Raw genomic sequence first — 121,896 nt, 5'->3', positions numbered from 1 at the left:
ACAATTGGTGTCTCTCTCTTCATGTACCATTGGGGAAAAAAAAAATCCTTTTCTTATTATTATTTTTATATATCCTTCTTTAAATTGTTTGAAAAATCTAGTTCTTAGTAGGATTCAATCAAATTGACAATAGAAACAAGAGCAAGTTTTAAACCCTAAAAATTTTGCCATCAATGAAATTACTAACCACTTTTTCTTCTCAACAAGTTGATGAGGAAATTATGTTGCAATCCACACACAACCAGGAAAATAAATTAAGATCTACTGGAAAAAGTTAATTACAGTTCACCTCATTAAATTAGCACCCTCAATATTCGTATGTGAAATCGAACAACCCAAAAAATAAATGGGATAACATTTATGCTTAAGCCAAACTCAAAGGAAAGAGAATCTCTTAAAAGCTGATTTTCGCTTCAATATGAAGACATGGACATTGTGAGATCAAGGACATTATCTTTGCAATGCTCAAGCATAAATATTATTTCACACCAAGGTTTTTGGGAGTTCTCTTTTCCTGAGGATCTTTTATCTATTGTAATTCAGTTTTCACTAAAGTGAGATTTAATAAAATTTCCCAAATTCAGTGCAAGCATTCTTGACAACTTACCTACCAATGTATTGGATTTTTTCATTAAATAGAAAGTGAGGTAACAATAAAAATAGAAGGATAATTAAAAAAGAAAAGAAAAGAAAATTAAATTCAAGAACTCCTTACAAGAAAACCATTCCTATTGAATCTTGAGTAAAACCTGAAATTTTGCCAGGAAAAAAAAATTAGAGAAAAAACGAGAGGCAGAGAATACCCATTAGCCAGGAAAAGATCCGGTGGCCTTGGAGACCATCTGTTGTACATCCCATCATCCACTGATAGAATATACAGTTACAGTTGGTCTAGCATCCAACACATCAGCAACCCATCACAGCACAGTTATAAACAAAGTTGGGTGAATGCTTGCTGGCTAGTAGGTCCCACTGTGGTGGGCCCTCATTTGGTGACCATGAATTGAGCTCTATAATCCCTCCAGCCAAGGCCCTTGGTCCACCAATAACAATAAGCTGGCTACCACATGCCCTAAATGCAAGTCCCCAACCATTCATTGAAACCGCTCGCTCAGGCAATCTCCCGACGGTGACCCACGAGTTACTCTCCTTTATGTATTTCTTCACTTCGTTCTCTGCACAATCAGCTGCGTACAGTTGATTCTGTACAACTGCAACCAGAGGTGGTGCAGTTCCTCCATTTGCTCCATTCTGTATAGGATACATGTTGGGGATTTCACGCCAACTTCTACTCTTCAAATCATATTCCTCTCCACTTGATAGTGCTTTTGAATCGTCGCTTATTCCCCCAATTACATAGAATTTCCCATCCATGAATACCCCAGAACACATTCTTCTTGCCTTCTTCATGCTTGGGAGTGTTTCCCAAGTTCCAGTCTCTGAGTTATAGAGCTCTGCTGAACTCAAGATTTTCCCCTGTGATTCAGAACCTCCAGCTAGAATCGCGATCTCCCCAAGGCTGGCAGATCCAAACAAACACCTGGGCGCGTTCATCTTTAGGCCAGAAGACCATGTGTTTGTTAATATGCTGTATCTGTATATGACTTGAGAAGTTACCTCCTTCCCAAATACCAGAAGCTCTGTACCCACAGCCAGGGATTCCTTGTCAGCCCACATGAAACACTCATTTGCAGGCATCCTTGGCAAATGCATCCACCGGCGACGAATGGGATCAAATGCCTCCCACTCGAGTAAGTGGCAAGAGAAATAAACCCAGTGCTCGATCACACCCTTCTTTCTCCTAAGCTTATAAAGCTCCCCACTTCGAATCAGAGAGCGGAAACTCCGATTCAGTGAGGCCAGTGAACCATAATCAGATCTTGAACAGCGGAGGAGGCAATGGATCGAGATGTCCCGGCCAATGGGCTGGATAAGGGAATCCAAATCTGATTGATCCCCATTATGTCGCCTGCTACCGGATTGATCTTCAGAAGAGTATGAGGGATCATTGGATTGATCTGCAAGAGAGCTGGAGAAATCATGCCGGTTTTTAGACATTACCTCTCTCTGACGCATGTCAAGGGGGCAGTTCTTTGAGATTTCCTCGCAAATGGGCTGGGTGAGGGAATTTGAATCTGATTGATCCCCACGATGGAGCTTACTATCAAATTGGTCTTCAGAGGGTAAGGAGAGAATTTGCAGGTGTCGAGTCGTTTCTTCTCTTTGAGGAGTATCGGATGACCTGGATAACTTTCTCTGCCGAAGCTCTTCTTCCTCTTCACCTTCTAAATGACGCTTGCCATTAGAGACCTCGATGAGACGGCAAGGCATGAAAGCCCAATTACTCTCTTGCTCACAGGAACTGGAAAAGCCCCTCGAAATCAGACAAGACCGACCACCCTCCAACATATCTCCGGAATCCAACCGGGAACTGCAGTAGAATTTTAAGTCCGACCAGCACAAATGCCTCTTTCGCCCGCACCAAAACGAAATCAACAACGAATCAGTCAAGAATAGAACCCTAACGATTGAGCTACATCCGGAATAGAAACAATAAATAAAAAATAAAAAAACCGATTTCGGATAGGAAATATGCGATCTTTCAAGCAACCGAGGATCAAGAAGCCCTAACTGTACATCGATTTCCAGAATCGCAGGAAATCCGGAAAGCCAATGAAGAAACTGAACAAAAATTCAATCTTTAGTCTGTTTCCATCCGTCCTCGATCCGAATCCAAGACTACCTATCCAAAGGAAAAGGGGTAAGAGAAAAAAATATATATAAGTTAATAATTTACCGAAAGATATGGAATCCCACTTCGAACAACAAAATTCATCAAAGAACACAGAAACAAAAACACGAAAACGAAATGAAAAAATCCAGAACAGACAAAGAAACCACTAAACTACGAAAGTTCGGCAACAAAGGTCTCCGGGTAATAAGCAAAAGGCTAAGAAGAAATCTTCAGTTATTCAGAGAAGATCTAGTAATCCAAAAATTCTGTGTTTGCAACCCCTTATTTTGAACAAAAGCTCCGTTTTTCGATTGGTAATTATCCATTTCACACACATTTATGGGAAGAAATGGAGACCCCAACCCAGTAAGGGAGGAACGGAAACAAAGAAAACAAAAAAGATGCATGTGTTGTACAAGCAGAACTTACGGTTTGGGATTAGAAGAAGAAGAAGAAGGGAGTACCTGACTTGACAGGAATTTTATGATGATATCATTCTCACTTCCTCATCTGTTTTTCTGGCTGTTCGTTCTTTTGTTGTCCTTCCTTCCGATTCCCTCTGCAACACGCCCGTAAACTGAGCACATATGGGTTGGGCCTTCAGAAGCTACCCTACCTGGGCCTTTATATCTTTTTCCATCCCTTCTCTTTCTCTCTCTCTCTCACAGCTCACTCGAGTCTGCCTTCTCTTCTTTGGTTTTGCTCCAAGAGAGGAAGTGGGGCCCAGAAACGTCCAATAAGGTTCGCTTGGAGTCACAGTTTCAGGTCGCGGTCGGCGGGTCGACCTCGAAACCGCTAACCGACGTTTAGGCACGTGTCAAAGTGGAAACGGCCTTTTAATGAGAAAAGTTAGAACTCCGTTTTTCTTACGTCTCCGTTACTCACTATTAGATTGTCAACTGCGTGGGGTTATGAGCGAGAGAGAAAGAGAATTTCTAGTCAGTCAAAGTCAATTTTTGCGATTGGGAAAACGTAATATCAGAAGGTTTATGATTTGATACATGACAGTTCATACCGTCTATGAATTGCTTTAATTGGTTGCCGGTTTGTCAACCCAACCGGTTCGTTGTGGTTCAACAAGTGGCATCTATGGGTTAAACCTGGGTCGACGATGGCAGTCGATCTTACCTGCGAAGCTACTTGCCAAGTGGCATCTATCAAATTGTGAATATCGAACACTTGCAATTTCAGGTGCTGTTAAGTGTCATATCTTACAGGAATATTCTTATTCTCTGGTCCTGATTTATTTCTTTCTTTTTCTTTTTCCGAATATATTATTAACCTAAATATATATATTTTGAGATATAATGACGAATAAACAACATCACACTGAATCTTTAACAATATTTAAAAAGTCTCAATTAAAAATAGAGATTTTTTCCCCTACTTTGGAATTAATAAAAACTACAAGGTAGGTTAGGTCCCGGTTGATAAGATTGCCTTAAAAGGGTTGGGATATGATATAGACTGGTTGTATTCAATTTTCTGGTTGAGCCATAATTTGTACTTCATAGCCCTCTTGGTGACTCCAACTCCAAAAACCATTTGTTAGGCCTTGTGGGTGACACACGTATATTGACTTAAATCATCCAAGAGGAATGGATCTTATGCCCCAACATTTAGCTATAAGAACTAGAGTGACATAAGCCAATTCTACTTTTTTGGGGAAATTCAATTGAGAGATATCCTTCATCCATTAACCAATATGGTTTCAGGGATTGCTGGTGGATCGGATTGATCAAGGGTGATCCCAATTTTGGGGAGATCTTGTATCAGTGGATTAGTATGGATGAAAAGGTAAAACCAAAATAAAAATCAAAATTTTGAATGAAAATCAAGGGTAAATCTATTCAATCAAAACTGATCTTGATCCGTACTGACCGGGGTTTGAACCCACATCCATTGACCCAAATGAGATCACATGGTCGAAATTCCAGCCTATTCTCGGGAAGCTCGACTGGTTTCAGTAATTTGTGAAGAAAATAGTTTCAAACCACTTATTTACTTTAAATCTAAAAAAATACTTGAAATATTTGGATTTAATGCTCACGAACAACATTTGGAGGTGATTTACTCTCCAACTACCTTCATTGGGAGAGATTTGAACTTGAAGGTTCTCAATCCATCCGATCCTATTAACTCAGTTGACCAATCAATGAGGATGGAATTACGAATCTACCCAAAACCTTTGCCAAATTATATAAACCAATAAAAAGGGAAGGCATTACCAATTAATAATTAACCGGGTTGAATATTAGCTTTGAGTATCGAATTATGTAAAATGTTGGTTTCAATCCTGACCTGCAAAGGTGTTAAAGACCGATTAAGCCGGATCAAAATGGACCGGACCGACCAGTTTTGAAACCTGTTTCCAGATGCCAACAACCTTATGTGATGTAGCAATAAAGCCCATATAGGAAAAGTATGACTCCTGAAATCAAATAAAATGCGTATGATCGTAACAACTTGAAGCCTACAAGTCAAATGGGAAACGTAAGCAAAAGTTGGGGAAAATATGGTTGGTTACAAGGATTGATCAGATGCCTACACGAAATTCCCTTTACCTCTCTAGTAGGAAGAAAAAGATAGATAGAGAAAGAAAGAGATACTTTCAAAATAAGAATTTAATGCGTTAGACAACTAGATAACGTTGGCAACGTTGAACACGATTCAAATCGTTATCTACCAGGAAAGGAAATTCCCTCAACACCTTAGTTTGGGTTTTCACGCTAAATTCTTCTCTTAATAGTATTAAGTTATTGCAGTTTCTATTCTAGGAATGTGCCACAAGCTCACAACCACAATGAGATCAGATTGAAATTTCACACGTAGGAGGTTGTTTGCTTACACTGAAAATTTTGTGGGGCAACTAAAAGAAGCCAAAAAAAAAACCAAAAAAGCTAGTCAAGCATGTTACGCTTGCAAAGCTCTCTCTATATTCTTCCTTTGGCCACCTTAGTCCATAGCTCAGCCATTAACAGACGGGTCAAACCCTACTTCTTGCATTTTGCACATGTGAAAACCAAATTCCTTTGTTTTTAACCACCTAATTAGTCATTTAGTCCACCCAACAACACATGAGTTGGTGATGGATGTGAATAATTGGTTAAAATTGAAACTTGTTAATATATATGATATTCGGGTCTTGGTTTTACGATCTTTGTGAATATGAAGTTTTAGGTTGTACACATATTATCCATCAATGAATCTTTCTTTTACCAAAAATAAAATCAAGGTTTAATTCCCCCCTAAAATTGTTGCTTTTTCATAAGAAAAAAAAAAATGTATAACACGTTTCAAAATTATTCTAAAATTTTTAGAAGTATCATTTTGATTAATATGAAAAAGGCAACAAAAAGCGTTTAAAACATGTTTTAACTATGTGATATATGATGTTTGGGTCTTGGCTTCACGATCTTTGAGAATATGAAGCTTTAGGCTGTACACATACGGATTATTATCCTCTCCAATTCTCTATAGTTCGACAGTGTGACAATGTTAGTGTGGATGTCCGACATGTGACAGCTCAGATATCCAATGATATGAGCTCAACATAATCAATAAGTTCAGACCGTTGAATATACAATTAATAACATGTGATCTCAACGAGAGAGAGAGAGAGAATGCATTGTGGGTTATGATCAAGGACCGACGACATGGCATAGGATCCTCTATCCGGACCCAATCTGGTGCTCGTTTTATTATAGTAATATATATGTTATATAAGCAGAGTGGTGGCATGTGCCATGCTGGTGCTGCTTCGTGAAAAGTGGGGCAAAAATATACATATTTTTAGAAAATGGTAAAGCAAAGAAAGAAAAAGGTTGATTTTAATTTCTAGGAATAATATTTATACGTTCCAGTCCAGGCATAAAAGCATTTTTAAATTTATTAATTAAAACGGTGAATATTTATTATGTTAGTCAATAATGAATTGTGTTAAACCAAGTCAATTTGACTCTTCTTAAAGTAAGTGGGTTTTAACCTTACCAGGCCTGCTCATCAAAACGTGGTTCATGAAAAACACATATTTATTGTGAGGCTACCAAAGCAAAGGTATTAGATTCTATAGAAAGAAAAGACTACTATTACAATCCGGCCTGGTCAGTTCATGCACCGCATTTTTGGCTACTTTTGGTGTTCCATGTTAATTGGAAATCAATTTTAGGAATTTGGTCGTACTAGAATACATTATGAGGGTTTACCTGAAGAAAACTTTACCCTTACGAGTTCCCATTTGATTCCAATTGAAGAGGGGATAGGAAGTTCTCCACCTTTTCTCTTTTTTTCTATCTTGTAATTACAAACACATTCCCAGAGAGACTTGACTGACACTCTAGTCGGGAAGGCCCTTATCGTATCGAGTCGATTAGTCTAGCAGTTATCCACTCTGTGGATTCAAACGTTATGTAACTCTGAATTTATGAGCTTCTCTCGATCTAATAATTAATTTTTTTTCTACCCAAACAAAGAAGAGGGGATAGGAAGTTTTCATCAAAAAAAAAAAGTGAGGACAAGACGTAAAAGGAATATTTGCATTTTTGGTATAAAATAAATTTCACTTGTAGTAAAAAAATACATATTAGACCTTGTTTCCTACACACACGGTGAATGAGAATTTATTAATCGTATAGCTTCAAATGGGTGTTCATTGACCGCACAAAAACCTTATAGGAGTTTGTGAACCCTATGATGGTATGATGAGCCTTTCTGCACCTTGCATAAATAACGCATAGGAACAAGTAAAATTATCATCCGGTCCCTCTTGAAAAAAAAAATCTCATCCGTACTGTTGATACTCCTCTTATACACACAATCTCTTGGCCCCATGCAATGTTCTCTTACTCCAAAAATATTTAAATTTCCTTTACAAATAAATAGTGTTTTGGATTGTAGCCATAACAATAAAAATTAATCATCCCAAACCTAACATTTCGGTTGATAGATAACCTTTTCTCTTTTTGAAACATTCAATAGCGTTGATTAACAAGTTGAAAACAAATTAATGGTCAAATTACAAAAGCAATAGCAAAAGAGGCGTTCCCATCTTGTTAAAAACATCACCTACTATTTGCTTTTAGACTTTAAGATCAGAATTCCTCTTCTAAGTTTCAGTGAGAACTTTGAAGTGGATTCCATTTGTGCGTCGCAAGGGTTTACAAGATGGTTCTCGTACGTGAACCTCCTGAGCCAACCTCGACAAGATAACTAAGAAAGAAAATTTGACTTCACCTAGATCCTTGCATTTTGGACATTTCACACTTATATTCGGAATGGGCTTAAGAGACACTAATCACTAATGGCTAACACGCATAAGATCTGATCTTATAAGTTTCTTATTTTGAAGATGGAAGATCTACTATTTTGATTTCGATTATTATCTATTTATTTCATGGTTGACAAACTTGATATTAAAACATACACATGTGAAGGACATAACAACCCCACCACCACAATCTTCACAGTTGGATCGAATAAGTGTTTTTATGGGTCCGTACCCATTAGAATATTCTAATCCAACTCTAGAGATTTAGGTAATTGTTTTACATCATTGGAAATCCTGATGATGAAACTACGTCTCATGATCTGAACCGTTGAAGGATATGTGAATTAGCATCAAATTAAATATACTTCTAAGCTTGTTCAGCTCGGCTTACAAGATTCCATTCCATTCGTTGAAGAGTCTATACAACCTACTCCAGATCACATATGGAAAAGACATTTGCTTCATAATGTGAGCTACGTGTTGGTGCAAGTGAGACCCTCTCAAACCCTATGAAGTGCGAGTTGATCCAAAAATCTCGGACTAGGATCCTCTGCAATACTGATGGAGCGAAGATACACATTCAACGGCACAGTAGAGATCATATATGCCATGCCACATGACACACATGATCTCTATTGTACCACCGGATATGTACAGCCCGTTCGCTTTTCAAATCTCTCTACGTTGCCAGTATTAGTCATTTGTACTAATCACAAATGTGCACTAATTTTTTTAATTAATTTATTTAATAAAAAAATATAAAATAAAAAAGAAAAAGGGAAGAATGTCCGTGCCGTTTCTTTCGCTGCTTCCCAATCATATCCACATTAGTGATTGGCCAGGTGGACAGGACCCACCATGACCGTCACACCCCCAATTAAAGAAGGAAGAGGAAAAAAATTAGCCACGTGTAAATCTAGCAGTAAATTTTTATTGACATAAATACCCCTCTGGATACCTATCCAATAAATCCAATTGCTTGACAAGCTCGACATCAGCCAAACAAACAACAATTCCATGTTTCCGTGATTCGCGAGGTTCCATAATAATATATTAGTGATAATAGTTGTAGTACATCAAGGGTCATATCATATCACATATCACACTCCAAAGCTACTGTGGACCGAGTCAAGTTAAGATGGCGGATAAGTTTTTTTTTTTTTTTTCGTTTATCATCTTCTTGAATTCTTCAATGATTAAGTTGGGCCATTAGGCAAGCAGTGTCCATCTAAACCTGATTAGACTCTTGAGAGTTGAGACAAAGAAGAGCCAATCAGATTGATGTTGTTGACTGAGAAAATGGCTTTTGGGGGTGAAGGGGGGGGGGGGGTGGTGTTGGGTGTTCATTAAAACTGTTTACTTAAGTCCACCTCAGAATCCAATCCAATCCAAGCCTCATCACTTAAGAGTTAAGACCATTAATGTAAGGATTAAGACTGGCAAAGACTCTATGGTCAAATCAAATGATATATATAGGTATAGTGATTCAATCTTGTACCATATTTTTTGTTTTTCTTTTTGGAGAAAAATATTTTATCTGTATTGCTTGTGTATATGGCCTCTGTCCATCGATCCCTCTGACACCGGTGATTCGGCATTTTAACTGTTGCATTGATGGATTTTATTTCCATTGTTTATGTGGGTAATTTAAAAGTTAAACTCAATCACTAACCTCTAATCCCAATTTGTGCTACCAATCCATACACCAAGTTCTATAATAAAATGTTAGGAATGTTAATTCATCCACATTCAAAATAGTAGAGCCAGATCCATAACCATTAGATGGAACTCATAATATTTTGGATATTTTTTTATTTTTAAAATAAAAACAAAAAGCATTCTTATTTTTTCTTCTTAAGTTAAACAAAAATAAATTCAAATATGTCAAAACAAATAATATTTTAATTAACTAAACATAAAAGCACCACAAATAGATATTTCCAAACATCAATTATACTTTTTTTTTTTAAATCATACACTTTTAAATTAGAAAAGGATTAAAATTTAAAAAAATAAAAATTATTATTTGGGCCATATGACTTTTCGCATGTCTGATCCTAAAATATACCGTGTCTCTTCAACATTTGAATTAGCCATGCGAATCCTTGACGAGATCCAAATAAAACAAGCTATCATATTAACCTTATATTGTCATTCTTAATTCACAAAAGTACTTTTTGATTGAAAATTTTATTTCATCAAATGGTATTTCGGATATGATAATTTCTCTTTTTCTTTCGACAGATGCATAAGTTGAAATAATGTATTTAGAGAGAGGGTGGTAAGGGCTGCATATACATAGAGCTTAGGGAGTGGTGTGAGAGGAGAAGGGGGGAAGGGGGAAGGGACACAATTGTGGATAACTAGGGGTGCCATGGTGCTCCCAAGTGGTATTAACCCTTTCCCCACTAAGAATAATTGAGGGTTTTTCAAATTTGGGGGGTGGGGGAGGGGACCCCTTTGCTCTGCCCCATCTCTCCCTCCTTGTTGCCAATTTTCTCTTGTAATTTCAATAAATAATGTTTATTTTTAAAAATATCAATATTTTTCTTGACACTTCATTTCTTTATGACACCCCACATCCTAGTTAAAATATGGTACATGACTAGATGCTAATGTGGACAATATCTACACAAAATTTCAATACCAATTAAATTACTAGTAAATATAAAAATAAGTCTCTTGGAGAGATTCGATTTTCTATCACAATTTGACTTATTACACTAGAATGTATACTTTATTTTATTTGCTTCTGATTCGAATATGCTTTGGGTTAGATTAGTTTTAATCCCTAACTCACCTTATAAACAAGTCCAACAGGTAAGCCTATCAAGAATGCAAGCTCATTGAGCTTTCTTTGAGGTTCTTATTCCTTAGTTGGATGCAATTGTACATGTGAATAAATATTGTCCTTAGCCTTTCCTCTATATTGGATAAGGATGTTAGGATGGATTGCATATAATATTTGGATGTATATCTCTTTTTTTTTGAGCAATGAACATTCTTTAATTGTTGAGTTTTTTTGTTTTGTTTTTGGTGTGTGTGTATGGGGGTTGGAGGTTTGAGATACCTCAACTAAGCCATTTTTTGCACGCGGGGAAGAATTTATAGGTAGTACGGACTAAGAAAGTAACACCATTCCCCAGAGAATTTTTTTTTGTGTGTGTGTGAGGTTGGGGGGGGGGGGAAGTTTGAGGTACTTCAACTAAGCCTTTTGTTGCAAGTGGGGAAGAATTTAAAGGTAATACGGACTAGGAAAGTAACACCATTCCTTAAATATGAGACAGGATAAATTCCATCTTGTGCTAGGTTTACCCAATAACAAAAGGGACCAAATCATAATGCCTAGTTCATACTCCTCCATGTTGTTGTCCATCTTCTTTTTTGTTTTTTTTATTTATTTTCCCCCTACTTGGTGTTTGCACAAAAAAAAAACTTTTTTTTCAGCTTACTAATAAAGATTAAATGTAATAATAAATTGGAGTAATCAAATGTTGCACTTGTTAAGGCCTAACAAAGAGTTCGAGCTAATTTCCAATCCATCTTCTCTTTCTTTACTTACAATCTTGGCTATGTTTTCACTTGGTAGGGATTTGGGTAGAACTCACCCTTAAAAGTTAACCGTTAAGAAGAGGGTGATCATGTACTTGTACGTCTCTACATCGGACTACTTACTTCCAATATGAGATTATTACTTCTACCTTTCGCGTGGAACCCCAACAGTTGCAAAACTCAATAAACCATGAAGGTCACACATGTCAAGACATTTTTCCCGTATTCATTGGTTAATCGAGACCATTCACTTCATGTCCAATGTTACAGTTACACCATAACTTTTCATATGGCATGATAAGTGGATTCTCAAGGGAAGGTTTGATGTTAAAATAAAAAAAGCGCCATTAAGTGTAAGTCGATGGTTACATCTCTCCAGTATCTTCATATTGAAACTATGTATCTCTCTCACTAACACAAAGTGAGGTGAAATGATTGCCCCACCTCCCATGGTGCCAATGTATGTGCTCTCATAACCCCCTATGCGCATAGAAACCACACTCTCCCACAAAGAATACCAACTCTTACTATTATTATTATTATTCACATTCCTATTTTTAGTGTCGTCCTATGAAGTTTTTTTGATAATATATCGTCCTATGAAGTGGTATGCCGTTTTCATATTTGATTATATAATTAATAATTGATCCATTATTTATATATGTTATGTTTAGTAAAGAAATAATTTTTTTAGAGAAGGTTTCTTTATATTGCATCTTCATGTGGCTTGGATTTAAACAAACCCATTTCTACCCCAAAAAAAAAAAGAAAAAAGATTTGAACAAACCAATTAAGAAAATTAAACATAAAGAATTAAAAGTCATAGCCTGATTATTATTTATTTTACCTTATCATACATCATTAAACATAGCTTAATTATTTAGCCTCTAAAAAAGCTATATATAAATATGTCATTACTAGGGAGCATTTAACGGTTGCAATGAGTGATGATGTATGTGGTCGTTACAAATATAGGAATACTAACAACACAGTTCATTATTTTAAGAAACATAGTTGAGGATAAATAAATAAATTAAACAAAGTAAAGGGTGGAGTGGGGAGCAGAGAGCCGGGGACCAATGACCTCAGTAGAGTAGAGTCTACTCTAGACCTTATAGAGTTTCGAGACAAATCAATCGCGGTCCCTCTTGGGTTTTTGTTAAAAACTAAGACTAAATTCTTCTCAGTACCCTCTATGTGCTCAAAAGTCTTTTAATTTCAACAATAGGTCTTTGAGTTCCACTTAATTCGATGTCTTCAACTGCCCCCCATGCAACCCATAAATTAGGGAAAACTATTCTATTTCTACTCTACCACCCCTTTAATCATAAATATTCTATCTCAAAATTCTGATTATTGAATGTTTAGGAAATAATATGGATTAATCAAATCGAGATTTCAATACATCTTATATTTTCTTGCTTCCTATTGTTGTGATCCCTTAGTAATTCCTGATTTTTTTTTAAGGGAAAAAGAACTCTGTTAGACTTCATAGTGTACACTAACGCCTTTCTGTGTCTATCTTTTTCCTCTTTTTAATGAAATTATATATCTACCCTTTATTGTGGGAGGAGAAAGATAGACACAGGGAAGCACTAACATGAGTTATGCAATCAAACATGAATTCAAACCATTATTATAATATCTTGTTCGGGATGAGTTTTCTTTTCGAGAGCTTGATCCTTGCACCAACACAGGGACCAGTGGGAGCATGTGAGAAAACATCAATAAAGGTGAGATTTCTATCTTTTATGAGGGCAAAGCGATCGGTTTGCACCATCATGTGCATGGGTGTAGGAGATACACTACCTAATAGAGTCCTTTTTTCCTTGTCTTGTTTTACTACTTAGCAAATTTGAATTGGCTTGAAACTATAAAGGTGAACATAGGATTGAGAATCACATATACATAAAATTTCAGTTTCACTTAAACTGTCATGTAACAGTTTTTGGAAGGTATTGCTCTTCTACTCTTGAATCTTGACCCCATAAATTATCAAGAAAAGACAACTTAACTTAGAAAATTAAGTTAGGCTTTATTAAAAATAAAATCTAATATGGGGATTCTTTTCTTCCTCTTATCACATAATAAGTCATGGGACTCACGCTGATACTCTTTCTCATTCTTTAAAATCTAAATCATCTATTAAATAAATTCTTTTCATTCTTTTATTAGTGTGATTTCTTATTATGACACTGTGGGAAACCTCTGACATTAAAAATAAATATATAGTTTAAATCATTGAAATTGAGTCCAAATGGACCCCATTTTTTGATGAATATGTTACGTAAGCCTGAGATTTGCGTTTTGGGTTTATGGTATTTTGGACCACCCGGTCAAGACGACAAGGGAGATTTTAATCGTTGGATTCTGGTCCTTTTCTCTGTCTCTCTCTCTCTCTCTCTCTCAATGATACACTTGCGTCATCTCCTCTATCAGCGTCACAAAGTATCTAGAGAACTTTTTTATTTTTTCCTTCATGATAACAGGTGGTGAAGTGAGGATTGATTCCTTTCTTCCAATTCCAAACCCTTTTAAAGAGCATCATAATAATCTCATGGAGTATCAAAAGGCTTCTTTTCCACCTTTCTTTACAAATATCTCTCACCGATAAGAGAGTCTCTCTCTTATATGAAAAATATCTTTCCTTGGTCACTGTGATCTGTGCAGGAGTTGCTACTCTTTAATTTATTATTTCTTTTTTTCCACAACTCTTTTTATATAAATGGTTTCTGATTTGATGATTAAATGAGGAAAGAAAGGAAAATCTGATTTGATGTAAACATTGCATGTGCAAACATGATCCACCTCAAGTGTGAGAAATAATTTAAATAATCAAAAGAAACCTTTAAAATTTAAAAAAAATAAAAAAACAGTAATGGGAAAAAGCTCAACTTGAATCTTCAAAACCAAAGCTAAGTAGTCCGCCACCGAACCACAAAAAAAGGGATTCTATCGTGCACTAATCTTTCTTAAATAATATAATTATCAACCCGAGAGAGAGATTTTAATTAACCAATAAGAAGCTGTTGCGCGTCAATCCCTTATCTAAAGACATGTGGTCATGTGGAGCATTATTGGAGGATGGGAAAGTAGTTTACGACTAACGGCGATACATTTTACTCTTTAAAGAGAACCCATAATTTTTAAAACGGAAAAATAAAATCATTGATTGTGTCTACAAAAAATAAAAATAAAAATTTATAAAAGAGTAAGAGATTGCTGCTTCATCGTGTAGTCCTCTTACCAGTGTGGGACATATCAGATCACGTGTAGCCGTAGGGGGTATTGATGTAGATATTTTTTAAAAAAACATTTCTAGAGGGACTGTGTGGTAATTTTGTACGTTCTCATGTCTAGGTGTAAGAACCACACAAGTAAAGCAACGTTTTTTTTTTTTCCTTGAAAAAAATGATCAAGTTTTTCATCATCGTTGATGAAGAGAGAACATCTTAAGTCATAACATATGACCTTTTGATTAAACTAGGGAAGATGTTTCTGACTTCATACAATAAAGGATAAGAGTTAATAATGAAACTCATCTGTTCAAGAGTCGGAATAGTAAGGTTACATCATGGAAGAAAAGATTCTCTCTCCATCATTGTATACATTTTTTCATTGAAGCCGAACCTAAACCTGTGCTTGAGAGATAGCTGTCCATACACTGATAAATGATGTATGGATTCTTGAGAAGAGAGGAACCATGGTGGTCCCCTCCGGACCGCTCAATGCAATTAATGAGCCTACTCCTGAATATAATGAGTTAAAATAAAGGGTGTTATGGAGGTTGGTCGTAAAAAATGGACTCGATGCGATTGAAAATGAAAAAAAAATGATCAAAATAGCAAGGAAAGGGGTCAAATTTATCCCGATAGGAGCAAGAGTAACAATACAGTCTATAATGCTACAGCTTAAGGAACATAATAAAACCCTATAGGGGTTTGTGAACTTTAGAACGGCCGCATGGTGAAAGAAAACTTTCTCCAACAAAAAAATAAAATAAAAAGAATAGAATATTTATGTTTTGCTCAATTATCATCATTTTAGAAAATTAGATGAGACACAATCATGAATTTGAATTTTCTTTAAATCAAAATTGTTAAAAATCGTTTAATAAATGGTTCGATTATACTTTTAAAATTGATACCGTTTAATTAAATAGTTGAAAGTGAACTAGACTGTTTAACCGAAACTGAAACATTAAACACACTTACTTTGTTTGAAATCATTCTAAAAAAATCGTGTTAAAAGAGTAATTATTCTATTTACATGGTATATTATCATAGTTAGTCGGCAAAGAGAACAAAAACATTTTTAACAAATTAAAAAAAGAGAAAATTTGCCCTTAAAATACTCTTTAGAAAGCTTGACTTACATATAGGAGCAAGGAGGAACAATTGTGAGTGAGAGAGATTGTTTGGTCGTCTATCGTGTTCACTATTGACTTGTTAAGGAGGAGGTGGGGGAAAGGGGATAATTAAGTACATAAAAGTCATAGAAAGACAAACCACCACCACCAAATATAATAATTGAAAAATGGGAGATTGTGCTTTGCGTAATGTAACTGTTAACTGTTTAGGAATGCACTCATTCCTTCTCAGTCTACCTAACACTAAAAAGGAAGCAAAATGATCAGTGGGCGAAACAAATAAGGAATATGGGCCAATGGGTTCCATGCTGCTAACCCGGTTTGTTTACCTATATTTAACATCCATGGATCATGGATCCGTAATATTTGACATCTTCTTCTTCCTTTTTCTTCCTTCTTTTTTGTGGTGTAATAAAAGGTCATAAGCTAAGCCAAATAGAGGGCGCATGGGGTTTCATAGCTTTGGGTCATAGTCTAAATTGCAATAATTAGTGTTTTATGGATAGACAAAAGTTTCTTTAACCTTAGAGAATGATGAATTTCTTTTTTATTGGTGATATGATTTTATGATTGGACTTTAAATTTATATACTTATGGTGAGGGGATTCATCCTTCACCATCAATGAAGGAAAACTCAATCCATTTAGGTATAACTTTTAGAATATTTGAGGGGAAGGCATAGAATATCAAGTAAGAACAATGAAATTTCAAAATGGTAATGTGTAAAAGAGACGGAAGAGAAAGAAAAAGATGAGGATGACTTATATGCATTGTTTTAAAAATTGGAATTAGTTGAATCGATCGGTTTGACTTAGAATCGATGAGGGTTGTTTCTGGTTAACCCTAATTTTGATCGAGTTAGACCAAGTTTGATTGAGTCAGGATGATTCTAGTTATGTCTGATCAATCTCCTATCAAATTCTGAGACAATTTGAATAAGAATCGAAGAAGATCAATCCCGTATCTGATTCTAAGTTTTTAAATTATCCTTACATGAAAAGGCTTCATTTGATTTATGAATCATGAAAACTTTACCAAAGAAGACAAAAAGGAACATATCCATAGCCAAACATTCCCCCCCCACCCCCAATAAACAAAAAAGGGGGGAAGTATATGAGTGAGTGTGATAACTCACTCACTCATAACCCGAGTCAAGCAGTAAACTAAACAGTGATTTTAAGCCTAAAAACAGAGTCTAGAAGGCCAAACATGGGAATATCATGAAAAGCAGATGTGAATGAAGTGAAGGTTGGAATGGAATACATTTCAGCATTCCAAAGCTAGCTTATCACATCCAAAGTCACCTCTCAAGTGGGGTGTTGGACACGTAGCTCTTTCTTCCCTTATAAATTGATTCTTCAACCATTTAAGAGGGCAGTCATTATTAAGAGAGATGATGAAGGGAAGGTAGTTCGTATAGTTAGTTCATCCTACATACATAATTCATGATTTCATGATTTCATGATTTGATTTGAGGTTCCAAGATTAGTAAACCAAAACCTGCAGCAGCCTTGTCTCACAAGTCATGCAAACAAAGAGGGTCCCCCCCCCCCCTCCCCCCCTCCCCCCCTCTCACTAGTCACCACTTTTGAGAGGTTTTAAGGGAAAAGATTTGGGGTCTTCAATTCAAACTTTGTTTTCAGAGTAACTGATGATGATGATGATGATGATGATCACCAAATGTTCAAACTCCCACGTCACTTTGACAATAACAAGTTAACAACATGAAGAAGGGCATCGCATCTAGCTATCTTAATCTCAATCAATAATCACCCTTTGGAAGGTGAAAGCCATTGATTGAAATGATAGATATGAAAGGTCATGCTTAAGAATTAATAATATAAACCACTCAAAGAAAGAAGGAAAGAAAGAAAGAAAGAAAGAGATGCTTGGCCGGCCTCTTTCTTCCTCTAATCTTAATGGACCAAAGCCATTATCATCATCACCTCCTCTTTTATATATATATATATATATATATATATATATATATATATATATATATATATATAAATGATATTTTGGATTATTTTTGGTTAGGCGAAATTCACGGATTTCGTGTCCCCTCTTCTCATCTTTAACGTCGGTGAGTGAAGATGACATAAAGGCAAAATTGGTTATGGGAGAGATAAAGAGAGTTTAAATTGGTTTATTAGGATCAAATTCCTATTACAAATTGGGATTTGGGGGTTTCTATAACTATTTTTTTCTGATCTTTCTTATGGGTTTGATACGGAATGAGGAAGGTGACGTTTGCCTAACATTAATTATTTTTTGCTACATTGCTACTGCCCCCGTGGAAGCTCAAAACAACACATATATCTAATCTAATCTAATCTCTACCTTTTGGAAGTTCTTCCATGTGGCTTTTATTAGTCTCGATTAACTCTTTCTCATTAGTCAAATTTTAAATATCTCTTCTTTGTGTTACTTACACCATTATTATATTATTTAAAAGCTCCAATTAATGATGATTTGTAATGGGTCGGACATAAGTAAACCCATCCACGTGGACACGTCATGCCTTCACCGTCATTTTCCATCGTCATTGATCGTCGTAGATTGATTTCTTATGTATAAAGGAAAGTCCATTTATGTAACTCAATACGTACTTACATGAATAATAGTGACCCTTATGTTATCAACTATCAAGGATATATTAACATTTTTGGTTCTTTACCACCACCACCACCTCTCTATGACATTAAAAACAGAAAAACCTTCTTTGTTTAATGTGAGCTTAATTTCTCTATAATGGCGAAGGAACTAATGGATAGAGCCCCGATCTAAGGCTAAGCCCATACAACCTTGAACTGGGCTTAGTACCATCGTGGGCCCAATAGACCGGAACAAGAGCACTTATCATTTGGCAAGGCCAATGTTTCAGCCCAATTAGTGTGTCTCCATCTGGGTTGAAGGGTATGGCCTAAATTTTCCTGGCCCAGCCTGAGCCCAGATCCCCATGTATTGTACCATATAAGTTATGATTTGCATACAAGGACCATTCAAGCAACCATGTGTTTGATGGCCTAATCAATAGTGGAATAGATGCAAAGGTCGACCAACTATGGTTTTGGGAAATTTATTGGATCCAACGGGTCGTGATTTTCTGAGAACATACATGCTATGTCCCCTCTTGGCGTGGTGGTGGCTGCCATTGCTGTAGAGTGCTGGCCTAAGTCTAGGGAGAGGTCGTAAGTTAGAGTCTCCTCATTTTCATCAGCTGTGTAGATCTTGCTATTCCTCTCCTTCCTCTTCCCCTTCCCCTCTCCCCAACACGTCCACGCCTAGCCACCCTTCCTTGAATTGGGATGCCAACCCCTAGTGGCCTATAGGCCCTTGACAGGAGATGATAAAAAAAAAAAATCATCAAGGATCTTAATCTAATAAGATATTTTGTATATGGGTTTATATTGAGAATGGCTTGCATTGTGAGAGGAAATTTAGAAATGCGTCTTTATCCCCAATCTATTCCATAGTTTTGGTTATTTGGGTTGGTTCAAGATACAAAATATAAAATAAAAAAAAAAACAAAATCGAACTGAACCAAAAATAGGAAAAAACTTTCAAAAAACAAAACTAAACCAACTCGGTTGGGTTTTCAGTTTATATTTGATTTCACATTTGGTTCATATTCGATTTAGGTCCTATTCTAGGATTTTGAGCCAACTTTTTACATCTTCATAAAACAAAACAAAAATCTGTTATTTGTTAGGATCATAACCACAAAACTTTTTTCCAAAAATTGAAAAGGAATTGAATTTTTCATCTTGATTGAAATAATAAAAAATATATATAATGTTACTTGATATCTTATCCGTTTCAAAAATAATTAATTCAGTTCAATTCAATGATTTTAGTCATGGAAACGGAACGAAATGAAACCAAACCAAGAAAAGTTTCCAACATTTGAAATCAAAACCGAACCAATTTACTACTGTATGCTTTTAAAGGCCGATTTTCAGTTTTGGTTTCTAGGTTGACAACATTAGCTAGCAATCCCGAGAGGAAAAAAACTAAGATGGGGTTATGTGCTAAATGTAAACAACCTTTATTTTTAATAATATATGAAATGTTGAGCTCCTTTTATGATATAGGCCCACTTCGTATTGGACTAATCCGGCCAAAACCCGTAAATATTACGGGCTGGGCGTCCCAGGCCCACTTATTTTTGTTTCTTATCCCTCTCTCCCGATTCCGGTCTTCCCTGCGCAGCGAGCGAGCAGGTGAGACGACGATTTGGCCCGAACTCCGAAGACTTTGTACTGAGGTCTCGCGCCAAAGCACCCGGCAAAATGCGAACCAGTGATTGGGTTTGGATCCTTGCTTGCATCTCTTTCGCGTTTACTCGAGCTTTCTCTGAGGATTCTGAACTCGGATCGGCTCGTGTTGTTTTTCAGGTTTGTTTGCACGATTAGAGCGTCTCTTTGCTGTTGAGGGAAAAAAGTTTTAAAGTCCACTGATTCAACCCCCCCTTTTCAGTGTCGATCACTGTTCAACAATGAATATATGAACAATTGGTGGCTTGAATATCTCATATATTTGTTGATTATAAGTATATAAATTTTTGTTGCACTTGTCGTCCTTCAAACTTCTTGTATTCAGCTAGAAAGCATATTCAAGCTTGATCAGCTGCAATATTGGATGTGGAGAGATTTTATGGACAATAGCCCCCTTTTTGCAGTCTAGTGGAGCTTGAGTGATGCATCTGATTTAGAAAACCCAACTGTGCCCTTAATTTGGCCTTTCAAATCTGCCAATAGTGTGAATGAGGCCCTGTGTGCAATGAAATCTGAAAGACTATCCTTGAGTCAGCATGCTTGTGAAAAAGGAGGATTAATGCACCCTGGTTACGTTGGTTAATAGATTTTGGGCTATTAGTTTCAATGGGTTGTGGTTATAATGAGCTGAGAAAAAAATTAGAAATCCAATAATGGAGTTTAGTCCACACGATTTGAGTTTTATTTCTGCTTATTATTTCTATTATTGTGTCAAAGGAGTCAAGTCAGCATAGTTATATGAGTTAAGCCTGCATATGGGCCTGGATGATTGGATATTAAGTGATGTTTTTGGTTTTATGAAACTGATGAGGTTTAATTGGTTTATTGCAGAAGGCATACCTTAGGTTGCAGTTAGGTTGATTATTAGCTTTAATTAGTTTTCCTTTTCGGTTGCTGCTGTCCAATTAGAACAAATAAGGTTCAAAAGATTTGAATCACTTGATCCGTTTCAGTTTTCTCTTGAATAATTTTGCTATTCAGTTAGTTATTCATTATTTCTCTTAGTTCCTGATCAGATCCTAATAGTTTTATTGAACCTATGGCTGCACTATATTGTTGCTTCTTTTTTTTTTTGGGGGGGGGGGGTGTTGGAAAAACCTCATTGTAGTAATCTATTTTTTAGTCTTTTCAATTCTGTCATAGTTTTCCATAAGTAAAAGCCTTCTTTATTGAATTCCCATCCCAACTAATTGGGGTTATCAGCACTTAAGTTAGTGTCGTTTCAAATTTCTTGATCCAATAGAAGCCAGTTGTCTAATAAAGAGAGATAGAACTTTACTACCATTGCCACATGATGTGTTAGGGCCTATAGCACTTGTGCTTGAAGTGAGGCTGGTTTGGATATAATCTGATAGGGCACATGTACTTTCTCCTTACAAAACCAATTGCATTCACCACATCCTTGTTAATCTCTTTATCTTATATTAGTGACGTACATGTAATCTATTTCTTTTAGATTTATCAAACTATGTACCCTACATCTCAACTATACAAAAGTTCATTTTAGTATATCACTGGAACTGACCCAGCTGGTTGGTATCAAATTCAAACTGTCAGAATACTTTGATCAAATAGTTTGCTCTATATGAGGTGTTACAAAATTATTCTTGCAATTTCTATTACTCTTTCTTCTCATGCTATTAGTCTTATGACTTATGAGAAATTTAGTAAATTACCTTTGACCAAAATATGCAATTGACTTCTTTATTGACACTCCTTAAAGTTTCTAGTCTCGTGACATGTTTCTTATGCATTAAGTAATTCGGTTTTGTCTCTGATGAGATCTTCCAATTGTATGGTTCATTTGGAATGCAGACAAATTATGGAGATATTGAGTTTGGATTTTTCCCCGACGTTGCCCCCAAAACAGTTGAGCACATATTCAAACTTGTTCGCATGGGATGCTATAATACTAATCACTTTTTCCGGGTAATCACTTAAACCTTCAGAATTGTGACTTGCTTATGAAAAATAGATTTAGTCTCTCATGTGTGGCAATGAATGACTGGATGCAGGTCGATAAGGGTTTTGTTGCTCAAGTGGCTGATGTAGTAGGTGGCAGAACAGCTCCTTTGAACAATGAGCAAAGAGAGGAAGCTGTAAAAACTGTTGTTGGTGAATTTAGTCATGTGAAGCACGTAAGAGGTGTACTTTCTATGGGGAGGTAAAGTCTATTAAAAATTTGGTCTCCAATTTTTAGATTGTGACAGATTGCATCTTCTTATCCAGTTTTATGTTTCTCTATGCATCTTGCAGTGTTTTAATGCTATTAGGATGTTTCTCTGTGACATCATGTAAATTTTTTCTGTTTGCTTATTCAATAGTGACATTTAATTGAGAGTTTGCTAGGCTCAGTATTTCAATCATTAAGCAGGTTTATTTGTCAGTTCAAACCATGGCTGCCAGGTTACCAGGACTCATCTATATAGTACTAGGCTCCATCTGTACTGACACAGGACACTAATTTCGATATTTGGTGGAGTTGAACAAATTACACTCACCCTGTTTTGTTCCACTTGGAAAATTTACCTGCTGCAAATTTTCCAGGGAAAAAATACTTGAAAACTGTAGACTAATGTAAAATTTTACATGGACATCTTTTGGCGGGTGAACCAGGCAGTGACAAAGTGGATTTTACAGGAGAGTTTCAATTTCCAGGGGATTTGAGGAAAAAACTGAGCTCAATTAGAAGATTACATTGCTTTTCAGGCTCCATCTCATATCAATTTAGATGTTCATGTGTTGTACACAAAAACCAAGTGACTTTGTTGCTTCGAGGATACAAATGCACCCTTACTGTAGGTCGCAAGACATCTCGAGTAATTAATGTAGAGCAGGATTACCCTTTCAGCAGATTACAATTCCCACTCAACAAATAGGGGACCACAGGGCACCTTTTACACCAGATTTGGTTAAATATTTTGAACTCAAGATCCAATGGTCAGATGTGAACAAGATTTTGGTCGATTATATTACACAGTTGAAAGAATAAAGCCCAAAATTACTTGGACATTCAATGGTGGGATCTCTGGACTTATGAGTTAAATCAGAAAGTAGCAAGTCAAGATCCTACTTTTAGGAGATTTCACAGATCTGTAGATCAGAACGCTAGATTCACTTGAAATTATGGTAGAACCGTAGAAGGTGACAAATAGAGAGAAGAGTCTGGCCGACAAATTTCTCAGTAACCCAATGACTGGATGCTGTGATGTAACAGTGTCCTCATATGATAATCAACCTCCTAAACAGAGCATCTGCATGGGGTTTAACCTTGATTTAAGGGGGTGAATAATTACAGACAATCTAATGTCTTGTCTGAAATCTAACATGGTAGTTGATTGTGTCCAGGAAGAAAGAGATTATAAAAGGTAAAACACTTATCTTGGTGGAGAGATTTGAACTAAACAGAAATGGAGTTTTAATTCACTTGGACTCTTTCCTTCTCTCCTAGGCATCTCACCTCACATAGGACTCTCTCCTACTCCACTGTCTCTCACAATATTCATGGTTGTAACACAACTCCTTTTTTTATTTTTAAAAAATCGTATGGAGCATGTTCTCCATTCTTCTATTTATAATAAAGTAATGTCAATTACAAAATCAATGGGGAATAGAACCTCCCATATGCCTGCCAAATCCAAAACAAATCCCTACCTTTTACAAGATATAAACCCAATAAATTAGAAACTCCTACTTTCTAAAACTGGGAACTGAAATTGGAAACTAAATCTAACTAATTAGGTATTGCAATGAAATAGAAAGTAGATAAGGATGTGAACAACTTCTATTCTCCTTCACACGCCAGCTGTCCATGGGCCCCACAAACTAATACTCCAAGAAGATCTCCACACATAGTCTACTGATGGGTCCCACGAAATCTGAAGATCATCTCCTCTTTGACTGGCTGTTCAATGGTTAACTTGGGGCAGAATACAGCTGGACTACTGAGCTTAATTAAAATCATTACATGGGCCCAAATATGGGCTAAACTGTCACTAAATCCGTCGGACAGAATTGGTCCTGGTTTGAGCTGACTATATTTTGGCCCACGTGAATTACATAAGGGCCTTTTTGGACTAGCCCTACACTGCATCAGTAATAGTGGCCCGGAATATTACATTACTCATCAAGAGACCACTTGGCATACATATATAAGAAAAATTAGGGTGTCTGAAATTAAAGAAGCTTTAAGAAAGATGAAAGTATGCAAGGCACCCGTCTCGGATGGGGTCCCAATAGAAGTATGGAAGAGCTTAGGAATATGTGGTTTATCTTGGTTAACTAAATTGTTTAACAAGATTATGAACACAAGCATAATGTCAGATGAATGGAGAAGAAGCATAGTGGTCCCGATGTACAAAAATAAAGGTGATAATCAGAGCTCAATAACTATAGAGGCATAAAACTAATGAGTCATACTATGAAATTATGGAAGAGGGTTATTGAAACCCACCTAAGACGACAAACTAGTATTTTCTAAGAAGCAATGTGGTTTTATGCCAGGTAGATCATGGTTCAAGGTCTCGGTTTTGGACCTGGTTTCGAACAGGCATAAAACCGAGTTGGGCCGAGCTCTCTGCGAGTTGGTGCATTTTTTTGTTGAACTTGTTGCTTGGTTTCGGTGGGTTTTTGACCTAGTAATATCATGAAACTTGGTATACAGCCTATTTTGGGCCATTTAAACATAATGACACTATCAGATTTTGAGGAATCGAAGTCTAAATAGGAGTTTGACTTAGCACCCTAGATTGACATTCTACAACGTTCACGGTCTCTAATAGGCCCTATCCTTGGAATCCTCCAATCTTCTTCAAATCACTGCAATCTCATTGTAGATCGATGTTTCCACGAGTTTCTTGGAGTAATCCGGCGATTTTCCATCAAAAATGGGAAAAGAGATCAATTTTTGGAAGTCCGTAGCTTTTCCCACCGAGATGACCGAGACCTATTGAAATCACGACTGGTCTCGATCGAGATAAGGGCCTTTTATGGTTTGTCTGGTTTCGGTTGAATCGAGATCTTGAACCGAGACAAAATCTTGGTCGAGTCGCTGTCTTTTTTTTATTTCGTATTAGGTCTCGTCTCAAACCTTCAAAAAAAATGAGATATTACCGAGATCTCGACGAGAGCTCGTTCTATGAGGTAGATCTACAACAGAAGCTATTTTACTTAGGAGGCTCGGGAAAGATTTAGAGTTTGCAAGAAGGATCTTCATATGGTCTTTATTGACCTAGAAAAAGCTTATGACAAAGTCCTAAGAGAGTTAATCTAGCATGTACTAGAGAAGAGAAATGTTTCAAGTAAATATGTGGACATAATTAATATGTATGATGGCTTGGTGACCAGTATGAACCGTGGGGGGTCAAGGTAGTGAATTCCCAATTACAATTGGGTTATATCATGGATCAACTTTAAGCCCTTATTTGTTTGTGCTTATCATGGATGGTTTAACTAGAGACATTCAGGATAAGGTTCCTTAATGTATGCTTTTTGCTGATGATATTATTTTGGTCGATGAGACAAAAGTAGGGATTAACGCTAAGTTACAGTTATGGAGATCAACCTTGGAATCAAAGGTTTTTAAGATAAGTAGAACGAAGATGGAGTATATGGTGTGTTAACTTTATTCATACTATGATAGATAATGAGATGGTGAAAATTGATGAGAGGGAGATTCTGCAAAGTGATTGTGTTAGGTATTTGGGCTCAATCATACATAAAGAATGTGATAGAGAGGATGATGTTTCATAGAGAATTAAAATAGGATGGATGAAGTGGAGAGGTGCGTTCAAATTGTTGTGTGATCAACATATCCCTTTAAAACTTAAAGGAAAATTTTATAGAATAGTCATACGATTGGCTATGATGTATGGTGCGGAATGTTGGGTAATTACGAAGCGTCATATAGATAAACTAAGTGTAGCGGAGATGAGGATGTTGAGATGGATGTATGGCAAAACTAGGAAGGATAAAGTAAGGAGTGACCATATTAGAGCGGACTTGGGTAGCACTAATATATGACAAGCTATGAGAGTTGTTTGAGGTGGCATGACTATGTTCAACGGAGACCTTTAGATGCTCCAGTATGGAGGAGTGATTTGATTCTGATTGAAGGGGCTAAAAGAGCCAGGGGCAGACCTAATATGACTATAGGAGAAGTGCTGAGAAAAGACATGCATAGCTTAGGCCCTGTATCAAGTATGACCTCGAACAGAGCTGATTGGAGGGTAAGGATCCACGTAGGCGACCTCATTCAGTTGGGATAAGGATTGTTGTTGTTGTTGTACTCATTTGCTTAACAAACTTCCCTCTTTGTACCAAGGTACTAAAACTCGGAACTCGACCCTGGGAAAAACCGAGATCTCGGTCGAGTTGGTGCATTTTTTTTTCAACTCGAAACCTCAACTCGGTGGGTTTTAGACCTAGTTTGGATCTGAAACTTGGTATTCAGCCTATTTTAGGCCATTGAAACACAATGGCATTATCAGATTTTACAAAAACGAAGTCCAAATAGGAGTTTTACTTCGGACCTTCAGTTGGTAGGCTACGCCGTACTAAACAACTTAAATAAGCATTAGAAATGTTACAAATTACAACTATCATTACATAAACTGAGTTTGAATCTAGTATTCAGTCCCCAGTAGTGCCACATAGTCTTCCCATGACATATTTTTGCTGCACTGTTGCATATAGTGCTCCACGGCAAGCATATAAGAGTTGAATCCTTCAAATTTGAGATGAATCTTGAAGATGTGTAGCTGAATCAACTCTCCCGCAGGTTACAACTTGATATCTAGAGGTAAAATGAGTCACAGCCTTCAAATGGGAAAGAAAATAACTTTTGGACAGAACTCGATTGAGAAATATTGAGTTCTGTCGAGTTAGATGACTTTTAAAGAAGTAGATGGGTCGAGATCTAGGTCGACCCAAGATCTCGAGTTACCCGAGATCTCAATCGAGAAAATGTAATTTGAGAACTCGTATACCAACTCAACTCGACCTCCCAAAAAAATGAGATCTCGGTCGAGATCTCGCGAGTTCTCGAACTATGCTTTGTACCATGGGTAAACTAGAGTCTTCAAAGCTTAAAATAAGCACATGAATTTTGAAACTGAAAAGAAAAACAATGAGGAACTTAGAAACCAGAACTCAAAAGCATGAAAATAGGTGCATAAATAATGGAATAAAGTAGTATCATGTTAAAAGTGAAAATGGTCTGTATTTTTTTCTCCAAGTCCAAAGCTGCAGCTGTAAACCATGTGTACCCTTTTGTTTGATAATATATGTTCAAGAGAATAGTTATGTTTATCTGGCATGTCTTATTCTTTGATTTGCAGTTTCGGATCCTTTTAAGCACAGAATAAATGAAACTGTTGTCAGACAGCTTCATGGAATTCTCAATTGTTGTGTTGCAATAAATTCTTCTGCGACTTCAATTAAGAAACTTCTACATTAAACCAGTGGTCCTGTTTAGGAAACCATTAACAAGATTTTAGTTGAATCCCTCAAGGACAATTTTCATGAAGTTTCCTTGTTTTGAACTTTCACAATGACCATGAGTATGATATGTCTGATACTGGTTAGGAATCTCTGTCCTGGTGTTCTATGTTAAGGACAAAGACATGTGATCAAAGTGTCCTGGTGTTCTATGTTAAGGACAAAGACATGTGATCAAAGTGTCCTGGTGTTCTATGTTAAGGACAAAGACATGTGATCAAAGTGTCCTGGTGTTCTATGTTAAGGACAAAGACATGTGATCAAAGTTTGTCTCCATTCAGCTTTCCCTCTTTATGACGTAGATCGATGCATGAAGAACACCAAAGGGGGAAAAAAGTGATTTGGGGACTGATATGGACTGCTGTCTTAGAGGAGTTGGTTTTTGGTGTTATTTTTATTATTAGACACTTATTTAGTTTCCTATTTGGGAATTGTAGTTCTGTTAGGAATCCTAGTTAGAGTCCAGTTTATATTTTATAGGTTTTATTAATTAGTTTCTTACTTAGATTAGGATTGGGTTGTTTTATTATAAATACATGTATCTGGCTGAACAAAAAAGAGACAGATTGAAGAGAGGAGTTATTGATGAAGCTGTGAGATGCGGCAACAATGAGATACCATGGGTGAGAGGATGATGGGCTTAGATAGCTGATCCTATTCCCCCCTTCTATATCCCTTTGTTGTTTTTTCCTAACCTTTGATGTTCTTCTTCATATGTAAACCGAAAATTACTAATAAAATAAATGAGTTTTATTAGTTATTTAATTTTTGATACTTTTATTGTATTTGATCCTGCTGCAACCGATCTCCCGCTGGTTTCCCTGGTTCGAGGTCAACTTTGCATTACTTTATCTTCTGATTTTTCTGGGCACTGTAAATAATTGACTTGGTCAATTCTGACCTCTTTGCTACATTGAAAGTCTTCATTATTGCACTTCTCATGTAATTGTATTTGTATAGGTATGCTGATCCCAATAGTGCATCTTCCTCATTTTCAATCCTTCTCGGAAATGCCCCTCACCTTGATGGTCAGGTATTGTTCTTTGACTTGATACACTTTGGTGAACATAATTGTCAAGGTTGATTTATTTACTTATCTGTCATTTTCTTTGTGTACAACTCTCTGCCCACTTAGTATGCGATATTTGGTAGAGTTACTAAAGGTGATGAGACATTAAGAAAGTTGGAGCAACTCCCTACCCGTCAAGAAGGGATATTTGTTATGGTAAATTTCTTTATGCTTTTGGAAATACATATCTTACTTTATTATATAGTACATAAAATGTATTTGATTCCTGTTCATGTCTCTCGAACTAAAAGAGATGATCCCCATTTTCATGGGGTTCGGGTAAAAAGCAGACTCTCATGAAGCCTTCTATGCTCAAGAGGATGATGAAGCCTTGCAAGTCATAGATTATCATGTTTGCCATTTGATAATCTACTTTCATGCACTAACTCCCTGCCACCCCCTGCCACGTGGTAAAAAGATGTGTTCCTCTTCGTTTTTTCTTGAAAATAAAATAATATTTCAATGGCTGTTCTCCAAAAGGGGATTGTCTATATAGCAAGGCATTGAATGATGGACCATAACCTCCATGATATAGTACTTCTGCAGCTCTTCAAATGAGACATGTCTGGAAACTAACTACTGTTCTATCTCATGCACACTTGCCTTTTTACTTCATGCATATAATAACTGCAGTTAGTCCCTATCATAATAAGGACCAATAATTAACATAACTAGTTCAGTGTTTTCCTTCAGTTTACACTCTGCTTTTCTGAGCACAGAACTAATAAGTAATCATGCTTTCATTTCAGCCAATTGAACGCATCAGTATCCTATCAACCTACTTTTATGGTGAGCACTGAACGACCTGTAAACCTAATCTGATAGTTGATTTTCCTGTCATTTTTATCAATGGAAATCTTGATTTCCCTATAGCATAAAATCTGACTGGATCATAGCTCATGTTCCGATTTAATTTTATTTTTCATAATTTTTTAATATTTTCTAACTGATACTCGCCAATATGGAACTGATCCATTAAAACCAATTTTTTCTGATATCAGACCGATTTTGTTCGATCCTCGGATCAGTATCAGATTGGCATGTACTTGGTTGCATTGGTATTGATGGTATAAAAATAACTACTAGGTCTGTAGCTCTTGCAAATAGCAGCATGATTTTTCTTTCTTTGTTTTTTGCCCCTCATGATCACATCTGAGACCCCCCCCCCCCCATCAGGCCAAAAATATCCTTGCACCTCCTCTTAGTCATGAATTCTCAAAGCTTTTTTATTTTTCTACCTTTGCTACTTTATTACTCTCAAGTTTCCTATGATAGATACCGAGGGAGAAAACTGTGAACAAGAGAAATCAATGTTGAGAAGAAGGCTTGCTGCTTCTACTATTGAAATTGAAAAACAGGTAAATATGAAATTTCATGAGTCAAACAAGCAAAATCTCCCTGAAATTTTTTATTGCAAACAGTTCAGGCCTTGACTGATATTTTGTTGCAGAGAATGAAATGCTTCCCATGATCGCAAGCATGAAAAAGGCAATTCTTGGGCCTCAGCCAGAGCATGGAAAGTTACAGAACAAGCAAACTGAATTGATGACTTGTACCAACAAGCAATGTTTCAAATTGATGTCTGTACCCCTTAACTGCATAAGTGTGTAAATTCATCCAATTAATGCATATTTCAAATTTCAAATGAAGCAGAACAGGTCCATGTTGTATTCTATCAAAGGTTGAAACATTACTACTCCAGAAAAACAAAAACAGAAAGTAACCTAAAGAATTAGCCTACATAAACTGGATGGCTAATTCCCACAATTGCAGACCAATGAGTCCATTGGTGTTGAAGATTGAAACAAAAACAACCATCTATCATTATTTAATGGTCAGTACTGTGGCATCTAATACTCGTCACCTTCATCTTCCTCCCCTTCCGCAGACTCTGCACCAACCTCTTCATAGTCTTTCTCAAGAGCAGCTAGATCCTCCCGAGCTTCTGAGAACTCTCCTTCCTCCATCCCCTCACCAACATACCAGTGTACAAAAGCACGCTTGGCATACATCAGGTCAAACTTATGATCAATCCTTGAGAAAACCTCCGCAACACTAGTAGAGTTTGAAATCATACAAACTGCCCTTTGAACCTTGGCTAAGTCTCCACCAGGGACAACTGTTGGAGGCTGGTAATTGATTCCACACTTGAATCCTGTAGGGCACCAGTCCACAAACTGGATGGTCCTCTTTGTCTTGATTGTGGCAACTGCCGCATTCACATCCTTTGGCACCACATCACCTCTGTACATCAAACAGCAGGCCATGTATTTGCCATGGCGAGGGTCACACTTTGCCATCATGGATGATGGCTCAAATGCACTATTGGTGATCTCAGCAACAGAAAGCTGCTCATGATATGCCTTCTCTGCTGATATCACTGGGGCATATGAAGAAAGCATGAAATGGATACGTGGATATGGCACCAAGTTAGTCTGGAACTCTGTGACATCCACATTGAGAGCACCATCAAAGCGGAGAGAGGCTGTAAGCGAGGAAATAACCTGCAGCATATTACGGCTTAGTATGGAACCGGAATAGATTCATCAAATAAATGCAATACGATATAAACAGAGCGTTTTCAAACAACTATATTTCAAACTTGAAAAAATACCTGAGACACCAGCCTGTTGAGATTGGTATAGGTTGGTCTCTCGATGTCTAGCGACTTGCGGCAAATGTCATAGATAGCCTCATTGTCAAGAAGCACTGCAACGTCCGTGTGTTCGAGGAGAGAATGAGTTGACAAGACGCTGTTGTAGGGCTCAACGACAGAGGTTGAAACCTGAGGAGAAGGGTAAACGGTGAAGCCAAGCTTTGATTTCTTTCCGTAATCCACCGAGAGCCTTTCCAGGAGGAGAGAACCAAGACCAGAGCCGGTCCCACCACCGACGGCATGGAAAACCAGGAAACCTTGGAGGCCAGTGCAGTTGTCTGCCAGCTTCCTGATGCGATCCAAGCAAAGATCGACAATCTCTTTGCCAACTACAGAAGGGGAAAAGCAGGATAATCAATACTGACAAAGATCCAAGAAAATGATTGAACGGTTGAGAGTTAGAAGGAGGAGGTTGTTATGGTACTTGTGTAGTGGCCCCTAGCAAAGTTGTTGGCTGCGTCTTCTTTGCCGCTGATGAGTTGCTCAGGGTGGAATAGTTGGCGGTAGGTACCAGTCCTAACTTCATCGATCACAGTAGGCTCCAGATCCAAGAAAACTGCGCGAGGAACATGGTGGCCTCCCCCTGTTTCGCTGAAGAAGGTGTTGAAGGCATCATCCCCTCCGCCCACGGTTTTGTCGCTCGGCATTTGTCCATCAGGCTATTTTAGAAAATAGAAACACCAAAAGCAAATGCACGCACGAGCAACTAATAGGTAATCGTTTCACATAAAATGCAGATAAAGAGATCCATGTGATGCATATCTCTATCATGGAACAAATGACGAAATCAAAGTGGAAATTGAAGAGATATTAGGGCAGTGGAGTAAGGGAACTGAAGGGAAGCTCACCTGGATCCCATGCTCAAGACAGTAAAGCTCCCAGCAGGAATTTCCGACCTGGATTCCGGCTTGACCGATGTGGATGGAGATGCACTCTCTCATTTTTGTGTGTGTGTTTGCTTTGTTGATTGAAACAGGAAGAGTTAGGAGGAGGAGGAGGAAGAAGGAAGTTTGTTTCGCAAAGACGTATACGAAGACGTCTCGGCGAAATATAGAGCGTTTGAAGAAAGAAGAGAGATGTAAAACAGCAGAGGTTTAGAAGGAGGTGCTCGAGTGTTGCTTTTATAAAACATTGGGCAAGAGACGGATGGAATTTGAAATTCGAACTTTGGGATTATATTGAAAACTTATAATCTTTTGGGGGGAATCCAGCTGGCCCCGTGACCGTTAGGTTTCCACTCTCCACGGGGATGAAATTTGAAATTTGAACACCCGAACCGTCCAACGGGAAGGCCACCACACCCCCTCCATAGACATTTGGGCCAAATTTAGTCCGTTGAGTTTTTTTATTTTTTTTTCCTTTTTGGTAATTGGACTTAACGCAGTGCCAAACTGATGAATGCCAATCACATTAGGAAGATGGAGAAGACCTTGTGTATGGAATGACAATTTGGATCTTCTACGGTCGAGCAGCGTCAGGGCGTGGACCCTATTGAGGGCAGGGTACTTAGGTAATGGGTAGAGCGGTCATTTTGCCTTTGCCTGCCTGTGTGTGGGCTGCATAATGGCCGCTACACTGCCGGACTGTACAAGATCAAAATGCATGGAATAATACTTCCAATAAAATATAGGAGAAAAGTTCGTTATGAGGAATATATCGCCCACATTCAAACACAGAGGGGGCAAAATGACCATCTCACCCCTCATGAAAGGTGGATATGTCCACTCTATTGATGCTCTATCGCATGTTCTCTCGTAGAGGACTCTTGCCCTAAAATATATCAGACTATCAGTGAACTGAATCAATTATGGGCAAATCCTATGTAAGCCTTAGTCTTAGGTGGTTTAGGGTTTAGACGGTTGTCGATTCATAATAAAGCATTGCTTTTCTTTTTTGTGGTAACCAATACAGTATTGTTTTTCAAGTTGACATAGGAGTTGCTTACTCAATCTAATCAATTATAGGCAAAGATTTTGAAGGGGAAGTGTTTCCCAAATAATAAGTTTCTTCATTCCTCTGTAGTGTCTAAGAAGGGCTCCATTATTTTGAAGAGTATAACAGGTGATTCCATTTTGGTGCTAATATCTTAATATGGAATGATCCGTGGATTCCTTGTATAAATAATTTTAGAGTTCCCTTTGTTCAATCAAATATCCACGTTATGCATACGTTAATGAATTTATTTATAATGGTGTTTGGAATGTTTACAGTTTCCTATGGATGTGGCCAATGTCGTTCTTCGTATTCCATTAAGTTCATCACCTTAACTCTTAAGATGATTTTTTATTCTTTCTTTTTAGTAAAACTGGGCCTTTTCTACTTAAATTATAGTTAAGTGGTTAGTCAAAAACTCAAAGTGGTTCGAATGTTAGGCATCTGCCAGAAATATATGGAATTTTGTGTAGCACAAGTGAGTCATTCCCCTCCCTCCCCCAAAAATTATATCCAAAATGGTGGAACTTTCAAATAGAGTGGGGTGAAATAAATGACATGTTTTCTTAATTCATATATGATTATTTGCATAGTATCAAAAACCTGTTTTTTTTTTCCGGGAATTTTACAGAAAACCTTACAATTATCCACACCTTTATTCGCACTATTTTCGGTCAAACAAACATGGTCTTAGGCTTAACTCCTCTCACCAAACCTTTGGATGGGTGGGAATGCTGTAATTTTTCGTAGTTGAATCCTAACCCAATGATATTGACACGGTTGATTGATAAATGAGTTTACGATATTAAACTCCTTCGCTTGAGTACCGATCTAATCATTCCCCAAAATTACAGGCCATCGTGACATCATGTTGCGCTCAACTCACAGGCCGACACGTGGATTCCATGCCAATCCAATGGTTGGTAGAAGAGCTGCATTAAAAATTCAAAATTGCCATTCAAAATTCAAAAATGCTAGGCCGCCGAGGAGCTCGTCTACCAAACAATTGGATCGGAGTGGAATCCATGTGGCGGTCTATGAGTTGAGCACAACACGATGGCCACTCAACCTCCCTCCCTCCCTCGTTTCTCTTTCTTTCTTCTTTCTTCTTTCTTCTACTCCACAGAACACCACCGTGACACCTGCAACACCACCGTCACACTTACAACTCCTGCCCCCATCACCTTCAGAAACTCGGAACTGTAATAATTAATTTGAAGATCAGGAGATGTCCAACAAGACTCATCCATGGAGTCCTTAAACCAGAATCATCTTCTTTCAATGGTGGTGCAGCAACCACACTGCCAGTACGTATGACGAAGGTGTGAAAAGGTTAGTTGGATTTTGACGCCCCCAGTTTAATGAAAAGGTTTCAAATCTCAAAGAATGTTCTTTGGGATCCAAGTGCAAAGAATTATTACCAAAATGGAATTGGGTACCAAACCATGATCAGTTTCTGTTCTTATGTATTGGTCTTGATGGCATAATGATCCTGTTTATCTGCTTTCCTTTGCTTTTTGTTTGCCCTTTTAACATCTTGGATTGGACCTATTCTCTGGCCTAATAGATTAGAGCTGATGAGGCAATGGTTGGGCTATCGAAAGGCCCAAACCACCTCTCGGAAGGATCAGATCTCTGGTGGGCCAAAAAAGAAACTAGTCCAGTGGGCTATCTGGTCTCATTGACAATCGTATTAGTGGATTCTCCTTCAGCAGACAACCCACCTAGTAAAGCCTATTAAAAGAGTAAAAGTAATAATCAAACATTATTAGATTCCATGAATCTTCTTTCGGCTTTGATTTAATCGATGTCGGAACTAGGCACTAATTAGGCTTAAGTTATACTTAATTTATAGATATGATGAGCTTAGTTGTTGGTCCCTCTTTGTGAATCCAAACTTTACCAATTAGCAGTGGTACCGAGCTTCATTAGTCATGTGTCTTTGAGCTAAAAGAGAATTAGAAACAGAATTAAAGAAGTGAGTAGGGAGATTAGTCACTTGTCAATCCTATATCACTCGGAAAGTTGCATTTAGGATTCCATGCCAAAAAAGGGGGAGTATATATTGTGACTTTTTGATTCTTCAAATCATACCTTTTGATTTTAGTAAATTGAGGGAAAAAATTCCCTACAAAGAGTGACATTATGGTCCTTGCAGTTGGATATTAAGCAAATGGTGTAGACTGATCACATGTCAAATTTTATATTTTAATATAATCAAATATTTTTTCGTGTATTGGAATGCACCCCATGTATACCTTTACATGGCTATAGTTTACTCTAGCAACTACTATGTTTTTCTTTTAAGCTTTATTTTACCAATTGAAAATTTTTAATTAGATTAAAACTTTACATGTGAGCAATGGAACTTGAGGTATACTTATCCACAGGATTTGGGCACACCTAAACTGACACATCTCATATATTTAAAACCCGCTTAGAAATTCTTTCTCAAGGTTGGCCACATAAAGAGCCTTTCCCATATATTAAATATAGATAGTGAAAAAAGCGGTCCAATGCTAGGGCTTTGTGAGTTGGGAGTTCGGGAATAATATAATTTGACCTAATCAGAAGCTATATATGATGAGATAACGACTCAAATAGGGTTCAGAATAAAGGTTTTGGGTTGTGAAAATACTCTAATACTAATAGACCCATCCATAGTATGGCCCCAAGGGAATATAGGTCCATTTGCATCCTCTTTTAATTATCTATATTTAATTCTCCTCATGATACTTCTTATATTTGATAATGATCCAAAGTGTTTGATCCCAAATAATCCATCTCACAACAACTGAATGGTGGGCGTAAAAGCCGAAGAAGTGCTGGGATGTAACTAGAGAGGTTAGGGGGAGCAAGCCATAGCATTTTTTTTTCTTCTCCCTATGGATCCCACCCCTGTTTTCAGATACTTGACAAAATCAGCTATGTAATGCTCTTGATGGTTGACAACAGTAGCAGCAACTTCTTTTGCTTTTAAGACTTATCTGGTTCCTTTCTTCTGAGACCATGGCTCGTCTCAGAGACCCGGCAATGGCATCCCTACTAAATGACCTATCTTCATTTTGCTCAACTTGGACAGCCATACCCTTGTCCACCATCAACCTTGCATTAAATCCTTGATCAAAAACCAAGGGCAAGACAATGAGGCGATGACCGTACCATACCAGAGATTCTCTATGATAGAACCCCACCCAGCATGAAACAAAGTTCCTCCAATGCCAGGATTGGCTAGAATTTCAACTTGAGGAGCCCATCCCATACACACCAAACCTCGCTCGCCCCTGTTCTTTATGAAGCTTGGAGGTATAATATTGTCGACATCATCATCATCGTCTGCAATATTTTCAGATTTAACGAGTGACCATAAGAATTTGCAGATTGGAAAGCTCTAGCCCATAAGCTATCTCATGAACTTGATCTTTGCTTAATTTGCATGTACTTCCAAACCCTACAAACACAACAGATTTGGGTTTTTGTTGTTCAAGCCACTTAAAATGTTTTAACCCACTCTTCACCATAATCATTCCTCCTTCGCTCAGCTGGTTGATCTAATGATATGGAGCTGGAGGTAATAATAATCCCACTGGAATAACTGGCTTCTCAAGTACCTTCAACTACTCACCTTCAATTTCCTTGCAACTACGAATGACCACGGCCTTGCACCCTTTTTGAATTTTAGCAATTCTTTGACCCATATCCCAATTGTAAATGTTATAATATAAATCATTGGCTTCAGACCCACGTCGGGCGGCAACCACCGATGATGGGAAAGTGATCCACTGAGGTGCTGAAGTCAGGGATTCCGGCGATGGACGGACCTTCTTTAATCCATCTCCCGTTATACACTCTGGTGGCCCACTAAAGGCCCTGGTGGCAGCAGCAGAGTCGACGGAAAAGCAGAAGACCGGAATACAGAAATCGTCGGCGATTTCAATCGCCCAATGTGCGAACAGATCAACGCCTATCCGATTGGGTGATTCATTGGCGATGAATTGCTTAGAGGGATGACACAAAAGATCATAGGCAGCCTTTAAATCCTTCTCTTTCTCTAAAGGAAGGGCGAAGTTGGAGTCGGCACCTTCCGGCAAGGAACTGCCTTCGACGACTGGGAGCGGAAAAGCCACAAAGTCAATGAAAACAGATAGCTCTGATGATGGTTTGGGGAGTCTTTGGATGTTTCTAGGGGTAAAAATGAAAGAGACACGGATCCCAGCTTTGGCCAAGGCCACAGAGAGATGGAAGAATGGATGCAAGTGGCCAAAGGCTGCGTATGGAACCAGAACTACGTGCAAATCTTTTGAGTTGGCCATTTTGATTTTTCTTGAGAGGACTTTTTTCTACAGGAGCTAGCTAGCTTAATTCGTTGTAGAAACTCCCCAAAGCTATATGGAATTTACTCTCTACCTTACCTGCGCATTGTCACACACACACACACACACACACACACACACACACACACGGAAACATATAAAAAACAGAGTCCGGATAGGAAACAGATTATCTACGGTGTGCAGTCCTGTCCTGCCTGTGCTGCGCAGACAAGCAGTCGCACACAATGACTGCCTTACCTCCACTCAGACAAGGCACTCGAGCAAGGGTAAGACGATAATTGCACACAACCATGTGTCTGCGCAGCACAAGCAAGACAGGGCAGCACGCCATAGAAGATCTGTATTCGTCCAAATCCTCCTCCAATTACATTTAACCACTAGAGTCCATTTCCCACCATTGAAGATTTGGATTCATTCGAATCCTCCTCCAATTAAAGAGTCGATCTCCCACCATCCATGGGTGTGGGGACCACCTCTGGGATGTGTGGACCACACCCCATGGATGGTGGGAAATCAACGTTGTGATTAAATGTCATTGGAGAGGATATATATATATATATATATATTCTAACTAACCAAGCACCATTGTTCCCAAAAATGAACCCCCGACTTTGATGTGTGAGAACAAATTAAGGATGGATGTCAAATAAATGCAATTGGCTCTCCTCCAGTCCTGGAGGGAGTTGGAGGATCTAGCCCAGTAAAACAAGGGGTGTTTGGATCAAGGCCGTGATCATTGTCAAGCCAACTGTCAACTCACAGGCCGTCACGTGGATTCCATGCCAATCCAATGGTTGGTAGATGAGCTCAATTAAAAATTAAAAATTCCGACTCAAAATTCAAAAATGCCAGGCTCCTGAGGAGCTCGTCTACCAACTATTGTATCGGCATGGAATCCACATGGCGGCCTATGAGTTGAGCACAACACGATGGCCGTTGACGAACTCAATTCCTCCTCCCCATCCCTCCCTCGTTTCTCTTTCTTTCTTTTTTCTTCTTCTCCACAGAACACCAACGCGACACCTGCAACACCACCGTCACACTTGCAACCCCCGCTCCCATCACCTTCAGAAACTTGGAACCGTAATAATTAATTTCAAGATCAAGATATGTCCAAGAAGACTTATCCATGGAGTCCTTAAACCAGATTCATCTTCTTTCAAAGAATGTTCTTTTGGATCCAAGTACAAAGAAATAACCAAGATCAAATGGGTACCATAGCATGATCAGTTTCTTTTCTTCTGTATTGGTCTTCGATGGCAATATGTTCCTGTTTATCTGCTCTCATTTTCTTTTTGTTTGCCCTGTTAACATCTTGGATTGGGCCTATTCTCTGTCCTAATAGACTAGAGGCTGGATGGAGCTGATGAGGCAGAGGTTGGGCTGTTGAAAGGCCCAAACCACTCGTCGGAGGATCAGCTTCTCCGGTGGGCCAAAAAAGAAACTAGTCCAGTGGGCCATTTGGCCTCATTGACAACCGTTTTAGTGCTCTCTTTCTGCAGACAATCCACCCAGTAAAGCCTATTAAAAGAGTAAAAGTAATAATCAAACATTATTATTAGATTCCATGAATCTTCTTTCGGCTTTGGTATAATCGATGCCAGAACTAGGCACTAATTAGGCTTAAGGTATACTTAATTCACAGATATGATGGGCTTAGTTGGTCCCTCTTTGTGAATCCAAACTTTACCAAATGTCAGTAGTACCGAGATTGGATATCAAAAGCTGCTTGATGTTGAGCTTCATTAGTCATGTGTGTTTGAGCTAAAAGAGGATTAGAAACAGAATTAAGGTAGTGAGTAGGGAGATTAGTCACTTGTCAATCCTATATCACTCGAAAAGTTGCATTTAGGATTCCATGCCAAAAAAGGGGACTATATTTTGTGACTTCTTGATGCTCTAAATCATTCCTTTTGATTTTAGTAAATTGAGGGAAAAACTTCCATAGAAATAGTGATATGATGATCCTTGCAGTTAGATATTCAGAAAATGGTGTAAATTGATTACGTGTCAAATTTTAGATTTTAATTTAATCAAATATCTTTTCATGTATTGAGATGCACCCCATGTATGTCTCTACATGGCTATAGTTTAATCTAAGCAACAACTATGTTTTTCTCAAAGTCTTGTTTCTTTTAAAGCTTTATTTTGCCACTTGTCAAATTCTAATTTAATTTAAACTTTATATGTGAGTAGTGGAGCTTAGCTTGGGGTCTACTTGTCCACAGGATTTGAGCCCCACCTAGATTGACACATCTCATATATTTAAGACCTACTTAGAAATTCCTTCTCAGGTGGGCTGCATAGAGAGCACTTTCCCATATATTAAATATAGATAGTGAAAAAAGAGGTCCAATGTTAGGCTTTGTGAGTTGGGGAGTTCGGGAATATATGTAATTTGATCTAATCAAAAGCTACATTATCAGATAACGACTCAAATAGGGTCCAGAAAAAGGCTTTTGGGTTGTGAAAGTCCGTATCGGCTAATACTCTAATACTAATAGACCCTTAGTATGGGCCCAAGGGAATAGGTCCATTTTCACTGTCTTTTAATTATCTATATTTAATTCTGCTCAGGATACTTCTTTCATTTGATAATGATCCAAAGTGTTTGATAAAATTCCCAAATGCCATTTGTTTAATTCATCTCACAACAACTGAATGGGCGTAAACCGAAGAAGTGCTGGGATGTAGAGGTTAGGGGGAGCAAGCCATAGCTTTAGAGAAGTGCCCATATCAACTTTTGTAAAGCAAACGTGGATCAAAGATTAGGTGGGGCGATTTATATGGCGAATTCAAGACTAGCCCATGACTTTTACTACGCAGGTGTTTGAATGATTGCCTCAAAGGCTACTCTCCCTAAAGCTTTTATGTATGGTACAAGTTGGTAGCGGTTTTCTTCTTGATTTGGAATCAGAGGTCCCCCCTCTATGCTTTTCTTCTTGTTCTGCTTCCCTTTTCAATAAACCAATCTTTCTAAACGAAAGAAAAAAAAATTGTTGAGATTTCCTCCTTCATATGATACTAGAGGGTGTTCTACTCCAGCTCGTAATCACCTCAGACTCCAAAGCTGGTCGAGTCTACCAATCTGAGAGCCAAGGCCTTAGTAATGTCCCATGGAAATTGGGTTAGCATGGACTGGGTATTGTTTTTGGTTTATCTTTGCTTGGGTACATATAATGTATTTAAGAGTTGTAGTGGCTTTAGTCAGGAGTGCGAGTGGGTGGGCCGAGTAAAACCGATGGGCCAAGTCGCATATTTTGTAAAGCAAAGCATGTGGTCAGTAGTTATTAAAGTGAGACTAAAACTAAGTTGGGTTCTCAAGTGTTCCCCCAAAGTGGCAACATTACAACCTAAGCCAACTTCCATCTTATATTCTTCTTATATCAATTGGGAGCTTGGGATGGTTTTATTTATTTGTTAGTTTTTTTATTTTGGAATCTTTGCTAACTTTTCCATTTTAAATATTTCTAACAAGAAAAGAAAGAACTTGGTTGGTGGAATCTTGCTACTTTGTTGAAACCAAACAGATGACAAGGAGACATCCAAGTACGCTCCATTGTTTTTGGATTAGCCGACAGATTTGCGGCCATACCCTTGACTTTTCACACTATTCACTATTATTTTATCTAATAATATCGTTTATGAAGGATGCTGGGCCAGGATCCATATAATCCATCCATTTGCTCTGTTTTCCAGCTTTGAAACTGTACCTGATCCATCCAAAGTACAGCAAAAACACTAGGGCTGTCCCATTTACGGGTCCAAACATATATAAACATCAAGAATTCCAGATGGAATTGGGAATAGATGTCAATCTTTTGTGGTCCGATCTTATCTTTTAGCCTTCCCTTATTAACAGTAGTTGGCCTATGGGCCCTTAGATTAGGATAGACTCCCTTCTTCCCCCTCCCTTTTTTCCATTTGCCCCAAATTAAGCCATATTGTCATTTCTCCTTGTTTCACATAACTGAAAAGTCGGCCCAAACCAAATGGCCTATGTGGGTTTTCATCATTTTGTTCATGAGGAGAACAAGAAATGCAAGTATTTCTCAAAGTGAAATATATTCTTTTTTTAATGTTTGGTTGCAAAGGAAATGCAAATGTTTACTTGGAAAATCCTATTACCGATCACCTGCCAACAAATCTAGTTGGAAAGAAATAAAAGGCGATATGACAACCGAGTAAGTGCGCCAAAGCAAGTAGTGATGAAATGCCTCAGAGAAGTGACAGATCGTTCTCGAATATCAAGTATCCAAATCAAATCTGTTCAGGAATTGGTCTTAGCGAAATCACTCAAAGTACACATCTCCAACGCTCCGACCAAACGAATTGTGGAAGTTACATGGAGGCAGCCTCCTTTTGGATGGTGGAAACTCAACATTGATGGCTCCTCGCTAGGGAACCCCGGATCTTCAGGGGCGGGGGGTCTCCTTCGCAACCATCTTGGTGCTGTGATTAGAGCTTTTACTTCATATCAAGGTGTTGGAACTAATTTCAATGCAGAACTATCGGCCTTTTTTATAGGAATCAAAGAAGCGCAAATGTTAAATGCAAACAGGCTATGGGTGGAGAGCGATTCTGCATTAGTGGTGACAACAATTCTCTCTGCAAATCTGCCATGGAACTTTCTACAGGAATGGTGGAAGGCACAAAAATTCCTTCAAACCATCCAATGGTGCATCACACATTGTTTCAGAGAAGGAAATGCTCCGACAGATTCCCTAGCATGCTGCAAGATCAAAGACGAATCATACCTGGGATGCATCTCCAAGCTTCATATTAAATGTTGTAAATTGGGAGGCGCTGGACCGACCACACTACAGATATTGACAGCACCATAGAATCATGCTGTAAATCTTAGAATTTTGTTTCCTATTTCTGAGACTTGAAAGGTTGAGTAGCAGCTAAGGGTTGTTGCCTCTATTGTAATTAATAATTATCTTACTTTTTACTATCAATACATTGCTGACCATTAGCAAAAAAATGTTTACTTGGAAAATAGAAACATATTTTATAGGAACTGCAAATATTCCCCTTCATTTCCTTTACAACCAAACGGAGGGTAAGAGAACTGAAGTAGAGGCCAGTATGGTTGGTTAATAATCAGTATGATTAATGCCTGAAGGTTAATGTGGTTATTGTTTAATGCCAATAACTGGACCTGTTCAGGTCTCAGACCAATCTCATATGGGCTAGGTTCTTCTCTGCACTTGGAGGCCCAGAAGAAAAATGGCTGGCTATACATTAGGCAATAGGATAACCCTAAATTGGTTTCACCATGACGGCTTTGGCAATTGGCAGGTTCCCGTCTAACTCATCGACTACAATAATTCAACTTAGGTGACACCGTTGGTTGAAGAAGAGAAACTAGGTTCTAAGTCATGAGGTAAAATTTTTGTGACAAAAATCCTCAAGTTTGTACTTAATGGTACACATGGGCCTACGAGATAGGCCCATATATTGTTAATGTTTTAATACACCCCAGGACCCTAGCCCTATGTAGCTCCAACTCAAGCCCAGTGTACCTGTTGGGCCAACTCTTCAACGCCCATAATTGAATTTAACGGTGTTTGAGGCAGGCTACATGATTCTTCCTTCTTTTTTTTTTTGTGTTTTTGTTTTTTATAGGTCCTACTCTATCCTATTCTATGGGGGAATAGGAGATGTACCAGGAGATTTGAACTCTAGACCTTCTGATAGCAATAGGCTTCTACACATACTCTAGCCTTCTCTTTTAATTAGGGTGGCTTAGCCAGTCTTTCTTGGTTAGTGTAAATCCCCCTCAAGTTTTGCTTAGTTGTCATTTACCTTTCCCACATGAACTTTGTCTTCTTTGTTTTTTGGTGCAAGGTTTTTTTTGGTAGCCTCTTGAAAATTAATTAACTTAGATACAGTTTAGAGGACTTGATCCATTGAGCAAGTTCTTGAACATTTTCCTATGGGGGAGTAGTGCCAAACCACTAGAGCAAGCCTTAGAACAGCTTGAATCAGAAGCCCGAGCTAAAAGAATCACCTAATTCGAATTAGAATTGATGGAAGCCGGCCAATTTCGATTTCCACTAATTTTGTATAACATCTTGTGGTTTTACATATGGGGTGTTAATGGGGATCCGATTCCTCTATTTTCGCCTTTTCGGTATTGCCATGTGCCCCCGCTTGGGCAAGGTGCTTGGACAAGGGCAAGGTGCTCAGGCAAGGGTAAACAAACAAAATATATTTATCTTTTGGGAGAAAGAATGCCACTCGGTCGTGCTAGAGATGCCACCCCTGTGCCTTGACACAAGAGCACACCAAATAACCACCGCACCACTGTTAGTCATTTCTAGGGATCTAGGGGGGGCGATGATCATTTCGAGCCCCCTCTGTCATGGCGCATGGATGGCGTGTGTTGCACGATTGTGTGGTGTTCTCTTCCCTTGCTTTTTAAACTAAATTTAACAGGATTGAAACATGAAAAAAGTTGCATTAAAATAACCTGCAAGTAATCTTATGATCCATCAGCTTGCATAGAGTAAGAACCTACTCGCACGAACTAACAACCTACTAATTAGTTGATCAAGTGATTGTGTTGGCTTCTAGTCCAAGCAATTCTTTAAATTTAAATTTATTTAATATGACATTCTAATGTTTTTCAATAAACGCAATGATGATGATGATGGTAATAATAATAATAGTAATTATCCATGTAACGATGCAAGAAGATGTTTCCGAAAATCACAAGATAAATTTAAATTTGATAGTAATAGCAATAATAATGATAAAAAGAGGATTGAGGGACATAATTAATTTTGGTTTACCAAGTTTGTTCTATAATTGTTGATGTGGCTCCAAGAACATACATAGCTAGCGGTGTTAAATGATTGGTTTGGTTTGGTTTTAATCGATTTTTTTTGTTTTTTTTTGTTTTTGCATATGTTAGGCAAATCGAAATCAAACTGATAAGGTGTTTAGCCTACAAAAACCAAATCGAAATTGGTAGCTATTGGTATTTGATGCAATCAAATTTGGTCCGTTATCTGTTTCTTTTAAGGGAAGTAGTTTTCTGTACAGGAGTGTGGCCTATCTATCTCTCTCATCCTTCAAATAAGGGGGCAGAGGTGTCTTTTCACATAAGGAGAAGAGAGACAGACTCATAGGAGTGCTGGCATAGGCCACACTCCCGGACAGAGAACTTTTTCCTTTATTTTAATTATCAATTATTGGTCAAGTCATGGTTTTTCATATATAAAAAGATGGGAGAGAAATAGACACACCTCCTATGTGCGGTAAACTAGCAAGTAGTTAGCACCAATGAGAGAACGAAATGGGGTATCATACAAGAGAGGAAGGGGGTCATTTTAAAGGGGGAAGAGAGAGACAGACACAATGGGCATTAATTTACGCTACACCAGCGGTGTGCCCAATCTTTTTCCCTCACAAGAAATATAAAAACATATTGAATTCTTTTTGGTTTTTGTTGTCACTTTTTTGCCCTAATTTCGGTCCAAACGACAATTGTAGTCAGTCTTATCTACTGGTCCAGTTGTTTCGATCTTCTAAAGGTTTTTTAAAAGAAAAAAAATCAATACCAAACCGATAAGGAATTTGACAAGTTAGTTTCAGTTCTGTCTAATTAATTTTTCGTATGTTCATCTGGCCATGTCTCATTTTTGACACCCCTAGTTGAAATTGCCACATCACATTATCACGTAAAAAATAGTATATGAGTAATCTAAAAGGCCTTTTGTTCTAAGGATAATAGTGGCTGTGTTCGAGTTGAGAAATAATTTGACCAGTTAGTTTTAGTTCTGTCTAATTAATTTAAAAAAAAAATCAATACCAAACCGATAAGGAATTCGACCATTTAGTTTTAGTTCTATCTAATTAATTTTTATTATGTTCATCTGGCCATGTCTCATTTTTGACACCCTGAAATTGCTACATCACATTATTAAAAAAAATAGATGAGTCATCTAAAAGGCCTTTTGTTCCAAGGATATTAGTGGCTGTGGGTTCGAGTTGAGAAATGATTTCTGTACGAAGTAGGGTAGGGCTCTTTACCTCATGCATTGGCATCCCACAAATTTCGAATTAAGAAAATCTCTCCAAAACTGTGTACATTATGACCCTCCCTAGACTCGCAAAGGCAGAAACCTCTACCCATATTACCACAATTATTAACAAATTCTTCCTTATAGACCCTTCTATGTGGGAATGTTTATCCTCTCAATTACATTGTCCATATTTGACCGTCAAGGACATCTAATAGAGGGAGGTGGACTCCACTTCGGACAATGTGCTCGGGCAGAGGATAGAATAATCATTTTTACCTCATCTTTTATATACTTGAGTCAAGTAGAGCCGGTGTAATTGAGAGGATAAAGATCCTCTATGTGGTGCATGGTCCCCAAAAATTGAATAGTCAGTGACGAGTCAGCGCAGTTCATTCATAACTCCACGATCTAAAGATTTTGTTTCTCACCTTTCTCCCCCCGCCCAAGAATCAAGGCTGAACGTACTGAAGGGAACCTCTTGAAAAAATCGAATTAATTTTACAATAAGATAAGAAAAAATTAAAGATCAAATAAAGAGAAACTTAATTAACTAGTTCACTACTTCACTGTGATTCTGTGAAAAGAATGATAAAAATACTTTTTCTTTCTTAATCAAAGCGTTTGGAAATGTTAAGGGGAACGTGATTTACTATCATTAATGTAGTCTGTAAATTTGTTCAAGCAGAGCACAAAAAACGAAGCAACAGTAAATAAAGCAAAGTACTGTTTCAGTTAACCAGACTCCATTTAACCCCAGTTAATAATTTCTGTTCCAACCCAACCGCGGTTATTGAGTTAACATTCCTTTCCCCTATATATAAATGACAATCTCCGTCGCCAACCCCAGTTCGTCTTTCGTTTGACCAGAGGTCTTTGCTTCTTTTCTCTCTATCTTCTCTTCTATACTCTTCAGACTGAGACTCTCTCGGTTAACGAAGCTCTAAGGTCTCGGACTGCTAACCCAACCGACATTGTCAGTTCTCTTATACAGAGAAAAAGCATAAAAAAAAGGGAAGAGAGGTCTTCGGATTCCGACCCAAGGTCTAATGGTGGCCAACCTAGATTTATAGCATTTATAGAGCACTCATAGATTCTTTTTGGGGCTACTGAGCCAACGAGGCTGACACTCAAATCTCTCCTGAATGGCTGATAAACAGGAAGCAACGACCAGAGACGAGGCAGTGTGTTAGCAGGGTCGACTTTTCCTTAAAGCTTGTGAATCTTGCATTTCACTCACCCTTACACAAAACAAAACAGGTGAAATTTGCAGAGAGCTTTGACTGGGGTTCCAATGGCGGAAACCACTAAAGCCAAAAGTATGCCAGAAGCTGAGAAGAAAAAAGACCAAAGCCTCCCGTTCTACCAACTCTTCTCTTTTGCGGACAAGTACGACTGTTGTTTGATGATTGCGGGAAGCTTGGGAGCCGTAGTTCATGGCTCTGCCATGCCGGTTTTCTTCCTCTTATTTGGAGATTTGGTGAATGGATTTGGTAAAAATCAGTCCAATTTCAAGGAAATGACTGCAGAAGTCTCCAAGGTTTGGTCTCTGATCATCTAGAAACCTCATTTCGAGTCTTTACTTTATGTACTAGTCCTGTAGTGATCTCGGATCTCAGATCTGTGTCTTTATCTTTCTCTTAATCTCTTCTGTTCAATGCAGTATGCGCTCTACTTCGTCTACCTTGGACTCATTGTGTGCTTGTCGTCCTACGCTGGTGAGTATAGCTATGTTCCTCTGAAACTTGAATCCGGTTTGATTTCTTTTTGTAAGATTTGCTTCAACCATTCAACTCCGACCAAGCAATTAATTTTTAACTTTAGCTTTGGTAGAGTAGTAGTAATCCGCATCTCCATCTTTACCATTCTCGTAACAATCGATGCCGAAGATCCCATATCGGAAGGGGTTGGCACGTAGTTTGTGTTCCATCCATCTATCATTCTATCTTCTCCATTCGTCTTCAGAACCTTCGCTTGTCACACTCAGACGTGTTTTTTCAGGATATTTCCTCAAAAACATTGTCTAACCATTCTTCGTCCTTATCTGCGAAGATGACGAGAAAATACTAAATCCCACGATAAATTCAATTTCTCGCTTTGGATTACAATAATCTCAATAATCATTACTGTTTGTGTGCTTTAATGAATGTAATGTAGGGAGGGGTAGAGAATGAGTGAATTGATTTATTTTTTCGTTTTAAATATTTTTGCTGTTAAATTTCTTGTTCTTCAGAGATTGCTTGTTGGATGTATACGGGAGAGAGACAAGTGAGTACACTGAGGAAGAAGTATTTGGAAGCAGTGTTGAAGCAGGACGTTGGGTTTTTTGATACAGACGCAAGAACAGGTGATATTGTTTTCAGCGTCTCCACTGATACCCTTCTCGTCCAAGATGCCATTAGTGAGAAGGTTCGTTCTGCATTTTCTCTCCCTCTTTTTTTTTTTTTTTTTTTTTTTTTTCGGCTGCAAAAAAAAATCCTTCGATCTGCATTTTGGCACTTTTCTTCCTTAGTTTTTTCTTTCCCTGGAATGCCGTTAGTGATTCTTGCCATCATTGGTTGCTTTTGATGTTGTGGGGGAATGGGGGGGGGGTGTTTGTGGTTATTACAGGTGGGCAACTTCATACACTATCTTTCAACCTTTCTTGCCGGGTTAGTGGTGGGTTTCATATCGGCGTGGAGGCTGGCACTGTTGAGTGTGGCCGTGATTCCAGGGATTGCTTTTGCTGGTGGTTTGTACGCATACACTCTCACAGGCCTTACTTCCAAGAGTCGAGAATCTTACGCCAACGCAGGCATCGTCGCCGAGCAGGTCAGCTCTCTATCTCTCTCTCTCTCTCTTGGTCAGGAAAATATGAACAGTTCGATTAAAATCAGTTCTCTCTCTGTCTCTGTGTTTGGCAATAAAACTGTTTGTGACCGGAGATTTTTGCCGATTTATTGCAATCCGAGATTTTGCCGATTTATTGCAACTCCGAATACTCCATTTCAGGATTTGATCGATTGGGATGTTTTTGTTGGGTATCCTCGTTCCTTAATAAAGCATTAAACTCTCGAGTCCAATACAACTGCAAGCGTAGTTGGTGGTGAGGAAGTGGGGACTGGAGACCGGAAAATTGCCATTTCTCTCTCCTCGCCCCACCGCAGCGCACCGCACCGCACCGCACGGGTGAATTCACCATTACTTTCGTCTGAGTCTCTGTGATGGGCACGTGTCGGTTACGTGGTTTCTAAACCACCCATATATATGATATTGGATTACCAACACAAAATTTTCCTTTCTACATTACCAAAACACCCTTCTCCATACATCAACTGGGAAATGGCCAACACTCTTCCGATTCACCGCCGCGCCGGGCGATAAGACTTTGGAAATGAAGGAGTTGCTGTAACGTAGGACGACTGGAATTCTATCAGATTAATCATAACTACAATTGTTAGATGTTTAATGAATTTTTCCCCAATTAGCTTGTGAATATGCTAATATCCAATTCAAGTGCGGTGGCCGGGTTGGCCTGTGATGAGATACAATGGACTGAATCATGAAATGCATGTACAGGCAATTGCACAAGTTCGGACAGTATACTCGTATGTGGGAGAGAGCAAGGCGCTCAACTCCTATTCAGATGCGATACAGAACACGCTAAAGCTCGGATACAAAGCTGGGATGGCCAAGGGCCTTGGAATTGGATGCACCTATGGTATTGCATGCATGTCGTGGGCACTTGTGTTTTGGTATGCCGGAGTTTTCATTAGGAATGGACAGACTGATGGTGGGAAGGCTTTCACTGCAATTTTCTCTGCAATTGTTGGTGGCATGTAAGATATATCAAACTGCTATGCTTTACTGCCTCTTTACCCCTGATACGCCTGAATGTTTGTTTAAATCATTTCTTCAGCTCCGCAGTTCTATGCTTTCTATGTTAAAGTATGTTTCTCATTTATTGGTTTATTTTTTCTTTTTAAACAGGAGTTTGGGTCAGTCGTTTTCAAATCTTGGTGCATTTAGCAAAGGGAAATCAGCTGGATACAAGCTTATGGAGATTATCCAGCAAAAACCCTCCATAATTAATGACCCTTCTGATGGGAAGTGTTTGACGGAGGTTAATGGGAATATAGAATTCAAAGATGTCACATTTAGTTACCCATCACGGCCAGATGTCATCATCTTCCGGGATTTCTCAATTTTCTTCCCTGCGGGGAAAACAGTAGCTGTGGTTGGAGGTAGTGGATCGGGAAAGAGCACTGTAGTTTCACTTATAGAAAGGTTCTACGATCCTAATCAGGGTAATTGAATACTTGTTTTTCTCCACTCTTTCCATTTTTCTGTTCATCATCTCAAATCTAATGGCGACCTCGTTGTGCTGATAACTTTTGCTCTCCTCTTGTTACTTGAGCAGGGCAGGTGTTGTTGGACAATGTAGATATAAGAACCTTGAAGTTGAAGTGGCTAAGGGATCAGATTGGTTTGGTGAACCAAGAACCTGCTTTGTTTGCAACTACCATACTTGAAAACATACTTTATGGAAAGCCTGAAGCAACCATGGTGGAAGTGGAAGCTGCTGCTTCTGCTGCAAATGCTCATAGCTTCATTACTTTGCTTCCAAATGGTTACAATACACAAGTGAGTGTAGTAGTTAATCCATTAAGTTGAGTTTCCAAAATAATAAGATATCTAGTCATATATAAATGTTCCAGACCCTAGTTTTCTGTAGGAAATTATTATAAGGGTCATTGGGATTAAATCAAGCATATCATGAAAGTAATATTAGTCAGAATAGAAAACTCTCAGGGTTAATGTTGAATCTATAAAGTGCATATATTTGTGAAATCATGTTTATTTCTTTAACCATTCTCTTCACATGAGACCACTAATTTTGTCCTGTTTTTACAAACGCAGGTAGGGGAGCGAGGAGTTCAACTCTCTGGTGGCCAGAAACAGAGAATTGCCATTGCCAGAGCAATGTTGAAGAATCCAAAGGTGCTCCTACTTGATGAAGCTACTAGTGCCCTTGATGTAGGTTCTGAGACCATTGTTCAGGAAGCTCTGGACCGCCTCATGGTTGGTAGAACGACTGTTGTTGTTGCCCATCGCCTCTCCACAATAAGAAATGTTGACACAATTGCTGTTATTCAACAAGGTCAAGTCGTTGAGAGTGGGGCGCATGATGAACTAATTGCCAAGTCAGGAGCTTATGCCTCCTTAATCCGATTCCAGGAGATGGCAAGAAACAGAGACTTTGGTGCAACTTCAACCCACCGTTCAAGGTCATCACGTTTGAGCCATTCACTTTCTACAAAATCTCTGAGCCTCAGGTCTGGTAGTTTAAGGAACTTGAGCTATCAGTACAGTACAGGGGCTGATGGTCGGATTGAGATGATATCGAATGCTGACACTGACCGGAAGAACCCAGCACCTGATGGCTACTTCTTCCGACTTCTGAAGTTGAATGCACCTGAATGGCCATATGCAATAATGGGGGCTGTTGGATCAGTGCTGTCTGGATTTATTGGCCCGACCTTTGCAATTGTGATGAGTAACATGATCGAGGTGTTCTACTACAGAGATCCTAATGCCATGGAGAAGAAAACAAAGGAGTTTGTGTTCATATACATCGGGACAGGTCTATATGCTGTTGTGGCATATTTGACGCAGCACTATTTCTTCAGCATTATGGGGGAGAACCTAACGACTAGAGTGAGGCGGATGATGCTTGCAGGTATAATTTGCAAACAGTTCCAGTTCCTTTTCTTTTCTGCGTAACATGGAGATATCTAATCTCCTACCATGAAACAAACACGTAGTATTTGTTCCATGCCAAATTTCACTAGTGTTAATTTTGTCGCGTTTTGTGCTGTTTTCATTATTCTCTTCAGCAATCCTAAGGAATGAAGTAGGATGGTTCGATGAGGAGGAGAACAACTCAAGCCTCGTTGCAGCTCGCTTAGCTACTGATGCAGCAGATGTGAAATCCGCCATTGCTGAGAGAATCTCTGTTATATTGCAAAACATGACATCGCTGCTGACGTCATTCATCGTTGCTTTCATAATCGAATGGAGGGTTTCGCTCCTTATCCTTGCAACATTCCCTCTTCTAGTCCTAGCCAACTTCGCCCAGGTAAAAACCCGCTCTCTACCCTTCATCAACTTTTTTGAACCCGGTCCTTCTGTGAAATATGAAATGCGGTAGTTGGGTGGATACAGAGGGTGTTTTTTTTTTTGTTTGGTAAAGGATACAGAAGGTGTTTGAGTATTTAGACTATTGGTTTGTCCGATCTATTTATCGTGATACCACTTAGATTCTCTATTTCTGAGTAGCAGGAGATCTGCTAAAAAAGTTTTTTACCAGATTGGGTAGAGCAGTGCCACCTTAGCCTGTGGGTACAGGATGGTGAACAGTGAATACAGATAATTGAGGGCTGGGTCCTTGAGATTTGAGAATCTCGACATTACGTTTCAGACCCACTCGTCTGATCTGGATTTGCGGGAATATTTCTCTGTTTTGGGATCAATAAACGACAAGATATCAAAATCCCACTGTAGCGATGAATCCACATGGTTTATCTGAGTCCCAAGTAATTCTTTGGGAGACCTGATCACTGGATAAGGATGAGTAATGTAAAATGCACGATAATGTGTAAGTTAACTTCTTTTAATCACAAAGCTTGTTTACCGAGGCTCCCATTTTATAATCGGAGAGTCAAATCTAATGTTTCCTGGTTTCTTTCACTTCTACTTCTCTTACTATTTCCTTTGTCATGATGGAACATGGGAGGTAAGGTAAGTGACACAATGTGACCAGAAGGAAGATCCCTTGCTCTTGCTTCCATATTTACTGTCTTGCAACCCACGGAAGAGTTGCCGTGAGTTCTAGCCCGTGATCTTTTGTTTTTGTGTCTTTTCTTATTGTAACCTGTCGAGCTCCTCTAAATTTTTCCAGGCTTGCTTACTTGTCGTTTTTGAGGGTGGGTAACTGGCTACCTGCAATTGCCCTCGTGCTTTCTGAAACAAAGTTTTGTTTCCTACAGTGAAAATGACACTGTTGACTATTGTCCATTATTTTACTATTTACTAACATTTCACTTTTTCGCGAATTCATGAAAGGACGGAATCTTCATCCTTCTCACGTTGAAAACTACACATGGTCCAGCAACATGCAGGGGCATTCCTACTGAAACACCTTACGATACTCTCTGTATGGAGATTTTGTCTTGTGGAGTGAAGTGCACCGCTCACGCTCAGTCGCAGTGGGTGGCAAAATTACTGTCCCGTCCAATGAAAGGCAGAAATCCTGAAATCCTGTTCATGATGCTTCTATGCATGCTCTTGTTGGCCCTGCACACACAGGGATCACGCTCCCCAGAAAGCTCTTGCCTTTTCTGTGTATACCACATTCTTGTTGTAAAGGTGCAATTTGGGTCTAAAAAACCTGACTCAGCCCAAAAATTTTCAGACCTAGGCTCAGAAATCCCAATTCAAGGTTGGGCTGGGCTGGGCAAGGCTTCAAGATTAAGCCTGGATGACTCCATTCTTCCCAGCCTAATGCTGTATGTATGCATCTGAGGTAGATTTGTCACATCATATAGCACTATGCAGGTAAGAAGTTTATCTTGAATTTAGCATATCTAAGGTAGTATCCAAAACTACTTAAATTATATATTAGGTGTAGTTTGCTAAAATTCTTAACCTATAGATAAAGAAAAAATGGGGATGCGGCTTACATTGAAAATTGAAAAGATTGGAAACATGAACCCCATGACATCTAAAAGACTGGCAAACTACAGACAGTCAAAACAGTTAAAGGCTTTAATTTCAAGCTTGAAATTTTAAATTATATACACATTCTAACCCTTACTCAGAGAGAAAACTAAGGCTTGTAGAGTGCTTCTATAATTTTAATTTGGCTACAGAACTTATGAGATATGACTTGTAAAGTAGAATAAGGACCTGCGCAGCCTGGGTTGTATGGTCTGTTTGGTCCGTAGAAATCATGATCTGGGGAATTTTAATTGCAGACTGGAATCATTTCTACATTTATACCCTCTTTCTATGGGCATTAAAGCCTTCTGACCCCAATCATTAATATAAGAGGCTACTTGTATTAATTTTTTTGTCTTAGATGGAAGATATACCGGGTTATAATGTAATATGATGCGTTTATTTTTTTTTTTTGGGGGTGGGGGGAGTTAATATGATGCTTGTTTGGTTTAAAATACCACAAGTTAAAACTGTACATGTCAGATGCAGCAAGGGTATTAGTTATTAGGATTTTCTCAAAATATTTATTACGGGAATTGTGATTGACGGATGTGATCAATAATCTTATCTGTTCGTTTGGAACCCCATCATTTACCTTGTTATGAAGTGTCTTCAATGGTTTCAATTTAGCAAGAAGGATAGACATGCAATTGATTGTTTGCTCTGTAATCTCCTATTAAGCTGACAACTATTTTGGCTTTTCTCCCCTTTTTTGTTTTTTTTTTCCCTCTCAAATGCAGCAACTTTCTTTGAAAGGTTTTGCTGGAGACACAGCCAAGGCGCATGCCAAGACTAGCATGATTGCAGGAGAAGGTGTGAGCAACATCCGCACTGTGGCAGCCTTTAATGCCCAGGACAAGATTCTGTCCCTCTTCAGCCATGAGCTAAGAATCCCACAGATGGGAAGCCTCCGTCGCTGCCAGTCTGCTGGCCTTCTATTTGGACTTTCCCAGCTTGCTCTTTATGCCTCGGAGGCTCTCATACTCTGGTATGGTGCACATCTTGTCAGTAAAGGCACCTCTACCTTCTCCAAGGTCATCAAGGTCTTTGTTGTCCTTGTCATCACCGCCAATTCAGTAGCAGAGACTGTTAGCCTTGCCCCTGAGATAATAAGGGGAGGGGAGGCTGTTAGGTCTGTCTTCTCCATACTTGATCGTTCTACCAAGATTGATCCGAATGAACTAGAGGATGAGCCGGTCGAATCGATCCGTGGGGAAATTGAGCTGCGCCACATCGACTTTGCTTACCCAGCTAGACCAGAGCTTATGGTGTTTAAAGACCTCAACCTCAGGATCCGAGCTGGGCAGAGCCAAGCTCTTGTTGGTGCAAGTGGGTCCGGAAAGAGCTCCATAATTGCATTAATCGAGCGTTTCTATGATCCATTGGTTGGGAAGGTTCTAATTGATGGAAAGGACATTCGGCGTCTCAACTTGAAGTCCCTTAGGCTTAAGATTGGGTTGGTTCAACAAGAACCCGTTCTGTTTGCAGCCAGCATTTTTGAGAACATTGCGTATGGGAAGGATGGGGCCAATGAGGCTGAAGTGATTGAGGCAGCCCGGGCCGCCAATGTGCATGGGTTCGTGAGTGGATTACCAGATGGGTATAAAACACCAGTGGGGGAGAGAGGAGTGCAACTCTCAGGTGGGCAGAAGCAGAGAATTGCGATTGCTAGGGCTGTGCTTAAGGACCCAGCAGTGTTACTATTGGATGAGGCTACAAGCGCGCTAGACGCAGAGTCAGAGTGTGTGCTCCAAGAAGCCCTTGAAAGGCTGATGAGGGGGCGGACCACGGTGCTTGTAGCCCACAGGCTTTCAACCATTAGAGGGGTGGACAACATTGGTGTGGTGCAGGATGGCCGCATTGTAGAACAAGGCAGCCACACTGAGCTGGTCAGCCGAGTTGATGGAGCTTATTCTCGGCTCTTGCAGTTGCAGCACCATCACATCTGAATAATCCCACCACGTACGAGAATGTGAACCCAACTCTTCCTTTTGAACTGTACTGGGTGGCATGATATCTGGGTCCCCCATGAACGTGATTGATATCCCATTCCCCCACTACCTCTTGGGTTCAACTTTTTTTATTGTCCCATTGAACGATGATGATGATGAATGTAGCTAAGGGCACGAGTTAAATAGATATGGGTCATTAGTTGTAATCAGTGTTGTGGATGTCTTATTACTCTGTCTCTCTCGCTCTCTCGCTCTTTCGCTCTCTCGGTCCAAACGATGGATGCATTGCTAGAAGAAAGGCATGCGTGAGCAAGACACCAACTTTTCTAGAGAGTTTTTTAGTGACTCAGGGTTAAAAGGCGTTCTCTTTATCTACCCTTTTTCTTGTTCTGTCATGGCAGGGCAACGTGTGTCTTCTGAGTTAAAGAAGATTGAGGCAGACGAATCGATCTGATAAAGCTTTGGGTAATTTCATGGTAGCTATCTATTCTATTGTACGAAAGGTTATCTTTTTGAAAAGAGAAGGAGAAATTCATATGAATGATAAGGTCCCAATACGATTCGGCCCTGATTCAGAGACACTGATGGCTCGTGCAGCTTTAGTAAATGATTACATTTATCAAAATGTTAGATGGGTGCACTTAAATGTGTTAAAAGTTCCGAAAGATGATCACAATTATATGAATTTTTCTCCTCTCAAGTTTTTTGTCCGGTTCGTAGGTTCTTCTCATAGGGAGGACGAAAATGATGATCTCACCCTACTCAAGTACTATGTACGGGAAGGGGATGAGATCGTCATTTCCGGTCTCCTATGAGAGGAATCTACGAACCTGATCGGGCAGGGAACCTGAGAGGAGTTTTAAGGAGCTCTCACTATCATGATGTTCCGAGCGTGGCTTCAGGCTTTCTCCCTCCGGGGCCCTTTGTAGGGATATTTTCTCCCACACCACCACACCACACCACACCACATCTTTAATGGTGTACGTCGGTTCTGCTCTTTCCATGTGCCATCAAATTCCCTGGGAACAGAAGGAAGAGGAGACAATTATCAAACAAAAAAAAAAAGTGGTTACAACTTACAACAGCTCGTTTTCACATTTTTTTTTAAGATTAATTACAGAGAAAGAATCATGTTAATAATCCACTGAAATCAGTCCACTTATGCAAACGACACAATACAAGACATTGGTGGTCACGAGTTTGAGTTGCCTTCCTTCATTATAGTCTTGATCTAGAATCTTGTGGCTCCACCAACCAGTCATCTAGTCTAAAATATGAACCTTTTTGCCCACTCAATCACTCGAACTAAACACCGATCATATCTATCTCGGAAAGCTTTGCTACTCAATCCACGATACGGCTACAGTTATGTTAACCAGTAAACTAAAAGGTAATAAAATAATTGTTCAACTGCAAGATTGTCTGTCTCCACGCGATGTGAGTTGAGAGAAGGGAACAAATCACATATGCCTTCAACTCTTAAAGGGCCAAGGATGGTGGCAGAAGCAGAACTAGTGTTGGCCATTTTAAGTGTCGTTATGCATTAGCTGTGATGTATGAGAGATGACGGGTCTATTCATATGGCATAGATTGATTGAATCATCTCAGACTACAGCCTAGGAATCAGCCTAATGAAACAAATGGGTTCTTGTTCATTTATTTGTACTTTTATGGTGACCCACTTTCTTTAGAAGTGTCAACTCTCAAGTGATGAAAACTGATGATCCCAACTCTTATTCACCCTTTTCATTTTCCATAGGCCCTACTGCCCAAGCCCATTCCTTTTCATGCAAAACTTGGCCCATTTAGGTAGACCCACTTAGGAACATTGTTTGTCCTGTACTCTTAGCTATCCCTTTTGTAAAGACTAGATGATTTCTATATATCCATCTTGGTGCTCCTCTGTCTCTTTCAAGTATGTTTTTTATACAATTTTTTATAAAAAAATATGTTGGTATTTTTTTTTTTCTCTCTACCTAACAAAATATCCAGACACGTGGTTGGTTTTTGATGCATATATACATGTACACAAATACATATATAGTCTATACGCTAATAATGTTATCTATATAAGATAAGGTGAATGCGATGGAGACAATGCAGGGTTGAAATGATCAAAACGCCCTCCCCCCCAATTTGAAGAAGCTTTCGATCGTTATACGCAATTGTCCATGAACCCCTTCCCCTTAAGATAATTTTAAAAAATATACAATTCTACCAATAGAGAAATCAATATTCGAAAAATTGATATCCAGAAACAATTCGAATTCGTTTGGAAGTTATGTTTTCCGATTCAATTATAAAAATATGATTGAACGATAATTTTATAAATAATATTGCATAATACTAAAATATCATTATTAGTTCACAACATGTTACATGTATATAAAAAAAAAATTAAATGAAAGGAAAAGATTTATGAGGACATTTATGTAATTTCAAAGATAACCCTTCAACATCAACTCTAGTGGGTAGTGCTTTCACTCATGCAACATTAATCCTAATCGATTTTCATGCTCATCCATTCAACATAGACAGCTAAAGGATGTAAATGAATAGTAAAAAATCCGTTCGACAGATATTCGTATCTAGAGGAATCCAAATTTGCAAAATCGGCATTGAAAAAAATATTCTAATTTATTCAGATACTAAGTGTTATATCCAATCCGTATTTGATCCATTTACATCTCTAGTTTTCTCCTCTATGTATAACCACATATTTAATTGTAACACTATTCAAATGCAGATTTATTAAATAGGGCTTTTTTTTTTTCCTCTTCAAAAGATTGTTGTTTGTAGAGTAATTAACGGTGAATCGTTTTGTACGAAAAACTAGGTTTTGTCTTCTATCTTAATGCCATCAAGTCCATCGAGCAGTATCGAGCCAATGCTTGATGAACTTTCCCTTATCTTCATAAGTTAATTACTATACAATATTAATTCCATTTAATTTTACATTTTTTTTGGTAAAATTTTAATTTTACACTATTACCTCTTTTTCAACTGCTCCTCGATGTTCTTGGCGCACCGGTTGAGATCTCTACGATTTTGTTGGATATTAATAGCCTCCTTCACTCCTTCGAAGCTGTTTTCTTTTGCTTTGTAAATAGAGATGCTAATGTGTGTACCCAAAATTATCTAAGTGGGTTTTGCTCTACTCTTGCTTGAGTATGTGGAGACATTCCTTTCCAGATGACCTCCTAAGCATTGGATTGATTCATTGGCTTCTATGGCTTAATGAATTACCCCTTTGCCACTTTTACGCGGCTATAAGATAGGAAGAGCCCGAAGATTTTGCGGCTTCACTAATTGAGAGACTAATAAATTCTCCAATTAATTGTACAAAAAAATGACAAATGAATTAATGATGTGTTGTAACAGTAACGGCTTCTTACCCAAAAAAAAACCAGTAACGGCTACTGCTTTTAGTTTTTCTCAATTAATATTGTGTAAGCAGAATTGGGTGGGGCGAGTAATTGAAGTAAGGATATGCCTCAGGCCCTCATGGTTGGTCCCAACCTATAATTATACCTACCTCCAAACATAATGTCTCTTCAGAGAATTAATCTTTCTTGGCTCTTTTGTTTACGAGTATTAATAGATCGATTCTTGCCGTCCTAGCTATTAGAGGGATTTATATTTAAGGATGTCAACGGATATTTAAAAATTTATATTTGATTTACTTTTGTATTCGTTTAGGAGATTCCGATACGAATATGATAATCTTCTTATTTGATCGATTATTATCCGATTCATTTAGCAACCTGACCGTAATAAAATGTCTGAAATATATTTGTGTCCATCTATACAATTAAGTTTTTTTATTTTTATAATTTTATAAGCTAAGATAATGTGATTCTTTTTCTAAATTTTCTATTGGTTTATATATATTGTTTTATGCATTGCAATACATGGAATCGCATATCTATTAAAATAAATACAAGATAAAATCAAAAATAAAAAACATAAGAAAATCAAAGACTAAGAAGCGTAGAAAAAAGGGTAGTTGTTGAACCCTCAAGTCTCAACCTTAACCCTCATCCACAAAACAGTAAAGATGTCAACGGATAAGATATTATACGAATCCGTCCGAAAACCAATAGGATATTAGCTGAATCTAACCGAATTCAATTTACATCATTATTTATATTTTAGAATCAGAATCACATATGGACCACACCCACTTACCAGTTAGACCTGATCAAGTACCAATAATCCAGGTTTATATATATGTGTGTGTTTAGGTTTTTCACTCGCTGTTCACTCTCTTGGACCAAACATAATCATGTTAAAAAATGGAATTGAGTCCTCGGGCTTTCTATTTCATAGATTTTGTCTAATTTTGTTATAGATTGTGTACGGGCCTAATATGTGGGCGAAAATGTACTTGCCTTGGGCTTAATTGATTGGTGTTAGGATTTTTGGACCAATTAAAAATTGGAATTGATTAAGAATTGAACCGTATCATTTTATTGTTAATTGATATTGGTTCGAAGGTTTAGAATCGATTTACATTTAAAAAAAAAAAAAGATAATGTGAAAACATAACAAAAAGAGCTGCAAAATAGATCAAATGGCTTCAGTTGGGAGTTGCAATATGGAAAGGAATCAAGATATTGAAATAAAGAAGCTAAGATTGGGGAGAAGGGTTTAGAAGCCACTTAAGTTCGTGTCTTGGTTTATCCTAAGAACCCAAATCACAACTAGGCCTCACAAGACACACTTAATTAGCTTAGGTACCCTAACATGGAAGATTAAGACTGTTCCTTTAAGGCAAGTTGGGCTGGGTTAGAGGGTGGTCTGAGCCCATTTGAGGACTACAACAGAACATGCTTAGATAAAGCCCAGCCCAGCCCAGCCCAGCCCAAGGTGGGGATTTGAGTTTGCCCAGCCTGAGTCCCACCATAGCAAATGTTTCTAAAGCAAAAAACTGCGTCAGGTTCAGATGGGCTTCTGAGGGGGACTGTATCTTTATTCATTGATAGAAGCTGGGAGCCTTCATGACAATTCTATAACAGTTAGAAAACATTGGGTCCTTCTAAGGTGTATAAGGGTGTGAATTGCAAGCCAAAATTATTTTTCGAAATAAAAGCGAACCGTTTAAATCAGAACTGATAAACCGTTTATTTATTGGTTTAATTTTGGTATTAAGAAGTAAAACCGTTCAATAAATAGTTGGTTTTAGTTTTAAGAAGTGAAACCATTTAAACCGTCAGTTTTGAAATGGATAGAACTGATATGCTGTTGAACTGATTATGCATACTAAACTGATAAAAATAACAAAACTGGTTAATCCTAGCATTCTATATATGCTCTCTAATATTTTGTAGTTGATTTAAACTACATAAATTAATTTAAATTGTTGTTATTTCTTAAGGCGTAATTAAAATCTAGATGTCGGTTCAAGCCCAATAACCTTCAAAAGTTTTTTATTATTATTTTAAATTGGGCTTACAAAATAGGTTTGTTCCGAATTGAGCCCAAAACTGTTAACTCAAATTGACAACAAAATCGAAACTTATAAAATTCATTTAACCAAAAGCATTTAAAACACGTTTATTAATTGGTTTCAATCTGGAATGTTGGAACCATTTAATAACAGGTTCCCCTTCACACTTAGAACCGAACCAATTAACACTCATATGGGTGATGGTAGGCCTAGTGAAGAAGAACCCTTCACTGTTTACCATTTGACCGAACATGGTTTAGTCAATGTGATTGATAATTCCACATACATCTCATTAATGATCAAAATTTTGCTCGACATAAGTAAGGAAAATGGATCTAATTCTGATTCAAAAAGTTTTAATAAAATTATCAAAATATTATCAGATACAAATAAATATAAAATTTAGAGTAAAATATGTGCACAATGGCAGCTTAACTTCGAAATTGCATGCGGACACCCCCTCATTAGACTCAGTTTACTGTAGCACCACCCCTGTAAATGTCGCATATATCCCTTATTTTTAATGTTTTCTTATAATACCCCTCCTCCAAGGCATGAACACTGGCGTTGCAGGGAACCCTCCCCCTAAAATATAAAATGACATATTTTGTAATTTTAGCCAATTCTTGTACTCATCTTAAGATAAAATTGTACTAATGACTATGTGGCAAACAGTGAATCATTATAATTTCACCATAAATAGTGACATCTAGATTTTCACTAGAACATTTCACTTCAATCCAATCAAGATTAAAAGAGATAATAAGCATCACAAGATATCTTGACATAGTCCGGAAACGTTGAACCAACTATCGTATTCTTCAAGGAACGATAGAGGATGGGGGTGTGTTTAGTCGACACGATACAAACTCTTCTAGGCTTATCTTCAAGCTTTTCAAGGTTTGAAAGGGTTGAAGCTTTTCAAGATACCAGAAAAAAAAAAAAAAAGAGAAACTCCAAATTCAATTCATTAATCAACTGACTAGAATGAGCATGGATCTTACATAGCTACAGGAAAATAATCTCTAATCTCAATTCTATTCTAATCAATCTTATCACTGAGATTAAACAAAAAAAGATAACCTAAACTAAGCACAAGGTAATCATAAAAGGAAATAGGATCTAGCTTCCAAGTTGGCAAGATCTTTTTGAAGAGTCTCCACGTCATTGACTCCCCTAATATACATGGACCCAAGCAATTAAAAGCAAGTTGCTGTCCTCCAAATGGGAAGTTCTTGTTTATTCCCCAGAGTCTAAAAGTTTCCAAAAATACCGCAAAGGCATACTGTAATGGCTATTAACAAACTTGTAACATCAATAGGAACTTTCCTATTTTAAAATGGTGCAAGCCATTGTTATTGAGCAAAGTCCAATATTGAACAAGATCTTTGGGAGACTTTCCTAATCCTTTTTAACAGGTGAAGAAGAATATTGATAATAGCAAATACCAAAGGTGCAACCTATCTTCAAAGGGACTTTATTTCCAAATATGAAATAGGAAAGTAGACTAATGGCATTAAATCTTTAATTGCAATCACTTTTGGGCTTGGGAGATCTTGCAATTGGTTGGGGCTCCTCCTAGAAGGGATGAGCCATCATCCACTATGGGTACTACTAGGCTTGTAGAGCTTCCAACTGGCAGGAGAGAAGAGGGGCTGGCCTTGAACTCGCTTGTGCAAGGTTGGTCTGGCCGGTGTGGCCATGCTGATGTGGGCTTGGCCTTGTTGAGGCCTGGCTGAATACCTATGAACATTGAGATAAAGAAAATTGAAATCAAACCGTGTAAGAATCAAAATTAGAAACCCAACATGATCCAAACCGAGTAGGTTTGGTTTGAATATCAAATTTTAGAACCAATTCGGTTCTGGATCATACCAACACTTTTTTGAACCGAATCGAAACCAAACAGAACTGAATAACCGATTTACACCCTTAATATAACATGCCTTGAGGTTGAGAAAGCCCGTAAGCCTTTCAGGTCGGATCCCTCTACAGTCGAGCTACCCCAACTTCCATACTGCCGCAGACACAGTAAGAGGCATGCAATGACCGCCTTGCCCGAGTGGGGGTAAGGCGATCATTTTACGTCCTACTGTGTCTGCGACAATAGGAAAGTTGGGGCAGCTCAACAGTAAAAGATCCAAATTGATAGTTTATCTCGATACAAAGATTGAAGGCTGGTTTGATCAAACGATCAATGATTGAAAAACCTGTCAAAAAAGTATCTTGGCCCAAGATTCCCATCTCAATCATATGGTCCAAACGATACACAGACTAATTCTACAGTAGACTTTTCAACTTTTGAAATAAAAGTTCCATAAATCTGGGCCGAAACTTACGAAACAGAATAGACGGGTTGAGGTATCAAGAATATACCTGAGAGACTGAGACCTCGAGTCAAAGAGGCCAATTAACTACTTAATTAACCTTCTTAATTACCTCAATTTTCAAATTTCCAAACGATCCAAAACCCCAAAATTCTGCGAATAGGCAACACGCACAGAGCTTGAAAGGCTGAAAACCCAGTAGCCTACCTATCTAAACTTTAATTTGTTCCTTTGAATCGATGCAATGCAACTATATCTTAATCTTAATCTTAATCTTAATCTTAATAAAAGAAAGAAAGAAAGAAAGAAAGAAAGAAAGAGGTAGCGGACCAGGTGGTATTCAGGAAGACTCAAAATGAATCATGGTTTAATATTGTCCAACACGCGCATTACTTCTAGTAGATCCATCCCTACCTATGTCCTAAGTTCCTAATCCCCTACTTAGCCCTCCCTGGCCTCCACATTATCTAACTAAACTGTTCATGTCAAATATAAAAATTGTCCTAATTAATTTCTAAGATTAGCTTTCCCTAGAAACCTGGCACCACTCCCAACCTCTTTCATACATTGAACTTAATCATCAAATTAAGATTTGTTTACGATATATACAAACTAAAACATGTTTTAATTTGTTGTTAATTGATCTAATACTTTATAACCTGTCAGGTGGGTATGAAGTAATGATCTGTGATCGATCAAATCCCTTTTAGATCGGATTATCTTTGTGTGTGTGTGTGTGTGTGTGTATGTGGTCCATAGTTGAACACACACTTGAATTGGTCTCTCAATCCAGAGGGAGGAGTTATATATAAATCTACAGTGAAGTAATGGTCAAAGACAAGATCAAAACAAATTAACAAGGATACGTAGCTCAAAAGCTTTTTGTGCAATCATCAAATATATGTGGTCGGCATTACTTAATTCTGACAGTTTAAGAGCGTTGGTTTGAAGCTCAACTTTCCAAGTCCCTCACCGACCTAATTAAGTGATGACCTCAACAAAGATAATAAAATCTCTCTCTCTGTGACTGCAAGTTGGATTTCCAATTAAACAATGCATGGGATGATGAAGGGGTTGTTTATATATAATTTGTTGGTCAGTATTGATCGATCCAGCATATGGTAGCTAGGTAGATTTTTATATATAAAAGTGAATCTTTCTTGGAGTTCCAAACCTCTTCGATCCATCTCTAATTAAACTCTTACTGGGTTCTAACTTCTGATCGCCCACAGATTTGGAGATAAACAAATTTGAGTTCCTCGTGACATTCAGTACGGTCTTCGCTGTCCATTGGATCAAGCTCATGTGCTCCGAGATGCACGCTGGCAACACATTTTGATATGTATCCTCCTAGATTTTATTTTATTAATCTTTAATTACCTGTAATTTATATCGTATTAGCAATGTTTATATATCATATTTGTATATCCATTACTTCTTCTTGTTTTCATTTGTAAAATATTAAAGTGCATTTTCCAGTTTTCCACTGAATCTGGAATATTATCATATGGTTTAGGAAGAGAGTTCACTTACGAACGATGTACAATTAATAAATTTCTAAAGGAAATATCAAGCAATCATATGAGTTGTGTGAAATTTGCAGTACATTGCAACACATGACATGTCGTCAACTCCCCCTATGATTGTTGGGGTCAAACGCACAACCGCAAGGAAGAACTCAAGCAAACAATCACACACTGTGCAAAGAAATTTATCGTGGTTCAGCAATATTGTTTACATTCACCCGAGAGAATCAGAGATTTTTCACTATTTCCTGAAAAACTCTCTATACCACTTCCATCTCACACAGTGTTCCCTTTTACTTGTTACCAGATTTTGGCCATAGTCCACACAAAGACAATATATAGGGAAAGTCAAAACCCTAATCTTCATATAATTACAATTCTACCCCTTTGCTTGTTAGCATGTTTTTCCATACAAAGACAATGTACAAGGAAATCCAAAACCCTAATCCTCACATAATTATAATAATTCTACCTTTGTACATATAATTGAGCCAAAACCTGTTCCAATTAAAAATACATACCAATTACAATTATGTAGATCCGCAGAATACAAGACACATCAATCCCAACAGTGATCACACATATAAGGAGGTCTTAGAAGTTTATAAGTTTAATGACGATCAAGTGATGTATAAGACGAAAAGTTGTAGGTGGGAACTTGGAGAAGACTAATACAGCTAATTAAGATGATTAAGGGAGTCATTATGGCACATTGTCATATTGTTTTCATAAATAAAAAAAGTGTTTAATTTGGGATGACCCATTTGATCATGTTTGAAAGGGTTAACAATACAACACGTGTTTATCGTCCATATTTTGCATTAGCTGCGTAATGTAATCAACTGCATTATCACTAAAAGGTGTTTATGATAAACTGGTATTAAGATAATCCTAAACCATGGGATCTTAAACACAAACAAAAGGGAATCACACTATTATAATAATAATAATAATAATAATATATAGTTTCTGAACAAGTAGCCAATCACAACGTAGAAAGGGAATCAAGTTGTTGGGCTTCTTAAGGTTTAAACTCTATTGAGTCTTATACCTAGAAATCCTGACAATGATAAATAGAAGAAACTTTCTATAAACAGAAAGACTGAAAGAGTGATCAATATTTAATGGGTTTTAAGTAAGTAGCTCGATTGTTTATATAATGTATGCATTTGTTCTTATATAATTAATCAATTCTCTGAGTGTAGCAATATAATTTTATTTGGCTCTTCAAGTCACTATAAGGATTTTTTTGCAGTTCTTATGATTTTGGGGTTGTCTAGGTAGTCAAATTTAATTTAGTAATGAGGCATCTACACCCTTTATTACTTTAAATATATTAACAGGATATGCAGTTCGATCGATCTCCATGTTCCAAAACTATGATAGATGGTTGAGTGATTAATATCACAATATGAAGTAGACCTATTAAGACCATTACTTAATAATTTTATTAATATATGGGGATGATAACTAAGAAAAAGATAACTTAAAATCAATCTGATACTGGAGAATACTAGCTAGATATTAACTGTGCATATGAAGATATCTAGACATTAATTAATGGGTTACATGTAGGGGTGTAAATGAATAGCTGAAATATCCGTTTCCGTATCCGTCCGAAAGCTAAACAGATGCGGATATTTACATGTAAACGGATAAAATATCCGATCCGTATCCGTTTAGCACTATCCGAATCCGTCCGATAGCTAATCGGATGCGGATGCGGATATAGCACTATCCGAACCGAATCCGATCCGTTTACAGACCTAGCTACATGATATATTAAATTAATTACAAGGAACATGGATATTTTTTTTTATTTTTTTTTTACTTTTTTAATCTTAGTACTGAAAAATGCAAAAACAAATGGGCTTGGTCTTGGTTATTGGGGTCTTTATTACAACGTTTCTATTCCAAATTTGTATTTTTGAGTCAGAAATAATTTTTTTTTTGTGTTTCTATTCATCAGGTTACTTCTGTTGAAAAAAATGTTGTATGGTAAAACTAGGAAAAAAAATATTTCTGTCATTAAAATAGAACAATAACACGTATAAAATATATATTAACAAAAGTATAACTTCCATTTTGGAGCGATGGTGGTGGAGGTTCTGGTGGTGGAGGTTCTGGTGGTGGCGATGGTGGTGGTGATGGGGGTGGAGGTTGTAGCAGTAGAGAGAGTCGAGTTCGAGAGTGAATTTATTGCATTGGTTTGTGTTACAATATATATATATATATATATATATATATATATATATATATATTATATATTTTTTTTTTTTTTTTTTTTTTTTTTTTTTTTTTTTTTTTTTTTTTTATATTTATTATTTTTTATTTTTTTATTTTTGGAGGAAAAAGAACCCTGAATGGCCGTGACCTTTGTGCTCAAATAAAAAGGAACGTTAAATAACCGTCCTGTCCCCTATAAAATGTAGAAATTGAAGTATCACAAACCTGGTCCCACTGATGGCATGATATTATCCGATTTGACAGATGGGCTTCACGACTTTAAAACGTATTATGTCAAATAAAGGAGACAATATCATATATGCGCATTCCAAAAAACATCTTCAAACTATGTGAGAATTTCCATGACTATAGAAATTTCACCCATTGTTAATGCTTCCATGCATGCTCTCATTGGCCTCGAACACTAACGTATGAACCACATTACCTTTTAGGGAACTTTCTCCCTTATGTTTATTTTTTATAAACAGTCAAATGTGTTTCTCCAACAATCAACCAATGTGTATTCTTCCCTTCCTCCCCCCTCCCCCAACATCTGGTTCATTAAAAAAAACACATAAACACCAGATGTCACATACATACATATACATGTTCATGTTCTATTCCATACACACGTTATATACCAATACCATTAACTTTGGAACCATGCACCCATCATCATAATGATTAATTTCAACTTCCAACGTCATACCAATATCACCACCAGATAATATTTATATCACTTCTCTCCGGATCCGGTGTGCACCATGTGTAGGGTTTTAATTTGCATCTACAAAGAATTATACCTTATTATATATAGATGAACTCTAATTATTATTAACCTTATATTGTTGTAATTTACCACCTTTATTGACAATTTGTTTGTAATGCAAAATTCTATTCTTCCTCCAATTTTGATTTTTTACTGCCGAGTTATCCGGTAGGATCCTCCTTAATGTCTTATCCGAGTAGGGATAAGACGATCATTATGCGTAGCACCGTATCTGAGCAATACGGTCCTGCCTGACAGCTCGACAGTAAAAAATCGGGATCATTCTTCCTCAGGAGGAGGAAGAGGAGGAGGAGGAGCTTTTTTAAGTTTTAATCATGCAAGTATTAGTATGCGACAGAAGAGCCATAACTACGGCCTTAATCTCCGCCTCTCTTTCGATCGATATAAGGCTTACTTCTCTCAGTCTAAGCCGGCCTGCTGTGAGGCTAGATTGACTCCCAGTTTTATCTTTTAAAGACTTAAAACAGTTTGGAATTTGATAGCTGTCTTGGAGACTTAACCATCTTGATTCTTGAATCTTGACTTCTTCTGCTTATAATTATCAAAAGAAAGAAACCACTTAATAATAATAATTCATATCTAGCAAGTACAGTAAAACCCCTTTTTACCACTGCAGAAACAGTTGATGAAGAACTATGGATGAAAGTGAGTTTTTATAAATTGTAACCCCTTTCAACTACTCTACTGTCCAATTAAGCTTTTGAAATACAAGTCCATAACAGTTTCGGCCCATCCATATATCCTCCCTCATTTCTATGTTATTTCCTCTCTCTGTGTGGGTTTGGTTTTGCTTATCGAAACCCTTTCTTTGGCAGATATAAATAAACCAAACTTTTATGGGGAATTCCACCCATCAGATCAGATTTGAAATCCAAATTATCCCTCCCTCCTTCACGTGCCTTTGATCATTAACCTTACATCTCTGCCAATATATACTATTTAATTTGCTTAATTATTTTAATTACCCAAACTAATTAAACAAATTATGCTTCTGATCATAATGTCATCGATCTATAACTCACTCTGTCATGCATGGTGGCTAGCTACAGGAGATTTTGAACGTACCTCTAGTGAGTTAACTCGGAAGACGATTCGAAAAAAGAAAAGCTTCTAAACACAGTACGAGATTCAGGTAACCACATGCATTTGAAAAGGATTTGAAATTTAGACTACGGCGATCCTCTATTTATGTGGCAACACACCATGTGATAGGGTAAGGCCTCTCTTTTGGCCATTTTCCCTTTTATCGAAACATTTCAAAACTATTGACAACTAAACATCTAAGGTGTAAAACCCTAAAATTCTATATCTAATTGGAAAATGAAATTATATAAAGAAAATTACCAAGAAATGCCTTGCTTCATTTTTCAATAAGAGACTCTAGCTCAATTAATCTTGTTGAGGAAAAATCTATGATACATTCACTCAATTGCCTAATATTGAAGGGGACATGATATTGCTAGGTTCCATTATGGATTCATTTTTTTCAATTAATAATCACATCTCACAATTTGGAGCTATGTGGAGCGGGGGCTTCTTTGTTAAAACTGAACATTGAATAGACAGTTCACTGCTTGAACTAGCTATGTATGGGGTTTTTTTTTTAGTTCCACTTCAACCATGTACTCTTACAAGTAGCTAGTAATCTTCCCCCCCTCTTGTACTTCCCATCTGTTAAATAATCTAACCTAACCTAACCTACTGTTTGTCATAAAACAAAAATAAAACCCTAAATCATATGAATTTAATATTTACAATAGTGGTATTGTGCACAACAATAGTTGAGTGGGTTGTTAGGGGGTTTGGAGATGATCAAGTTGGAAGTATTGTTGGTAATGTGACATTTTGTACTACGTACTATATAGCTCACTTGTGGATGAAGCAGAGAAATTTCAGGATGTTCCGGAATAAAATGCGGACCAGACTTTCAATTGTTTGAGATATCACTGTTGATGTGAGAAATCGTTTCACTCAGATCTTCCTGAGGGAGACGAGAGTTTTTCAAAACTATTGCTTTATTGATAAATGGGGGGTGAACTATTTGCCTAACTTTGAGATATATCTTCCACAAAAACTACTGCAATAAGGGAATTGGTGATCAAAATAATAAGTTTAGTGTGACACTCCATTATACTACAACAACATTCCCCCTCCCTTCTAAAAACACCTTAAATTACGTTCTTACATTATACATCACAATTATTAATTGGGGGGAGCGTTCTTTGTAGGGGAGTGCAAGGATCACACGTATAGGGCAGCCAATGAGAACGTGTTCACTGACATCTCGGTGGATGGGATGATCTGTAAAGTCCTATACATTTGGACAACAAAATTTAATACCCCTAGCCGCCATGGTTGAATAACAATAGCTGAGTTATTGAGTTGCCTCAGTTTTCATATTACAAAGTTTTTTTTTTTTTTTTTTGGTAAGACATGGTACAATGTTGATAACAATAATCTTTGTCATGGCCATTCATCCCCTAAAAAGGGTTAGTCGGCAGGTATATATATTGATGTGAAGAAGGAAATAAGGAATGGGCAAGAGAGTATGGTGTACGTACCTGATGAACCATCAATGAGAAAAGAAAAAGAAAGAGTGGAAAGAATGAAGAAATTCAAATTAATTATGGTGGTGGAAAGAGAAAGAGAAAGAGAAAGAGAAAGAAAAAGGAAACTGGAAAACTCCCCATCACCCCACCCCATGGGCCAAGAGAGACGATAACTTCTTTTGTGGACCCCAAAGTAAAGTTGAACTTTTTAATACAGAAAGAGCTCACCTCACCATAGCAGTTACTCCCTAATTAACAGCTGATATTAAAATAATAATCAAAATCGTTGGTTGCCGAGGAATCGGGAGGGTGAAACATAGATGCTTAAAACACTCCACGTGTCATGTTGATGCCCTGCCTTAAGGACCCTTGACCGGTCAACGTAGATACTCCTCTTTGCTTAGCTCCCGTAGTTCTGTTTTCTAGAAAAAGTGGGGGAGAGAGAGAGAGGATGGGTGTGTTTTTTACTGTGTTTATAACATTTTCTTTATCAAAATTTCCTCTTCCTCTCTGTCTCTCTCTTCTCTCTCTCAGAAATCTATTGGTTTTTTATAATTGGTTCGTTTTATTAAATATAACGTGTTGAATCTGACACAGAGATAGAGAGAGAGAGAGAGAGGGCCGGGTCGTTGGCTCAAAACTAAGCACATTTCCCCCAGCCCACTTGAAATCAAACCCCGACTTGGAGACACAAAGAGAGGGACAGTATGGCGGGTCTCCAGAACTCTCTCTCTCACATACACATACATATGTTCTCAAACCCTATTTAAAGACAAGTCTAGCCCACTGCTTTCTCCCATGCACTTGTCTTCTTCACTCCCAACACCACTACTTGTGTTATTGTGCTTTCTCTCTCTCTCTCTCTCTCCCTCTGTTTCTCTTCAATCTCCTGCTCCCAATTTTCTTCGTCTACAGGAGCTTTTTTTTATCTATATAGCTTGTATCTGACACTCTTTTTCTTTTAAGTTCTCTCGCTACCTAGCTTCTTCCAGTCCATTCCCCCATCTCCCCTCTGAACTGTGGTGTCTCAGGCTCTCTCTCTCAGCTGACATCAACAAGATCTTTCCTCTCTACATTTTGTCGTTTCTGACAGTCTTGAAGATGTCTAGCAGAAGGTCTCGTTCAAGGCAGTCATCAGGGAGTTCCAGGATCACAGATGATCAGATCAACGATCTTGTTTCCAAGTTACAGCAACTTCTACCAGAACTTCGTGAGAGGCATTCAGACAAGGTGCGTGCGTGTTGTTGTTGTTTGAAATAATTAATTAATATACATATTCTCTTCCTTCTTTATCTCTCTGTTAATTTTGTGTGGTCTGAGACCTCCCTAGCAGCTGCTAGCTTTGGCCCATTTTCTGGTTTGGTACACCAAGTTGGGTCATGCCCACAACCTCATGTTTTCTTTTATTTTGTGGTCTATCTATCTATCTATCTATCTAACCCTTCACTTATTGAGTGTGTGGGGTGCATGGGACTCCATTTGCTCCCCCCAATGAACCTCTTCTACTGGATATGATGACACGCACAATCAAGACGCGCTCGTACACACACACACACACACACACATTCACACTAAAGAAAGAAAGAAAGGAAGGAAGGATTTATTAAGTATGGATTAATTCTTCTAAATCTCATTCCTTAATTTGAATTATTTGTTTCTAAGTAAAAGTTTAATCTGGGTACAGGTATCGGCAGCTAAGGTGCTACAAGAGACGTGCAACTATATTAGGAACTTACACAGAGAAGTGGACGATCTGACCGAGCGACTATCTGAGCTATTGGCCAATACAGACACCAGTAGTGCCCAAGCAGCCATAATTAGGAGTTTACTTATGTAATGGAGAGAGAGATTTGGAGAGAGAGATTAGTTAGAACCCCCTTCCACCCCTTTATTATGTCTTTCTTGCTCTTTAATATCCACTTTAATTTGTTTGTCTTTCGTCTTCTTCTTCTTCTTATTTCTTCTAGCTACCTACAAGCCTAGGACGCTAGGTTTTGGTCTGTGGACCAAACAATGGTTGGATTGATTCCAAGGAATCCATTTCCAAAGGACTGTAGTAATTTATGTCATATTATAATATTATAATAATAATAATAATAAAAAGACTATTTCACTGACAAACCCTCTCATTTCCTTTCGTTTCGCAACTTATCTCTACTCCTCAATTTCGATACATCAAACTACGTTAATTAATTATTATTTTCAAACCCCGGAGCGCAAATCACACAAATGGCTTTCACCTCTACATATGCTATTTACTAAAGTTACTAAACTAACCCTCTCTCTCTCTCTCTCTGTGTTTGTGTAAGTGGGTCGGAGTCGGTGGGTTGGTGAGTGGGTGGTCTGGCATTTGGAGGAACTAAGGATAAAATTAAAGTGGGAAGGGCATGACCGCATGAGGGAGGGAGGGTCAACGTTAGAGAAGCCATGAGGCATATCACGTGACCCGACCCCATGGCCATAGGGGGTGTGGGCTACAGGGTGTGAAGGTGTGGAACCCATCATGATGTAACGCACGCTAACGTGGGGATCCGCTGCACTGCACTGCACTGCACTGGACTGGACTGCATATTTGATTTTGTGGTTATGGGTTTGGAGCTTGATATTTGATAATAACGGGATTAGATACCGATAAGGGTGGTGGTGGGCTCCTTCAGTATACTACACATTTGGTATATATTTTCCTTATTCTTCTCCATCCACTTGCTCTATCTACCTATCTCTCATTAGTCATTAATTACATGGGTGAGAGTGAGATCGATCGATATTGGGTTATCTCATTGAAGTGTTCATCGATCAGTTGGGTATACATAGCTAGCTTCTAATTCTATTTGGTGTTAGTGTTTAATTCTTAATTTGTCTTCTTCAAATTCCTTTCTACTTCCAGTACTTGCGTACTTGAATTGCATGTTTTGAAGATCAATCGAACACCACTAAAGCAATTAGTGCCAAACCAAATTGATTTCCTCATCTCCATGGTTCTTCATGCTCTCAAGCACATGATATGTAACCACTTGAGCAAGCAAGCATGTGACTAGTGCAAATTTGAGTTTCAACCCCACCCCCACCCCCACCCCCACCCCAAAAAAAAATAAAAATAAAAAAAATTAGTGCAAATAAGAGTGTGCTTCAATGTTTTTGTGTGTTATGAAAGAGAGAGAATTCAAGAATTCCGGGTCTTTATGGGCTGTAGGCCCGTAGCATAAAAGTACTTCGAAGGTTTCTCTTTTGCTATTGCATATGGAGAAGCCATTTAAAGTGCTGCACTTTTGTCCAAAGTATGAAAAGTTATGGATCTTATTGTTTCATTATTACACCCCTGAGATATCAAATTTTTTTTTTATTATAAATATTTTTGGGAAAAATAACGCCGTCTGGGCAATGGCCTCAAGGCCAATCAAAATAAGCGTATGAAATTACCATAACATTCTCATACGTGAAATATAAAATCCCATCTATGTTGATGTCCTTGTCTATGTTTTTACTGATCCTACGCTGTTGCAGGGGCTATGCTATGAGGCAAATTTTTTTTTATAGTAGATTCCCTATTGACCTATCTTGTTTATTTATTTTTGAGGTGGGGGGAGGGGATGATAGAGTATGTATTCTTTCATGTAAGCTTCTTCTTATCAATATCCTTAGTTTTGCCGCTCTTAAAATCTAATTTTTTAAAATTAATATAGGGAGAAAGAATGCTACCTACCTCATCACGTGCAGTGTGCAGGTCTTGCACTCAAACATAGGGCCATGCAAAACGACTGTCGTGCCCCCATGGAAAGGTGGAAATCCCAGAGGGCGCAACAATCATTTTGCGAAGCCTCGTATCTTGATGCAAGGATTGCATGCTGCACGTGACGAAATAGCATTCTCTTTCCTAGAAAAATATAAAAAGATTTTTTCACAGATGTTATGTGAAAGTGAAACCACTCTCCATAAACATAATCTGATCACATACACTCGTGGTTTCATTATTTTGACCACTGAATATATGGAAGAATATTCCTTAGATAAGTGAAATTTGAATTTGTAGTTCACATCAATCATTTAGCGGATCTGGCTCCTCTCCAGTGAGCTCAATGCCCAAGGGAATGCTCAAGGGGCATCTAAGGGCTGGACTGTGCTACACACATGCCAGCGTGTGCCCAATCAGCCATATATCGAGATGTGTGCGGCATAGTCCAATGGCTGGATGCCCCCCTGGCACTGGGCTCCTTGGAGAGGAGCTCATCCATCATTTGACCCAACTTATTTAGGTTTTCTTTGTTTTTCAACAATTCCTATTATCAAACAATCTATGCAAAATTCATTTTTTCCCATAATTATTTTTCTTGTGCAACTAACGTTTTATTTTGGCATTTTTTTTTTTCCAATCTGGAAGAAATAAATCCAGGGAGTTCTTAAAATTAGAAAAATTGCTTGAATAAGTCTTTTTCTGTAGATTGCAGAGATGTCGTTCTAGACTTCTAGGCATCATAAAGGACAGCATCTAATATATATATATATATATTTATTTATTTATTTATTTATATCCACATAAAGGACACAATTGGATTTATGCTAGGATGACTATTTTTAGAATCTATTAGATATTTTAGATTAGTCCACAAATTTGGAATCTTTTTAAACCTTTACATTGGCAAGAATCTGCTCAATACCCATAGATAAAACTTTTGGAAAAGAGACCCTAGGCACAACTACCACACGGGATTTTTACTAGCAATTTTCTTTAACATGGATTGATTATTTCGTAATGATTGGAAAATCCTTAGATAAGTTACATGTTAAGTCGATTTATCTATTTCAATCATATGATCCACCATATATGAGATTTTTCATCATCTTTTTAATAGTCTTTGCTTGCTAAGTAGGCTTTGGTTGTTTTCAATCAATAATCAAAGGATTGCTATGATGGTGACATGCACAACATGTTCGAAAAATCCGAAGGCCACCATACCACAGCATGTGGCAGAAAAATCCATGTAGTGGAACTTCAAACAAACTTCAATTCTCTATCAATTTTTCTTGATTGAAGGTCTATTAGGAAAATATAACCTAATTGTTCTAGAACTCCTAATCATTAGATCGAATTTGTTTATCTTTTTAAGTCCAACCTAAGCCCATATGAAAGGAACCAAGAAAACCTTAATTGATTAAAATACCTAATCAATCAATACTCACATTTTTTGTGGAAGAACGCCCTCCCATATCCTTAAGGGAAAAAGGTTCTCTGAGCCGCAGGTGCTGGGTATGCTACCACCCTTTAAGTCCATCTCTCTCCTATTCACATGAAATTATCTTATTACCCTTCAATGCTCAGTACCACACACCAATTACTGTCCTCCAACGTCGTACCTTATTGTCACATGGTAGGCCTTGTGATTGATTTTTTTATTTGTTTGGTATATGTCATCCAATTGAGTTAGGAGTTGATATTTGACACTTGACCAGTACAGGGTATTGTCTTCGTATTCAAAGGTTTCATATTACCCCACTTGGCTGGCATGCCTCATGGAAGAAATAAGGGGCCCGAGTTGCCTTCAAATTTTACTCATCTGACCTACTTCAATTCCTTTTGTGCCTCATATATGATAAATGCACATGGTGGTATGCAGTAACCACAGGGATTTTAATCCTCTCAAATTTATTTATTTATTTATTTTTTACCCCGAACATTCTCTGGGACCCGGGGGAGCCCCTAGACCTTTATTAGAAATGCATCTGAAAAAGAAATACACGGGGGGGGGGGGGGGGACATAGCCCGCCTTACCCCAAACCCATCATACAACTGAAGAGCTCTCAAGCACTCCCTAAGAAAACACCATTAAAGCCTAAAAACGGGGAGGCCAGCCCTATCCTCTCTAATGATACGAGCGAGGCTTGGGTGGAGCTCCCTAATCGACTGAAACAAGCTGTTACTTTATGTCTGACAGGCCCCATTGGCAAGAAAATCTGCTGCGCGGTTACCCTCCCTGTACGAGAATGCCACATTCGCCTTCAGTTGCTCCACCAACTGGATAACCTCAAAAAACCAGTACCAGCACTTCCAAACCCTGCAGTCTTTTGAGGCAATGAATTGCACAATGCTCTTGGAATCTGAGCACACAAGGCACCCATAGAAACCCCTGCTCGCACAGATCCTTAGACCATCTAGCACCGCCCTCAATTCAGCTTCAATATTTGTACACCTTCCATAGAAGTTAGCAAACGCCAACACCATAGAGCCCGAGCTGTCCCTTATGATCCCTCCCCCCCCCCCCCACTAAGACCTGGGTTGCCTTTACTAGCGCCATCAACATTGATTTTCACTCCAGTAATAGATGGGCACCAGTAGATGGGGCGGGGAACTTTAAGCTTGGTAGTGGGGTGCTTGACGTTGAGAACCTGTAATGCTAGCTCTTCTCTTAGACTATTAATGGTCATCGAAAACGCAGGAAGCGGTACCTCACTGAGCCAATGAGCAACCTTCCACACAATCATGTTCGCTGATCTAACACCATTACTATGCCGCCTATTATTGCACTCTCGCCACAACTCCCATATGATAAAAGAGGGCAGAATCCCTATGAAAAAAGTGAAAATATTCTTGAAAGACCCCTTGGACTGCCAGAATGCAACTCTAGCCGTCAAATCTTGTGTGGGGATGATCTGAACATCAAAGAGGTTACCAAAAAACCTCCAAACCTTAGACTCCACAACCCCACACACAAGAACATGGGTTGTTGTTTCCTGTTGTGGGTGTTTGCAACACCAACACTTAGAAGCTAGGGGGATCCCTGCACGCTTGACTGAATCGTCCGTGGTGATGCTGCCAGTGATCACTTGCCACGTGAAAAACCCGATCTTTGTAGGAATTGTACCATTCCAGATCCATCTAGTAAAAGGAACTGAGGGGTGCACCCTGCGAACAGCGTTCCACGTTAATTTTAGGGAGAACAAACCTTCATTATCAGGTGACCAAATCAAGCTATCCTCTCTAGCAGTGAGAACGATCTTGGTGTTAGCAACTTTCCAACGCACCCTGTCATTATCAATTCTGTCCAACACCACTAAATCCCAAGTTCCCCCTTCCTACAGTGCATCTTTAACGCATAATTCAACGTTGACATGGAGAGCACCATCAACATGATCAAGTAACGAGCCCTCTCCACACCCATTGTTAATCCAAAAAAGAACATTTCCTTGCCCCACTAGCCAGAGAGAATGCTCTGGTAGCAGATCCTTAAGAGCTAAAGATACCCTCCAAGTCTTTGACCCCATCTTAGGCTGTTGCACCAAGGAGATGTGCCACCCATTTAAGAATTTCACCCTGAAGAAATGGCCCCAAAGGGAGGGTTCGTACAAGGCTCTCCACATACTCTTAAGGCACATCGCTACATTAACATCCCATAGGGCTCTGATTCCCAAACCTCCCTCTTGAAGGGGTTTGCAGACATGGTCCCAACTAACCCAGTGCCTTTTCATTCCAAACTCTGACTCACCCCATAGGAAATTAGCACACATGGAGTTAAAATGCCTCATAATAGTGCGAGGGATATCCAAACACGCAAGAATGTGAATGGGGAGTGAAGCCAGCACATGTTTCAAAAGGGTCACCCTACCCCCAGCCGAGAGCAGCTTTCCTTTCCAACAAAAAATTTTCTTTCTAACCCTTGCCAAGACAGTCTCAAAATAGGCAATCTTCAATCTCCCAGAGAAAACCGGCGCTCCTAGGTAAGTGAAAGGCAGTAATTTTCTTTCAAAGCCTATAACATCTCTAACCCTTCGGCATAGGCGAGTAGAAGCCTTATGACTAACCACAAAGTAGCTTTTGCTATGATTAACAAGCTGCACAGAGAATTCTTCATAGCGAGCAATGTGGCCCATAATATGCTGTAATGAGGCCTTAGTTCCCTTAGAAAAAATAATCGCATCGTCTGCATAAAGGCTGTGAGAGATACCTGGACATCTTCGAGGGAGGTGGAAAAAACTTGCTTGACCACTAACAAAGAGGTTAGAGAGATCCCTACTCAGCACTTCTTCAGCCAAGATGAACAACAGCGGAGACAGTGGGTCCCCCTGTCGAAGCCCTCTGGAGGACTTAAAATACCCTGTCGGGCCAGAACCAAGAACCACCGAGAACCAGCAATTCTGGAGAGTCTTCTCAATGATACAAATCCAGGCTGGACAGAAACCAAATTTTTGCAGCACCTCAACAAGAATGTTCCACTCCAACCGGTCATATGCCTTTGCCATGTCCAGCTTCAGAATGACATTACCACCCTGAGTATTCCTAGCAAGATTTTGCACCATCTCCTGAACCAGGGCAATGTTGTCATGGATATATCTTCCTCGTATAAAACCCCCTTGCTCCTCTGAGATAACTCTGGGAATTAAAATGGCTAGTTTGGCTGCCAGCACCTTCGCAATAACTTTATAAGAGAAATTGCAGAGGCTTATCGGCCTAAAATCCGACATGAGCTCAGGCACCTCCTTCTTGGGGATCAGGACAAGATGTTACGAGGTGAAGCTCCTGGGAACATAACTGCCCTCAAAGAAATCCTTGACTGCCTCCCAAACGTCTGCACCAACTAACTCCCAACAGGCAGTGAAAAAGTGGCCAGTGAAGCCATCTGGACCAAGTGCACTGTCTTTAGAAAGAGCAAAAATCGCTTCCTTAACCTCATCAAATCCTGGCGTTACCGCCAACAGATTATTTTCCTCAACAGAGATAATTGTAGGAATGGAATTCAGCAGGTCCTCATGCGAAGTTGTTGAACCTGGAGAAAAAATATCTGAAAAATACTTGATCGCCTCCTCATTCACCCCTTCTTTGTCCAGTATCCACTCCCCCTGGGCATTTTTTATTTTGCAGATACCACTCCGTTTTCGCTTCACGTTGACTATAGAGTGGAAAAACCTGGTGTTCCTCTCCCCCTCTTTTAGCCACTTTACCCTAGATTTCTCCTTCCAAAATATTTCTTCCTGCAACAAAACACGGTTTAGATGGCCCCATGCGCTTCTAAGAGCACTAAGCGCCTGCTCAGTAGGGTTAGTCTCATACTCAAATTCCGCCCTAGTTACCCCATCTTCAGCGTTCCTAACATTCTGGTGAATGTCGCCAAAATAATCCCTAGTCCAAGTCTTGAGGTGACCGCGAAGATGCTTCAGTTTAAGGAACAAGACCGTCAAGGGCATCCCCACAAAGGGAGTAGCCCAACACTCACCCACGAAGTCCATAAAAGGCAGGTGATGAAGCCACATTTGTTGGAATTTGAGTGGAGCATGGGAACGCTCCCTAGTCATAGAGAAACTCAGACAAATAGGGGAATGATCCGAGCATGCCTTGTTTAATTGCTGAACCTTTGAAAATTGGAAAGTGTCGAACCAAGCCAGATTGCAGAGCACCCTATCCAGCCTGGCTCTAATCAAGTTGCAACCACCTTGACCATTCGACCAAGTAAAACTGTTTCCCTCGAACCCCGCATCCACAAGACCGGCTCAATCCACAAAGTTCTTGAAACGCTCCATCGAACTAGCACAAGGAGGCCGACCACCAAGCTTTTCATGAGGAGCCAGAATAGCATTGAAGTCACCCGTAATCGCCCAAGGGGTAGTAACATCGTCCAATGCATTACCTATCACTTCCCAAAGACAATTCCTATCCACCAGCACACACAGGGCATGAACCGCAGACAAAAAGAATTTAGCTCCAAACCCCCTAGTTTCACAAGCCAAAGAGATAAAATACAAGTGAGTCGCCAAGACATCCACCTTAACATGGTCCTTCCAAAAAATCCATAGCCGATTGGCACCCTCAGGCCCATTATTCAAGCAGTGTTGCATACCCAATTTTCGCATAATTTGGATTGCATTCTCAAAAGGTATCTTAGGTTCAGCTACAACAATCATATCTAAATTATTTTCAATTACCAGGGCTCTAAGCCTTCTCACTGTAGGTTCATTGCCTAACCCACGGCAGTTCCAAAACATGTAGTTCATTTTAAATAGCGGGCTGGTTTTCTGATACTGGGGCCCATGCTCCTTGTGATCCGACGCCCCTCAAGGGCTGATTGAGCACTCTCGGCCGTAGCAGATGGATGGCCATCACCTCCCTGGCAGTGCTCGTGCATGAAAAGTGCCAAACCTGCGACCCTTCTCGCCAGGGAGTTTCCAAACGCTCTTAAAGCCTGCATCGTTGTTTGTTTGTCATCTTCCATGGGGGTACCACCTCCAACCACTTATCGTCCTTAGGTGCACCCTCTGGGTTGAGCCTCCGTGATCGAGACTTGCAAAGTAAAAACCCCAGATCATCCCCCCCTTCTTCAAAGGCGAAACGTTGCCCGCCGGCACCCCCTCCTTCTCCCTTATCGCTCCTTGTTCAGGCACCTCTCTCGGAGAAGATGCCACCACATTCCCAGGGTCCCCAATATCCAGAGCACCCTGCTCAGGGAGCTCCTCTGACGTCCTGACCACTGGGTGCCAAACCATGCCTTCACTCGCCTGGGCCATAACCGGCCTCACCTCAGTTGAATGCTATTCCCTATGTCTTGGACCCTGAGCACCCAAATCACTTTACAACCTCGAGCACGGGAAGACGATCGTAGGCCACCTTTTGAAAGAAACCCTCAGCCCCACACCCAATCCACACTTTGTCGGGGTGTTGATCACGTAAATCAAGTTCCACACAAACCCTTGCCGCAACCGTACGAGAGCACCCCGTCATCGCCCCATCCACCTTGATGACCTTCCCTACCGCCCCAGCCATCGAGAGTAAAAAATTTCTTTGGTACAGGTTCACTAGCAACCCAGGAAACGAGACCCATACTGGAACCACAGGTGATTCAGATCCCGGCTTAAAAAATCGTGACCACTTAAAGAACCTAAATAAGAAGCCCTTGATATGGATCTGCTCCTTCAACCAGACCTTGATAAAATCTGAGCGATCAACGAAACGAAGCCCCCGTCAGATGGAATGAAGCTTGCAAGGACGCCTTGATGTCAAAAATAGCAGGCCTACCGTAGGCGCACTTAGCAATAAGAGAGAACCTGAAGGGGATTTTCGATCGTTCGATTTCCTCTTGCGTAAAGAAAACGGCTGGGCAACCCAAGTGCGAGGAAGGGTTTTTCACAGAAACAGCCGCAGGGTCAAATGAGAACCCCTTATTCACCATGGAAGCATACAAAACACGTTGCATGGGAGCAATAGGGTGGTCCTCCCGACCTTATGACCAAACCAGATGTCGCCTTGCGGCTAGGGTTTTTTGAAAAAAGCCAAAAGCCTTATGGAGCTCTTGCCAAAGGCCTTATCGTGCGCCTTTAAAATTATTTAGTTTATTTTTTGTCCATGTAAATATCAAATCCTCTTAAATTCTCTAATGTGTGCAGTGCAGTGTGGCAGTCCGGGGTGGAGATGTGGACACCTGACAACTCAAACATCCAACAGTCCGAGCTCATTGATTTCTGTTTTTTCTTTTTTTTATCCTCGAGTTCGGTACCATTGGATGTCCGAGCTATCACGTGTCGACATCTCCACCCCGAACACTGAACTGCACACTTTTAGGGAATTGGAAACAGGTAGAAAAAAAAGGGGGGAAGGTTTTCATCAACGGTTGCATGAGAGAGAAAACAGGTTATGATGCGTAAACAGGCTAGGAGTTTGTCATTCCGACGACCTCATGTGAGAGGGGAGACAGGACCATGCACGGAACCTTTTAACATCAAACTTTAAAATTGAATTATAACCCTAAAAGTGGAAATGTATCAAATAGTTGTGTCATTTTATTGGAGTTTGTTTCAATCTTTTAAAGCGGTGAGGATTCAGTTGAGGTTCAACAAGAAGTCATCCCATTTGAAGCGGCTTTTTTCCCACATGGTAGTGTCTATTGAGGTGCCAACTTTGTCGACATCCTCTCTTCAACATCGTCTCATCCTAAAACTTCAAACCAATTTCAATTTCTCTGTGTTTTAATGTAATGCATTGAAAACTTCTTGATAGAATAATAAAATTGGGCACAAGAAATCAACTCAACTGAGCTTATTTTCTTTCTTGGGCATCAGAAGGCAAACCCTGTATAAGAATGTTTTGTAGAAAGAGGAGGAATCGATTCTTTTCACACCCTATTGCCATCTATTCATCCTATGGAAAATATCGCACCAAATCAGCCAAGCCTGGGCCTGGCATTTGTGAATTTGATGGGCCCAATTACTTTATGGGCTGGCTCATGATACGGAAATTAATATACTCCCTACTCCCGTTTTCAACTATTGAGGCCTGCGGCATTGTTCCAAGGTTCCAAATCAATATGCAGTTTATTACAATTCTTCTCCTTCCCCTTCTTCGCTTTGCCGAAAAAGTATTAACCTACTCATGATCAAATAAGGAGATCAGTCAACTAGATGAAATGAAATGAAAAACATGTGGAGTTGGGGAATTTGCTGTCCAAGACCTGTCTCAGGTGTAAAAATGTCACTTCAGTACATACATTTTGAAATACTGAGGCCACAGGAATTATTCTTTTTGAATAACGGTTTTGGAGACACGGCTGTGTAAGTCATGCATGTGAGAGGATAAGAGTTTTGAGGCTTTAAATAAGGGTGGAGGGTTTATGACTTTTTCAATTCCGTGTGAGAGGGGATGCAATTTCTTTCTATGTAAAAACTGTGTAACTTTATATGTTTTGCAATTAGACATGATATGTTTCATGTGGTAGATTGGATGGAATTGAAATTTTATAGATAAATAGATCAAAATGCTTAAACCGCTCACGTGTCAAGTCTCAGGTCAAAAGAAGTTCTCCAAGTGGTAAAACAATGTGTTGAAAAATCCAGCACTATCAAAGGAGTGCATGGACCACCTATGGGGTTTACAGGGGTTTATAGACATAAACTGGTAAGTAAATATTTGAATTTGAGGCTCCAATTTAACACATGAACAGTTTAAATCGTTGTCTAAGTATTTAATAATCAAAATTGTCACATCGTCATCCCAAGTGGCTCAACTATAGATGCAGACCAGGGACCGTTCGGCATTTAACTTTTTCTTTAGGGGTAGTGTTCTTAGTCCGGGTCCCTGGGAGCAAGACTCCTGCACTTGCACGAAAGCCAAACATCATCCCCTTTTTGGTTCAATCCTTGGGGTAAGGAGGTCAATTTATAGGGAGGAGAAGAGAGACAGGCACATGGGCACTGGCAGGGACCCACAGTCTCGTACAATAAACTTTCTTCCTTTTTTCTTTATGATAGTTATACTCATTAAAGACTTCATGGGAAAAGGTTCTTTGACCCGTTGGGGTAGGGTACGTTAGCACTTTTGTGTCTATCTCTATCCTCCTCACATAAATTGACATCGCTATCCTCCAATGTAAAATATCATTTTTATTATATCTCAGTGGTGCACTCCTCTATGCCACTTGCTCATAGATACCTCTCCCAAACTTTATATTGTTGTTATAAAAGGGAAGGGATTTTGTATATGATGCCCATATTCTCTCCAAGTTCACTTCATTTGAAAGCCGAGTTGGGAACCGGCCTATATTGTGATGAACTTATAAGTCCTTTTACTAACTCTTTCTTATTACTTGATAGGTTGGAAGATTTCACCCTGTTACCTCTTGTTATCGTCTTTGTAAAAATGATAAAGAATCGACTTGGCATTTATTATTGTCTCTTCCGATCTATAAACGTATATGGTTTGTTGGGCCTCTTGGGTTACCGCAGCATGCTCCCTCTTTGCTTGATAAGGATGTTATGTCAGTAGTGTATTGGGCTGCTTATAAGGCCCATAATACTAAGATAAGTGCTCATGTATTAAACAATGTAGAAGTTTTTCTATTTTGATGTTTTTTTTTTTTTTTTTTGGTTGATCATAAAAAAAATGTTATTTAACTATATGTCCTAAATAATAAAAGCATGGTTGTTATTAGACGAGAGTGATGCACTCCCCTTGTATGCAACGGGTCCTACTCTTGATGTTCATCTTACGATCAAGTGAACGACGGGAATGCTGCCACGGACTACCAATGTTGTTGCTGATGTTCTGGTTTGGAAGGCCCTATCACTTGTGTGTGTGATGGATTGACCATTATCCATTCAATGGCTCCAGGAATGATGTATTTCTGAAGCTATTTCTTGTACACACATTTCCTATCAATAAACTTCCACTTTACCCAAAAAACAAAAAAACAAAAACGACGAAAATGTTGACTGTGCATCTACTGCAAGTAGTTAGATGAAGCTGAAATAAAATGTTGCAAAATTGCAATCAACAAGTCCAAATCAGCTCCTCATATGTAAATGTTCTTACATATAATTTCGTAATGACATGCATCTTTTTCTTTCTATAAATTCCTTTCATGTGTGACATATCACATCTCACATATTGTGATATGTGATTGGAAGTTATATCAAGGAAATAAATGAAACACGATGGACTTTATGATTGCTTATATGACAAGTAATTTGTGGGGTTTTTGTATGAACTTTGGTTTTACATGCGCATGCATGAAGCTGAAGCAAGAGCATTGATGATGGACAAAGAGCAAGGAAACTGAGTCACTTTCATAGACGTCTGGATTGATTACCAAAACAAAGTAGATTGGACACAATAGGATATGAAGACTTGGCCATAGGAGATATTCACTCTTTTGTTGAACATGATATCGGGCTCCTCCACCGCATTGGGTTGCGCTAAGCATCTTCTTGCGCGACACCCGAGTTTGGAATTTGGAGTTTGGACGAGCTTTGATTTGCACGGTGTGGGGCGTGGATTGTACTATCACAACTGAACATGGTGCACATGCGATGGACATAGAGTGTGATCCACAAGATTTAGGAGCTGTGCTAGCTCGATCCGCACCGTCCAAATGAGAGCTCGATCCGCTTTTTATTGGTCATTCGTTTGCCCACAGATGCGAGCCACGTGTGCTGAAATAAAATGTTGTCGAAATGTAATCTCGACTCTCGAAGAGAGAGACGAAGAGTCGAACTTCTCTCTCGCTAAAACCGCTATTCGTGGTATTTTGGTAATAAACAAAAGCAGGTTCTTCTCTCTCGCTAAAACCGCTATCCGTGGTATTTTGGTAATAAACAAAAGCAGTTTCTTTTCCCTCCTGATTCCCGAAGGCTTCAGATTTCAGAAGGTTCTCTAATTCTCTCACCAAAGTCTAGATAAAGAAGTGCGTGAATCCCTTTTATTCCTCTTCTGTTAGACGTCTGGAGAGTTTTTGAAGATTGTCTCCCTGGCTTCCGATATACACATTGAAAGTTCCATTAATTCTTCTAGTGCCGTAGAAACAGAGAAGCCAAAACTTATAGTCGTTGAAAGAGGAGATTTACAGTAAACCCTAGAAGAAGAAGAAGAAGAAGAAGACAGCGACACGGTACAGCATTGGACAGAGCTCGCTGGGATGCTGGGACCTCAAGGAGGTAAATCTCGTCACACGCACCTTGTTTAGTCCTGCCGTGACTATATTTCCGCCTTTATCTTTTCGGTCGTTGAGAGACTGCTACGGAGAAATAAAATGCTATCATGTGGCATTTTAAGAATGCCGGAGATGATTAGCAACAACCGATGCGGTCGGCTTTATGGCCGCTGGTCATGGTTCTTTTTACTCCAAGTTTGCAGGTTGTAACTAAAACTAAATATGGCCTGTCTTTCCAAGGCAGTGGACGGGCACATAGGCCACAAAAACGCACCCGCCTGGGGGTCGATTAGGTGCCCTAGTATTTAAAAAAAAAAAATAAAAAAATAAAAAAATATATATATATACAAGCAATGGGAATTGGGAAAGAACATGATTCAGAATGAGCAAAGCTTTTGCATACTATGATTAAAACATGAATTCATCTTTTGCTTTTGTATTTCAAGCTTAACCATTTGCTTTTCTATAGTTCTATGCTAAACAAGAAATAATTGATCATTTGGTTTGCATGACTGGATATATAAAGCATCACCAAAAGAGATTAACAAACCACGTATTCTATTAGGCATGAAATAGAGAAGAAGAAAGGGAAAAAAGGAAATGAAACAAGGAAATAAGGAAACAGAGAAGAAGTGAAGGAGAAGATTTGGGCCTGCCCGCTGGTTGGATCGCAGTCGCCGTCTCTCATAGAAGAGAATAAGGAAAAAAACAGAGAGCCGTAATAAGGGTTTTATTTCATGGAAAATTATCCTCTCAAGTGCTGTGCACTGCCCTGCACCACACTTAAGAATCCAACCGTCCACCCAACACTTGAAAGGATAAAAAGACTCCACTGCCCATGTTTTTACGGTTGGAAGAATTACCGCTAACCTCAACCATAGTGTCCATTTCATCATCAGTCCACTCATCCAATGTCACTAACAAAACCTTTGAAATATGTGTTCTCATAGTTGATGAAGAGAACCTTGAGATCAGATTGCTTGACTGTAGAACAATAATGGAGATGCAAAGAGAACAAAAACAAACCACTCGGGCTTCCCACCGCAAGATGTCGATCGGATCAAACACCGATCCCTTTAGCCTTGATCAAACACAAGACAAAAATCTTCAATGGAGAAAAAGAGCAGCAAAAAGCTTTTCATTAATATCAAAATTCCTATCCAATGCTTGACCCCCTTACAACCTTATGTAAAAGACTCAAAAATAAACTCCTACAGTAAAAAGGAAAGGCCTAACCCAATTCAAACTGACTAGGAAACTGAAATATTGAAGGAAATAGATTCAAAATGTGGTTGGACTTATAGAGTCCTAATCCAGCCCAACTTACGTAACAATTAAATATTCACATGACCACTAATTACATAAAACTAGAACTAAGTAAGGAATTAAAGCAGCTAATCCCGTATGTAGTCTTATTACCCATACCTATTACATTGGAAACCCATGGGATCAAAGTCCCAACATGTATATAACCCAACCCTAGAATTATTTCCATTAAAATAAACCGCCGTTGGTGATGTATCTGCATCAACTCTCCCCAACTTGAAAAAATTCGTCCTCAAATTTTGCAATGATGAGGGGGAAGCAACATTTGAGTTGCAGACTTGACCGTTACCAAGCAGAATTCTGGTTGCTTGTAGACTTTAGGAATGTAGTCTTCAAGGCGTGGAGCTTTCTCTTCAAAGAACCATGGCGGAATAACAAACTCTATGTCCTTGACCTCTGAATTAATATCAATTGTGAATGTCGTATTCATAAAGTCTTCAACGTTGGTAACCTTCTCATCGAAGACTTAGGCACAAGCTCCATCTCTTGACTACCACTTCACCTTCCATTGTTTCGGCTTGGTCTACTTTGATCTCTCCAATGTAGACCTCTTCAGTAGAGTCTTCTAACTTTTAACCTTCCGTCTTTGAAGCTTCAAACACTGTCGCTTCTTTATTATCACAGTTCATTGTGATAGCTTCAGCTTTATCTTCAACTTCAAGCTCCTTTTCCTTGAATGCTTCCTTTGATGGTGCAAAGTTGAGTTGAGTCTGTGTTCTAACATTAGCGATGCTTGACTTCCAACAATCCTCAATTTGCAAACTGAATTTCATTGATGGTTGCTTCAAGTTGTTTTCAATTCTGAAAGCCTCTTGGTAGTTACCTAGTCAATGGGGCGAATCTCCTTGGGATATGCTCGGGTAGGTACTCCTTCTTCAACTCATGCTTCATCTCTTCCCAAGTCCTAGGTTCATGCCTTCTAACTTTACGCCTCTCTTTTTGGAATCCACCATTCACTAGCACAACTAGTCAATCGCAAGCAAACAAAGGGAAGCTTCCTTGCCTCAGTCGTTTCGTACCAGTCAAAAATATTCATCTAGAGATTCTAGCTAATCAAGGAATAGGTATGGGTCTATCTGTCCATCAAAGTAAGGAACTTTGGGTTTTACCTTCTTTGTAGTAATATCAATGCGCCGATGAGGAGTACCCATTTCAGCATTGAAATAAGATCTAACATGTTCTATGAATATAGGTTGGACCATAGGAATTCTAGGGCGTTCCCTTTCTTCTTTGTCCCTTCGGTTGGTGTGACGAATTTGAGACTGTACTTGATATTTGTCTTCTTCTAGTGGTAGATCACTATCCCGTATCGGAGTAACTGGACGACTCTCAAGTTGGTTCAATCTCTCATAATAGTTCTCTGTTTGGCTGTTAATTGCTGAAACATCTCAATACCCTTTGCCATAGGATCGGGTGGAGCTGGTAGTGCTATTGATTCACCCTTTGCATGCTTTGATACCACTTAATGTAGTCCTAGGTTTGAATAGTCAAATTAGGAACCAAACTAGGATCTTTTATCAAAAGGTGAATCAGTTTTAGGGTAAAACCAGGAGAACAATGGGGCGAGGAATCGTATGAGGAAACCAAGAGAACAATGGGAACCAAAATATATTAGGTTAGGGATGGGAGTAATAAATCATAAATTTTGTTAGTAGAAGAATTACCGCCAACCTCAGCTATCGAGTACATTTCATCATCAGTCCACTCATCCAATGTCACAGACAAAACCTTTGAAATATGTGTTCTGATAGTTGATGAAGAGAACCTTGAGATCAGATTTCTTGACTGTAGAGCAATAATGGAGATGCAAAGAGAAGCAAAACAAACCACCCGGGTTTCCCATTGCAAGGTGTCAATCGGATCGAACACCGATTTCTTCAAATGAACCACCTGGGCTTCCCACCGTAAGGTATCAATCGGATCAAACAACGATCCCACCAGCCTTGATCAAACACATGACAAAAACTTCAATGGAGAAGAAGAGAAGCAAAAAGCTTTTCATTAATATTAAAATTCGTGTCCAATACCCCCTTACAACCTTATATAAAAGACTCAAAAATGGATTCCTACACTAAAACGTAAAGGCCTAACCCAATCCTTTTCTATTAGGTAACCTAAATTGACTAGGAAACTGAAATACTTAAGGAAATAGACTCAAAACATGACTGATCTTATAGAGTCCTTATCCAGCCCAACTTAAATAATAATTAAATAGTCATATGACCACTTAAGTTGTCACTAACCAAGTCACATGATCACTTAAGTGATCACATGACCACTAATTACATGAAAATAAAACTAAGTAAGGAATTAAAACAGCTAATCCGGTATGCAGCCCTATTACCCATACTTTAGGTCCATAAAAGTGATCTATTACATTGGAAATCCATGGGGATCAAAGGTCCAACATGTATATAACCCAACCCCAGACTTATTCCCATTAAAATAAGCCTCTATTGGTGATGTATCTGCATCAACGCAACAAAACACTTTTCCCCATTAACCCTGTTCAAAAAACTGCAAACCATCAGGATGTGCTGTCTATTACAAGTTAATAGGGAATTGACTGCCTTCAAATTTCACGGATGGGTCTGTTTGAATGTATATCCATGTACGTTGAATCTGTGGGCAGAACTCAATTTCATGACTAGAGATAAGAGTACGAGCATTCGAACACATAAGTTAAGAACATATCACAAGTCCAAAATCCCAGGATCGTTCTATGTTAGGAGACCATCTACAAGAGCAGTCAGTAGAACAACTCAAATTCTAAGTTATCAATCTTTCTCTTTATACTAGAGTGAAGAGTTGGTTTTGGAACCAAAAGGCACATTGCAAAAAGAAAGCCATCGAGAGAGACTTCTCTCCAAATGGCTATTTATTGAAAATATTTTAATTTTTACATACTTACAACTAGTTCTTAGGAGACAGTTACAAAGAATTTTCCAATTCAAATGCCAACACAAACAAAGCCTTTCGAGTAACAAGTTTGCATTTCTTTAAACATACAGTTACAGTGACCACCTGAGCTCCAAAAAATGCATCTTGCAGGAAGAAGTTGTGCTGTGTTCAAAATAGGGATGCGGCAGATGGCCAAGATTGCAACCAGTCCAACAGAGAGAAAGGTTAGCCCAGCCCATTGATAATAGAGGAAGTGAATCTAGGTTTCCCAAGTAGCAGATGATAGTGGAAGTGAATCAGGGGTTTTGCAAATAGTAAATGAGAGTCACAGGTTTGTTAGATGGGTATGCGTGTTATTCAAAAAATCACATTTAATGTATTAATGGACGGTGAGATTTCAGGAACACATTTGGAACCTATTTTTACGTGCATACTGCAACCATAGTTTGAAAATTTCGGAAATTTCCCAGATGTTATGTCGAAATGAAAAAAATGCAATAGCTCGGAAATTTCGGTCTAAAAAATGCACCGTTTCGTCAAAATTTCGGTTATTTTGGTCATTTCGTTTCGGTATTTCAGCCATTACAGCATTTTACACCCAGAAATGGCCAAGTAAAACTCATAGAAAAAATGCAATATTTCGATCTGGCTGAAATGGCCTTCCTAAACAAGATTTAATACTATGACTGCAACCTTCAAGCCATATCAATCAGTTAGGTCGGTTGGGTGACTGATGGACAGTTTCTCTACACCGGGAATGACCGAATAATAATTGGTCGGTTCCTAAGTCCAACACTTTTATTATTCGGTCGTGCCGGTTCTGGGCTTTGATCGGTCGGGACAGGTCAGTCCTACCGTTGCGGGCCCGAAATCTTTCCTCTTTCTGTAAGTATCAGCAGTTGTGCCACAATTTGCTTTTCCATGCATTCTTGCTATAGTGTGGCAGTAACTGTATGATTGTTGCAGATTATGTACAGTGCCCCCTTCTGTGACAACAGAGTTGACACTGATACGGGTGGTGGAAAAGGTTTGCATAGATTTTTATATGATCTTTTTATTTATTTATTTTTTCTTCCATGCAGTATGTTTTCTGATGGTGATACTGTCCTCTGTTTCTGAACCGTATATGTGGTTTGGCAGGGCTGGCTATTGGGATTCTAGATCTTACAATTCTTATCCATCAGGCACGTTTCATTATTTTCTTCCCCTCTTTCTTTTTCTTGTTGGTTTTATGTTTCTTTTTCCGATATGCAATAAATAGGGAAAACTATATGCACAAATTCCTTGGACATGTGTGTAATTTTTGTCTGAGGCAAGCCAGCAAAGGGGAATGTTTGGTCATCATTTGGGGTATTTCTGTTGCCTATTTTTCGAGTTACTTTTGGAAGGTCAAAACTTTGTCTGTTTAGCCTGATTTAGGTGCCTTTGGAAATCTCATAAGCTTACATTTCCATCAAGACAGAGATCTTATAAATTAGTGCGGTCTTGTGAAAGTTATGCCCACTTTATTGAGATGGTCTTATGGTCTGATGGGATCAGTATTATTGGAATTTTAAATTAACAGGCAGTTTAAGTTTCTATTTTGGAGTCTCTATTTTCTTCATTTGCCAAGGACAAATTAGAAAGTAGTATTGCAGTAGAGGTCTTTAGTAAAGTGTAAAAGGTTTCTGCTTTCGAAAGCACTAGCCTATTTTGAAGTTAAAATAGCAAATTGGCTGGCTAAGCTAGTAGTTGAATCGTTATTTCTTATTCAATTTATGACTTGAAGTTGACTGTTTGCTCTACTTTATTATTCTTGTGATTAATCCTTTTGAGTTAGTGCTAGTTGTAGCTTGAATTTATCATAGGTAAGTTGTAGTTATTACATTATCTCTTTCCTCTCTTCTTCATTTTCTCTCTTTATTTTCTTACCATTAGAATTCAACCTCCTGCTTGTTGAACGCTTCCTTGCTGTCCGACATCATGAAAAGATGGATGTACCTTTTGGATTTACAATGCTGCCGGACCCAAACAAGAATAGGAACTGAGTTGATTGATGATCATATGACAGTTTAAAAATTTTACTGATAAATTCTGCTGACTTGAAGTCTTAGCAACTTTTTTGAGCCATAAACAGGACCTTTTCCTGTTTTATAATTTTACTCTTGCAGTGGTTACATTTTGGAACTTGGGACTTTGATCTTATAATTGATTTCTTTTTGTTGGATATGTGAGCTATAATGGTGCTCTGTTTTCACTTGTTTACCACCTTTGTTTCTTTTCACTTACCTGCAATAAGTAGCCTATTGTATGTCTAGCTCTAAATTTAGAATATTGTAACTTCAACAAATGATATTTATTTGGGAGTGGTTTTCCTGGACCCTCCTTCAACTTAACTCAGTCTTATCCCAACTAATTGGGGTCAGCTACATGGATCATTTTTTTCACAATGGACATAAATATTTGAAACATGGCCAAATTGGAATGGCTGAATTTTTTTGGACAGGTAGGTTCCAAGGTCCCTTGTTTACTTGTCAAGTTTCAGTCTAAACACAGTCACCCAGGTGGAAAATAAAGCTCTGGAAATCCAGTGAAAAATTGAAACTTATTGATGGCTGACAATTCAATAGAAATATGGACACGTGACCAATCCAGACCATTCCCTAGATATCCATTGATGTGCCATCTGGGAAAACTTTACCTATTTGAAAATGTTTCATTGGCCAATAAAAATTTCAGTTTATTTTTTTTTTTACTATTTACCTGGTCGGCTATGGTGTGAAATGTTGGGCTGTTAAGAAGCATGTCATATAAATAAATTCAGTGTAGCTAGGATGAGAATGTTGAGATGGATGTGGCAAAACTAAAAAGGAAAATGCAAGGAATAATCAAATTAGAGCTGAGTTGGGAGTAGCTCCGATACATGATAAGCTACGAGAAAGTCTCTTGAGGTGGCATGGCCATGTTCAATGGAGGCCTTTAAATGCCCTAGTATAGAGAGTATGGAGAAGTGATTTGATTCAGATTAAAGGAGCTAAAAGAGCCTCACCTCTTCACCTACAATGACTCTAGGTGAAGTGGTGAGAAAGGCATGCATAGCTTAGGGCTTGTATCAAGTATGACTTCAAGTAGAGCTGAGTGAAGTCTGAGTTGTTGTATTGAGTTGGGGTAAGGCTGAGTTGTTGTATTGAAATCAGGCAGCATGTAATACATCTACTTGCCTTAGTTTTGTAGTCTAGCTGTATTTTTTTCCTTGATGTAGTTCAATCACGATGAGCTTACACTTGGTGCTCACTATTATATCCCACAATGTGTTCGATGTTTCTTTGTTATATTTTTGTATTACTGCAGTGGGAGATGAACTACTTACAGAGTTGTTTAAGGTGATTGTAACCGGGTTTTCAAGTACCTGGATGTCGATGATTTTATGATGCTGGTGAACCATGGTCAAGCATCTGCCATCTTTCTGATCTGTGTCACTTGTATAAGAATGGTGGTAAAGGCTCGCAGCAGTATATGATTGACCAAGTTGGTAGACCCTACCAAGTCTACAAGACAACCCAGAAGCTAACAGCATTGAACGTCAACATAAAAAACACCTATTTGTAGTCTGTAAGAGATTATGTAAGACTAGTTTTATTGACTTGTGTGTGTATGCTTTGGGTCTTTGCCACCAAATTTTGTTATTTAATCCCATCTAAACAAGGAGAAGACTCCTTATCACTCTGTATACTTGTTTTTTAAGGAAACTTCTCTATTATGATTCTGACCTGACCGAGTGAAATACAACCTGATCAAAATATTGAATATAGACTTTTTCCTTGCTTGCAGAACCAACTAGATGCAGTTGACTTGAACCTCCGACATCAAGGTTATCCCAACCACTACAGCACTACTTGACCTTTGACGAGGACTTGGCAAGTGGCAACTACATACACCAGAGTCATCATCCCTTTGGTCTCCTTGGCAGGCTCTTACATATTGAGTGACCAACATGAGCACTGCTGTAAAAGTTGGTATTATGAATTCCAACCTGATTATTATTTGGGGAAATTGTGGCCAGATCCATGAGGTAAGAAAATTATTTACAAGATAAGTAGGTTTAAAATTTATTTTACATCTATTGGTTTTGATTCTGAAAATATTTATTTAATTCCTAAAATTGTTGTTAGTTATTGCTCATGTGGTCAAAAAATAAATAGATTAATTAAACTTCCTAAAATACCCCCACCTTATATTCACACCTTTAGCCGCATACTTGAACTCTATGCAAGTCCTGCTCTTCCCACTTCCATTCAAAGCCTAAAATATATTTTTTTTATTATTATTTTTTATGAAATAAAATGAATATTGCCCTTTGCAGTAAGTTATTGCTTCTATCTGTAATTCACACTTAATAGTGGAATCTGATTCTTAAAAAAACTGTGCTTGAGGAATTCTCTGTTGCTGGAATCTGATGTTAAAAGAGTCATTGAATTACACTAAAGTGCCGGAATAGTATGATTATTAGGTTCTAATCGGTTCAACCACCTTGAGCAGAACAGAAATTAGCAGTTTAAGTTCTCTCTTCACTGCAGATACTATCAAAGATATCATCTGGACTTCAAATGGTTGTCGATGGAGTTGTCATTGAGCCCAAGATTTTTTTCATCTACAAACGTCAACACTTATGATCTATAGACGGAAAGGCTTGAGAATGGTGGAACCCATTGCATAGAGCGCTACTCATTTGATTTCAACGTGAATAGAAAAAAGAGAACCCAACCAAACAGAAAAGAGTTTCATAAAATAAAAAATAAATAAAAGAAAAATTTTAGGGATGTAGGGATGTGAGGAGTGAGGACTTGCACCGAGTCTGGTATGCAGCAGAGGTGGGAAAGAGCGGCTAAGATGTGAATAGAGATGGGGAAATTTTAGGGAGTTTGATTTTGTTTTCATTTTCTTTGGAGATTTAAATTAATTTTTTAAAATCACAACTAATGGATTTAAAACAAATTTTGAACCTTGTCTTGTAAATAATTTTCTTATCTAAGTTGATCTAGGCAATTTCTGTAATTTCCCCATTTATTTTGGGAGAGAGAGAGAGAGTCCAATTTATTTTTTTTTCACATTTCCAAAATACTCTCACCCTCTGTGTCTTTCTTAGTAATTTTCCGTCGACTCGACCCTTGGACCTGGATCAAAGCAGTTTTAATTGGACTTTGATCCGTTAATATTAAAAAGTATCGATTTCTTCTTCCTTTATTTTTTTGATAAATGAGAACTCTTGACCCTCCACTTGGGAGACCTGGCAAACCTTGACCCCATGTAAGACATGAACTAGAAAAAGGGTGGGGGGAGGAGGAGTTGATATTAAGAATTTTCGCTTTCTTCTTCCCTTATTTTTTGATAAATGAGAACACTTGACCCACCACTTGGGGAACCAGGCATACCTTGACCCCATGTAAGGACTCCACTATCCACACGTACCAAGAAAACTAAATAATTAATGATGATTATTAAGCCGTGATTCATTAATAATACCTTCTAACTAATATAACAATAAAGAGGGAAACTCATGGGGCATGGCCTGTGCTTTTTTACTTAGTGCCATGGCCAATACATATCAAAGTGGCAATGCCCATGCTATTATGCTACTATGGAAGTGATACAAATGTTGGATGACTTATGACCTCCAACCAATCAAATATTCATTTAAGACCTTTCCCTAACTCACTCTTGTGGCCATCACCACAACAATGTGGATTGGGGGTCATCAGAAAAAAAAAATTGAAACTTTTGAACATGAGTTCTCTCCCCCTTCTTATGTGGAGAATATGGATCACATATTATTGTGCATTTGGCAATTATCGGAAAAGGCCAAAATGAAAGCGATTGATCATATTTCCTAGCATCGTCCAGTAGCCGTTATTTTTGCCTGAAATCAGAAAATCGTTAGGAATTTTATTATTCCCAACGTTTGTGCTAAAGGAAGAAGGATTGTTGTTCAAGATGCTTTGATAGTTGCTACCCACCATCGCCACCACCACCCTCTTCTCTGAAAACCATTGTCTTCTTGCTGTGCTGTGCTCACACCTGCTGTTCGATTGGGCGGATTTAATCAAATTGGTCCCTTCATCATATCATAATAGTCTTGGGCGGATAGTAGTTAATGATTTCGTGGTCTTCTTCAGTACTCATTCAGCAATAAAGGGAACTAAAATTATACTAATGGCTGCATTTGAATGGACAATAGATTCCATTACTTATGTCGGCATTTTTTTTTGTACTGGAGATGGAGGACGACTGGAGGAGCTACAAGACAATTAAAAGTCCAGATTTTCACGAATAGAACAATGAGAGTAAAAGATTCGACAAAAAAGGATACATAAAAGGGAACCAACAAAAAATGGCATGGCCTATTCCATAGAAAAGAACAACTCAGCCTTAGTTTATGGTAATTTATAAGGACCCCATTTTACCGCCACCCACAGTGAATGGGATTTCCATTCGCTGCGGGGTGGGAGAGGACATCAGGAAGGCATTTTGGGGTCCTCTATGGGTGGACGAAAACTGGTAAACTCTCCATTTATATATATGTTTGCTTCTTTCCTTGCTAAAGTGATGAATTTAGAAATTAGAATCTTTTTTATTTTATTTTTAAAAAATCTTTAAATTAAAGGTAAAAAAAAAAATAAAAAAAATGGCAGACCTAGCTTCATACTATTAATAATAAAATAGGTGAGGGTTCTCTGAGCCTAAGGTGCATCCTACACCATGAAAAAACATTGTTATTATTTATTTAATTTTTTTTAAAAAGAAAAAATTAATAAACAATAAATATGGGAGATGGTGTAGGGAATGCCATTGGCCATTTCCCTATTTAAAAAAAAAAAAAAACACGAAGACTATTTACTTATTGGTCTAGATTCAATTTTGATTAAAATAAAAATCTACATTATCATCGGTTACAATCTGGCCAATTTGACTAATAAGACTAACCAAGTGAGCCAAGAGTAACAAGGGATCGATAAAAACCCAATATAGGGACTAAATTTTAAGTACCAATTTGATGTTATAGATTTTTTTTAAAGAAAAGGGAAAATTACACTGCCACCCCCTGAGGTTTGTATAAAATACAGCACGACCCCTTGTATTTCAAAATTATACAGTCACACCTCCTTAGTTTTGGTTATTTGTTATAGTCAGCTCCGTTCCGTTATATCAGTCCGGTTATGTTGAACGGAGATGGTAATTCATGACCTAAAATGACTAATTTACCCCTAATAGTCATTTGAGCTTCCCACACCCTTCTCCTGCCCTGTTACTCGAACTAAGGAGCTTCCCACCCCCTTCTGGTTTTGTGCAACTTCAGAAGATGGCGATCTTCTGAGGAAGTGTTCATCGCCATCCCATCCCTGCTACACGAACCGAGAAGTGCGACCGTCGTAGCGATGATATCTACTGAATCCATCTCTGAGAACTGCGACGTTGGAAAGCCATCATCGAGATCTGCAGGCAGCGACGACAACCTGCGACGATAAGGAGGTAACTTCACATTTCCTTGGACATACATGGATTATGTCCTAATCGTCTTTGAGAAACATCCCTACTGGAATCGAAGCAAGGGAGCTGACCATTTCATGCTTTCTTGCCACGATTGGGTAAAGAAAAAATGAAAAATAAAATCCCACTCATCTTCTTCAACTTCAACTGCAAACAACAAAATTGAACCTTTGATTCTGATTCTTTTGATTTTTGTTTTCATGCATGTGACGGGCCACGAAACACATGGTATGTTTGTTGGCTTCACTTCAATTCGATTAAGGCTCTCTGCAATGCAAACACCTCAGAATGATTCAACCCTAGAAAGGATGCATTGTTTCCTGAAATCAATCTGAAGACTGGGGAGATTGAAAGTCTTATTGGAGGCAGCCATCATATATGCCCTTCCAGTTTAGGCATATTCCTTGCGGGCCATCTCCATGGGCGTATAAGGCTGGCACTGCTGCAGCAACGGAAATAAAAAGATAAAGATGTGAGAGTCTTTAGCGTTAATAGCAAATGACTGAGAGAAAGGAAAAAAAAAATCCGAGAGAACAAGCATAGAGGGAGAATAGATGAGGGAGAGAAATAGATGTATACCTGTGCGATGGAGTTATAGTTCAGCAATGGAAGCAACTTCACATTTGGGGAAGAAAACGGTAAAAAGGGTTTGGTTTATAATCTTACATGAGGGCAAAGTTGGAATTTCCACTAAGTTTAAACAGGATATTAGAGGAGGGCAAAGTTGGTATTTAAAATGTATAAATTAACACCATCCACAGATCCACTTACCGTCAACTGAGGGGGAGTAGCTGTATAATTTTGAAACACAGGGGGTCGTGCTATATTTTATACAAACCTTAGGGGATGACAGTGTAATTTACCCTAAAGAAAATTACAAGATTATACAAAAATGGGTTTCATCTTACAAAATTTACCACCCAATCTTTAACTTTCACAAATGTAGGCAAAATGAAGATGGTATTACAAAACTACTACTCAATCCCAATTGTTAGGGATGAGGTGAGGCCACAAAGATTATAACATGCCAATGTTGTGCTCACTGCTAATGCGATCAATTGATTTCATAACTTCTTTCAGTCCTCTGTTTCTAGTGACGGCAGGAAAACTGATAGGAAGATAGAATTTCCGAAATAGTTGACACAGAAATAATAGCTCAACATAAGTTGGTTTGGATTTCCAATATAATTATAGGTGCCAAGCTCTTATGGTGGTCGAGACGATGGGCGGAGGTGGTGCGGCGGTGGGAGACAAAGTGAGGGAATACAAGAAATGGGGAGAGGCATGGGACAATATTGTCCAAATTTGTAAGTTTGGGTAAAAAAAAAATACAGGTTCTCTAAACTGTTGACGTCGGGTATACTAGCACTTCTGTGTCTACCTCTCTCCTCTTCACATGAAATATTTTAGCTGCTTTCCAATGCATAATACTGTCTTACCACATCTTATAAGTGGGTTTCTCTATGCTGCTTGTTCATAGAACCCTCAGCCTTTTATAATACCCAAATTGGGTGGTTAATTTTATAAGATAAAACGCATCTTTGAGTAAATTCTCATGCTGAAATTGATGTTTATATACAGGGTGAGGGTTCTCTCCGATGCCCATTTCAAATCTTCCAATGGGGGAGTGTGCGAAGGAGGGTTCCTCCTTATATATAATAGTAATAGATTGGTCCCTTATTGGTCAGTAAGTACCCCCATTGTGGGGAATGTGGACCGATAGACCGAGACCAATAACCCCCAAATAAAATTGATATGACTACTAGAACCGAAAAGCTAACGATCGATCTTAATAGTCTAGAAGGTCCTAGGGACCAATTAGCTTTCCAATACGATTTCAGTCTTATGAAGGTTGGGACTTGGGAGTGGTCCTTCAACTGGACCAACTCACTCAGTTGACACCTTTTAATAGGGAGATAAGGGAAAGTAAGAAAAAAGAGACAATGACATAAAATTGGGGAAAAGGAAAGAGTATCTGTTTACCAACCAACCAACCAACAAAATCCACACCAATATTCACTTCTTTTAGTAAGTAAATGTAGGGGAACGTTTTCCTTCATCAACAGTGAAGTATTCACCCAAGAATCAAAACTTCTGTACAAAATAAACAAGAAGGAAAGCACAAAACAAAATGAAAGGTAACTCAAAAGAAAAAAAAAATTAAAAACTAATAATGGAACTGTAATGGGCTGCCTGCAAGCCTGCAACTGTAACTGAAGTAGGTGTCCATCTCTGTAGGTAGATACCTCTCTAATCTCATCTACCAAATCAATCAAAGTAAACCCTCTCCCTAAGAAGTTGTAATTGTAAAGAACTAACAACAAACAGGGCACCGTACGATCCCATTCTCATTGCAATCAGGGCATCGTACAAACCCATATTCAGATTCATGAGTAGTGTCCTCCTCCTCCTCCTCCTCCTCCTCATCTTCATGATCTCCACTTTCGTAATAGATCTTACAACTCCCCGAACACCTCTTACAGGGCACAAACCTAATATCCCCACAGGCCTCGCACAACCCACCACCACCACAGGAATCGTCCACCTTCTCACACCCATGAACAAGTTTCTCTAGACCTCCGTCCTCGTGCAATTGTCTTATCTCATCGACACCACCAATGTAATTCCCCTTCACGAACACCCTGGGCAGCCCAATACCTCTGTACCTATCCCCTAACAACTCCTTCAGCTCTTCTTTGAACCCGAAGTGCATCGATACGTCCCTCTCGTCCAATCGAACACCTAACCCTTTCATGATCACCCTCACCTGGCAGCAATCTTCGTAAGTCTTCCTAACCCCTCTCAGGCTCGTGAAGTATATCACTACCTTGTCCTCCCCACCTGGTGGGCACTGATGACACCCAGTGGTCGTCATGAAACCACCGTTTAACACGTTGTAGTGGGTGTCCACCTCCTCTTCCTTGGATGACAGGATCAAACACCACCCGTTATTGATCGGGGATACCATCTTCTCGGCCTCCTCCGGCGACCGGAGAAGGGAAGTGTTCGTCGGCGATATTTCTTCGAGGGCCTTTCTGAAGGTCGAGATAATCTCCGGATCAAAATCCGAGACGATGGGCTTGGGCTTGGGATTGGGATCGGGATCGGGATCGGGATCAGGATCAGGATCAGGATCGGTGTTGGATATTTGAAGCCATGGGGGTATGTGCGTTTCGTTGCCGTTTCCCTGCTTTAATTTGGGACTAGAGAGATCAAAAGGGGAGGCATTGCAGACAGCGTGAAAGGAGAAGCAGCGTTCTGGGTCTGCGAAACTGGGGAGGCGGAGATGACTGCTGTCTTCTAAGCCTTCCATTAATTCCCAGGTGTTGATGTTCTCTGGTTCGCCCGGTGGGGTTCTGATAGGGGTCGTGGGAACGACCTTGGGGATCTTCTGGTCGATCATGTCGGACCACGTCTTGGCTAATCGTATCTCCCTGGAAAATACCTCCTTGCTTTCGCTGTTGTGTTGTGTATTAATGGAATTATTTCTCTGCTTCTTCTCTCTGCAATTATGATCCGAGACATCGTCGTCACTGTTGTCATAATCTTCTTCGTGGTCGTCGTCGTTGTGTTTGTAGAGAGCAGTAGTACCATTATTGGTGGAGATGTGATCATGGTGATCGTAGTGATTGTGTAGGGGGGAATCAAGCTTGAGAGAACCCAATGTGGAAGAAGTGAGGGCGACTATGTGGTAACTGTCGCCATTACGCTGGGCTGGGTGGTGGACGGGGACGGGAAGGTGAAGAGGCACTGAATTGCTCCGAGATAAAGATGGGTCCTTGCCGCAGTGGCGGCATTTCGATTGCTTGGAGCTTGCACAGCCCATTATTGAAGAAGAGCTTGAGAGAGAGAGAGATGAATAAGAAGTAGGTAGGACAGAGAGAGAGAGAGAGGATGGTGATGATGATGATGATGATGATGGTGGTGGTACTAAAGGAGGGAAAAAAGGGGATTAATTAAAGAAAGGGGGTTTTTATATACAAGATGAATATGAATTTGAGGAGGAACAGGAACAGGAACAGAACATTCATTCTTAGATGATGAATTAATGAGCTGTAAGGTTTCATCCCTTCATTCATTAACCACCGTTTATTTATATTGGGGACTTCCAACTATTGGATATAAATGCGGAATTTAGGGGTAGAGATTATTATTATACTGTAAAATGGGAATTGAAAAAAAAAATTGATCATGGATCGAGGGAGATCGAGATTGGCTGTTACTTTTCCATTTTTTGATAATAGGTATCACACAAAGACAAAGGAAAGGAAAGGAAACCTCCTGAAACGCTCTGCCACTAAATTAGAATTTAGAAGAGAAGATGGATCAAGGAATCCAATCCTTTCATGAATCCCTAGTAAATCCTAGTTTCTGTAGTGTAGAAAAAAACAGGATTTAGAAAGACAAGTTCTGGACAGGACAGAAGACAACAAATGAATCGAATCAAATCAAAATTTAGACCCACAGTTACAGGCTAATTAAAAGGAAATTGAAACGAAATAGTCGTAACTCCGTAATTCGCAGAATACAGAAGCACCACCACCGGAGAGGAAATCAGGAAGAATTTTACCTGATCAAAAAACCGGCATAAAAAGAATATGGAAGATTATTGCAGGCAGATGGATCAACGAACTATAATACTAATAATAATGTCCAACAGCCCGCCTCTTTCAATCTCGACTCCTCCTCCTCCTCCTCCAACATATTATTCAAAACAATACCAACGAACAGACGGGGAGAAAGGGAGAGTCATAGTGGAAGACAAAGAAGAATGGGAGAAAGACAAAGGGGGCTTCAAGAAGGAATAAGAATCAATATGAGGGTAAAGTTACTTATTACCCCCCCAAAAAAAAATTATGAGAGTAAAGTGGAGAAACATTGCTCAGTCAAACGACTCAAACCGAACCAATTCAACAACCGAAGGAAAGAGAACGGAAGGAGGAGGAGGAGGACACACTGATGATGATGATTCTTATTGGAACAATTCTTTCATTGCGGCGTGTTCTGTTGATGGTGTTGGGATGGATCTCATGGATATGGCCATATGATCAACCAAAAGTGAAGGGTAATTTCGATAATTTTGTCAATATAGGGTTGATTAGTTGATATCAATTGTGACGGTTAGCCGTCCACTACGGGTGGACAAAATCTTTCTCTAATTTTACAGCACTAGTGCCATCTACCCCCCATCGTGCGTTTTAACCGTTAGATGGAATGAGGCCAAATATGTAATCACATCATCTCTTCTATCCTTACCTTTACCCAACCCCAACGGGGTCAAATATGTAATCACTTTTACCTCTTCTATCCTTTTCTTTATGGCTGAAGCCTGACTTGTATGTGTAGATGGTCGTGCATAAATTTTTTTTTTATCTAATTTATCAATTTGGGGAAAGTTTTTCTTCAATCATGGAAAAGGAACTCACTCCTCCAACGAAATCGTGATCAAACTCTTGGAATTAATATTATTGTTATAATTTTTAACATGATTGAACTCTTAAATCATTATTACTGTTCAATTTCTATTGAGAAAGTCAAAACTATCCTTTCCAATGACAATCTTATGGTAACAAATTGACAGTGAAAAAATAGGTAAAGGGCAACTTAGTTCAAACCATTTTTTTTTTTACGGTATGGACCAAGTTTTTCCTATGAAGACATACACTATCTTTGTTGTAGTAGGCTGTCAATCTAGCAAGGATAAGAACTTCGTACAATAAAGGGGAATTGTGACCTTTGGTTACTGCGATTTTTTTCTTACGCTGATAGAAATTTTCCTTCACCCAAGCCATCATTAATTCTCATCTTTATTATGCAAGGTCAAAACTACCCTTCCCAATGCTAATCAAAGGGTTCAAATTTGTCTCCTCACCATGGTCAGAGGGATTTTTTTTGTCAGTCCAACCACCACTAGAAGGCAAGGTGTCCCCACTCTCCACAAGTTGAGAGGGCGGTACAAAAGAGAATAATAGGATGCCAAGCATTTGATGGAGTGGGGGAAGTCAAACAAGTGACCCCTCCCAAGACATGGAAAATTATCACCTACAGTTTGCTGACCGGCCCAGTTTCCCAGTTCCTCTAATAGGGGGATGGTGGACCCCACCCGGGCAGGGTGTTTGGGCATGGGTAGAGAGGTCATTTCAGCCCCCCTTTGTTAGAGGAACTGGGGAACTGGGCCGGTCAGCAAACTGGAGGTGATAAAGATCCCCCAAGACATAGGCCAACGCTCATCTACGATTGACAACCACCGCCACGCCAATAGATGTCCAATAGAAATTTGGATGCATTGTTTTCCAACATTTTTTTTTCTTTATTCCTTCTCAAAATTTGAATTTTGGACAAATTACATTGCACTTAAATTTTATTTTATTTATGGAAGAAAGAATGCTACCTGGGCATGTGTGGTGCACTGCCCTTGCGTCAAAATATAGGACGAATGAAATTACCATCATGCCCCCATGAAAAAGGCACAATTTCGTGATGGCACGACAGTCATTTTGCCCGCCCCTATGTTTGGGCATAGGGATAGCGCACTGAACACACCCTATCTAGACTATGCTCATAATTTCAATGTAACAACTATAAATACGCACAACGAAACTCCCTCTCTCCCATCCCATGCTGCCTTTCCCCTCAAATCACTCTAACATCTTTATATCGCCATGGTCATCTCTCTCTCTCTCTCATACACAAACATTTCCTATATATCCATAAGGTTTAGAGAATATCTCATAGTTTGGTACCAATATTTGTCTGATGACTGATTTTTGATAGAGCAGAAATGATGAAGAGGTAGAACCTTAGGCCCCTGCTCACATATCAAGTTTCAGCCAAAATGACATTAGCCAAGCCGCAAAATAAAGCCTTGAAATACCTTAAAACTGAAGCTTTTCTATTTAAAAATTAATAAGTGAAAATACAAGGGATTATTATATTAGTACATGAGAGGGCATATGATTCAACCAAAAAAGAGAGGAGTCAGGTTCACGTTCATCGGTTTATGTACCTGAACGTATGAGAACGACTCACAATCATTCAAATGGAATCCATCCCGTGGCACCCACTTGGAGTGGATTCCATCTGAACGGTTGTGAGCCGTTCTCGTACATGAACGTGAGCCCAACTCAAAATAGAGGGCATATGATTGAATTTGAGTTTCAAATTTGATATTTGACAAATTTATACCATTTCCTAGATTTCTAAATAGGTGAAATTATTTTATCACCCTTGCACATGGTAAAACTTTTGATAAATAAAAAAAAAAAAGAACATAGTAAATCTATTGATGCTTCCACGTGTGCTCCCATTAGAAGCATCAATAATAATAATAATAATAATAAAAGAACATGGTAAAACTATTTCTTAAGTGTTAGATAAGAAATATCGGTTAGTCTTGCCATGCGATGATTTTTTGTAAAGGAAAAAGGACTCTGTCCCTGGCAAAATGATAGCCCTACCCCCATGGAAAGCAAAAATCCCACCCCTATTAATGGACCTTTATCGCCCCCAGTACTACTGCGGGTGTTGTGCGCATCGTGCGGTGCAGCACCGCCCATGTATGCACGGTGGGGACGATTGTGCACACATGGGCCGTGCTGCACCGCACGATGCGCACAGCACCCCCAGTAGCACTAGGGGTGATAATTTCCCCCCTATTAATGCTTCCACGTGTGCTCCCATTGGCCTTTACGTTGGCGTAGGAGCTGTACTCCCTGATAGAAAACTCTTTCCCATTTTTTAAACTATGTATATAAATTAAAAAAAATTAAAAACTAAAATTTTCAAACGAAAATTAATTCCTTGACCATCATACGGTACTTATAATTAAGCTCTGATACCTTCTTTCCCATCTACACCCCCAACCAATTCCATGTCTCCGCCCCTTGACTAGCCCCTCGTTAGTCTCCTATGATTTGAAAAATTGGAGCTAGATTTAGATTGGTCGAATTAGTTGAATCAAATAATCCTGATTCATGTTGATCTAAATCGATGAGGAAAAATTTCTAGGGTTCAAGTTGATTCCATCCGATTCTGGATCGATTCCACCCAATTCCGACTGAATCAGAATGGAGATGAATGTATTGTATTAAGAACATAACAATTATTGATTTCATTTATTTATTACTTGGAAATGGGTAATTCCCATCCCTTTTATTTATTAGTTGGTAACCGGCCATGCCCAGGGGACCCATTTGGCGCATTGGGATCGGCCACAAGTAAGATGCGTGTCCCAATGATGACCATGCACGTGCTGGCAAGTGATCTCTCGCTATTTCAAAACTTCCAATTAATGATTAGGGGAAATGGTGTTTATGAGAGAGCGTGCCCGATTGTGCCTAGACACATAGAGGGACGAAATGACTGCCCTGCTTCATAAAAGAAAAAAATACCTGACAATCCTATCCTAAAGGAGGAGGAGGAGGAGGAGGAGGAGGAGGAGGTGGTGGGCTAAAAGCGCCTAGTTCAAAGCGAAGAAATTCTGAGTTCATGCTACGATGATCTATATGGATGGCAGTCTGATTGATGCATTCCTATTGTGAATGCAGAAGAAAAAAGATCTTCTTTTGAACAAAAAAATTAAATTACGTAATTATTCACCTGCGCCAGACGATTCGAATGCCCAGTGGTTAATGCTTCTGAGCGTTTCTATTGGCTTCAGTATGCACACAAGGGCCACCCCAACCACAAAACTCTTCCCCAAATGATTAATATTCTTATTAATTTATATAACAAAATACTACAACCTACTCCCATTCATCATGTGTGCACGTCACATTTGGATCGATGAATAGAACTGCATTTCCCATCCACATATAATTAGAATAATGGAATATATGATTATAGGCCCAAGGCCTTGTGGATATTATATAGATTAGATTGATGGAGGTTAATTAGAAATTTCACGATTCATGCAATATGATAAATGGTTGGATTTTTAGTTGTTTTTATATATTTATTTATTATTTTTTTATGGTAGGTGAAGGGAGAATATCTTTGCCAATGGTGATTTGGTATCATAATTAGACTTTTAGGAAGAGTAACCCTCTCATGAGTGATGAGTATTCATTCTAATGAGTAATGATCTAAAAGATCCACTTCCTTTTATCTGATTATTCGGACAGAAGGACCACCCACAAAAAATGCTATATATCTTGTTCCTCATGAACCAGAATCCATTGCTCACCGCACCACCACTCGTACTCTTGTACCTGTTCGATCCCTAATTAACTTTATTTATATAAATGATGAGCACAAGCACACAACACGTCTCGTGTTTCCCAAATTTACATTAAGTGGGGCGTTTCCTTTCCTTTCCTTTCCTACCTGTATGTACGTTTTGCATCTTCCATTGCTAATGTATCCCTGTCTAATGATATTTAATGATATTGAGACTTGGAGATTCGCATTATCTCTAAACATAGTAGATTTCTACAAGATTAGAGGCGAATTTTCTTCATTCCTCTTTAAGGGCACCTAATGTTTCTAGATGTTATACTCGCTTTTTTTCTGGAAAATTCTAGTTCATCTAAATTTAAGATGGATTTTTTTTGTAAGAATTCCAATCAAAACGATTCTTTCGAAATGGACTCCGATCGAAGATCTTGTGTGAAATCATCTGGCATATCTTCCTTTCATGTAATTAGTCTAAGCATATATTTGGGTGACAAGGCTTTTGGGATTGAGATCTAAATTTTTCTCCCATTCTTCTCTGAAACTAATGTGCATCTCTATCTTAACTGATAAGCAATTTGATAAGGCCTCTCTTAATTGGCTCTTTTTCGATATGTCTCATTACTTGTTATTTTATTATGCACCTTAAAACTAAGGTGATCCATGAAGGATCTTTATCCCCTCAATTTACTTGCCTCTCAATTTCCTCAATTCTATCTAATAGGGGCGGAAATGACCACTCTACTCTCTGCCCGAAAATACTGCCCGGGTGGGATCCACCTCCCTCTATCAGAGGGAATTGAGGAAATTAACGGGTAGGCAAATTGAGGTGATAATTTTCCATCCAATGAACCTGCTAACCCAACCCTTATTGGGTACTGTAGCTCCAACACTCAAAGGTGGTTGAATGACTTAAACATTTCTCCCCCTCCCCCGACTCATAAGTTGGTGCTTCCTTGTCATCTACTTGTGAAACTTCTATATTATCACTTATTGGTTTCATGCCGAGATTACACTTGCCTACTTTGATTTGTGCAAGAACTTATAATCCTTCACTAATTTACTCAAGGTGGATCTGTTGCCTTTTGTTGGAAGGAGATTTTGTTTGTATAACTGCATGATATCTTGAAACTAACAATTTTATGGAATAAAAAATTTTCAGCATTTCAGAGGGATTGGAATATGCATCTATACTAGGTCATAGAGTTCATGAAATCTGGTGTTATAACAAGGAGAGACTCAGCATTATCCCTACACCATCTGGGACTACTACGTCTGGCCATGGACTCTAGTACCCCTCCTCATAAAGATCTCTAAACAAGATGAAGACATTCAGATCATTACAATACAAGATAACTATGTTCTTAATTTTGTGAAATGATTATCTTTTTTTTTTTTTTTTTGATGAACGTGAAAGGGTTATCTTATTATGCTAGTCGTGTTCGACATAATTTTGTACTCTTTGAGAACATTGTAGACAATCTTTCTTCTTTTCTTTAATGGTATTTTCTTTTTATTATAAATAATAATAATAATAAACTATTCATATTTTGATTATAATAATAAATTTGTAATTTCTAATGATCTATCTACTTGTTGTTTAATTAGTAGTTAATTTATATAAATTAATTAGTAAAAGATAGGAAGATATAATGGTGCTGGCGAATGGCTTGTGGCATTGATTCAACGTTCATGGCCTGCACTACTAATAAACCAAAGCATATTAGGAGGATTTACAAAACTCTCATCAGTACTCTTCAATTCTTCATCCACTTTAAACCACCGAACCAGTGAGGAAAAAAAATTACGTGAGAGTGTGATGATGCCTGAGGACCAACAAATATAGGTATGCGAGACAGAATATTGGCTGGGGTCAAGGCTGAGATTTTCAGGCCCGGGGTCGAGCTTCAATTTTTATCCTCTCCTACTGTAGCGCATTGTGTGGTGGCTGCAGAGGTCATGTGCACCATGTGGGGTCCGTTGTGCCACATGGCCTCTACAGTACCGTACGATGAGTTACAACACGATGCTGTGACAGGAGAGGATAACGATTTGGTCGAGCTTCCAGTATTAATTTCTACATTCACAATTTTTTATTTTTTTTTGGTAAAATACATAGCACAATTAGGCCTACTGAAGTGGGCCATGCAATGAGCTTTTGTCCTGCCCCTTTTTTTTCCCCTCAATAAAAGCTGTAAACAATGTTTCAAGTTTCAACCGTCAAAGTTCCTCAACAAGATCTTGACTTTTCAAGTGTGCTGCAAAGCATTTGATATAAAAGGCCAAAAGCTACCCCTTCCGCTTGGGCTAATGGGCCAAACCTGATAACAGCTTTATTTATTAATCAGGTTGGGTTTGGACTTTGGGTTTGAAGACCATTTACTATTGAGTGGGTTAATAATCTTCGTGGGAGCGGTTGGGTTGACCTAAGTTTGACACCCCTACATTAACTGAATCAAGTCAATCAACTCATATTCATAATATTAACTTTCTACCCAAAAAAACAAAAAAACTCATAATATATATATATATATATATATTTTTTTTTTGGGTCGAACAAGACAATTAATTTAACAATTAAAACAGGTCAAGGAAAAATTCCTACAACACCAATATTTAAGAACAAAATTTTCGTCTATCCATAGAGGACAGTTCACCCACCTTCCTAGGGTTCATAAACCCTCTCACGGTTTTAGTATATTCCAAACTACCCTCCCAATTCTATTCAAGGAATCATTCATCTATCTTATGATCAGTCACAGTCAAATTAAAATGTATGATGAATGGTGTCTTAAAACCCTTTGTCCATTCCTTTTTTTTTTTTTCCTGGTTCCTTGGGATGAAACGGTCCAGAATGGACATACCCATAACGAATGTAGAAAGGGCTTGGGCTTGGACTTGGGTTAGATCATGGGGCCCATCATGCATGCATCCCCAAATTCAATAATGTTAGCTCTTAAACCATGGTGTACATAGGCCCTTTTTTTTTTAATTATAAAATTCAAAAAGCAGCCAATTCCCATCGATTTGGAGCTACTGAAAAAGGGAAAAACTACCACATCAACGGTTGCTAATCACTAATGAATGACCCTTTTATCATCTTGGATTAAAGCTTATTTTGAGAAAACATTATAGACAACCACTACATAACATAATGCATCCTCATCCCCTCCCCTTTACAAAGAATAAGAGAAAACTATAAAAAAAAAAAAAACCAAAAAATTTTAATAAATAAAAATTAATTCCTAAAAAAGAATGGTTCTCTTCTTCCTTCCATCCCCCATAAGATCATACCTAAAAAACATGAGATTATATGTGGGCCGCTTTAAATCCTCAGATAGAGGCCCAAGAACAGGAAGCCCTAAGCAACTAAGCCTGAATCACGTAGGCCTTGGTTCAAGCCCATAGTTAAAAGTTTCTACGTTTAAGATTTAATTAGGTCCATTAATACAAGGACTTATAACTAAATCAGTGGGTGGGTCACAATAATTTTCTCGTTAAAAAGGTGATAAAAAAAATTTTCCATCATTTTATTACCCTGTAACCATTTGCTGCTACCCAGGTTGCAGGAATGTTCCTACTACCCGGTTCACAGCCAAAGAAACAGAATCTAAAAGGGTATCTTGTAATATGCTTGAACTAGGAGGGTATTTATGAACCCAAAGAAAAAGTAAATTATTCCATTTCTTTGGCTTCAAACCCGGGTTGGAGGAAGATTACTTCCGGTAATTTTTTCCAACTGAAAGCACCTGAAATTGAACGGAGTGAGCCAACACAAGTTGGAAACAGTTAAACTAATTCATGTTTAATTCAAATAATTTAAGACATGGATAATAAAATGATGGAAATTCTTTTTATCACCTTTTTAAAGAGAGAATTATTGTGACCCACCCACATAGTCAGTTAGGTTAAACCTTCATTACAAAAGGTTGCCATTTGCATGTATATATATATATATTTTTTTGGGTGAATAGGAAATATATCCAGGGAGGGATCCCAAATTAGAGAAACAAAACAATTAACTAATGGGCGGAACATAAAAACAGCCAACGGAGAAGAAAGAAATTGAAAGAACACTATGTCAAAACTAGGGGATGGGGGAAAATAATGAAAGGTCCCAAGATGAGGCAAGATTTCTATTCCTTAAAGTGTCTCGGCTTACAAATCGAATAGGGAGAAGTCTGTTTCTGTTCTACAAAATGGTTATTTTTCAAATCTACCCAATCATGCGAATTGAAAAAGTCGATCTTCAATTATTTCGTTCTCACCAGATATGATAAATTGCAACACCAAAGACAAGTTTTACAACATTATCACAATTAGACCTATCTCTAAAGTCTTACAAGATTCTTCTCCATTATCTCTGAAAGAGAAGGATTGTTCTATGATGAAGCCAACATTTTCTAAAAATACATTGCCGAACAAATCTAGAGAAAAAGCAAGAAAAGAAGAGTTGCTCCACAATTTCAGGAGAGTTCCAACATAGACAACAGTTTGAGATAGACAAATTTCTCCTGAGAATGAACTCCTATGTAGTGAGAGATAAGGTCAAAACATGTCATTGGGATGCAAATTGTTAGGTTCATTGCCCTTAGGTCTCCAAAGATAATTAGAGAGACTAGACCAAACCTTAATTAGATTGCTGGATTTGTTAGGTCCAGAACACCAAATACCATCTTGGATAATGGAGGAGACCTAAGCCATTCTATCAGAACTAGTATCATATCTGATGCGTTCATCATATTTTGAAATGAGCACACCATTGGGATACTAGTTGTCAAGCCATAGGTATGTGCCACAACCATCATCAATGCTTGACTGAATTTCATCTCTGGCAAGTTGTCTATACTTAAGGATTTTTCGCCAAAACCCAAGATGCATCAGAAGGGAAAGTGGCTATCCAAATGGAGTCCGACTTAAAGTATCTTGAATATACCCATTTAGTCCAAATATTATCTTTTCTAGACATAAATTTCCATATATGTTTGTGGGAAAAAGAATTTTGTTCGGGAGTGTACACCCCGCGTCCAGACACATTGGGGGCAAAATGATCGCACTGCCCTCCATAAAATGTGAAAATGACACTCCACTTATGCCTTCGCATGCGTAGCCATGCTCCCAGATAGAGAACACGTACTTCCCTTATGTTTATTGATGCCCACAATAGTAAATTCTTTGACTCAACGAAGACTCAGCCCACATTGAGTTATCTTTGGTTTTGATATAATACAATATGGGTCAAGTTTTTATGCACAGTCATGTATGTACATGGCTATTGGATGTGCACGGGGATGTATGCCAGCCAGCCAGCCAGCTCAGCCGTTGAATGCTTCATTGATCGATGTCTTGGAGAGAGTCCCGATCCTTCCAACCGCGCGCTCTAAACAAAGCATGCATTTTCTCTCTAAACAAAAATCTCTGGATGTACTTGTTGATCTCGGAACTCCCATAGGATGCCTTTGTGATTTTCCAATGGAGCAAAATCTAAAGCTCAATCCAATTGATGGTTTTTTATTGCAAGATCTTGCTTCATATGGGCATTTATTAGGCCACCTCTTATATCTCACAATCATATGCCTGACGCTGCTTACTCTTTGAATGTTCTAAATTCATGAACCAACCATGTGATCCACAATGGCACGGTGCGCTTCGCGGTGCTCGATACATCAAGTCTATAGCCTCTTTTTCTCCTCCTCAAGCTAGTTTCTTTTAACTACCTATTCAGATTCTAATTGGGGTTCCTATCCCACTCGTATACCAAGTGTTCCATCACTGACTACTGTATTTTTTGTTTTTGTGATAGTTTCATATCTGGGAAATCAAAGAAACAACACACTATATCTCTAGGTCTTCCATTGAAGTTGTGTCATGCAATGAGTTCCGCATCATCCAAACTCATCTTTTTTAAATATTTATTGCATGATGTCAGGGTATCTAAACACTTAGCCACTAGCCTCTTTAGTATGACAATCTAGTTACACTTCATATTGTTTTGAATTCAGGATTTAATGAAAGAGTAAAGCATGTTGAGATAGATTGTCATTTCATTTATGATAAAAATCCAAGTTACCATTTTAAAGATTTCTTATGTCCTATCTTCTCGTCAGACTGTCGATGCATTGATTCCCCAAAGCGTTGGGCAAAGATCATTTTCGTGGTGTTTTATTCACAAATTGTTTTTTTTTGCGTACTAAACTCTCCAACTTGAGTAGGGTATTGATCAAATCAATGCATGCTAAGATTTGGTATATGAAAATATTTTTTTTTAGTAGAAAACAATCTTATTCATCTAGATTATGAAAATAATGACTCCATTTATTTATATATATATATATATATATTTTCTTTAACGTTGATGAGAAAGTATCGACAATTGGTCACCAATCTTGTAATTCTGATAAAAGTGTTGAATAGACTACAAAGAACAATTGATGATTAAAAAAAATAAATAAATAAAAATGTGTGGTACAGGTTGGTTCAGTTGTGAGTCGGCAAGATTTAGAATAGGTTTTGACAGTTTTGGTGTGGGCTGTGGGACAGAGAAAGAGAGAGAGATCGCCTGGTTGACATCTGAATGTTGCTGACTGATGAATAGAATCAATCATGTTCATGACAGGCTTCTTTCTTATATATAACAACAACACAGAACAGCCCAGCCCAGGTGGAGACTGAAGAAGAACCATGCCAGCCGTTCCCATAAAAACCGATTTGTTTTTGGACCAAAATCCGCCAAACCCATGTCCCCCATCGGCCCAGACAAGTAATTTGGTTTCAACTAATAAAATTCTCCACTCCCAAACATGAATGAAGAAGCATTTGCATTTAATTTGAAAAGTCCTACCCAACAACCAATGAACGGTCCCGATCATCACCCCATTGCTGCTACTGATGATGTGAGAAAAGACATATAAATGATCATCAGTACTTACAAGTTACAACTGTTATAAGCAGCAACCTAGACATAGAAGAGAAGAGAAGAGAGAGAAGAAAAAGAAAAGAAAATAGTTGGTTGACGTGACTGATAAGGCTCCCCACACCCCCCGGGGACCAGAGAGAGAGAGAGAAGCAAAAGTGACGTCAAGCAAGCACATGGGGGATCTATTTAAGCTGAAAACATCAGAGCTCTAGGCATGTGGAGGAGAAGATTCACTTTAGTGGCAATTTTGCCTTTCTATTTGGGTTGATGAGAGAGAGAACTCTCTGATAAGAAGCCCAACAAAGCTAATTTAGAACATGGTGGATCCACCCTATTCCACTGAGGATGGAGATGCCCTTCAATTTCCAACTAATAAAGGCATGTGGCCTCTTGTTTTCCTCAGATTAAAGTATGTATTTTTCAATGTGGGATCCACACCCCCCACACTCTTTGGGGTTTTTTTTTTCTTCTCTTTTGGGTCCCACATCTCCCCTATAAGATAACACTCCAGTCTCCAACACTAGAAAATTGAATGAAAAACAACCAGTGATTTCTCCTTCCCTGAATATATGACAACTGAGATAATCCAATTTAAGGTCCTAATTAAGGATTGATAAGAAAGGTAATTGGCCATTCAAACAATTAATTAGATAATTACCACACACCATCAGTTGGTAAAGTTGGGTGTATATATACATTTTGGACTATATACTACTTCATTTGTTGGATATAATAATCCTTTTAGAACCCTGGTCTAATTGTCCTGTTCTGTTCTTTTCTTATTATAGTAAGTCCTCTCTATCTCCTTCTCTATGGAAAAATTGAGAAGAAACAGGAAATGGATTTTGCTTCTGTGGTTTTGTGCAGGAGCAACCCACTTGCTGTATTTATGATTCAATGCATCTGTTTAAATATACATTTGTATTTATTCTGTTCTAGCCTAGGTTCGTAAATGCAGCTTCTTCTATCCATGGATTTTCTTCAAATCCATCTATGCCAATACATATGGTTATCGATATCAATTAATAAGCGAATCACTTAGAGATTATACCAATGAACCGAAACTGATCGAATCGACCAAAACCCTTATTAATTTATAGCCACAGATCACAAATCTGTAGGCCATCCAACCCCAAAAGAGATTGTAACAGAGTTGCACATGGTTTCATACAGAGTTGCAGGGTTTTGTATTTGACATTCCTCTTAATAGTATTGAATATACTCTTCCTTATGTGATGTTCAGATAAATATATCTCATTTGAAATTTTTATGAATAGAGTTGACATTTTGGCTTTTCTACTACAGAAATAAGAGAAGTTAATGTTATTAATATGGGATTATCATGCTGTGAGAATCTATCAATGTATTAGCCATTAAAGGAATGTATTAAATTCATGTTAGTAAATCAATTGTTAATTCACCTCCTTCTGCCTTGTCCCTATATGCATATGTGCAACTTTGATATGATTTTATACTTTTTTTGTAGAAAGATACTTGTCATTTGTCAATCAAAGGCAAGGAGACTTTATCTTTGTAGATAGGAGGATTTGATAGTTTTTGGGTTCAAGCATAAAAGTAAGGAAGCCAGCGGTTAATTACACAGAAACTGTTCAGTATCAAAACATAATATAGTTTAAACAGTGAAAGGGCTTTAGGATGGAAAGAACAGATTCATCAGGATATTTTATGCATTTCCATGTTAAATAAATGTAACAGATGTATGTGGGGTGGGGTCTATTAAAAATACAAGAAAATACAATTGGAAAGTGATGGCACTGGAAAAGAAGAACAAACCAATCTTTACCAAAAAGAAATTTCTTTCTTTCTGAATTTTGTAGTACTGTGTAAATGGTCAAATTAAATAGTGGAAGGATCTGAGAAGCTGGAAGAGAGAGAGAGAGAGATGATGTAGGCCATTTGAAGAGTTGGCAGGATGAGAGGGGCAGAGGGGGGTGATCTATATGGACACAAGGGGCACAAAGACAAAAAGTTACCAACTCGGTAGGGCTACTATAAGGTAAGGGCCTTTTTCGCTCCCTTCCCTATTGCTTAATGCTGAGGATAATGGATGGGAAAGAGCTCTCCTGATGCATGATACCTGTAGGTGGGTTAGGTAGCAACCCCTGCAACCCAATTGGACCCATCCCTAGCTAGATTCCTGCCTCTCTCTCTCACTCTCTACCTCAAAACCTAAAGATAGAGCCAAGCCTTTTCTCCTTTTCCCCAAGTTATATAACACCATCTTCACTAAAACCCAACATAAAATATTGAACAATTTAATAATTTTTTAAGAAATGAAGCTCTAATTCAAATTTCTCAAATGGTAATTTAAACAAAGAGCACACTCTATCTAGCTTAGACCTTTTAACTTAAATAAGTTTGCCAATCATTTTTCTTCTATGAGTCACCCACAGCTAATTAGTATGGAAACACAAAATATCTTCCCTATTTTCTCTCTTACACTACATGAAAATGCCTCACTATATATACTACTCATTTGAAGACTACCCACCTAACTACTACTCCTATGCTATGCATTAAACAATTTATATCATTTGTCAACTTATATAATCTTAAGAAAAAAAGCTCTCTCTTCACATTAAAATGTATCAAAACAGAAGAATTAAATCTCTTTCTCTTCTAATTTTAGGGCAATAGACAAAAGCATAGTTCAAAATCTCATTTCGATAGATCATGAGTGTAAGTATCAAAATTTCATCAAATAAGCGAAATTTTCAATCGAAATAAACAAGATGTGAAGCAAAACAGTCCTGATTCTGGGTTTTACCTCCTATTTAGTCTTGGACATGTGAATTTTTTTAACTGTGCTCTGAAGAGCCTACAAAACCGCAAAATATTCTTTGCCCCTTTTTTTTTTTCTCACTAAAGCCGCACTATTTTCTACGTCTCCTTTTCTTTATTTTCTGTTCCCTGTGATATATAATATATTCCATCTCTCCCGTTCCATCTCTCACTCCAAATCTCTCTCTCTACCTCTCCAAAGCCATTTCATTAGTCTCTCTCACTCTCCCTTTTTCTCCTTCTTATCTCCCTATCCCCAGAAAGTCAGATCGTCATCACCACAGATTTTCATTCTGATAAGACGAGCTTAAGTTATGAGTTGCAATGGGATGGCCTTCTTCCCTGCCAATTTTATGTTACAAACTCAACATGAAGAAGAGCACCTGCCTCCAACACCTCTGAACCCTGTTCTTCCCTCGTGCTCACCTCAAGACTTCCATGGTCACTCGCTCTCTCTCTCTGTCACACACAAAATTTTATCTTCATTATCATTTCATTATTTAAAGGCTCAATCCCTTAATGGGTATCAGTTGTTGCGGTGGTGCAGGTGTTGCGTCGTTTCTAAGAAGGAGATCCATGTCATTTTCAGGTGTGGACGTCTGTGAAGAAACAAATGGGGAAGATGATTTATCTGATGATGGGTCACAGGTGGGAGAGAAGAAGAGGAGGCTTAACATGGAACAGGTGAAGACTCTTGAGAAGAACTTTGAATTGGGTAACAAGCTTGAGCCTGAGAGAAAAATGCAACTCGCTAGAGCTCTTGGTCTGCAACCAAGACAGATTGCTATATGGTTTCAGAACAGAAGAGCTAGGTGGAAGACCAAGCAATTGGAGAAAGACTACGATCTCCTCAAAAGACAGTTCGAAGCAGTTAAGGCAGATAATGAAGCCCTCCAAACCCAGAACAAGAAACTTCAAGCCGTGGTACCCTTTGAACTCCTTAATTTCTGCAATTGTGAATTAGATTTATTTTAATGGACTTTCATTTATATATTTTACATGTATATAATTTTGAATTGGACTGGTCTTTGAATGTCTGAGAAGAGAAGAGAAGAGAAGAGAAAGTAGTACTTTGGCTTTTGGAGGATTGTGTTTACTTTTTAAAAGTGTTACTGTGGAGAGAGAAATTCAAGATTTTCTAACAGGGTCAGCACCCAAAACGGTAGAACAGCTCTTGGGCTTCCTTGAAAAATAAATACTCTAGACCTACTTCTTTTTTTTTTTTTTTTTTTTCTGGGTTTTAATTTTGGGTTTTTTCTTTATGTTTAATTAGTTTCTTTATTTTCTTGCCCTACCAAATCAAGGCCTCATTATTTTGGATTGGATTGATTGGTCATCATGTTTGCTCAACACAAAGATCAATCATGGTCATGATCGACCCTGAATAACAAGACTGAAATCTTTATTGATTGGGTTCAAAGGCTCAAATGATTGGGAATGGACACAATTGTCAGTTCCTGTGGATGAAGTTGAGTTGGGTTTTTTTTTTCTTCCAAGTATTTATTATTACCCAGCATTGGTTCAGTTAATCAAGTAATTGGGTGCAGATATTGGCTCTGCGAAGTAGAGAACCAACAGAATCAATCAACCTCAATAAAGAAACTGAGGGTTCTTGCAGCAATAGAAGTGAGAACAGCTCTGACATCAACTTGGATATCTCAAGAACACCAGCAATCGATAGTCCTCTATCATCCCACCCAAACAGACCACTCTTCCCATCATCATCTATCAGGCCAGCCGCGACTGTGACCCAATTCCTCCAAAACTCATCAAGGTCAGAACTCCATTGCCAGAAGATGGATCAAACTGTTCAAGATGAGGGGCTCTGCAACATGTTCTGCAGCATTGACGATCAACCCGGATTATGGCCGTGGCCGCCGGAGCAGCACCATTTCCAATGAATTTGTTGTCACAATCGAGAGGGACCCAATTTGCATATGCGGCGGCCGCTTTTGGCCGTGAATTAATGAATGGAGTACAGAGATTTGTTGTGCTGTGCGTGGCCAATTTATGTTGGACCGGAATGTCTCGGAAAGTCTTTTAGATTGTTGTATAAAATAGAAAAAAAAAAAAAATGGGGTAATATCAACTTAAATTTCAGATGGGCTGAAGATTAAATTCAATTTTATTTTTTTGTTGGTTTCCCCTGATATTTAAGAGATGTCTGTTATGGTGGATCATGGAAGCAATCTAATTTAAGATTACCTGTGCTGTGGTAGTTGTGATATTGGCTTCAATTCACTCTATCATGGGCAGTGAAATAAAGGAAGGATTTTTTTTTTTTTTTGGGTCTCTTACTGAGTCAATTCATGATCGAATTGATTCGTTTTTAAAAGTTTAGTTTTGTATTGGTTTTGATGATGTTTGGATGGATATCTTCTTCCAAATTCCAATACAAATGTCTCATGTGTCTGCAAGCTTTTTGAAGAAAGTTGTTATGATGAGGGTAATTAGGCAGAGAGTGTAAGTAGTCGTTAGTGGGTGAACCAAATCTGGTCGACGCCTCGATTAGAGAGAGACTCTAACAAAGCCCACGAGTGTACGTAGTAGAGTCCTTTCCTTTCTATGGAGTCTTGGGCCTCTTGGGGCAATGTAGGAGCCTGCTAAATTGACGGTATTAAATATTAATCCGAGAGATTGAATGCGGATCCAAGGTGACGTTGTTTTTAAGCTGAGGAGAGAGAGAGAGAATCGAATCACGCATTCCTAGATGGAAAGGAGACAAGCAGAAAGATATAGAGAGAGAGAGAGAGAGAGAGAAAAAAAAGAAGCAAGCAAGGGGGGTTTGGAAACGGTCGCTCTGGTGAAGGAGACGTTGGTAATTAAACTTCTGCTGACCAGAGAAGGTATCCATCCATCCATCCATGTCTTCTTTTCACCCACTGGTACAGTGGTATTCTCTCTCTCTCTCTCTCTCTCTCTATATATATATATATAAGAGTTGGGTGTACATGTGACCCACTGTCACCCATTGTCTGGCAACCCAAGTATCCACCAATGTTCAGCTTCAAATACTGTACAGTACCCACGTTAGACATATATAAATATATATATTATGATAACATTCAGCACTGGACAGATGACAGAACCCATAGAGTATATATATACTATCCAGAATTCCGGATAGAGATAATCTCCTGTATTAAGAAAACTAGTAGGCCAGAGGAGCTACAAATGAAGGACTCAAAGGAGGGATCCACGTACAGGACAGGACAGGAGGAGATCAATGCATGGGACGGAGTCTTACAAAACAACAAACACTTCACATCGACTCACATAATGCTTTTAACTCACTATACTTATATAGACTATAGAGAGAGAGAGAGAGAATCATAAGATAAGAGGTAATTAATAATTACCTCTTATGTATAGATATTTCCCGCTCACCAGAGGGAAATGGCCGGGATACAAAATACAACCTTAGTTAGCTCTTCAATTCATCTGTTTCAAAGATGTCATGGATCCTAGAATCCTTCTTAATTTCCACAATAAGTAACTATATTCATACTAATATTAATTGGTTAATTAGAGTTGTGAGTTTATTATAATTAATTAAGTTTGATTATGGGTTAATTTCTTTGATTGGCCGCAAAATTAAAAGAACTTAAGCATCGATGAAGCTAGCAGGACGAATCTCCCTCCCTAGCTCGTTCCTTCCCTTGGAAACTTGGAATATATATATATATATATATAGTGGAGCTGAATTGAAGCTGTACAGTCAGGGTTTGCTGGTATACGCGGCATTGATCCAGAAAGAAAAGAGTGGATCAGAATCCAGCGTTTCCTTGTAAAATTCATGACATAATGCGTGCTTCAACTTCAAGAGAAGAACCTTTTCAGTAGCCTCTGCTGAGTAACTACTCACTGCTTGTGTAGTACGTACACAATAGTACTGATGGAAGAAAATTATAAATAAAAATTAAAAAACCCCAGAGTGGAGAGGCCTTCGTTGTTCGATCTCTTAATGCGTGAAGTGAAGTGAAGGGGAACCTTACCTTTTCAGTAGGCGCTGAGTGAGGGAGTTGGTTCAATCGTGATGTACTACGTACTACTGTACTGTACATGAACTGATTCTGAAATCTGAAAAGGATAGCTACAGGTTGAACCACCATGGCCTTGACACTTCATGGATGCTTGCGTCAGTGGTCAGAAGTTGGGACTAATTGGTACCAAACACACTCTGCAAAAGCATCAAGCGTACCACCCCCAAGCGAGCTCTGAAAACACACCCCTGAACTCCAATGCATTTCCGCTTTCCAGCAGTAAATAAATAAAAACAAACCATATATATGTGTATGTATGTCGAGATACATACAATAAACCTGAATGAAATGGGTTACACTACAATTACAATTGCAGTTGACTATACTAACATTTTTTTTTTTTGGTAAAGTTGATTATACTTACATTACAACAAGCTAGCTTGTTTGTCTCACCAGATATAGAGATATCCTTTTCTTTACTTCCAATTGGAATAATATTAATACTGAGTATAGTAATCGAAAACTACTATCTTTTATAGAAAAATATAAAATTGTTAACCACAGTTTTTGAATCATCAATTAACTTCTTTTTTTTGTTTGCAGTTTCAATTGGATGGTTTAATTTCGTATCTTAAAAAAAAAAACAAAAGATATATACATATGTGATGAAGGTAGGGATTTGCATGTTATGGTTGTTAACAATGAGGGCTGGCTGGAGCATAATATATAGTACTTAATATATGGTTGTTAATAATTAATTAACATGGTGTCTGCTCGCTCGAACCGTTAAATATATATATATATATATTATTCAGTGACATATGGAGTACTCTGAGAAAGCAGAAGCAAGCATATTGGAGGAGAGTTGAGCAATAGAATTAAATACCCTAAATTTGCTGGTGAGGGGGAGGAGTTCTTATTAGGACATAGGATGCGGCAATTCCAACCTAATTAATAAAATTATTAAGGATGAAACTAAGAAGAAGCTTTTTAAATTAATTAATTAATGATGTTAATTAACAAGTCAAATATATAGATGCTAGCTACACTATAGTGGCCAGGTAGATGATTTGATTAAAATATATACATATATATATATATATATATATATATAATGGGATTATGATGAATTGGAATCAACCAATACCCGCCATGTTTGTGATTCTAATGACAAGAAGATCTTGGGTTTTGAACTAACCTTGATTTTTTTAGTGTATTATACATTTTTGTTTAATACCTGACCACATGAAACTGCCTTTTGTCAACGCCTGCTTCTTCTTCTTCTTCGGTTCCCTTCTTTATTCTTTTTTGGGGGTTGGGGATGGGGTTGTGATTATGGTACTCTGGATTTTGCTAGGAAACAACCCGTTAGCAGTGGGCATTAGATGTCCCACAATCAACCCCCCCCCCACCCCCCAAGCACACAGAATCAATTGGGAAATTTAATTTTCTTACCTTACTATGGAATGTCTGCTACGAGAGAAAATCATGAACATAAGTGAAAGTATATCAATTACCCTAAATTCTATGATGATTGAAAGCTTATCTATAAAATATTTTTTTTTTTTTTCTTGTGGGC

At 38.5% G+C, this 121,896-nt stretch overlaps 8 protein-coding genes, 1 long non-coding RNA gene and 1 pseudogene across 11 annotated transcripts; 5 read left to right on the top strand and 5 right to left on the bottom strand.

Moving 5' to 3' along the window:
* Positions 1 to 710: 710 nt before the first annotated feature.
* LOC122656512 (F-box/kelch-repeat protein At1g26930-like) lies at positions 711 to 3,336 on the bottom strand. 2 transcript variants are annotated; one of them, XM_043851066.1, is made up of 2 exons: positions 3,164 to 3,336; positions 711 to 2,743 (listed from the first exon to the last, which is right to left on the bottom strand). In XM_043851066.1, the coding sequence occupies exon 2, from the start codon at positions 2,407 to 2,409 to the stop codon at positions 907 to 909; it is 1,503 nt and encodes a 500-aa protein (XP_043707001.1). In that variant the 5' UTR covers positions 2,410 to 2,743; positions 3,164 to 3,336; the 3' UTR covers positions 711 to 906. The 2 variants fall into 2 exon arrangements, with proteins under 2 accessions (XP_043707001.1, XP_043707003.1); XM_043851068.1 differs by having other exon boundaries at positions 3,199 to 3,333.
* A 16,805-nt stretch (positions 3,337 to 20,141) lies between these two features.
* LOC122653707 (peptidyl-prolyl cis-trans isomerase CYP23) lies at positions 20,142 to 30,318 on the top strand. The gene is made up of 8 exons (XM_043847642.1): positions 20,142 to 20,318; positions 22,014 to 22,127; positions 22,214 to 22,362; positions 28,656 to 28,728; positions 28,831 to 28,920; positions 29,514 to 29,553; positions 30,040 to 30,122; positions 30,215 to 30,318. Exons 1-8 carry the CDS (start codon positions 20,214 to 20,216, stop codon positions 30,233 to 30,235), a joined length of 675 nt encoding a protein of 224 aa, XP_043703577.1. The 5' UTR covers positions 20,142 to 20,213; the 3' UTR covers positions 30,236 to 30,318.
* A 276-nt stretch (positions 30,319 to 30,594) lies between these two features.
* Positions 30,595 to 32,437, bottom strand: LOC122656444 (tubulin alpha chain-like). The gene is made up of 5 exons (XM_043850963.1): positions 32,413 to 32,437; positions 32,269 to 32,372; positions 31,845 to 32,079; positions 31,379 to 31,749; positions 30,595 to 31,268 (listed from the first exon to the last, which is right to left on the bottom strand). Exons 2-5 carry the CDS (start codon positions 32,359 to 32,361, stop codon positions 30,615 to 30,617), a joined length of 1,353 nt encoding a protein of 450 aa, XP_043706898.1. The 5' UTR covers positions 32,362 to 32,372; positions 32,413 to 32,437; the 3' UTR covers positions 30,595 to 30,614.
* On the top strand, positions 32,260 to 32,481 carry LOC122656445. The gene is made up of 2 exons (XR_006332104.1): positions 32,260 to 32,369; positions 32,410 to 32,481. It is a non-coding gene; the product is annotated as an uncharacterized LOC122656445 (long non-coding RNA).
* Positions 32,482 to 35,020: 2,539 nt separating this feature from the next.
* On the bottom strand, positions 35,021 to 37,665 carry LOC122654842 (annotated as a pseudogene).
* Positions 37,666 to 46,910: 9,245 nt separating this feature from the next.
* Positions 46,911 to 55,588, top strand: LOC122654749 (ABC transporter B family member 19-like). The gene is made up of 11 exons (XM_043848985.1): positions 46,911 to 47,259; positions 47,383 to 47,437; positions 47,953 to 48,128; positions 48,330 to 48,530; positions 49,278 to 49,537; positions 49,689 to 50,005; positions 50,119 to 50,342; positions 50,619 to 51,438; positions 51,596 to 51,837; positions 54,218 to 55,429; positions 55,466 to 55,588. The coding sequence occupies exons 1-10, from the start codon at positions 47,014 to 47,016 to the stop codon at positions 55,424 to 55,426; spliced, it is 3,750 nt and encodes a 1,249-aa protein (XP_043704920.1). The 5' UTR covers positions 46,911 to 47,013; the 3' UTR covers positions 55,427 to 55,429; positions 55,466 to 55,588.
* A 15,780-nt stretch (positions 55,589 to 71,368) lies between these two features.
* Positions 71,369 to 72,169, top strand: LOC122656293 (transcription factor PRE6-like). The gene is made up of 2 exons (XM_043850778.1): positions 71,369 to 71,526; positions 71,981 to 72,169. Exons 1-2 carry the CDS (start codon positions 71,398 to 71,400, stop codon positions 72,131 to 72,133), a joined length of 282 nt encoding a protein of 93 aa, XP_043706713.1. The 5' UTR covers positions 71,369 to 71,397; the 3' UTR covers positions 72,134 to 72,169.
* Positions 72,170 to 78,789: 6,620 nt separating this feature from the next.
* On the bottom strand, positions 78,790 to 79,536 carry LOC122654841. Its single transcript, XM_043849113.1, has one exon. It carries the CDS (start codon positions 79,534 to 79,536, stop codon positions 78,790 to 78,792), a length of 747 nt encoding a protein of 248 aa, XP_043705048.1.
* Positions 79,537 to 99,740: 20,204 nt separating this feature from the next.
* LOC122653792 (uncharacterized protein At3g28850-like) lies at positions 99,741 to 101,339 on the bottom strand. The gene has a single exon (XM_043847731.1). The coding sequence runs from the start codon at positions 101,269 to 101,271 to the stop codon at positions 99,760 to 99,762; it is 1,512 nt and encodes a 503-aa protein (XP_043703666.1). The 5' UTR covers positions 101,272 to 101,339; the 3' UTR covers positions 99,741 to 99,759.
* A 15,185-nt stretch (positions 101,340 to 116,524) lies between these two features.
* On the top strand, positions 116,525 to 118,324 carry LOC122657000 (homeobox-leucine zipper protein ATHB-13-like). Of its 2 annotated transcripts, none has more exons than XM_043851733.1 (3): positions 116,525 to 116,775; positions 116,882 to 117,277; positions 117,354 to 117,554. In XM_043851733.1, exons 1-3 carry the CDS (start codon positions 116,649 to 116,651, stop codon positions 117,527 to 117,529), a joined length of 699 nt encoding a protein of 232 aa, XP_043707668.1. In that variant the 5' UTR covers positions 116,525 to 116,648; the 3' UTR covers positions 117,530 to 117,554. The 2 variants fall into 2 exon arrangements, with proteins under 2 accessions (XP_043707668.1, XP_043707667.1); XM_043851732.1 differs by lacking the exon at positions 117,354 to 117,554 and adding an exon at positions 117,882 to 118,324 and having other exon boundaries at positions 116,530 to 116,775; positions 116,882 to 117,258.
* The last annotated feature ends 3,572 nt before the right edge of the window (positions 118,325 to 121,896 follow it).

The sequence above is a fragment of the Telopea speciosissima genome, chromosome 3 (assembly GCF_018873765.1).
Source record: "Telopea speciosissima isolate NSW1024214 ecotype Mountain lineage chromosome 3, Tspe_v1, whole genome shotgun sequence".
Classification (NCBI taxonomy): domain Eukaryota; kingdom Viridiplantae; phylum Streptophyta; class Magnoliopsida; order Proteales; family Proteaceae; genus Telopea; species Telopea speciosissima.
Note: the sequence above shows the minus strand (reverse complement) of the source record. Positions and strands in the feature narration are given on the sequence as shown.

Coding starts and splice junctions, on each gene's coding strand:
- LOC122656512 (XM_043851066.1), bottom strand. CDS start 2,409: ATGTTGGAGGGTGGTCGGTCTTGTCTGATTTCGAGGGGCTTTTCCAGT.
- LOC122653707 (XM_043847642.1), top strand. CDS start 20,214: ATGCGAACCAGTGATTGGGTTTGGATCCTTGCTTGCATCTCTTTCGCG. Junction 20,319..22,013: donor CGGCTCGTGTTGTTTTTCAG/GTTTGTTTGCAC, acceptor TTTGGAATGCAG/ACAAATTATGGAGATATTGA. Junction 29,554..30,039: donor CCTATCAACCTACTTTTATG/GTGAGCACTGAA, acceptor TTCCTATGATAG/ATACCGAGGGAGAAAACTGT.
- LOC122656444 (XM_043850963.1), bottom strand. CDS start 32,361: ATGAGAGAGTGCATCTCCATCCACATCGGTCAAGCCGGAATCCAGGTC. Junction 31,750..31,844: donor TGCTAGGGGCCACTACACAA/GTACCATAACAA, acceptor CCCCTTCTGTAG/TTGGCAAAGAGATTGTCGAT. Junction 31,269..31,378: donor TCAACAGGCTGGTGTCTCAG/GTATTTTTTCAA, acceptor AATATGCTGCAG/GTTATTTCCTCGCTTACAGC.
- LOC122654749 (XM_043848985.1), top strand. CDS start 47,014: ATGGCGGAAACCACTAAAGCCAAAAGTATGCCAGAAGCTGAGAAGAAA. Junction 50,343..50,618: donor CAAATGGTTACAATACACAA/GTGAGTGTAGTA, acceptor TTACAAACGCAG/GTAGGGGAGCGAGGAGTTCA. Junction 51,838..54,217: donor TCCTAGCCAACTTCGCCCAG/GTAAAAACCCGC, acceptor TCTCAAATGCAG/CAACTTTCTTTGAAAGGTTT.
- LOC122656293 (XM_043850778.1), top strand. CDS start 71,398: ATGTCTAGCAGAAGGTCTCGTTCAAGGCAGTCATCAGGGAGTTCCAGG. Junction 71,527..71,980: donor GTGAGAGGCATTCAGACAAG/GTGCGTGCGTGT, acceptor ATCTGGGTACAG/GTATCGGCAGCTAAGGTGCT.
- LOC122654841 (XM_043849113.1), bottom strand. CDS start 79,536: ATGTGGCTTCATCACCTGCCTTTTATGGACTTCGTGGGTGAGTGTTGG.
- LOC122653792 (XM_043847731.1), bottom strand. CDS start 101,271: ATGGGCTGTGCAAGCTCCAAGCAATCGAAATGCCGCCACTGCGGCAAG.
- LOC122657000 (XM_043851732.1), top strand. CDS start 116,649: ATGAGTTGCAATGGGATGGCCTTCTTCCCTGCCAATTTTATGTTACAA. Junction 116,776..116,881: donor CTCACCTCAAGACTTCCATG/GTCACTCGCTCT, acceptor GCGGTGGTGCAG/GTGTTGCGTCGTTTCTAAGA. Junction 117,259..117,881: donor ACAAGAAACTTCAAGCCGTG/GTACCCTTTGAA, acceptor AATTGGGTGCAG/ATATTGGCTCTGCGAAGTAG.